Source organism: Rhea pennata, chromosome 1 (genome assembly GCF_028389875.1).
Source record: "Rhea pennata isolate bPtePen1 chromosome 1, bPtePen1.pri, whole genome shotgun sequence".
Taxonomy (NCBI): Eukaryota; Metazoa; Chordata; class Aves; order Rheiformes; family Rheidae; genus Rhea; species Rhea pennata.
Window position 1 is genome coordinate 136,627,266 of NC_084663.1, and position 144,179 is coordinate 136,771,444.

At 40.4% G+C, this 144,179-nt stretch overlaps 1 long non-coding RNA gene across 3 annotated transcripts; it reads left to right on the forward strand.

Moving 5' to 3' along the window:
• Window positions 1-36,767: 36,767 nt before the first annotated feature.
• LOC134154402 (uncharacterized) lies at window positions 36,768-71,215 on the forward strand. Of its 3 annotated transcripts, none has more exons than XR_009961362.1 (3): window positions 36,768-37,124; window positions 47,419-47,664; window positions 70,465-71,215. It is a non-coding gene; the product is annotated as an uncharacterized LOC134154402 (long non-coding RNA). The 3 variants fall into 3 exon arrangements; XR_009961361.1 differs by lacking the exon at window positions 70,465-71,215 and adding an exon at window positions 58,044-59,013; XR_009961360.1 differs by lacking the exon at window positions 70,465-71,215 and adding an exon at window positions 58,044-59,013 and having other exon boundaries at window positions 36,769-37,124; window positions 47,419-47,652.
• Window positions 71,216-144,179: the final 72,964 nt, after the last annotated feature.

Here is a 144,179-nt window from a genome sequence, read left to right on the forward strand (position 1 = left end):
GAATAGATAACCCTAATGCCTGTCTCCTTTTCCATTGCTATGAAAGCTCTGGTTTATTATTTCTCATGGCTCATTCTTTTACAAGAGACATAGTAAAAAAAATCACTATTCTATCCTCCCACAACACTCTCTTGATGAACTGTAAGTGTGAATCATAAATCATTCCTTCAATTACAATAACCTTTCTGAAGGGAAAGAAGGAAAAATCAGATTAAAATGGGAGCCTAGGGAATATCTGAGTATCACTCTTCCATACTTTTAGAGAAAATTTGTATTACTAGTACTAATAGTATTCCCCAGGTCTCATCTGATATCTGTCATCAGATCTTGACTATACCTTTTGTGTGTGTGTGTGTGCATGTTTGTGTGTGTGTGTGTATGTATTAACATAAAGATACCTAGATAGTTGGAGATATAAAATCATAAAACAATTGTGGTTATGAGGGATCTCTGGAGGTCGTCTAGTTGTCTATTTCTTATATCCATTGGAATTTCCCATGTTCCCATGTTTCCCATGTTCCAAGTTTTGTCCACTGCCTCTTTTCTTGTCATTGTGCTCCTCTGAGAAGTCTGCCTCCATCTTTTGTCTCCTCCAGACAGGTCTCCAGTTAGGACACTTCATCAATAGAGTCTCCACTTAACCTTCTCCTGTAAAGGCTGAATAAACTCAGTTCTCTCAGCCTTTCCTCATATGTCGTGTGCTCCAGCCCCTTGACTAGGTTGGTGGCCTTCCACTGGACTTGGACCACTATGTCATAGAATCATAGAATCAGTAAGGTTGGAAGGGACCTCTGGAGATCATCTAGTCCAACTCCCCTGCTCAAGCAGGGTCACCTAGAGCATGTTAGATAGGGCTGCATCCAGGCGGGCCTTGAAGATCTCCAGAGAAGGAGACTCCACAACCTCTCTAGACAACCTGTGCCAGTGCTCTGTCACTCTCACAGGGAAGAAATTCCCCCTCATGGTCAGGCGGAACTTCCTGTGCTTCAATTTTTGCCCATTGCCTCTTGTCCTGTCACACGGGACAACTGAAAAGAGTTTGTCCTTGTCCCCTTGACACCCTCCCTTCAGGTACTTGTACACATTGATCAGATGCCTCCTCAGTCTTCCCTTCCACAGGCTAAACAGGCTCAGCTCTCGCAGCCATTCCTTATAGGGCAGATTCTCCAGCCCTCTGATCATCTTTGTAGCCCTACGCTGGACTCTCCCCAGTAGCTCCATGTCTGCTTGTCCTGGGGAGCCCAGAACTGGACACAATACTCGAGATGAGGCCTTCCCAGGGCTGAGTAGAGGGGCAGGATCACCTCCCTCGACCTGCTGGCAACACTCTTCCTAATGCACCCCAGGAGACCATTGGCTTTCTTGGCCACAAGGGCACATTGCTGGCTCATGGTCAGCCTGTCACCCACCAGCACTCCCAGGTCTTTCTCTGCAGAGCTGCTCTCCAGAAGGTCAGCCCCCATCCTGTACTGGTGCCTAGGGTTATTTTTCCCTAGGTGCAGGACTCTGCACTTGCCCTTGTTGAACCTCAGGAGGTTCCTCTCCTCCCAGCTCTCCAGCCTGTCCAGGTCTGTCTGAATGGCAGCACAGCCCTCAGGTGTATCAGCCACTCCTCCCAGCTTGGTATCATCAGCAAACTTGCTGAGAAGGCACTCTGTCCCCTCATCCAGGTCGTTGATGAATAAGTTGAACAGGATGGGACCCAGGACTGAGCCCTAGGGGACGCCACTAGCCACAAGCCTCCAGCTGGACTCCACGCCACTGACGACAACCCTCTGAGCTCCACCATTCAGCCAGTTCTCAGTCCACCACACTGTCCACTCATCTAACCCACACTTCCTGAGCTCATGTAGGAGGATGTTATGGGAGACAGTGTCAAAAGCCTTGCTGAACTCAAGGTACACAACGTCCACTGCTCTTCCCTCATCTACCTTGCCAGTCATTCCATCATAGAAGGCTATCAGATTGGTTAAGCAGGATTTCCCCTTGGTGAATTGATACTGGCAATTCCTGATCACCTTCTTTTCCTCCATATGTCTGGAGATGACATCCAGAATGAGCTGTTCCATCACCTTTCCAGGGATGGAGGTGAGGTGAGGTGTTCCATCCCTTTCCAGGGATGTCAGAGTCTTTCTTATACTGGGGAGAACAGAACTGCATGTACCACTCCAAATGTGGTCTCACAAGTGTTGGATAGATAGGAATGATCACCTCCTTCAACCTGTCTGCTTCACTCTTTCTAATACATGCTAGGATGCAAGTGACCTTTGCTGCAAAGGCGCACTGCTGGTTTATATTCAGTTTGCTGACAACCAGGACACACAGGTCCTTTTCTGCAGAGCTGCTTTCCAGAGAGTCAGCCCCTACACTGTGTTATTGCTTGGGATTATTCCATCCCAGATGCAAGAATTTGTATTTGTGTTTCTTGAACTTTCTGAGATTCCTGTTTGCCCATTCCTCTGACCTGTTCAGGTCTCTCTAAATAGCAGCCCTGTCTTCAAGGACATTGATCACTCCTCCCAATTTAGTGTAATCTCTAAACTTGCTGTGAATGTGCTGCATCCCACCAGTAAGGTCATTAATGAATACATTAAACAGTATGGGTCCCAAGATTAACTGCTAAGGGACATCACTAATTACTGACTCTCAGCTGAATTTTGCTTCAGTGATCTTCTGCTCTCTTTGAACTCTTTGAGCCCTGCAGTCCAGTGAATTTTCCACCAACCTATTGTCCACTTATCCAGCCCATATCTCACCAATTTGGTGATAAGGAGACTGCATCAACACCTTGCCAAAGTTGTCAGGGAACAGCGAAGGCTAGTTGCTCCCTAAGAGATGGGGAGCTGGGTGTGATAACATTGCCATCTGGGCAGAAATTTCACTAGCCAGGGCCTATCCCATTACCCCCAGCAAGGGAGCAGAGCAAGCCTGGGGATGTTAACCAGGTTCAACCAAGAGTCTAGATGATCAGGCAAATTTGTGGTGATGAAGTAGGTCTGATGCCAAGATGGAAAATCAGTCCATGAGTCAGGGTTGTGATCAGACCTGGTGAGGGTAACCATGGTCAAACACAGCCCTGTGATCATGGACAGATCTATAGTGACAAGATAAGGCTAAGACCAGGCCTGCAGGTTAGGATCTGCTTCAGTGGGGCCCATGGCCAGGTAGGATCTGGAGACTATGCCATGGCATAGCTCAGGCAGGGACTGAAGGCCCTGGGCTGAGCTGAAATGGGGTCCTGAGTCCATAGGAAGGAGGTGTGGGTGTGGGTCCCAGAAAAGGCTGGTGAGGCCCATTAATTAGTGCATTAAGGGCTGTGACAAAAGTCAAAGTATATAATATCTTCTGACCTTTCCTTTTCTACAGCACCAGTCACGACTTCATAGAAAGCAATCAGATTGGTTCAGCATGATTTACCCTTGGTAAAGCCACACTGGTTGTTCCTAATCATCTTCTCGTCCTTCATGTATTTAGAAATGGCTTCAAAAAAGCTTTGAAAAAGACCATTATCATACCAGGGACTGAAGGTGCAGCTGACCAGCCAGTATTACCTGGATTTTCCTGCTTGCTCTTGTTGAAGATAGGTATGACATTTGACTTTTTCCAGTCACCAGGAACCTCCCCTGACTGCCATGATACTTAAAGATGACAGAGAGCAGCCTCACAGTGACATCAGCCAGCTGCTTTAGCACTCATGGATGCACTGTGTCTGGTCACATTACTTGAGTATGTCTGATTGGCTTAGGCAATCCCTAATTTTGTCATCTTCTACTTTGGGTACTGCTTCGCTCCCACAGAGTGTGTTATTTGGCTCACAGACCTGAGAGGCCTGAAGACAAGCCTTACTAAGGAGAACTGAGACAAAAAAAGGCATTGAGTACCTCGGCCTTTTCCACGTCCTTTATCACTAGGTTACCTGTCCAACTGAGTAATGAGTCTATGCTCTCCTTAGTCTTCCTTTTGTTACTGATATGCTTGTAGAAATCCTTTTGTTTAAACCTTTAGTTTTTAAAGTCTTTAGTTCATTAAATCAGGAAACCCCTGAAGGCAGATCATATGCTCTTTCTGATTGCTGGCATCTGTGCTATAGGACCTCCTAACACTCCAAACCCTAGACATAACCATTTCAGAAGTGGATGTAGAAGAATACTTATGGAAGTATTCTAATTTTGGAGCACTTTTAGGGAGTAATTTGATGTGCATTTTTCTATCAGCAGTTCCAGTTTTCATCTCGATCTGCTCATTCTCATCTTTGTTAGAGCTGCTCTGCTGTTATAGTGGCATTATAATTGTTTGTGCAAATATCTGGCTGTTAGTTCCCATCCCCACATGTTGATATGGACAGAGAGAGTCCAGTCTGAATTAGAGAGAGATTAATAAGTTGCTTGTTTGAAGATATTTACATGCAAGGTTTTATTTCATTTATTTTGAATTGGGACTCCTTCTCCTTCTTTATTAAATGGTTCAAGGAAAACTGCCAGAAGTGTAAGGAAAACTATGTAGATTTTCACTTGCATTGTTTCAGTAAAACCAACATAGGCGACAATTCTCACAGTACGGAAAAATAAAAAGCTCAGATAAGCTGCCACTACAGCTTCATTTTATGTGGCCTGCTTAGTTAACAAAATGGATGTATATTTGTTTCTGTAAATACACTAGCTTTACTTTTATATTTTTAATAGACTTTAAATAGATACATCTTTCTCATCATTAACTTCAATTTATTGCTAAGGGGATATTACTATTTTCTCATTCCTTCCACATCACTCTCAAAATGTGTTTTTATGTTTTCTGAAAAGTGTCGTTTGTCATTAAATACACTTGAAACATGACATATGCTAAGCTAAATAGATACTTTGTTTCCTTCTTTTAATCTTCTGTTCAAGCTAACAGTAAAAGGAATAAACAATGTTGTTTGTTCTATTTTGAAAATTACTATTAAATCTGTCAAGAGGACCATTACAAATACAAAGATTGCTTTGATTTGCTCACTTGCAAAGTGAGTTTGTATGGCAAATACTTCCTTTGTGGAATTGGAGGCATTCTGTAACATCAAGGTTATAACATTAAAATTGTCAAATTGGGATAATCCTTCTATTAAATCAAGACATGATATAGTGAATATATGCTCCACATTTTGACAGTGTGTAGTTTAAACTTGCTTCTATGTTCCTGAAGTCTAAGGCTGAACCAAGCAAAGTGTGGAGACTACTGAATTTTACAGCTGAACAGACTTATCTCCCAGCTTTGTGGGGATCTTTAAATGGAAGCCTTTTGTTCATATCAGAGTTGCCTGTCACAACACAGCATGGCCTGTTATGTTATAAACAGAAATCAAAATCCACAATTCTGTCAAGGTAGATTATGAAAATTGACTTTGCATCTGGTCTGAATTCAAAGTGAAGGTATGTTCAGACCTGAATCAAGTTTAGAAAAAGAAAGTTGTGGTTTTAGAACCTGGCTCTGCCATTTGCTTCTGCTATGACACCAAGTAAACCACATGACCAAATAATTATACCTTATTCGGTCATGCAGGAAACAGAAATTTCCCTATGTTGGGAAAAAAAAATAAAAATAATGGTTGGAAGGTGCTCGGAGTTTATGATCAGGAATCATACACATAGTTAGTAGCAGTAGAAACGTGCTGAAATGAAAAATGGAACACTAAAGTCCAGACTTCTCTAGTACAATTGATAAGGGCATGGTTACATAAATGCTATTTCACTATGTCTGAGAGCTGCATAAATGTTTATGCAGTCTTATTCTTTTTACATTGTTAAAATAATGCCATCTCTGCCTTTTTTGAATTGAAACCAACTTGTCTTTTTTAACATCTGCTCTTATAATGTATAAAAGCCATAAAAGCCTTCAGATGATGGCTTCTAGTGAAAAATAAGCTTGGGGACTCTAAATAGTAATTACAATAGAAAAATCTTACACTAAAATTTCATGGCCAGCATCCTTGTCATTCTTAGCATCCAAATCACTTTATAGTAAAAATATGCTAAAGTTAGATAAGTTGTGGATCACACCTGAAAATTTTGAAAACTGAGATTATACCAAAGCTTTAGATATGTTTTGTTGTCTGAACAAGGAAGGCAGAGTAGGTTTACTGGCTCTTTTAAAAAGATTTGTCAATAACATGATGTGTTTGGGTATGATTGTTCTGAGGCCTACAAATTTAGTAGTCATCTTGTTCAAATCATCTTCCCTAGGGAAAACTATGTAAAGAAGCATTTCCAGGTCAAGCTTGTATCTTTAGTACCTTTCCTTCAGGATAAAGGGTGACTGTGTACTCAAAGCACAGTAAAAATTTCCTGCAGATGATGAGCAAAACAAGGACTCTGTATCCCATTCTCTGCTTGGTTGGATTGTGGATATTTGGCCAAAGGGGCTGTGAATTATCAATTGAGTAACACGTTTCAGGTTGAATCTGACCCAAGTCCCATTAGATTCCTGTTGTTAATTGTAGATAGAATTGTTTTACATACACTGAACTTTCTGAGGAAAATGCTACTATGATACCCTGTGAAACGTTATATATAAAATAGGATATATGGCCAAGTTAATTCTTTCTGCTTCCCACTCTACTGGACCACAGTGAGTCTGTCACAGTCGGAGTTTGCCATAGCTCTTAATGGGTCTCATGAACGTAGTTTTTAAATGGAGGGGGATGCTACTTTACTTAGCTACAAGAAAAACAGGTTTCATGGTAACTGTGAACACACGAGCACATGTTAAAAATTGCAAGTGTCTTTATTTCTGTGCCTCTGTGGTAAAATATAGGTCTCCGGGTACCACTTACCCTCTCTTAAGGGTAAGTTACCTGGAACAGGAAGACATATGGATGTAGTGTTATTGAGCCAGGGATACAGAAACTAAATAAAATTAGTTCAGATACCTTTATGGTTTTGTGCCATGCCCATTTTTTTGATTGTTAAAGGTATCTGTGTGCCTGTATGCTTGGGTGCTTGCTTCACCAAATTAAGGGTTAAACTGTAGTAATCTTTTAAAGTAAGAGAAATGAAAAAATATCTGTTGAAATGTATTAATTCCACACACATCTGACATGTGAGTAGGAAAATTTGACAGTTAGTAGAGGGTTCCAGTTCAAATCTGCACATTAATAGCCACCAGGAGACTAGAGAACAGAAGAGGATCAGATACAAGTCTTGGAAGTTATGTGGTTTGTCTTCTCTGTGGGAACTGACTATGTGCATCTAAGGGAAAAGCTTGGCCTCACAGCAAGATTTTTTAGACCTGTCTGTATTAGTAGTATCCTGAGGCTGAAAACCTGAGCAGTATTGTTTCTGTTGTGGAACTATATTTCTTGAAAAAGAAACATATTTCTCCTGTTTTCATCTGTGTGGTCATCTGTTCTCCAACTTAGTAAAAAGGAATTGAGTCACCTCTTTGTCTCTTGTCTCTGTTGCTTTTCCATCTCCTACTAGTTAGATTTCTTCTAACACTACACTGCAATATATAAAACCATTTCTTGTTTTTTTTTCTTTTGTCTTTTGAAAGAGGGACTTCTGAGAATTTGCTTTCTATATGTTGCCAGTGTTTGTGCTGGTATCCCAGAAATGTTAATGAATCTTAAATCCTTAAAAAGCTGTTAAAAGGAACCTAATGGGCAGTTTTATCTTCCTTAAAAGTATTGATTTTAGATACATGATGCACACCAATTACACTGATTGAAAGAACCTGTACAGAGGCAGCACAGCACTTCGGTGAAGACATTGTATGAAGATAGTATGCTATAATATTTACAAGTTGTTCTGGAGAGAGTTGATTGAAAGTTGCTGCCTGATGCTTGGCTTTACTTGGAGGTGGCTCCACATGCTGTGGGATGCAGGTCTGACCCTGTTAGATTTTTATTAACTTAACAGAATTTGGCTATGGCTTACTAGTTAGAAAGGAATGTGAAATAAATCAATGTCTCATTTGTTCTGAGGCTCAATCAATGTGATTGCTACTGGGCACCCTCTGCTAGAACCATAGCTCTAAATTCATTAAGTATTCTCTTGAGGATAATGGGAGGTGAATATCTGCAACATTTAAGTAGTTTGCATGCCTTAATTCCTGCAATATTTTCTCACATTTTCAGAAAAAAATCACATATGTGAAATGGAGAGGCACTATAGAAATTACTATCTTTGGTTGGAATGTAAAATAAGGAATAGATAATGTGCTTTTCATTTGTGTTGCTTTGGCTTTGGGGTTAAATTAAAATAACTTATACATAGTCATGCATTTAACAAACTTAACAAGATCGCTAAATTAAAAATTGGATAGCTGAAGGAAACCAGTGCACATGTCCACTATGCAGTAAAGATTATAAGTAAAGATGCACAGTCTTAAGGTCTTTGAATCTGCATGTACTGTGACAAAAAGGAGTCTGCCAGAAAGGGATTTCCTGAACACCTGTTATCCAAGAATAGAGAAACTTTCTGACTGTGGTAACTGCTGAGTGATCAGATAATCACCTGGATAATTGTCTGGCATTAGCTGTTGAGCTCTCGCACATATTTTGCTAAATAAATCTCTACAGTTGACTGATGGTTGGTGGTTTGGTTCTCATGAAGTTGTGTTGAAACATCTAATTGAGAGTAAAAGCAGGATTCATCTCACCTAACTTTATCTGATCAGTCTTAGAATAGGATGTGTAGCTTTCTGAAGATGACTATATCTTTTCTATAAAGTCAATCAAGGATGACTGGCTTGCGGATAGACTTTTAGACATCTAAACCAAGGTAGATGACTGTCAGCTACCACTCTTCTTCATTGTACTTCAGGATCTCATTCAAATCACCCTCTTACCACAGAAAGCTACCTGTGACTTTCTGATAGACCCAAATTATCATAATCCCAATAATCAGATCATACACATAATTAAATGAAAGACAGTCTTATCTGACCTATTAAGCAATGTCTGCCTGAAGTCCACTGAAGTAAATGGAGGTTTCCACCATATTTCTAGATACATCTGCTCTGGTAAAATCCAGCAGACTTAGGGTAAATCTGTACTTTCATTAGGGAACCACTAAACAGTTCAAACTCTGCTGTGTTTAAGTTAGGCTGTGGAAAAGTAAAAACAGTTATTTAGGTTGTAATGTTGTGTGATCACATAACCAGAGAAATGCAGGTCTTGTAATTGCAGTGCAGTCTGATGGCTTCAGGAACAATTTTTCGTTTTAATATTCACTCACTTTTCACCTCTTAGGTGTTTCACCTCTAAGGAATGTTAATGTTTCTATCAAAGCTTTTATATGTTATTCATATGTTGCTGAAAAGTGCTTTGACATTGTAACTTTATGTGCAAAAATAGATAAGAAGAAGGCTTCAGACCATTTTGTAACTTGATATCTGAGAATATTTGTGAAGTGTTCTCTGGAAAAGAAATTCTCTTGTCTGTACAGAGTCCATTATTCTTTAGTGTTGGCTGCTAGGCATGAAATTTCATGAAACTACAATGACAAATAGATTTTTAGGAACCTGCAGTTGCAAGTCTTCTGTTTATTACTTCTATAGTAATAACATTTTGTTAAATGATGTATGCAACCACAGCTTTTCTCTTAGGGTAAGTGCAGGAAAAGGTTAAGCTCCTTTGAGCTTAACCTGAAGCTGAAATAGTATCATTCTCCAGAATAAACACATACGTGTCATTATGGCACAATAAGAGACAACTGAGTGCAGGCTAGCTTGCAAGTAAAAGCTTGTGAAAGGGGATCAGAAAAATCAAACAAGATGTAAAAGAAAGACCAACAAGGCCTAAAGCACAATCTGGAAAGTGGTACTGTTTATGATCTTAATAAAAGCTAGAAAGAGCTTTTGGGCAAAGTACTGTGTGCTTGGAACCATAGAAAAGCTTGATTTCTGATGAGTTTGATTAAAGACTTTGAAATTATTTGCAAATACTCCTACAATATTGTATGGAAGGAACATCTGTCTCTCGTCAGAATCAGTTTCTACCTGGGAAAGCCTTTAAGGCCTTGAATATTTGGCTAGCAGTTCTTGCCTAAAAGATGCTCTTGGGCATGGGGGAAATTGTCAGGTGAATTTTCTAGTGACAAATAATTCTAGCTACAACATACACAAGACATTTTTCCTGAAAATGCAAAATTTTATCCAAAACATATGTCCTCACATTTCAAATCAAATGCTTAGAGAAGATATCAGTCAAGCTCAACATTGTTAGCAATTAAAATATGATATTTAGCATTTGTAGGAAGAGTATAGTCTGACTACAGTAGCCCTCTATTACCAGGAAAAGTAAAGCACAGATAATGTATTTCCAGTACTGTACTTGATAGCATGCTTCATCTGTTACTTGTATCAGGGAGATATGGATCATATTCTTCATTTTCTTGTCTTGTGCCTATTACTTAAGTTATAGATTTCTCTATACAGAGTTAGGCCGAGAGAGTAGGCTACCAAAATCATCACGTTGGAGTGTGAAGGCAGTGCAATGAAGGGCCTGGATGAGAGACTGCAAGGCTAGCTGAAGACAGGAGCCAAGAGCTGTTGTTCCCCCAAACTGGGATCATCGTTTTCTCTACTATGTGTATAAAAACATGAACAGTTTCAAAACATAGTGACAGTTTCCAAGAACTCCATCCTATATTGGAAAATTGTAGATAATTTCATTTTTAAAATATAACCATACTAAAATGTTTGTGATTGGAAAATACCTTACTAAAATTGGATAAGAGAGGCTGCCTATTAGCAGCTTTTAGCCTGAGGCAAAACTAGAGGACAATCTCGTAAGGAGTTATTATTGAAATACACGATATTTCAGCTCTCTGAAGAGACTGAAATTAAGAGTGGGGAGACCCTCTCCTAAATCCTTCATTCCTAGTCTATTTTTTGGAAGACTCTACATTATGCAAAACCAACATGAATCAGTGAAATGTCTTTGATACTACATAGCATTTTTAGCAAAGGAAGTTTCAATCAAATCTTTTGATCAGTTTATAAAACAACTGGTAATATTTTTGAATTATTGGTCTGGAGAGTAAGTCCTAACTTTGAGGCTCCCTCACTGGTGTGGAGTATTAGTAAACATCTGTATACCTCTGAAGCTGAAATGCTTTCATCCTTCTCATCTCCTCTCATTCCTTCCTTTCTCCTTCCCCCTTCCCTCTTCCTTTCCCTTCCCCCTTCCCTCCCCCCAGCAGCTTGCAGAGGTAGCACGAGTGTGAGCATTCTCAGGAAATACATATTTCTGGGACAGTTTCCAGTTTAAGAGCAACAGTCTGATTTCAGATAGTAAACTTTAGTGATCTGGCAAGACTGAATCATTTTTCTCTTTAATAGCTATAGTTACTTGACCAGCTGTTAGAATGAACTGCATTTTACAACAAATATCCTCTTACTATGAAACTATAAGGAAACAGAATTATTACAGTAGTTCTAGTCATAAGACTAGTTTAATGGTTTATTAATGTTTCTATCATAAATCTCCATTTTTAGAGTTTTCTTTTAAAGTCTAAAATAGGAAAGTCAATGTATTTATGGAAAGAAATTCCACTAAATATTTTAATAATAAATCACCTTTAAGTAATAGCACAAAGTAATTGTAATGAGTGGATTTTTATTATTATTGTTAATCTTATTTATTGTGGTGGTGCCTGCAGACTGCCAAGATTAGAACTTAGTTCTGTACAAATACACAAAATCAGCTATTTTGCATTTCTTGTACCCTGGATCAGCTGATTGTCATCAGGCCTAGCTGAAGAACTGGATTATATCCTTTTAAAAGGATTGGCCTTAGGTCAAAGCTCATTAAAGTTAGCAGAATGACTCCTATATAAATTCAGTTGATTTTGGATTAAGCTTATGATGAGAATAAAGCTCTGCTATTCATGCTCCGAGTTGGAAGCTGCCAAAACACATCTTAATTGCACTGGATGTTTTCTCCCAGCCAGTTCCACTGCTGTCCCCTGGTTTTCAGCGCTGCAGAAAGTAGAAGTTGTGTTTTGGGAATGACCAAATACTGACTTCTGTGCCACACACACCACCTGCTTCCCTAGGTATTTGGGAGTGCTGGTGGATGACAAGTTGACCATGAGCCAGCAATGTGCCCTTGTGGCCAAGAAGGCCAATGGTCTCCTGGGGTGCGTTAGGAATAGTGTTGCCAGCAGGTCGAGGGAGGTGATCCTGCCCCTCTACTCAGTCCTGGTGAGGCCTCATCTCGAGTATTGTGTCCAGTTCTGGGCTCCCCAGTACAAGAGAGACATGGAGCTACTGGAGAGAGTCCAATATAAGGCTACAAAGGTGATCAGAGGGCTGGAGCACCTGCCCTATGAGGAACGGCTGCGAGAGCTGGGCCTCTTCAGCCTGGGGAAGAGAAGCCTGAGGGGGGATCTGATCAATGTGTAAAAGTACCTGAAGGGAGGGTGTCAAGGGGATGGGGCTGAACTCTTTTCAGTTGTCCCATGTGACAGGACAAGAGGCAATGGGCAAAAACTGAAGCACAGGAAGTTCCGCCTGACCGTGAGGGGGAATTTCTTCCCTGTGAGAGTGACAGAGCACTGGCACAGGTTGTCCAGAGAGGTTGTAGAGTCTCCTTCTCTGGAGATCTTCAAGGCCCGCCTGGATGCAGCCCTGTCTAACATGCTCTAGGTGACCCTGCTTGAGCAGGGGAGTTGGACTAGATGATCTCCAGAGGTCCCTTCCAACCTTACTGATTCTGTGATTCTGTGATTCTGCAAGTTACCTTGGAGGCCCGTCCATTCAGAGTTATGCTCTGGGGTACGGATACCAATGCTCTGTGAGCAGTGATACTTTATTGTTAGCATCCAGAGAAGAACTTGCTGGCATTAAGTGGAGAAGTTAAATCCAAAAATTGACTTGACGATTCTGCCCATAACTACAAAGACCATTGCTAGTTAAAATGGAAAAAAGGTCAAGTAATTTAATTTTCCCACAGCAATCTTTGAACATCCTCCTCTTTCTTTTATACTGTTGCCTAGCCAAGGCTGAGTCCTCACAGGGTTGAGAATGAACTGCTAAATATTTCACATCGGAAATATATGGCATAATTTCAACGTTGTATCTGTATGTGTATGTACATTTCTTGCAGCCGTAAGTTTAGTAGTTGTCACTTACAGACATGTTCATATCTTTTATCACTATTCACATCTTCCTGAAATTTAAAGCCTGGAAAGAATGTATTTTGTAATGGCAAAGCTCCCCCCGGCTCCAGGTGCAGAGGAGTGCGTCCAGGAATGCTGAAGGCTAAGTACTTTTGACACTGCAGTTTTATTGCCTTGGAAACAAAGAACTGACCAGTGTTTAAAGTAGTCGATGGCAAGGAGTTGTCTTTGGTCCCTAGTCTGCTAAAAGACATCGTCTAAGTCTGTGCAAGGCATCAGGAGCCTGACTCCAGTCTGAGAGAGTATGAGAGAGACGGAGGAAGTCAGTGACTCATATAGCTTTACTCAGTATTGGACCTGACTGAAGCTTTAAATCTTTCAATTTAAAAATGTGATCAGCCCTACTCAAGGCTGTTTCCTCAGCCTATATGTAGCCAAAATGGTGCAGGTGTGCCGGAGAATCAGCCAGAGAGAAACCACACATGCACAACGCTCAGCTGAGGTCAAGTGGGCTGCACTGATAAACGCTTGCTGAGTGTCTGGCTGTTCCTTTGGAAGTAATTTACACGTTGTCTTATCCCAGAAGTAGTGCTGTGGAGTATTTACAAGGAAATGGGAAATGTCACATGAAGTACGATTGAGTTAGGTTTTTCTTGTTTTTTTTCCCCACCTTTTATAGAGACCAGTAGCAATGCTTTTTTCTTTTTATTCAGGTGAACAAACTCATGCATTTGGCCTGCTCTGCCTGTTGTAACATCATCTGCAATATCATACCTTCATCAGAAATGCTTCCGCGACCTTGGCAAAAAAATTAATAAATAGAAATGACTAAGGAGAGTGCCTAACAGGGAACGCTGACGTTCTGAAGGCCTGAATGCTACAGCAGTCACAGCAGGTCAGAGCAACCCCAGTAACTATATTTTCTGAGCATTAGTGCTTATTATTCAGACTGGTAGTAGCACTTAGTACATAGATTATCAGCAGAACAGCAATTTCTTTTCTATTTTTGTTATGATTCTTCAGTACTAACTTCAGATTCTGTTTTGTAGTCCATCATTTACTACTCTTGGTATGTCCCCAGGAACTCTTAAGTTGAGGGGCCCATAGTTTATATGAAACATTTGATTTCTAGCCAAATATCTGACAGCAAAATCAGTGTGAGTCTATCGCATTTCTAGAAATCTAGTTAATTAAACTCCCTTAGAGCCCCAAAGAAAAGCCTCTTATGTTTTGTCAGTTTAATTTCTCCTATATCCATTTGTGTTAGTGCTTTTTGAGAGAATACTTGTATTTTATTGCTTGTCATTTTATTTTTTTCAGTTTTAGTTGTTCTTCAATGTTAGAAAGAATTTATCTTAAAAATTTATTGCAGACCTCTAGTCTAAAAATTAGAATACAGGATTTCAAAATCTTATTTCTCTCTTCAGATTTCCCTCTTTCTCAAATTCAGGGCACTTGCTATTTAGGGGGCATGTGTGGGGCAATTGTGGCCTGTTACAATGTTAATAATATGCTATCTGTTTCATATTAATTTCACTTTCATAAAGCTTGTTTCCCCTTCCCTCTTCAACTTTCCTTCAATCTGTTTTAAGAGTAGAACAAGTTGCCAGGAAAATCTGGAAGAAGAAAGGGAAATATATGAAAGGAGAGGGTTGTCAAGAAAGGGAAGATTAAAGCATTCCCATAGTATAGCAAATAGCTCATTTATAAACAGCTGTCTTATGCATACAGGCTGCCATTATGTTACCTACAAAGTACCTAAGTGCTAGAGTGATGACAAATTTCCATATATTCAAGCGCATACGTAAAGTTTAATTTTGAACTCCAGTATTCAACTCTGAATTCTGGGCCTGCTACCACTGAAATCAATGATAGTTTTACTCTTTAATTAACAAGAGGTAGTTTGGGATCTCTCTAATTAGGCAGTGTGAAAGAGCAAAACACTTCATCATATTTCCTGGGCTCCACCTACTAATACCATTCTTATCATTAATCTCTATAACATTAACAAACATGTGCCTAAAAGTTGCAAGAAGGGCAAGACTGTAAAAAAAAAAAAAAAAAAAAAAAAAAAAAAAACAGCAAAAAGGAGAATAGACTGATAGATCTCAAACTGCCTAGAAATGTTGATTAAACAGGAAAATGGAGTAAGGAGTTCTCAGCTTTGCTTTTCCTCTCCCCAGGCTCCCAAACAGAACAAATTTGCTATGTTAGATTTCTCTGTAACAAAAATTGCACTCTTCACACTGCAGCATACTGAAACAATTCCAAGCCTTCACTCTGCTTCACTATTAACAGAGTTTCATTATATCTCAGCTCTCTGTGGCCCCATTATATATGACGGAACAAAACCATTAACCCCTTCATATCTCTCTTAAACAATAACTTTCCTCCAGTGAAGAACTCTGTACATGACTTTACAACAGACAGCACTCTCAGGAGCTCTCTGAGTCCATTCAATTCAATAGCCCATGATTGCTTTGAGTAGGCACAGTAATTGGATAAATAAATTGTCATGTGGCAGCTAAAAAATGAGATTAAAAAGCACAAGTTCTCCAACACCAACTCATAGAAAAGAGGGCTGAAAAGGACTTCAGGAGGTCATCTAGACTGAACACTTTTGAAATATAAGGTTAATAGCTGTATTGCTATTTATAAATATATGCATATATATTTATACATATATGTAGATGCTATATATATGTCTGTATACATCTCTGAAAATGGTGTTCTGTTGACCTGCATCTTGGAATGAAGAACAACCAATGTCATATAGAACGGGTCCTCTGCTCTAGTTTTTTCCTGTGTTTCCATGGCAACATTAAGTTCAACTACAGCTTTCCTGTACCTCTGACATGATGGTATTCATACAAAGAAAATCAGGCATTTCTTTGCTCACTAAGAGCCAGCTTTGTGCATACCTCTACGACAACACTGCACCAGTTCCTCGGCACCAACATCTCATATTTGTGGGATGGACCTCTCTGTACCCCTTCCTCCTTCATTCCAATGTCTCTGATCTTCCCCACCATCCCCTTTTTCTTCTTCTCTTACAAGCAAAAAGTCATGCGAGAGGCTCCGCTCTCTTCCTTCATTTCAGAGTTCATCATATTGCCCCTGCCAGGGGTTGTGTGCTCTGCATCTCCACTCCCCACATTCCCTGCTTGGTGGCAGGAGCAGCAGAGGCTAGTCATTTGCTCTTTGACTATACTGCAGGTATGTGTCATTCAGTGGGTTAGCAGGGGTCTTATGTGACAAGGTGTTAGTGGGAGCAGCTGTCTGAGTTGTAGGTAACTGCAGAATGAGTGTCATGCTGTGGCTGTGGGCAATCTCATTTTTCTCCCAGATTAATACAGTTTTGGCTAGGAGATTACTAATGCCTTAAGATTCTCCTGGAAAAGTTATCCCAAGGGGGAGAGGTGAAGAAAAAATACCAAAATCTCCTTGAATTCAGCCTAGCTTCTTACAAAATTTCTCAATTCACAGCCAGTCAAGTTTGGCAGTGGACTACACCCAGAGCTGTAGAATGAAATAAATTCAGCTTCAGTGCAGATTTTTGGGGTATCATGTGAATGCACGATGATCTCTCATGTGACTTGACTGTAGCCTACAGCGCTTGTCCTGTGAGGTGGTCACACAGAGGAGTCCCTGAGCAGTGTGGGTCATCTATCAAGATACTCATGACTTTTACATTCTTTCCCTGGCCTTTTCTAAAGAAGTAGATTTCACTTAAATGACATAAACACCAAAAACTGGAAAAAGGTTTGCATGAGCGATTAAGTGGTTTCTATTTATTTTCTGTGCTTGGTTTCAGTAAAAGCTGCATGACTCAATTCAAGTACCCATGAGACATTTTAAACTCATCATTAACATAGCAAGATTCTTCCCCTCACTCCACACTCTTTAACACTACTTAGTACCTAAGTACACTTTAGACTATTTTTATAGATGATATTTTTTATAGATTTTCTTAAGGCAGATGTCCTTAACTAGATGTTTTCCATAAAATAATATTCTAAAATGTTATTTTAGATGCATTATATATATTTATATTCACATAAACTTAGATCTCTGCTTTGTTTAATCTTTCCAACAAACTTACCTACTGAAAATAACGTAAGAAAAAGCAAAAAGCATTCCTGTTTCACATCTCTGTTTTCCTTGTTTATTCAAGAAACTCCCTCACCATAAATGACCATTGCGTTTTCAAGTATCCTGAGGGAGCTGGTACTCCTCTACTTGAGAAGGATCATCAGCAGTATTTATGTTTCCTTGGAAAGGTCCAGCATCCCATTTTCTGAATGTGCTGGTGAGAATTTGTTGCTGCAAATACTGCAGAATAACAATGTGGGGATACAGCGGGGCTTTGGATCAGCTTGCCTGGATACTGGAATCTGGAGTGCTGGTATGATTCATCTGTTTTAAAGTGGGCTGTTACAGGTTTTCTACAAATCCCAATTAGTCCCTTATTAGAAAGTGCTTTGTTACATGCTGCTCCATTTAGCCTGTTCTACTCTGCTTTTGATGGCTTCTGCTATGGCTATTTGATAACATTTTAAAATGTGTTAAATATACTATCATTCATATCATGCTCCTTGAATTCTTAAACTGTTTTGGGGGTCATTTAAGTGAGGATTAAACTTTTAGGACTCTAAAACATGGCAAATGTGGAAGAGTAATTCATATTTAGTGTGATCAGAAAGCTTTTCTCTAGTCTTCAGAGGCAAAATGATTTAGGGGCAGAGTTTTCTTTAAAAAAGTGAGATAATTAGAATTGTCAGATTGGAACAAATTTTTTTTTTTACTACAACTGAAAATGTTAATCATAGATTAATAGAATTTTGAGTCGAGTTTCTAATATAATGTGTGGAAACAGTGTTTTTCCCTTTCTTACACTGAAACTATTTTTCTGTGAAATGAACATGGCATCAGCTTAGTTGAAATGCCTCTTAATTGCACTAAGTTCATGTTGAAAAAAAGAATTACTATATTTGTATTTGCTTTTGTTTTCCTATGCTTAAATATATAGAATTTTTCCTCCTATACTTAATGGCAGTTCACTTCATATCCCATACGATTGTGAAGATAATGTTCATATATTTCAGTTTTTTTCAGAGGTTTCTTTCAGACACTTTACAGAAATCAAAGATATGATCTTTGAACTGAAGATCTGGAGGGAATGTCAGGGTTTGTGTTAATGCAGAAGCACTACTTTTAATTTAAATCATCCTTGAGAACATCAAACACCCAGGTGCAAAATAATCTGATATGGCAAACTGAAATTGATATATAAATATGGTTATCATATATCTAGCCTTTCCTAGCTTTTTTCCTTATGCAGAAGCTTTTTTAAGCAGAATTTTATGTCTGCATGTGTATTATGAGTCTATTAATCAGCCCAATCTGTTACATCAGTATAGGCCAGCAGTTACAAAATTGTAACTTTTGTTGTCATAGTACAACTGTGTAGGTAGGTGAAGCTATAGGGTGCAGAGGTAAATATAGGGCAAGTTAGGGTATGAAATGATGAGGCTAATTCTCCATAAAACATAAGCTTCTGTCTGTGTGTTTGCTAATGCCACAAGGTACAAAGAAAGTTGCTTGTCTTTGTAAGGCTTGCCATATTTGTATTCTGCATTTAGTTAATAGTGTCCAAACTCTGATTTAGATTTCTGCAACCTACATTCAAGAATTTTTTCATTAGTAGCAGGAGTAAACTACGATCCTTTGTGATTAGTCATAGAGATGTTATATTCTGCCTTTATACAGTCATGAAACATACTCCCATGTACTTTTTCCACTGTGTGTTTATACTGCAATAAATCACTTATTTGTGATTAATAAATCACAATAAATACCTTCTCTTCCTGCTTCATTGTGGACGAAAGCCTTATTGAAGAATCTGTGAGATCTTCCTATCATATAACATTTTTTCATAACAATAGGCTGTGATGACATAAATTTGGAAGAACAATCTGCCCTCAGTTAGTAAAAACAATCTTATCTGGATATAGTTATCTTCCATAACAACTGGGGAAAATAAAGCAGCACTGCTAATTGGGAGAATCATTGGAAATAATGTAGAGAAGCAGTATAGCAAAGTGGGCTGAACAGCTGCACTCACTGATTTGCTTACTAATATTCCTTCTACAAGGCCTGTTAACGTAAAGAAAAACTTAAATATTAAGTCTTACAGTATTTACAAATATTAAGTTTAGCCCAGGGAGGATGGCACCTCTAGGTTCTACCTACAGTTGAGGGAGAGAGTCAGGTTCCTCTTGAGCAGCAGCTTAACTCTAAGTGTCCAGGTGCCGTGTAGCAGCCGCTGCCCAAGAACGGGCACAGCTTGGCAGTCTTGCGTCAACGTGCTGAGCCTGTTTGTTTCCCCAGTGGAAGCACAAACGCTGCATAAGCCTCAGCCTCCCGACATTAGACTCACTCTTCTCAGCTACCTTTGCAGACCCATTGGAAGTGATTCACAGAGCATCAGTGCTCACAGACCACATGTTGAAAACCTCTGCCATAACTGGAAATCAGGAATACTAGCCTGGCTGTGGTGAGCCCTGCTGAATATTCCCAGAGCTCCTCCCTCTTCCCCATGCGCACTGGAGGTGTCATGGAGCACAACTGTGTGCGCATTTCTCTGCCTCCTGCCAGCATTGCTTAGTGCTGGACTTAAGACAACTTTCTGTATGACACTTAAGCTGTAACTTTCTCTTTTGCTCCTTTCCCTTCTCTTCCATTTTCTTGATAAGGAAGGAGCCTTTAATTTTCTTGTCAGTGATCACTTGTATTCTAGAGAGCTTCAGGAAATTAGATCAGGGAATCTTCTTGCATTTGCTTATGGCACTGAACTCTGAAAGACTGGGCAGCAGCCAGCAAGTTGTCACACTAAAAATAGATTAAGAAAAAACGCAACAGGATGCACTCTTTTTTCCTTCAAACTGAGGAAAAGCTATGAGGTAGAGTGGTGATTTAGTAGGTGTGCTGAAAAAGACTGTAATGTCTTTTTTGTTTCTGCACAAAAAAGTTGCTGCAACAGCTAATACATTCAGCATGTACATGAGCCTTCATGGCTCATCACATGATTCACTGACCTATTTGATTATAATGGTTGACAGATGCCAGATTAAATAGACAGTAGTGGTACTTTGCTTAGCATGATGTTGTGGGGAAATATGTAGGATAATGCTGGTAGGTAGAGATTTTTTTTTTTTTTTTGACTATTCAATATAATTGGAAAGGTTTGAAGAGCTTTTTGTCACAAAAGCCCTTGTAAACACCTGAATGTAATAGATAGCTGTTGTTCAGGGGTTAGCTCTTTGCTTAGCTGTAGGAACAGGAATTTATGGCCACAGTCTTTGTCCTTCTCTTTAAAGCTTTGCAGAGGGCTGACAAGTTCAAGAAATACTTTGGCAGCTAGTAATTTGCCTATTTCCAGAGAAGTTTTCTTAAGTATTAGCAATGGAATAGCAGAAACCGAAGCGCTGAACTTATGCTGATCTTACGAAGCAAACACATTTGCTTTCTAAGAACGTTAGAAGATGAGATCTGTACAATAATGACTGATGGCTCCAGTATGGCTGTCACGCTTAGGTGCTCACCATCAGGAAACATCTAAAAAATACATGCCAAAATGAATAACTCCTCTGACTCCATCTCCATAGTATTTGATAAAGTGCTAGGATAAAGTTAAAAATAACTGTAGCTGGAAATGCAGTAGTCGTAATTCACAGTTTTTGATTTTGTGTCTTGCTTGTTTTTAGACTACAGTAATAACACCAGAGTTGCTGAGGTGTACCTCTGAGGTATAACTAATTACCTCAAATGGGAAGGATGATTTCTGAAGGTCATCTGTTTGCATGTATTTCTATAGATTTTTGAAACAGCTAACAGCAAAGATCTTCAGATGCTAAATAAGAACAACCTTGTTCAGGGTTCAACCTTGTTCACACTTTCTACAAGCAACCTAGCAACTTAAACAGCACTATAAAATACATACTGTCCTCTGTTCCCGATTCAAAATTTGATAATTAAGGAAGTGAAGAATATGAATCTCACATGCTGTTCCTTTTATTAGATGTAACACTCTCTACACACCTAAGACTCCTGAACACAGGCTGAAGATATGTATTTAGTGTGATGCACATATTCTCCATAAGGAGTTTACTGCATGATTGTCTGGAGAACCAACTATTCAGACTCAGATAACAGCATCTGAATAGAGTGCAGTTATATACAAGAAATGTTAATTTTTAAAATGCTTAACTTTATACACAATGGTAGCAGAGGCTGTGTTGGTACATGGTCTCCCCTCTGCTTTGGCTTTACATAAACACTGTAAACAGGTCTTTCAGTTTGGGGCATGTACTTTTGAAAGTATAGATGAAGGTCCAGAGCTCTGTTCAGTGCTCTGGGCCCTCCATAACATACACTTATGAGTTCTTTTGTTTCTATAAAGAAGCCATTTGAATGGATTTTCCCATGAGGGTTCAGCCCCTGACCCTTCACTGCTGCAGTTTAAAAAAGAAACATGTTTTGTCTGCTACCTTTGAGTTCTTGGAGTAAAGGCTATAGAGAAAAGCTCGATTTTCAATTAGATAAACTCCTCTGTTTTTCTTGCTCAAATTGTGAGGCTTGCCAAACAGAGAAGTCAGTGCAAACTAAATTAAGCTGTGCACTTAATAACTGTCCAGAGACTCTACTTTATTTCTCAGCCTGAACACTTGCAGAGCACTATATTAGACAGCATACCTTAGAAAATACACAGAGCTATGTACCCCCAGTGTATAGTAGATAACATGCTGTAATTTCACTCACTTGTTTAACATTATTTTAACTTTCCTCTGTAGAAAAGGTAAAAAAAAAAATGCTTATTAGACAAATTGTGCACTGTATAAGTGACTGGGGAATACAGCCTTCCTGCTGATACTATCTAACTGTAGGGTGCTACAAAAAAAAAAAAAAAAAAAAAACAGTTCACTGATAGGATCAGCTACATTCACACTGTAAGAATATTTCTTAAAGATGAGTTCTTCTGAAAATCTGAATTCAGCATCAGCAGTCTGCAGCACCCAACAGCTCACAGAAAAGCTTTCTGCTTCTCTCTGGACTTTTATACTTGAACTATCAGTTGGAAGTTCCCTTCAAGGAAATTTTGAGGCTGAGTATAGTCTCTGAATTTAAAGCAAATTAAAACAGACACTTTTAATTAATCCTTACAGAAGGCTGGAGGAAATTCCATGTAATTAAAAAAGTACAGAATAACTACTACCGAATAACTGTTTTGCTGCTGTGATTCATGTTTGCCTGACCTCCTCCTCTTGTGTACAGACCTCAGGTTGTCTGTGACACACTTGAGGACAGTTGGCTTTATTAAACTCATCAAAACTGGATTTTTGGGCTGGAAACTGTAGGCCTATTACCATAGTGGTGTGACAAAATTTTGAATTTTTTAAAAAATATTATCTTCCTTTATTTCACTCCCATCTTTAATATTACAGCTCAGTTTCTCTACCTAATAAAATACATATGATTGTAACTGTTCTAAAGTAGCTACCCTGAAATTTAATCTGATGCCTGAGAAATAACTTAATGAATATAAAATAGAAAATAATATACAAATTAGAACATAAAAAATATAAAGGATCTGAATATAAATTTAATTACTTTTTTAAAAGTGCCTTCATTGTTCATACCACTGTATGCACATTGAATCACTACTTATTAATTTCCCCCTGAATGTTCATGTGTTTAACATGCATCTGAAATCTTTAATAAAATTTTCTTGAAAGGCTCTCCCTATTGCATGGTGGATAAGCAATAGACTTCTTAACCTGCAAGTTTTAGTAGCATGACTGAGCTTAGTTGTGAGAGAAGTACTTAATCTGTTAGGGATTTGGATAAAGAACAACTGATGGGATGTGCTTGTTTTGTGACTATGGAAGTCTTTCTCTACAATGGCGGTTAAACTACACTTGGGTGAATCAAGACTGCCATCCCATGGTTGCTCACAGGTTTGTTTTCACCGAGATTCAGGTATACAGTGGTTGTCCCCCTCACTGTCTACCCAACGTAAGATAATGCCTTGTCCACATCATATTTTAGATACTATGTTTTGCTATGCTGTTCATTGTGTTAATCTTTTTTCCAGCCACCAGAAGCCTTCAGTTTTACTCATCTATGGCTTGTAACTTCCGTAGATCTCAGCAAAGTTACCTAAGAGGAGGAGGGCACAGAAATAGACTAAAGCAGAAATATGGCGTAGACAGATTGAAATGAACCTGTAGTATAGTCCCCTAGGCTAAAAAATAATTGTTATTTTGACATCATGAAAGAACTGTTTTGAATGCTGTTGCATCTTTGCTTGCCAAGCTAAATGCAATTGCAGAGCTATGGCCTAAGTTGCTCCTGAACCTAAACTGAAGTCAGTGAAAAGACAAAGTGCAAGGCTACAGTAGTTTTATATTGCCACAATACTTCAGTATGCTATGGTTTCTCACATGGGATGGTCTAATACCTAGCATTGTTTATGGGCTCATAAGAGCTAATACTTTATAGAGTATTTTACAGATGCTTTCTAAAATAAACTGGTATCAACTGTAGAGTGCGTTCCCCAAGCATTCTTTGCAGAATGCCTTTGGATTTCTCCTAATGTAAGACTGCAATTTTTATTTTCAATGGAAATTCTCAAAGACAGTCCCAGTAATTAGGGAAAGAATAGTGCAGTCTTCATGTTATGAAATTGAATACATAGCTATATGTATATACTGATCTACACAGGGACAATCAAGAAATGTAAAGAAATTGGCCAAACATATAAACTCAATGCACCTAATTTACCATATTTTAAAATCTTCTGTTGATAATTTCATTCTGAAGTTAGACCAAATGGTAAAATTCCTTCACATCGGAATGAGAGCGTCCACAAGACTACGAATAGGCTCTAATTTAGGATGTGTGCAGACATCTTGTAAGTCTCGCTGACTGAACTAAGAATAGCATCCATTAGATAATATGGCAACAAATGAGATAAAGTTTTGAGCTGCTCTAGCTACTTTCAAAGTATCTGTGCTCTTGGGGGACTCTGAATTCCTTTTACTTAAATATTTGAGGATCCCCATGCACCCATGAGATTAAAGAGGAACTATAGCTGTTGCTTTTATTAATGCTGTGAATGAAGGTGAATTCTCTAAATGTACAAAACTGTTTTCCTGAGGTATCTTGTAAAAAGAGAAAGCACTGTTAAGTATCATTTCCTTGCTGAATCAGATAGAAGCTATGAATTGTTCTATCATTAGTGTACATGAGTTTCGTATTAAAAAGGCATAAGTGGTTAATCTTGTAGCTTGAAATCACTAAAATAATATAATGTGTTGCAATATAGCCACTAGGTGGCAATAGCTATTTAATTTAGTAAACTATGGCAAATATCTGCTTTATGACCTGATATTCATGTCAGCTTTGAGCCCTACAAAGAAACTCTGTTTCCAAGAGCCTATCTGTTGCCAAGTTTATTCCCAGTTGAATAGTGGAAAAACTTGCTGTGCGTGCAAGTAAATCTTGCATTTGTCAGAGCAGTGTAAGAGATAAGACTACATTTTAAGTTCGAGGCTTCTATTTTATATATTCCATTAGATGATATTATCTCATTGGGAATTTCTGAACATTTTTCTTGCAATACATATGTATTTGCGATGTGTTCCAAACCAATTATGAACTAATACTTTCCCTTGGTCTCTCTTTCTACACTATGTTTTTATACATTTGTATTTGTACTGAGTCAGGCACCTGAAAGCTGTCGAAAGCACACTGCGATGTCAAATACTTGTACATGCATATTGAGAGTATAGAAGTATAGATATAATATCAAATAAGGTATAAAATTAGCGCTATTATTCTGTGGATGTTACCTAATGTTATTACCTATAGGATATAAGGAAGGAGAGTTTGTATTTAGGTCCTTAAAACTAATTGGAGTATAGTAGCTTTGATGCTCGAGAATGTGCTTAGGACAAAGACATGAGGTGCTTGCTCACGTCTCATTTGTGAGACATTACTCATATAAAGCATTATGCCTGAAGTTCGTGGCATGCTTGTCTAAATAGTGGCTCAGAAGTGCATCGAAGAAGCAAAAAGTCTGGTCCCTGACTTGTTGATATATTGGTTTTGTTTCTTGCTAATGAACATCAGGATGATTCTCCTGTTTGGAACAACTGTTCTTCATCATCTTTAGCTAAAAATTTAATAGGAGGTGAGAATATGAGATAATGTCCTTGAGAGAAGAGCATAAACGAAGCAGGTGGTGCATGGGTGAAACTTACACTGCCAAACAGTAGATCAAGATGCTTTCTTAAACTGAAACTTCACAACCTTAAAACAACAGAAAAAGATAACATTTTCACTAGCCAAAGAAAGCGGAAAATTCTTCTGGCCATCATCATGAGATCTTCCATTTGCTGAACTACTGTAGGAGCTGCTTGTCTAAAAAACTAACGTACCAACTGCAATTGGTTACTGCAGTATAAGTAGTAGGGAAGCATAAGAATGCCATCTCTCTGCATGGTTCTATCAAACCAGTTACCAGACTGATCAGAAATTGGGTCAGAGATAGGAAGTCGTGAGACTCAAAAAAAAGTTCATTCAACCAGTTGAATGAATGAGTACTGTTGCCAGGTGGCAACAATACATCAAAGCTTCACACAAGATGGTGCAGGGATGGTGCCCAGGACTACAGTGCTGTGATGTTTGGGCTCTACACAAAGGAGCAGCTCAACGCATGGAGCTTTGCTACGGAAAAGTGATAGGCCTGTCAAGAGTTTATGGGATCAGAAGGGAAGCCACAAAGGGAGACATAGTGGTAAGAGTCTACTACAGACAGCCCAGTAAAGAAAAGAAGGTGAACAAAGCCCTCCTTGAAAAAAATGGAAGAAATCCCCTGCTCACAGGCTCTGCCTCTCACAGGGCCTTTTGAACCACCCTCACATCTACTACATGGACAACATAGCAAGGCACAAGCAAGAAGTGTGCTCTCTGGAGCACATAGAGAACAAATTTTTTTATCCAGGTGCTGGACAGACTGACTAGATGAGGTGCTCTGCAAGTCCTGCTCCTCATGAATAAGTAAGAACTCAAAGAATGGGAAAGCTGATAGCAGTCTTCACTGCACTGACCATAAGAAATTCCTGAAGGAATAAAGGAAGGGGAATAGCAGACTAAAGACCCTGGACTTCAAGAAGCTATTCAGGAAACTAGTAAGCAAGATCTCACGAACAGCTGAAGGGCAAATGAGCCCACAGGAACTAGCTGGCCATCAAGGGGATTCTCCTTAAATCCTGCTTAACAAGGTGGGCTATCTTGTGCTAAAGGACACAAAAAAGGTTCAGTGCCTTCTTTGCTTTGGTCTACTAGTAAGGTCTGCTCTCAGGTTTATCACATTCTTTTGCCTAGCAGCAAAGCTTTGGAGAGAGAAGCACTACCCATGGTTCAGGGTGATCAGGTTAAGAACTACTAACCAAGCAGGGCATACACAAGTTCATAGGTCTGGGTGGGATCTGAGGGTGCTGGGGAAGCTGGCCATTGTCATTGTGAGATTCCTGTCTTTTATCTTCAGGTGTGGTGATTGCAGGTTTCTGATGACTGGAAATGTCATGCCTATCTTTAAAATTTATAGGAAAGATGATCTGGGAAAATGCAGGCTAGTTCGCCTTACTTCATTTTGTTGGAAGGAATGTAACTGGGAACAGCAAGTGTGGATTTACCAAAGGCAAATTGGGCCTGATCAACTTGATTGCCTTCTACGATGAGATGATTGGCTCTGTGGGTAAAAGGAGAGCAGTGGCTGTAGGTTACCTTCATTTTAGCTAGGTTCTTGGTATAGCTGGTCATACTATCCTTATAGCTAGATGGAGGAGATATGAGCTGGATGGCTAGACTGTGAGATGGGTGAAATTGGATGGATTTGGCTCAAAGTAAAGAGGTGTGCATTTAGGAGCTTAATTGACAACTAGTTACAAGAGGCTTCAAGAGTTGATACAGGAGGTGATATTTTAACATCTTCATCAGCAACCTAGATGATGGGATGAGATGCACACGCATCCCATTCATGGATGACAGCAAACTTGGGTGAGCAGTTACTACAATGCAGGACTGGGCTTTCCTTCAGAGAGACCCTAACAGCTAGAGAAATGGCTTGGCAGAAATCTCATGAAGTTGAACAAAGTCAAAAAGCCTGTGACAAAGTGACCTCATGTATTGGTACAGGCAGCGGCTCCACACAAAATGTGGAGACAATAAGCTGCACATGAGGCAGCATTGTGCCACATATTGAACTCCATTAGAAAGACTGTAGCCAGCAATTTGAGGGAAGTGATTACTCACCTCTTGTGAGACCACAATATGAAATAACTTGCCCCTTTTCAGGTTCCTCAGTACCAGAGAGATACTGACAAACTGAAGCGTATGATGTACAAGGAGAGGCTGAGAGAACTGTGACTGTTTTGACTGTTTTGCCTGGATAAGGCTAAAGGTTAGTGGATCTAATTGCCGTCTTCAACCACCTAATGCATACTTACAGAGAAGATGGAGCCAGACTTTTCTGGGAGATGTGCAGCGGAAGAACAAGAGACGATAGACACAAGTTGCAGCAAGGGAAATTCTGACTCGATGTAAGGAGGAATTTTTCATCCTGGAGGGCTTAGGCACAAGAATATATGCCCAAAGACGCTGTGGAAACTCCATCTTTGTAGATAAATGAAATTTGACCGGACAAGGTCAAGAGCATCCTTACCTAATTTGAAGATGGCTGTGCTCTGAGTATGAGATTGGACTGGCTGACCTCCAGTGGTCCCTTTCAATATAATTGTTTCTGTGAGTGTATGGCTATCTTAATATGAATCCTTAATATGATCCCTGGCAAGCTGGATATGTTTCATAAAAATGATTAAGGTTTTAAAATATACGTAATTCTCTATGAAAGTCTCCAGGAAATGAAGGCAGTGAGGGGTGTGAGGTCATTAACCATGCTTGTGTATGCACCACACAGAAAAGCAGATTTTAAATATTTCTGTCTGGGCCTCTGGGGTCCCAGCAACCGTTGCTGTCCCTGCCCAGCCCCAGTCCCACCTTGGCCCTGTCCAGGGCTGTCTGTTGCTGCTGTGCAACGATGCAGCAGGGCCGGCTCCAGCCTCGCTGCAACCTGGCCCCTGCCTGGCCATGGCCCCCTTCGATGGCCACCCTGACCCCACACCTGGCCTGTGGGGGTGCCCGATGCACCCCAGGGCTTGGGTTGCTACAGCTGCCTCTGGGGTCCTGCGCCCTTGGGGTGGAGGGATGGGCCCTAGCAGCCAGCCCTGGCCTGGCCCCACTGGCAGTCCCCAGCACCAATACTGGCCCCAGCCAATGTGGAGCCCTGAAAATTTCCTGCACTGTTCTGAAGATAGCATGCAGAGCTTTTACTTAACCATGGTATTATTTGTATTGAAATGTTACCTAAGACAGCACAGAGAGTCTGCTATGAATTTCAGACAATTTTTCTTCAGTCTTTCTGGGACTCAGGAGTCCAAAATTGCCTCTTCCAAAACAGAGGATGAACCTTTGACTTTTGCATCCATACTGATGACAACTTGTGGCTGCTGTTATATGTCTGCCAGGATAGGAAGGAATAGCTGAAGAATGTTAAGTGTTTTCAGAACTAAGCTATTTTCATGAAAGGTGGAAGAATAATTGAGAATTTAGCTTCATCTAGGGTACGAAGAAAAGCAAAGTGGGAATAAAAAAATAGATAGAACCTATTTGAATTCTTGACATATACAGTTTCCCTTTAGCTTTGCTACATGCTGCTCTGTAGTTACTGAGGATACAACAAGCATGCAAAGAGGTAGTGATAAAGCTGACCCAGGAATTTTTATGAGAATTGAAAATGGCTCATACATCAAATGAAGTATTTCATGAGAATGGGCCATATTCTTCGCAAGTTTAATCAGGAAGGGTTGCTGAGTTCATGCGGTAATATCTCTGTTGGAGCAAGTATCTCGCAGCCATATTTCAGAGAAGTCATTAATATGGTGATTAAGATGTTTACTTGATGTATGCATGTCCCAAGTTCAACACTGTCTCTGATACAGATTGAAAAGGGCCATGAAAGTTGACTTCCCATAACATAGGTGATTGCCTTGACCTTCAAGACTAGTATTTTTTTTTTTGTGATAGACCTCCTTTACTCTTCCTGCAGGAGCTGTTTAATTAATTTTATTTAAATAATTTAAATATACATTGGAGCAAAGAGTGGAACATGACTTTCCTCTCTTGTATGTGAAGGATCTAAACACTGGGCTAGGAAAATATTTGGAGGAGAGGAGAAGATAGTATCTGAAATCTCTTTTTAAAGAGTAGATATTGATTCTTTATATCACTGCTAGATACCATAAACACAAAGCCTGTGTCTATTCCAGAACTGTGGTACAAATTTATCTTTGATTGCCTTAAATTTTTTTCATTGAAAAATGATAATTTCCCAGAGAGAAAAAGGAGAGAGAAGTTGACATTCCAAACTCTCAAATATATTCACAAGATGGAGATTTTATTTTCCAGACAGTTTGCCTTGCTGGAGAGATGAGCTCACTCACTGAGCCATGCTGCCAGAATTCTTCCTTTTCATGAAAGAAAAGTATGCTCCTTTGAAAGTGTCACAAATTACATGGATGGTTGGTGACACAGAATCATTACTGCTTGTTGAGTAAACATTTTAAGCAGAGAATAAATAAGAAACATCATAAATGAGGACTTGGAGAGGTGACAGAACTCTATTAGAATATTGCTACCATTTTAAAATACATCTGTTTCCAAGCTGTAGAAAAGTTAACTTGTGTGAATATTATTATGCTGTCTGCAATATAGGTCTTGTGCTTCCTTCCCTGGGCTACTTTGCCCTCTACTTTTTCCCATAGGGCTGGGCAGTACTTCCCACCCAGACTTTGTACCTTACCAGTGGCAAACAGAAGTAGCTTTCTCTGCTGATTGTGCTCCCTATGGCCTCTTCCAAACTAGTTAGGAATTTCTTCTCCACACAAAGGGTGGATAAAGGTTGGCATATGTGGGGTGTCCATATCTTGGTGTGTGGGGGGGGAAATGTGGTTTTATTTCAGGAAGATGAAGGAGGCAAGGGGTTTTCTTCTGCTTTAGACCCCAGAACAAACTCAGCTGGTGAAGAGGGAAAAAAGATCCCTACATATCTCAGTTCCAAAAGATTTTATCATGTTTAAGTACTTGATCATACTGGAATGTATGTAAATATTATGAAAAAGTCCCATGCTATTGCCTGCCACTGAAGTGAGCTTTCTTTTATATTTTTCTTACGTTTTATTTTCTATCTCAATGAACACGCTATTTGGGATTTTGCAGGTGACTGATGTCTCTGGCAGTATAATAGCAAACTCATTGCCTAAACTTATAACAGCAGCTGTGTTGCATTGATACAAGTTCTTGCTATACTGTTGGGAGTTTGCATGCTTTAATTCGCACTATGCAAGGCTCTGGAGAAGTGACAGTTTACATGAGATTGCAGGGGATCAAAGATGACCTTTAAAAGTCTCACTGAAACTGCACAGCCTACTGTCTAGCTAGAATGAAATATAGAATGATGCAGGCTGATGACCTGGAGTCAACAGTCAAGATTTAGTCTTGGGAACCTGGTAACAGTATACTCTCAATTCATGAAGTTTTTGTTTGGGAATTCACTTTTCCAGGTGTCCTTAGAAATATAAAACTCTTCACTTTAAAAAAGATTGAAACTGTATTTGTTCCTTTGGGTTTTTGTCTATCAAAATGCAAGTTATTTATTAGAGAAACCTCTTGGTAGGATTTTTACAGATGTGAGTTGTCTAATGGTGTGCTTTTGCTCCCATGTCCCATTAATGCTCAGAGACTTAAATTCTGAGTTGTTTTATGCTATAAAGAAGAACAAAAATAGAGCACCCAAGGTTGTGTCTATCCCACTAAACAAAAAGGGCTAGGTCTGAAGGGTCTGAACCTTAGCTTAGTGACTGAGACTGGCTTAGGTCCACTCTGCTTATAGCTAGCCCCCTCCACAGCAGATTTGTCTTGGATCCAGTGAGTTGGAGTAATGTAAGCCAGAGCAGAGGAGGAGGCTGCCAGTTAAGCAGTGTGAAGTCCAGTGCTTGAGCTTGCTCTGCTTGCTTTCTTTCCCCCCCTCCTTTTTTTTTTAAATTTAGCAGTGTTAATATACTCTAAGAGAGCAGACAAGATGTTTCACTTTTCTACAAGGCTGCAGATGCATACAAAACTCCACTTTTGAATGGGTTTCTACTCAAGGAAGCGTATGTAGAAAATAGGTGTCAATACAAGCTTAACAAGGCTACACCTAGCTAGTGACTGTTGTCTGATTGTAGTATCTTACGCTCAAGGACCATGGTAGTGGCTGTGTTTATTTTTTGATATAAGAAAGTCTTCTGCATTAAATGAGATGGTTAATTCACTATGGGATATTTAATGTGGTGGACTTCATACCCAATAGCAGCATCTGGATGTTGCATACAATGAAAAAACTGCATTATGAGCCTAGACCTCCAAAGACATTCAGGCGCCTGAGTGTCTCCGCTCCAGCAAGCAAACTGTGGTCAGTTTGACTGGTAGTGGCTGGTGCTTAAAAACAAGCAGCTCAGAAGTAAGTCTCTAGGCATCCATCAGATGCCTGCCAGTAAGCAGCATATTCCATTTTCTCCTCTAATGAATGATTTCTTCATCATTCTTCTAGAATAAGGTATTTAGCTTCTTGCACTACTTCCAGGTTTAGAGGGCTTCATAAAGAACTGCATTAGAACTGCTCTAGACTGCAATACATCAGCAGTGTGCAAAGCTATTTCTTCTGTTATCATAGTGTGTAGACTGGAAGTTAAACAGCTAGTAACAGTACATTTCAAAGGAAAAATACCCATATATGTTAGTTAAGCCAATTAATACGAAGGCATTATCACTCTCCAAATGAAATCTCAATTGACCAATAAGCAACTAATAGTGAAGAAAACAGAGTTCCTCTATGCATGCAAGAAGAAATCAATTGCATAGAGATTATGGAGCTTGTCTCCCTGTGGGAGGAAAAAATCCTATATCAGCTTCATATATGCTACTAAAGATCAACATTCTTTATTTCCTTAACACATTTATTTTCTGTTCTTATAAAAGGTAATTTAATTCTTGGAGTTGCTATAAGAAAATAATGCACGGGACAGATTTGGGCAGAGAGACTCTTACCTACACTTCAGTCTTCTTTTACAGGAATTCTAGTGCCTACTGCTTTGCTGGAGCATAAATTGAGTTGGAAAAGCAGCTCTGAGCGTATGTATGAGACAATAGTCATCATTTGTCACTGTTCGGGCCAGCCTTCTCTCAGCCCTTTATTTTAACTCACAGGTTCTCAGGATCATCCTTTTATCTTTTTTTTTTTTTTTTTTTTAATAAATATTCCTCCCAGAATACTTCATTCCTCCTTGTCAAGCTTGTTAGAAGATGCCCTTATACTGATACTTTTCCATATAGAATTTTTTTCTCAATTATTTGTTTTAGCACTGCTACAGGTTTCCATTTCTACAATATTTGAGTGTCTCAGTCTTAAATGAAGATATTATTTCAACTCTCGTATGAAATAGGAAAGGCTTTGTGACTTTTGGTTTTGGTTTTAAATCTTAGTTGTGTGAGTAAAGAGTGGAAGCACATACAATCTAAGATTCTGAAATACAGTGAGGTGGCTTACTCCTACATAGCAGAAATTCCTCAGTGTGTTGGAGGATAGGAGTGTGACATGGTTGGAGCCACACAGAGAGCATGTGGCAAATTGGGGAATCTGGACAATGAATTGGCCTCTTGTGTCTCTATTGAAAATGGGCTTGGTGTGCAGCATTTAATAGCCATTCAGAAACAAGAAGCAAATATAGCAAGCAGGATGGTTTGGAAAGAATGCTACATCTCATCCTAGGGTCTTTAATGGGTCAAACCTGCACCTTTCCTTCAGCATGGGCATACCTTATGGCATGAATTATTGTTGCACTCAAAGCCAGCAGCTGGTTGGAAGATATTCAAATTAAAAATAGAGTGTGCTTTTTCAGGAACTGCGAGGCAAAGAGAAAGGAAAGAGTATTCATACCAAACATTTTTAAGATGTACATGTTGGTGTCATTATTCCCAGCTTCTGACTCAGTGACAACAGTATATGAATACAGTGTGGAGAATTTTTCCTAGAGGTTTACTGTTGTGACTGCACCTGCTGCATGAATTTTGTTAATCTTCACTTTAAGCGTAAAAGCACATTTGATAGTCTTCATATATCTTGCTTTGTCTTTGACCCACAACCGATTCTCTTTATTGACCCTTCTTTTAGTTATAATTCTGAATGATAGAATGAAAAATAATATTGGGATATACCAGGTTTTTAAAAGATGTTTTTGGAGGCTTGAACATTGGAATGAAACCTTAGAGACAATCTGAGGTTTTGCCAGAACAAAAAATTCATAAAAAACATGTATTATAACAAGCAAAAATAATATAGTTAGAATACATTTATAAAACCTCTGTTGTACTTCCTTTCTTTCATTTAAAATTAAGCCATCATTTTGGAATATATTTTCATAACAGGGTGTGGCTCAGGATATATTCCATTCACATACTATAGGCTAACATTATTAGGTAGCCTCTGTTCAAATTAACAGAAGATTCATTGAACAACAGTGTGTGGCCTTTTGTATATTTTTAAGTGTTTCTACCTCTCAGACAAAAAACATGAATGCATCTCTGGTGTAAATGTGTTTGGTGTGTACAGTCTTTTTACTTCAAAAAGATCCAGCTGTCTTTCCTTCTGCTTCATGTATCTTCACCACTGAGAGACTCTTCAAAGAAAATCAAGCTCCAGTTTCCAAAAAACAGCGCTGTCTAACAATGAGTATGTGGCTTGTGTTGTGAAATAGACAAAAAGGGAGCTGAATATTTTGTGGTTTAATTTCGGGATTCCCATCAGTGTTACAAAGAGCACAGCGGGATTTTAATTACTGTCTTAGTACTATCAAGATGATCTAATAAAGCTGATTATCTTGATGTTTGCCTTTCCTTGTTCCTTTAAAATAAAGGTAAAAGTAGAGGCGACTTTCAAAATTATATTAACACATTATTTTAGTTGCAAACTACTTCCATTTCTTTATAAGTTCCACTATAACTACTTCCAATTAATTCCTAATTACTGCATACAGCATCTGGATTTGCAGTTGTGCACATGCTCTATAAACACCTACATTTATCTCAATTGTATCCTGACGTTTCACAAAGACGAATATTCCACCAACAAAAACAGCTAGATGTCCATGATAATTCCCACTGTAGTTAAAGTATGTTTACTTTGGTGATAACAATACTTTAAAAAGAGGAAAGAGGATCACGGCCACCACAGGGAAATCCTGCCGACAGCTTTGATCCTTGAAATATACTTAAAGGAAAAAAATCATCACACAACAGAAAGTAAACAGTAACATCATTATTAGGAGCGGAAGAGAGTGTGCTGTGTCCTTGTGGGTATGTAAGTCACCCTTTAGGGCAGTGGTTGCGGGGACAAGATTTGCATGAAAGGGAAAGTGGGAAAATGGAGTAGCCCCAGGGGGTGGCTGGTTTAACAGCCTTGGATTGGTCATATTTCAAATATCAGTGTCTCTATTTATAATCTGATGTGTGTTTTTTCTCTTAAACATCGTTCTCTTCAAAGATGTTACACTGAGGTGATTTTGGTTTCCCCCTTACATTCAAAATTTACACTTGGCTTAGAATAAAATAAGATGGGTTCTTCTATTTTTCTGTCAGGATGAGAAACCAGTGACAAAAAATTCTTCTGTGACAATGGCCTGTACCAAGGGACTAGTGGAAACTTCACGAAGAAGCCCATAAGCTTTTCAGCTTTGGGTAAGCCTGCCATTGTGTGTATTTTATTCATGTCAGCCTTCTTCATACCCACCTTAGCTTGTCATTGGCCCCACAACTCAACACTTGCTTGAAAAAACCCTTGGAAAATAGCCCCTTCTGCACCAAATGACTAGGCCGCCCTGCCGATTTTCCCATTCTCCTTGGGCAAGAGGAGATTCCCAGGTACGCCCAGCCAGGAAGGCCGGCCCAGCTTGCCCAGCTCTCCCGCACAGGGATGCGGTGCCCAGCCCCAGTGCTCCTTCTGGGCGGGGATGGCAGCCCTGGGCGCTGCTCCTGCCCAGCACCACTGCTGCCGCGCAGCCAGGGCCCCAGCCGCTGCAAAGGCCTGCCCAGTAATGGCCGGGTGCTTGTTTTGAAACGACAAGTTCAGGAATTGCTGGGGGCGGGGAAGAAAGAATTGAATTGAAAAGAAAAAAAAAAAAAGGGCAGACTGTGGAATTGTGTGGGGGAAAAAAATTCCTCTTAGAAAAAACAAAACAAAGCAGGGGAGTGCCTCCGGTTTTCCCCGGCGCCGGTTGACGGCTGCGCCGCCGCCCGGCAGGGGGCGCACAAGGGCGCGCCACGGCTCTCGCCCGCGGCGCCCGCCCCGCCCAACCGCCGAGGCAGGGGGCGGAGCCGCCCCGGAGCCGGCTGGGAGGGGCGTGGCTTGGAGGAGGAGGAGGAGGAGGAGGAGGAAGAGGAGGAAGGGGGCGGGACCGCCGCGGAGCGGGCCGGGCGGGGTTAGTGCCGGGGCCTGGGGCGGAGCGGGCTGCGAGGGGCGTGGCTTGTAGGGGGCGTGGCTTGTAGGGGCGGGAGCAGGGCCGGGGTGTGGCGGTGCTGTGGGGGCGTTGGCGGCTGCGCCGCGCAGACAAAGACCCGCGAGGGGGTTGTGTCGGGCGGGGGGTGGTTTTAAACAATGGGAGGTGATTTTTGTGAGGATATATATATATATATATATATATATATATATATATGCATATATATATATTGTTTGCTGTAACTGTTGTCGTTGAGGCGGTCAGGGATTTTTAGGGAGAGCAGGGTGGCGGCAGTGGCGTGTGTGTCTCTGTGTGTTGCGGGGGGAAGATGCAGGCAAGGGGCAGTGGGCAGGCTCGTCCCCTGGCAGCGGCTGTCCCCGGTCGAGGGCGTTTTGGGAGAAAGGCGATCCGGTGAAATTGGCAGGCATCAGCACTGCGCAGGGAAATGCGTAAAGGGCCGCGTGCTTACAGCTGCAGGGAAATTAAATCTGTGGAGTAAAAGGGATTTTTAGGATGTTCTAGAAGAGAACGGGCTGCTCTTTATTTGTTGTTAAATTAATAAAAATCCCCTCCCACGGCGGTGCCCGCCAAGCCCCGGCTGTCGTCGCTGTGTTGCGTTTGACCCGGGGAAGGGAGCGCGCCCGCGCTTCGCTTCGTTCCGCGGGCACCGCAAGGAGCGCGAGGTAGCTGCTGCTGCCTCCCATCGTACGCAGTCACGGCGTGGCTGCTGTCAGCAAGCCAAAAACAGAAAGCCACAAAACTTCGCAAGCAGATGCCTTTGCCCAAGTATGTCTTAGTAACGAGCATGCCGAGAGAAAGGCACAGTTCCTTGTGAGTGCCTTCTTTGGTTTACGACCTTGGCTGAAGCCCCTAAAACAAAAACTTCACGTGTTTTATGTGGTGCCAGATTTTTTTTTTTAACTACTATTTTAACCAATATGTACATTCTGTCCTTTAATTATATTTCCAAAGACCAGTAGACACTAATATTTTTCCTGTTACCTAAGCTACTGTATTAACCTCCAAACTTCTTAAATACTTGAAAATGAGGCATTTTTGAGCAAGAACTGAACTATGCATATTGGGCTTCTTTCCACTTCAATTGCTTAACGCAGCAGAAAGTTTGCAGCGTTTAGGAACAACCAGAGATTGAGTTGCCCTTCTGTCCTAAGGCTCACTTGCTTTCAGCCTTTTGATTTTAGTTATTACAGAAGAAAAAGCTACACAGCTGCTGAAGAGGTCTTCAATTCTTGCTTAAACCATAAGATACAACCCAAGAATATGGAGAGAATTTCAAAGAACTTTTTCAACAACTGTATGTATTAGAATTTAATTAAAATCTGTAAATTACACTGTGATTTTAGTTTCTTGTAAGGTTGCAAAATAGTACTTTCTGAAACATGAACTGAGTGTGGCAGGCTGGCAGACATTTCTTTCTCTGGTATGCTGAAGGAGCCTTATATGCTTTGTCTTACTCTGTATCCTTTTTCTTTGCATTTATAATGCTCTCATCTCAGTTGCATCTCAGTAACTGTCTGGTAAAGATTGCCCTATTATTTGTTGTTAAAGTGTATAGCCATAAGGAACTAAGGGCTCAGATCCCATACGGGGCTGAAGGCCCTTGGTTTTGGAGCTGGAATTTGTCAATCTGAATTAGGCATCCAAATTCCATGTACAGGTAATACAGGAGATGCTTGGAGATGGGAATCCGAACAATAGCGTGTGTCATTAAGTGGGAAGATACTGAAAGGTTAGCTAATAGAGATGTGAAACACCATAAAGTGTAGGCACCTATTCTCTGGACCCCTGCAGGATGCTCAGACCAAAGCAGGATGCAGCATAGACTTAAGTCATCCCATAGAACACAGGTGATGAGATCATGTATTTATTTTCAAATGTGTTTATTTTCAAGGTGCAGGCAGTATTAGTTTTGATACAGCATCTCCCTACTTGCCTGGGAGATCTTGCCTGGAGAACAGGAAACCTGGGGCTAGAAGGGGAATGGGGACATTTTGCTGGGACTGCAACTGTGGAAAAAGCCATCCAAGGTTCAGAGAGAGGGAGAGAAGGGATGCATGGGAGCAGACTTTGTAGTTCTCATTCTATAATCCACTGGTGAAAGCACTTAGCAAGGGATGGATGTGGGGATTGCTGTTTCAGTCCCAAATGTCTACGTGTCTGTTGTTTGATGCCATATTCAATATATAGATCTAGGAACAGAAACAGAATCCAGAACTCCGGCTCCAGCTCCTCCTTACTTTTCTTCCCCTCCTCCCCCCTTTTTTTTTACTTTTTTACTTTTGAATGAAATAGAACTGTATCTATGGTGCTTTCTACTGAACAAAATGCTGTCAGTGTGTGCTAGTGTTCTGTGAGCATGCCTGTCAGCTTGGGTCCCTCAGGGAACTTAACCAGCAGGAGCCTCATTTGTGAATCCGTAGCAGGCACCAAGATGCACAGCTTAGTCGAGATGGCTGCTTATCTGGGCACACACAATGCTTGAATAGTAGGCAGGTAAGCATAAAAATAAAATGGCTTCTACAATGGTTGTGATTTACTCTTTTGGGTGTTGCTGTATAAATTGCCTCTACATTTTACTGTAGTCTGTTCAATTCAAAGGTTCAGAGCTGTTCAGAGCTACTCTTTACACAAGACATTTGCACTTTCATTGTCTTAATAGTATTTGGATTTCCTTTCCCCCCCCATACCATTTCTCATGCGCATGTGAGAATTTTGCTATAGACATCACCTGCCGTATGAAACAAAAGTCCTGGATTTGTCTCCTGTATTAAACATCAGTAGAAAAGCCCAATTTGCTGCTTTGTCTGACTTCCTCATTTCTCTTAGACTGTGCTGGTTCTGTAATCAGTTTTCTAACAACATCAGCTTTATAATTTTGGGATACAATCTGCTTCAGAGATAATAGGCAAAAAAAATATATATTTGATCCTAGGAATTTCATTCATGTGACTGTTTGTACCAGGATGTGATAGGAAGGGCACTGAGTAATGCTGGTGTGGAGGCTGCACCCGGTCCTTTGGCCTGCCCTGCCTTGCAATGAGTGTTGCATCGGGAAAAAGCAGCAGGATGCTCTGCTCTGACACCAAGTGAGTGCTGACTCTAGGGCAGACAACCATGTGAAAAAGCAGTGAAGCAGTGACCTTATAGCTGTCTTATTTGGGGTCCAGTTCCAAAACATCTGTTCGTTTGACACTGGTTGTGCGAACTGTCAAAGCAAATGTCCTAGAAGGGTGCCACAGTGAGAAAAATCTGACGTACAGAGATGCTGCTGGTTCAGAAAATCTTAAAACCTTTATCCCCCTGCCCCCATCCTTTCACAGCTACAACATGCTCCGTCATTGTGAGTGTCTCCCATGCATGGCTGATGAATCGCCATTTTAGGCAGGCAGTTTATGGCTCATAAATACTTGGGTGTGTCAGACTGTAATGGATCCCTTAGGAATGGCTGTAGTGTTTGGAGAGTGGCTGAACACATCCCTGTAAATTCCTGTCTCTTCAGCATAGAAAATGGATTTTAATGGTCACAAACAGATGGTGTTCATGAAAGGGAGAAAAAAATCTGATTATACCTCATGTCAGACAGGGTGGAGAAAATAATCTGCTAAATTTAAAGCTTTATTTTATTAGAAACAGAAATATAGCTTCAAGCAGTTCTGGTACAATGTAAAAATCTTGACTACTATTGCAAGAACTAATTGGGTCTCAAAAGACAAAGCAGTTCCAGTCAAACTAGGTAAGAGGAATAATCTGAAGTAGTAGTAAGAACTACGTGGATTTTTTGTTTTTTTTGTTTACTTCATTTTTCCAGTAGGATTTGATAACCATAGTTAAGCTGTCAGGCAGCTGAAAGAGTTAAAACCATGACTGTCATTTCCACTACCTCAACTTTTTGAACATCATCTACATCCCTTAAAAATCTAGTTGCTTGCATTTATTAGAAAGGTCAGGAAAAAATACTCAGTTTTGGGTCACACCAAAATGATTGTATGATATGAAAAATCAGTGATTCTAACAACTTTGGCTCAGATGCTTGTTCAGGCCTCCAGAGAGCACATAAACATCCATTAATGCATGTTTAAGGTGTAACATAGTGATAAACACAAGGCCAATTATTGACTGAGGCTGAGACATACAGGACTTAAATTTCACTGTAGACACTTAACTCTGTGACATCTATATATATAAAAAAATCCATATAATGCCTTGTATGTTTGTTTCCATTATTTTTCCACCCTGGGAGCGGTGGCTGGAACCCTGAACACTCAGTTCTGCAGCAGCAGGTTGCTGATCTTGTGAATCTTGCATTCCTGGCTTTGTGGGAGCACAGTTTCAACAGCGTTAAATGTTGACTCTTTACCTAGTGAAGTGCATAACCACTTACTTCCAGGTGGCTGAGGTACGTGTTCTGAAGTGAGAAGTCTTCTTCTGAATGCCCTCTGGCTTATCAAGCATGGGGAAGCTAAAGGTGAATGGCAGCAGATCTTCCTCTAGCCAAATTGTGAAAAGTAAAGGTATCCATACATAAAGGGATTAACATGCATCCAGGTATATTATGTGAAGAATCCTTCTTCACATGGGCATCTCTCACAGGACAGCAGTAAAGTTCTGGATTCACATCCTTCTTCTCACTCTTTACTTTTGACTGCTAAGTGTTGCTTATTATGAAACTAAATTTCAAAATGTTTAGCACTGTGTAGAGATTTTAGACTGTGATGCCCATTCCTAGACTCCAATGCCTAAAACCTTTTATAAGTCTAGCCCTGTGTGTGTGTCTCAGGAATCAAAACGGAGATAAAATCTTTGCCTGTTTGAGATGGTCCAAATAAGACTGCAAGTATGCAGGTTGAATGCTTGAAGTCAGGAAAGAGCTGTGTGTTGGTAAGGACAGGGAGGTGGGACTGTAGGTTAAGAGATTAAGATGAGTGTTTTTTCTGCCCCGGTATGGTGCTGCAGCCTATGATGCCTGGGTAGTTCTTGGAAGGGTCTAGCACTGTTTGTTGTGTTACAGCTGGACTGGGTAGTGATCAGGTTTTCATTCCCGAATATGTCATCTATGAGAACTGCAGGCCATTTCCTCAATATAAGGGGAAAAAACAGAGGAAGGGTGTGATTATGCTGCTGAAATGATTGCTTTTGCTTGTTGCTGTGGTTCTGGCTATTGGTCAGCAACCTTGGGAAGCTGCAGTGTTCTTTCTGGTCAGCAGACTGGAAGTATAGGAAGCACAAAGATATGGAGGAAGCAGATAATGGACAAATAAATGGGATGACATGTGAAAATATAAGAAGAAAATCATGTTCTGAAGACGGTGTTCTTGGCCATAATCTTTTATATTAATCCTATTGTAGGGTGGATGATGGAACAGAGGCGAAAATTAACTTTCAGAGTCAACCCAAAAAGTGTGAATTATTTTTTTTTGTGAAGGCATCAAGGGAACATTTCCTCTAAGAGAGCATAAAAATTTAGGCTCAAACTGCCTCTGGAGGGAGGAATGACAAGCAACTGAGACTGCAGCTTTACTGAGTTTGTATCAGAGTGTCTGAAGTTTTTTACAGAGCTCTTTGTGAGACTTGCAATAGGCAAAAGCCCAATATTAGTCTTTCTGGCCCTAACCAAGCACATTATAGTTGATTCTCCATCTTACCAACCTCCTCTAAGCTCCATTGGGGATCAATTACTAACATTTGCACTGTATATGGAATCCAAGTATCATTGTGTTAAATCAGCACTAGGATATAGTATTGCCAGCTCCTGTTTTTATGAAGAGTTCTTAAAGGCTGTGCTTCTGAACTGTTGTGAGTATGAGTGTCTCAAAATTCCTTAAAGAAGGAAAAAAAAAAGGAAAGGAAGAAGTTGAAAATATGAATGGAGTCCCAAATACAAAAATCAGAAGACAACTGAACAACAATATAAAACAAAATGTGCTGCTTAAAACTCAAGATTTTTTTGGTATAGCCAACGACTTTTCAGTGCTTAGACTTGGCAAAACTGGGAAGATTATGGAAAAGTATGGACATTTCTTGCTGATCTTTCTAAGAGAAGAAAGAACTGAGGAAAAGGGGGACATGGGAAAGTCTTTGTCTCTTTCTCAGTGGGTGAACATGCCTGTCATTGTGGGGAACAGAAGGCAGTAGTGTATGCCTGGTGGCCCTTAGAGCTTCAGGCCATTTGGATGATTATTGAATGGATGTGGCTGGAGCCAGGGAGAACAGTATGTGTTCGGTAATAATTGCAGGGCTTGTTTGTGTGATCTGGGCAGCTGTCCCTTACAGGCAGCACTGAGACAACCAACTCATTTCACTGAACACCCTTCTGATAGTAATAACTTCTACTCCCAACTAGCTGGAAATGGATGGAAACCGGTGACCTGGAGGTGAAAGGTGCCATACTCCATTCCAGTGCTCTGAGTCACTTGGTCTCTTGTTACAATGAGCTTTCTGTGCTACTTTGAGGGATGCTTTTGCCTTGCTGCTTTCCAGCACTTAGGGGCTGTGGTTAAAAACAAATTAACTACTTTCTACAAACTCTTCTTCTCCAGCCCTTTCTTTAGTTTAGAGGACATTTGTATCCGTATTAGGTGGTACTTGATGGGAATGGTCTGTGTTGTAACTTTTTTGTATCTGTAGTACCTGATACTTGGTGAGAATGGTCTAGTGTAACTTTTTAGTGCCTAGAACAATACCGCTGTATTAAGCGGAATACAAATACATAACTAGTAAAGTCTTGGAAATCTGTGAGAAAGAGCAGCGGTTGGTTACATATAGATTCTGTGGCTGGAAGCTCATGCTCTCACCACGAGAAGCAGTCAGCATGAAGGTCAGAAGTTGAAGAGTAATGAAATAGTGACCTCCAAAGTCAAATGTGGCCCCCACAATAAGTCTGCACGTGTGCGCAGTATCACAGCCCGGTTACGCAGCCGGGGCGGAGTTGGGCTAGACTCCCTGCACTTGCTGGCCCCATGTGCCAGGACTCCTGCCTACTGCAAGTAATCATAAATACTGGAGTTTTTCCTAAGGAGGGGGAGGTTGCTACACAACAGAGGACCACGTTGCCTCCTTGGGGACGCCCCAAAAGATTGTGTCTGCCGACTCTCCCTCTCATCACGCAGAGAATATGGATAAGCATTGGAGTGGTCCTTCTCGAGATTACCATCAGGTCGGTCTGTTTGTAAGTATCTACTAATAAACTGCTTGCTACTGAACAGTGTCTGTGTATGTGTGTGTGTTTGTGCTGGCTTGCCAAACCAGGTGTCTGGCCCCCGGGAATATAACTAGAACATAAGTTGGCGATGAGGATGAGATTCCTGGGGTTTGCAGCATAGTGAGATTGGTGAGGCGCACAGCTGTACTGAGGCCATGCCACCTGCATTGGTGGGACTTGGTCAGTGGGGTGCGCAGCTCTACTGAGGCTGCGCCACCTGGATTGGTGAGACTCGGTCAGTGGTGGGGTATACAGCTGTACTAAGGCTGTGCCACCTGGATTGGTAGGACTTGGTCAGTGAGGGGCACAGCTGTACCGAGGCCGCGCCACCTGCATTGGTGGGACTCGGTCAGTGGGGTACACAGCTGTACTGAGGCCGCGCCACCTGGATTGGTGGGACTCAGTCAGTGTGTTTGCTTGTATCTTGCCCGGGCTTGACATTTTGGTGTGTGTGTTGTGGATCTAATATTGCTTTGGAGCAAGGTGCCTACTGCTTATCTTTGTTACCGTAGTCATTGCAAAGTATATCATACCAAGCATAGGATTAGACGTGAGCCTGCTGGTTCAGGCTGTAGGGGGAAAAGAGGCAACCCCATCCCTTGAGCATCCTGGGTGGACGCAAGAGCCATGGACTGCGCTATGTGATAAGTGGGAAACATGTACGGGTGCTTCTCCGGAGCCATGGACTGGGACAAGCCCCATGGAAGTGTTAAAGTATTGGGAAAAATTTGTAGAACCCCTCCCACATCAAGGACAAGGAGTGATTAAAGCATGCAGGGTGAATGGGGGGAGCCTTCCTGTTTGTCTATAAGGTACTGGAAGGACAAGCTCATGAATTAGCTGAAAAGGTAGGACAGCTAGAACAACAGGTTTAAGAGCAGAAAACTGCAAATCTCATGCAGCAACAAGCTTTGTTAACCATAACAAATCTGAAAATGAATAGGGATTAGACCAAGCCTCTTGTCCAGACTGCCGTGTACTACGAGATGACCCACGTCCCTTTGTCTGGTGCACTATTTGGTGGCCAAAAACAAATTCACAACAGATTCGGGCATTGGTGGACACTGGGGCGGAGGTCACTATTATACACAGCAATCCTGACAAAAACAAAGGGACACAGACCCCTGTATGGGGTCTGGACGACCAGCCAATTATGAGAAAATTTGGCTTACTAAGAATGAAAATTGGTGATTGGCTACCTTGCGGATACCACATCATGATTGCTGCGGTAGACGAATATATAATAGGGATGGACATCTTGCGAGGCCAAACGTTAGAAATAGATGGGTCCCTCTGGGCATTTGGTACCGCGCGGTGGCTGCACATCCGTGCTGTCCAAGTAGGAAAGGTTACGGAAGAAGCACAAATTCCAATTGCTACCACTGTTAATCAGCAACAGTATCGAATTCCAGGGGGTGATGAAGCCATTCAAGTCACAGTTAATGACTTACTACAGGCAGGATTAGTGTGAAACACACATTCCCCGTTCAATAGTCCTATTTGGCCAGTAAAGAAACCAGATGGCAGTTGGAGAATGACAGTGGACTATTGAGGTGTGAATGTGGTCCGCTGCTGTTCCCGAAGTGGCTACCTTAATACAGCAGATCCAACAGCGTGCTGGCACGTGGTATGCAGTCATAGATGTATCCAATGCTTTCTTTACCATCCCCATTCCAAGGGAAACTCAGGAGCAGTTTGCCTTTACCTGGAATGGTAATCAGTGTACTTCCACCAGATTGCCTCAAGACTATAAACGTAGTCCTACCTATTGTCACCAAGCCATTCACCGCACACTTGTAAAAATAGATGTACCTGCCCAGGTACAACTGTTGCAATACATTGATGATATACTAATACAGGGGCTAACACATGAAGAAGTGCAAACAGTCCTGGACATGACTGTTTCGTGCTTATGGGAAGCTGGATGGGAAGTCAATCCAAAGAAAATACAAGGCCCAGCACAGAGTGTCAAATATTTAGGCATTGTTTAGAATCAAGGGAAGCAGCAAATACCAGAGCATGTTGTTGATACCATTTGGAATTGGTCTGTACCGACTACCAAACAACAAGTACAACAGTTCGTAGGTGCAGTGGCCTTTTGGCAGGCTCATTTACCCGGCCTTGCCATCATCCTGAAGTCCCTGTATCAAGTTTCACGGGCTTCCAGTGGGGTGACACTCAACAACAGGCCTTTGACAAAGTAAAACATCTGATTCAGGAATATCTTGAATTACATCCCTTAAGGGATGGTCCTGTGGAACTTCATGTAACAGTTGAACAAGATGTGGTTCTATGGAGTCTTTGGCAGTTACAGGAAAATAGGCGACGGCCTCTTGGCCTTTGGTGCCGACGGTTGGTTGGAGCAGAGCAGCGCTATACCATATTTGGGAAACAGTTGTTGACTGTTTATTGGGCTCTGCTCCACACAGAAGCCAAGACCCTGAATCATGAGGTAATAGTCCGTATGGACACCCCTGTGATTGCCTGGGCACTTATACCCATCACTACACATAAAATAGGACACGCTCAGGAAGCTACCATTATTAAAATGAAATGGTATTTGCAGAAGTGAGCTAAACCAGGGAGCAAAGGAGTACATCTATTACATGAAGCAATCAGCCAAGGGGTACAAGGAGAACCAGGAAAACCCATGAATTTAGTCAATTATCAAACTGGCAAATGGGGCAAACCTTATGACGAATTGTCTAAAACACAGCGACAACAGGCGCGGTTTACTGAATGGTAGTTGTACCATAAAGGGACGCTGGTGTGCTGTAGCATTTAACCCTGCAAGTGATACTCAGCTGGTCACAGAAGGGCAGGAAGGTAGTAGTCAGTTAGCTGAACTGGTGGCCGCCTGGCAAGCTATTGATGCTACGCCCATAAATCACATTTGTTACTTATACACCGACTCATGGGCAGTGGCACAAGGTCTGGCCAATTGGCTAGGTAAGTGACAGCAAGACCAATGGCTTATTGGCACCAAAGAAGTGTGGGGAAAGCAGTATTGGGAGCATATATGCCAGTTATTACAAGAACGAGATGTTCAGGTGTTTCACGTGGATGCCCACATTAAAGAGTCCACAGAAACAGCAAAGTGGGGTGCACACGTAGACCAATTGGCTCGCATCCACTGCCTCGCCATCACAGCCCCGGAGGAGGAGGTGTTAGCAAGGTGGGCTTGTGATAAAGCTGGCCACACTGGGCAAGATGCTACCATTTCATGAGGGAAAGCGTGGGGTCTGCTGTTGAGCCAAGCGTTAGTGCACCAAGTCATTGATCAGTGCTCTGTTTGTCAGTTGCTGAAAGAATGGAAAGTGTTATCTCAACCATTGGGACAGATCAAGTGAGGGACCTCAGACGGGGATGTTTGGCAACTTGATTATATCGGTCCATTGAAGGAACATCGATGACAGCGATATGCCTGTTTAGCAGTAGACACCTATTCTGGGCTGGCTGTCGTCATTCCTAGCCACTATAGTAATGCTTTTACAACTATTTGGTGTTTGAATACTATTGAGTTGTACTATGGCACCCCTATTGAAATACAATCAGATAATGGTTCACATTTCAAAAATAAAGCAGTGCAGCAGTGGGCAGAAGAGCGGGGAATTACGTGGACATGGCACCTCATTTATTCCCAGGGAACTGGCTTGGTAGAACGGATAAATGGATTGCTAAAGGAGCAGCTCTGGAGATCAGGAGGAGGCTCCTTTCAGGGTTGGGTAGACCACCTTCCAGAGGCTGTTTGTATCTTAAACAACAGAATTGTTGCAGGCAGCACCACGCCACTGTTATTGATGAAACAAGGCCAGATACGGGCTGTACACACACCAATGAATGTAATATCCATAAAGCAGGGCACACTAGTGGACAAGGTGGATATATTGTCCACAGCACACAGGACTGGAGTATTGGTAGTGGGGAAGTAACATGGTTACGCACCGACGTTCATCTGTATGTCAGCAATGCTCAACCAACATGCCTGCGGGTGCTGCAACTAAGTTCAACATTACTTAGTAAGGGTATCATACTGTTGAATCCCATGCAAACAAACCTGAAATCGCTTCTGTTGTTAGGTCTCAAAAATACTACATTGCGCCCAGTCTCAGTACCACCTGCTCCATGAGTTAATGTATATTATGTCCACAGCGTAACACCAAGTCAGCCACCATCAACTTGGTTTGCAGGAGCTCGTGTCTGGTACCAACCCCCTTTACAACAGGTGCCGCTTCCGGCTGAAATATTTACAGCCGATGATTCGTAAGCAGTAACCGTTGTCGTTCAGGGTGAGCAACAGTGGAAGCGCGTACCAAGCGAGCACCTTAGGCGAAGAGAGTAGTCAGGGACAGAAGTATGTTGACTTCCCCTCCCCCTCTTATTTTCCCAGGTAAGCCTGGACTGTACCTCAGCCACAACAGGATGTCTGGGTGACTCTAGCCAATGTCACGGGACAAGATCACCTGTACTTAAGTAAGTACTGCTACTCCGCAGAACCCGTTCTCTACCTGCTTGTTTGGCACACCGTTGACAGCAGAAGAATTAACAGCCTTATGCAACACCACACTCGGCAGCAGACAATCGGGACAAACATTGGAGTGGTCCTTCTCGAGATTACCATCAGGTCGGTCTGTTTGTAAGTATCTACTAATAAACTGCTTGCTACTGAAGACTGTGTGTGTGTGTGTATGTGTGTGTGTGTGTGTGTGTGTGTTTGTGCTGGCTTGCCAAACCAGGTGTTTGGCCCCCAGGAATCTAACTAGAACAGCATTGTAGCAGAGAATGTGTATCCTGGGACTTTATTTACTGATTACAAAGATCATCTCCCTTTGGCTTCCCTTTCCTTGAAAATTCAGACCTTTGTTACAACTGGAAACTGTACTGCTCATATTGAAACCTGTGTTGTGGGGGACCAGATGTGGGTCAGCACAGGCTGCACATTCAATTCAAGATAGTTCTGTTTCACATTTTGTCTCATTTTTATAGCAACATAGGTTTGTAATTACTGATGGTAGTATTTAAGCCAAGGAAGTTGTTTGTATACATGCGAAAGAGGTGCTGTTGGTAACATGTTCATCTAGGTGTGTAAGTTTGTGCATTGTTATCAAGTCATGTCCTGGAGACTATACAGTTTACTACTGCCTCCATATAAAGAGGAGCGGGAGAAGCTTGTACTTCTAACTGACCATGGTCCAACTGAAGTCAATGGCAGTAGTGTAGTGATGACTGAGGTGTTTACAAGCATATGGAAATGTAACTCATTATTTTTGCAAGTACCATTCCACTCTTCTATTGTATGGATCCCCACCTTATCTAGGATACCACACATTAGACAGACAGCATATACTATGTCAAAGCAGGATAGACTTATTGGGAAAAATGTGCAGCACACAAGCCCCATTAAGAAAACAAAATTAACTAAAACGCCTTTCCACACCACTCCAAAAACATTGAAAAACCTATTAATTAAGGAGAGAAGACTTGGGAAGTACCAAATGAAACTCTCTTGTATCATCTCTACTCCATCATGCTTCACCTTATTCTATTTTGAGGCCTTGCCGCTGCATTTCCCTGTGTTGTACTGAATCACTAATCCTAACATACGTGTTTGCTCTGATTGATTAAAACAAAACCTTGTTACTATTTATTGTTTTAAAATAAATATAGGCCTCTGTAGGGCTCTTGTGCCTCAGTGTTTTGTAGCAGAGGTCAGGAATGTATTCAAAAGACTTATAAAATGTGATTGTTAAAGAATCTCTTTGCTATGTCACTGTTTTCCCTTTCCTGTCCTCATACAAAATAATTCATTGTCATTAGTTGCTATATAACCCTCTCCCTTTAGGCACAGCATGTATGGCTTTCCTTGATTTTTTCCCCAAGCTTCCTTCCTGTTTAAACAAGGAATTGTGTTAGTCAATTCTGACCCAAATACTCCTAGCCTTGCTATCATGAAAAAGAAACATCACTCGGTTTTATGCAGTGATTCATAAACACTGCAGTTTTATTCCTCTTGTGAACTACAGCATTATGGACTATTATTATAGAAACATATGTTCTAATACTGATATTCTTAAAATTCTCTCTCTCTGACTTGTATGTCTTTCTTCTGTGAGTCTTTCAATAGATGATGTGGCCAAAAGTTTAGGCTTCTAATATATTAGTCAATTTACAAGTCCCTGTAGGTAAAACTACAACAAGAAAGGAGAAAGGCAGGGAAGATGTGCTATTCTAGTTCAGTAATGCTGTATATTATTAGTTCCTGTATTCATATCTGAAGGTTATCACTTGCATCACATATCTTGATTTCAGAGGTCTTTAAGTTGGCATTTAATATTTTACCAAATGACTTTTAAAGTTCAAAAGATCGATCAGATATCCAAAATGACTTTTTCAGTTATTTGGAATCTCACTTATTACTTAATCAGTCTTTACACTGAGCCCAGTGTATTATCACTAACTAAATCGTGTCCTACAGTAAAGTCACCAGTCCCCTAATCTGAAAATACTGAGGAATGCAGAACCAAAACTTGCCTACTGCATTCCAAAAATTAACCATCTTCATTCTTAAAGAATGTACTTCAGTTTTTTTTTAGATTTATTTGACTTTACAGCTTGAAACTATTGGTTGTTTTTGCAACTTACTCCATTACATCAAAAAAATCTGTGTTTTCCCTTTGTGAGGGCATTTTTTCACTGTAACCATGTTACCTGTCAGTCTGCATTTTGGTAAATTGAGCTGAGCAAGTTCTATAGGTGTCTTACTTGGCAAGGCAAATCCTACAACCAAAGAATAATTTTTACACCTCTTTTTGCACTTCCATGAAATTACTAGTCTGGTTTCTAAAGAAAATGTGACTTACTAGATCACAGTGTTTGGCTGTCTAACTCTCTGCTATTCTTTTCCTAGTATCTTTTAAAACTTTGGTCAAGTTAAATCAAAACTGTCAGATGGGTAAAAGGCTCAGAGTCATTTACGGTCTCTAAATTTCAAGTTTTGTGAAAATGGATGCTGGGAGGAGATGAGGGAAGTAAGTCTACTACTGAAGAGAAGACAGATAAAACTCAACCATTAGATGTGCTCCTATATGACTGCTCAGCATATACCTCCTGGCAGACCGACCAGCACATGCATAATCTCTTTCCTCAGGGCAAAAGTAAGGAGACAGCAAAGAACACATTATGGGCAGTGCTGGGCTATTTAAGCGGTGGGTGGAATAAGGGAACAAAGAGTACATTTTCTTAGGAAACTAACTTTCCTAAATTATTTCATGAGCAGCAGAACTAAATTGTAAAGTGCAGACCTAACACTCCATGCTATATGTTCCTCACTTTAAAGAAAATTTCTTGTAAAACAGATATAGGTGTTATAAAATTAAAGATGCCAGTTATTTAAATTATTAGTGGCTGTGGGGAAAATATTTGCTATTTTTGGATTTTTATATCTTTATGCCTGTGAATTTGAGCTTTGTTGATACTAGTAAATACTTTATGATTATTTAGCCAGAAATATGGTCTGCATTATACAACACTCCACAGTGTTATGAATAGAAGTCATGCAGGCTGAGGCACTGAAGAGATTTCTCTATGCTGATATGTATCTGCCATAACACAAATGGAGTAAAATACTCCAAGCAGCTCTGACAGTTACCTCCTGTGTCTAATGTATTTTGTGATGACATTTACTACCACTAGCATATTATGAATTATTATCCTGCCTATTACCTTAAACAATTAGTAACACAAATTCCAACATCCTGGCCCATCATACTGACTGCCCTCCAATTATATGTCCAAATATATAGATTCACAGGATAGGCTATCATCTTCTGGAGGAAGCAATTAAAGGACAATGTGTGTCAGACAGAAGATTAAGGGCCCCATGTTAACATGAAGAGTTGGGTTTCAGTTCTTATGATCTGTCATGTCAGCAACTTCTGGTTTAATGGCCATCTGAGGTCATGATAATTTGCGTAGAAACATTAATGACAGTACAGTACAGTGCAAAGGGGCAGACATGTTTGACTGGTGATCACTATTCATGGAGCTCTTGGGAGGATCATCAGGCATCCAGGCATGGGAAAAACAAAAGCACCTAAAAATCATTTATTTACTACCAGTCTTAAACAATATACAGGCCTCCAGATGTATTTCCCTTATAGTTCTATTTTTCAAAGAAAAAACCTTTCAAGAAGCCATGTGATGATATGAAATTACTGTTTTACCTGCAGAGACTTTGGCTATTAATAATCAAAGTTTATTAATAACTTTTTAGTTATTAAAGGAAATGCACTCTTGACATCATGCAAAAACAAGATGAGCGTATTTCCTGATTGTAACCAAGAAAGGGTTCTTTGCAGATTTTATTTAATATATGTTACATGCAGTATCAAGCAGCCAGGCACAACCTTATACTCTGTGGTTATATCACTCATTCAGAATACATCTAATGTATTGTGGTCATTCTAGGATATGCAAACCATTAATTGCTATAAATTCTTATTACATATGGCTAAAATACTGCAAGTGTACAGAGGCAGTTTTAGAGCTCTAAAAGGTGTTCAGTTTATTTGAAGTGCAGTTATGCTGATTTAAGTGACCCTGTAAAATTAAAGTTTTGAATTCATTTCTTTGTCTCAAAGAAATCCATATTGAATCTTCTTAAATGAAAGGCCAAAAAGAAAGAAGGTTCTTCCAACTACCTGTTCTGCAAACTCAGACCGAGACTGGAGAGCCAAACCATTTTTGCTGGGCTTTCCCTCCTGCAAGTGGTTGCTGTTGAGCACTCACCATTCACTATTGGCTACCTAGACACCCATCACAAATCCTTTCTACTCTGAGTTATAATTGTACCTGAGAGCAGAAACTTCTGGGCCTTGTTCAGATAGCGTGTAGAAGTGATACATCCATTTTAAAACTAATATTGTGTATGCAGAAATAGTATTTTGATGACAATGGACTTTTTGCAAAAACTTTTCATTTTGTTAAGACTTTTAATTTAGTGACTTTGAAAATGTTTACATACAAAATTGTAATTTTATCACCTCTACTTTTTTAACCCCTATATGCTGAAACTAGATAGAATACTATATATTTTCTTTTTCTCTCTTTTATTACCCCCCCTCCCCATTTTCTTCAACTAATAAAAAAGCAAAAGAAAAGGATAAAGGGAGAAGAATCAATTTAATGCAGACAGAAAAATAAACATCTTCCCTTTCTTTCTGAGTAACGTATTACAAAGTTTGTTTTTCCCTCACCAAAACTAGATAAAAATTTTTAAAACTATTTAATGAACCCAAAATCTTTCCCACTCCATTTGTTTATGATGTAGTCTAACCTTTGTTACACATTCTGAATCTGTACAGAATGTTTCGATTGTGGACTTTTACACTGTTGAAGAACAATGCTGAAATTCTTAGGATAGAGTATTGAAAAATTAAAAGAAAACTAGAGAATAGAATAGCTTCAGTATGTGCTGTATAAATATTTGTAAAACAAGGAACATACAATATATAATCAGTCAATACTTCTTTTGTAACATCAGCTTCCTTGCTAGATAGCTTTTTTTATTTAGCAGTTGAAGCAGTCTTGAATTCCTTGTGTGTGAATGGTTGATGGATTGAAGGAGGTAGCCAGAATTAGAATATTAGGTGCTGAAGGATAAAACTGTGAAAGGTGCAGTAGAATAACATAGTGGGAAGAATATTAGTATAAGCATAGACAAGGGAAGCTAGGCTGTTTGAGAGCAGAACTGATGGATTTATTCATTCCAGATAATAGAACATTTCCTCAGTTGAGGTAAATTTGCATTATTCCATTATCATTAGAGAAACTGTATCAATTTCTACACTGAATATATTGGAGGATACTGAGCTGATGCAGCTCCTGGGCACGTGCTTATGCATTTGTGAACTGGTGAACTGGCCATGGTGAGTGTATACTGCAGTGGGGAGAGCTACACGGAGTGGTCCAAAGCAGAGCCAAGGAATGAGCTAACCATTACGTGGTATGTGTAATTAGGAGTATTTGACTGGGGCTTGCTCTCTTTCATTTCAGCAATACAAATGTTCCATAGATGGTTAAGCTGAGTAAACTGAATCCTACATTCACTTTTGTCTTCAAAACTTCAAGCAATGGAAAATCTGTTACAAGTCTAATAACTAATGATTAGTTACCTTCATTGAACTTTAGTTCTAGACTGAATTTCTCAAATTTCAACATCTAGCTAGTGTATCTCAATAGGCATTACTTTTATTAGATGTACAGTCATGTGGATTGTAATCAAGGAATTTCTTAATCTCTTGAACAAACTTAAGTAGTTTAAATATACCTCCTAAATAAACATAAACATTATTATGTTTATTATGTTTCAAACTAATGGTCATGTTTTCCTGCTCTAACATTCTTCTCTAAGCCCTTTGCAAATTTCCAACCTCCTTTTTTGGAATGTGGATTCCCAAAAAGGACTCTATATTCTAGGAATGAGCTCACTGATGCGTTATACAGAGAAAATATAATTTCTCTGCTGCTCAATCATATTTCTTTGTTTCTTCATCGAAAAATCTTTTATGCTCTTAAATATGAATGGTTCTTCTCAATTAGCTGTTCTCTGGAGCCCCAAGGCATTCCCCAGTGTCTAGGCCAGATCCACATTCTTTCTTCTGAGCTGTCCAAGCTTTTGTTTTGGAAAAATACTGTGCTTAAATGGGCCTAGTGTACCAAGATAGGCAAACTGCTCTGTTTGACTGCTCACCTAACCTTTGTGATACCTGCATGTTTTATCAACAATTTTGTACTTATTTGGCTCATTAGATTAGATAATTAATGAAAATGATGATTCTCCATTTGCAGCTTCCCCATTAGTTTTTAAAGATCTTTCAGTCCTTAATCAACTTAACATGTGCTTCACTGATGGCTTACAGTTTGTCTTTCTCCTATAATAAGTACAGAATGATACAAGTATAGTATGGCCTGTAACATGCTGTACAATTACTTACGTATGTGACATCTACTTGCTCTTCAAATGAAACTTGTAGAACAAAACTGAATTTGTTTGATGTGGCAGATTTATTTTAAATCGTGTTAGCTGCTCTTGAGTTGTAACCGTTCTGTAGTACAACTGGACCTTCCATTGGTGATCAGCCGGTATAGTTTAACCTTCCTTTTCCTGTGGCTCTTGAATTTACTCTGAGACTGCACAAAAACGGATCAACAATGACTTGTTGTTGAATAAAGATTATTCTTTCTTTATTTTTCTTGTTGCTCTCTGAGTGAAAAAAAGAAAAGGGAAAAAACCTAAAACATAGATTTCATGTGTTCTAGTGCAAATGAAGGTACTTTTTGGTGAAAGAAGGAAAAAAAGTGGAGGGTGCAAACAGAACATTTCTGGATTTGATAGATGTATGCAGAACATTGACAAAATCAGGAGCTCTGCAGACACAAAGCATGGTTTTGTGGAAAGATAATTTTCACTTCAAAAAACACTCTGAATAAAACATTGCAGGGAGTACTTGTAAACGCTAGACTCCAAAATATCACATACATTATTATGTATTTGTAAAAGTTTGAGTGTTCTTTGTGCAGTATTTGGAAAAATGACTGTTTTGAATTCCTAAGCAATTCTTTCCATTTCTCTTAGTCCTTCTGAAGTGCGTACAATTGGCAATTGTTATGAACAGGGAAAAAAGATACTGATGAAGAAATTTTCTTTCGTACTGCGTCCTCTGGCTAGAATGTCCTTTGCTATCCTTGCTGCACACAGCCTTACTACATACAGTGCAAATCTATATGTTGAGAGCTAGCTGCATCTTTTAAGATGATGGCCAGTTATAAAGAACTTGATGCATGATGAAGCTTACCTTTCATAGGTTTAGAAGTAAGTTCTTTGGCTTGTTTTCAATGTTGATACAAAGAAGCCTATACAAAGGCCTTAATTTAAACCTTTCTTTTAAAGGACATTCCCCAAAACATGAAGCATGATTCTTCTTCAGGTTCTCAGGAAAGGACATCATTGTTACTAAGCTACCTTCACAAGTTATTCTCTGATTAGGAGCTTCTTCGTGTTTGGATATATATCATAAGTAAGAACAGATTTGTCCACATACTTTCTAACTTACACAGATCACAGAGCCATGAGGCATGAAAGCAGCATAAAATCTAAAACAACTCTTTATTACCTGTCGATGGAATACCTACAATAATGTTATGCTCTTACTCAGTTTAGAAGCTTAGTCCTCCATATATTATTGTTTCCTTTAGATATATGCCTTTAAAAGTGTATCATTAGCATTATGGTATAGCCTTTTTCTTCTTCCATGGCTCAGCAGAACTGCTGCTGTTCATGCTGCCCTGCTCTATCAGGGCTTTTATAAACATGGTGCATTTTTGCTTACTGTTTTGGCTTTCCCTTCTATCTCCAAGAGAGAAGAAGATCAATGAGGTAAACTCTTTCTTTCCCTAATTTTTATTCAGCTAAATATTATAGTAACAAAACAGGAGGGGAACATACTGTGCGAGAGTAATGTGCCCGAAAGAGATGGCACAAACACAGCTCCCGGGGTTTCTCTGCTAATGTAATAACTGATTGACATGATCAGAACAAAATTTACATGGCTGGCTCCTCGTAGCATTATCTTTAAATCATAATGCTGCTTCTAGTGCTTGAGAGTAATTGTTTCCCGGTTTGCCTTTAATAGCATCAGCAAAGAAGTCTGTATTGTCTCCCGGGTTACTAGGTACCTAACAAGTCTGGGATTCAGAATTAAGTCAAAGGGAAAAGAAGATGCATTTGAAGCCCCTTCACACTACCAGTTATCTGCCTGCAAGCTGAAGTGTCTTGCCTCATCTTAGAGGCATGCGGGCTAAGAAGAGAGACTCTCTAAGCTGCTTCCTGCTGTAAAACCCCCTAAAGGTTTCAGCGAAATCAGCTGTAGTGTACAGAGCACCTACTTCTCCTTCCTCATAGAAAAGACTCTGAACATATGCACAGACGGTGGAATGGTGTTGTCATGGGCTGCTTGTTCTAAGCATCCTAATGGCCTAGGTGGGAAGGCTATCCCAGAGAAGGCTATCACAGGAATGCGTTGGCTAACATCCACAAGGTTCAAGTCTGGAGTTCAGGACACCAAAGGCATCTTTGTGAGGAGATGTGGTTGCACTTCAATTAATTATGATGGGAAGATGTCTGATGAAGAGCTACTGCTTTATGTGTAGAGAGCTGCTGTCTCCAAAGTCTGTAGGATCAAACAAGAGAATACCTGTCTGACGGCTGGCTGGTAGGAAAAGTGTGGCTGTTTAGATGTGGGGTGAAATAATAGCTTGGATTGGCTTTGTTCATTTGACTGATGGAGAGAGATAGAGGGTGTCACTGGGAGTTTATCTATAAGAAGGGTTGTTATAGTAATTGACTTCTTTCATTTCACAGTTTCTGCTCTTTGTCTTTGCTAAATGAAGGATGCTCAGGATCAGGAGTGCCTCCTGAAATGGAGGGGCATAACCATGACATCTGTGCTTGCAAGCACAAGCTGAAATCACTAGTGCTTCACATCACTGCATTTCTACCACCTGTGAAATTGCCTTACCTCAGTGTTCTGCTGGGTCATGTTCCAGAGAGAACGACGTGCATAATCTACCTCTGAACTTAGGCAGGCAGAGCAAATTCACTCTCCTTTACTGTTTCGCTTGCCGACCTTCTTGTGCTTTGCATGACAAGATGAAATGTGTACTACTGGACTGGAATAAAACAGAAAGGCAGTTGCAGCTTGTTTAATGTGGTGAGGACAATGTGGTGAAGGGGAGCAACTTTCTGTGTTGATCAGACATCTGGGACTCTTAAAGAACATTGCTGAAAAAGATCCAAAAGCCTAAAAACCTCAATAGCTCACAAATTCATCCATCACCACTCCAAATCCTTCTCTAATTAAACTGCTTGGAATTCTACTTGATGATGAAGAATGCCATTTGAGAAAGGTCACAAGAAACATTTTCAGATTCACTCATCTGGAATAGATATGTATTTAAATTGCTCTTTTTTACTGTACTGATCATCACAGTGATTTCAGAGTTCTACCTTTACACTAAGAAGAAAGATCATAGGTCATGGATAGACCCAAGCCTATCTGCCCCTTGCTGTACACTTAGGTTAGGGCCGCAAAAGGAAGTTCCCTCATGGTAAGATAGGCTGTGGAGGTACACCATATGGGCTATGCCGGTGGTAACTCCTTGGGCAGTACACCCAGTAAAGCCTCAGAAGAACCAGTACACTGGGTCCCCATCCCACCTTGCCTCACAGTGACTATCCATGCCTGTACAGCCTGTTATGACCTTGGAAGAAGTGACTGAGATTGGTAGCCAATGTCCACAATCTTACAAATCATATATGAAAATCTTCATCTGACAAACAGCCACAAGATATGTGCCTCATGGTCTGGGAAGCCATGGAGGGAGAGCTGAGAGAGAAATTCACATGCAGGATGAGCAAATAGTTCTTCTGGGATCCCATGGCTCCATGGGGGTTGAGACTAGGCTAGGAGGACAGCTGAAGCCAGAGCAACTTAGTGATATCGGCCGTGACTGGCCCCCACTTGCTCTGTAGTGGTTGGATTAACCAGCAGCCGCTGTGCCAGTACAGCTGCAGTAGTCGTGCAATGGCATGCTGATGAGCGAGCTCCATTAGAGCACTGCTTTACCCAGGAACCACTGGCAGCACTTCTAGACTGATTGATGCTCCTTCTTGCTTTTAAAAACAAAACAAATGAGTAAACTCAATCTCTTTGTTCTCCAGCTACCACAAACTCCTTTTGACAGTCCAACTTCGTCCAACTTGTTGATACTCCACCTTTGATGTGCAAAGAATAATTCTCAGGTTCTCAATGGAGACTTGAGGACTAGGGTTTCTGTATATGAGAAACTATTCTGCAGACAATGTGAGCATCTGAGTTACTGAGGCTACTGTCTGGCTATCCTACTAACTAGTTACAAACAAATCTGTGCAAACTGTTTTATATTTTCTCATTTCAGTGTTACCTCTGGAGCACAGAAGGTCAAGAATGAAGAATGAAACATTTGAGCAAGCGGACTACAGTCCTGATAGTTTACACAATGTTTTAAGTCCCTTCACTCATCAGTAATAGAAATCTTGCCAAGCCCAATTACTCCTCCTACCCAAAGCTGAATTAACTTCCCACTGTAACAGTAACAGTAACTTGCTTGCTTTGTCTTAATACAAACTGAGGAAAAATGATTATACAGAGTAACACATCCTTACCTGCCTCTAGAATTTCACTGTGGGCCATTTACAGCTAGGAACGTAAATATGTATTTCAATAGCCCAAGATTTTCAAACGCAAATATCTCAATTTTTAAGTTACACATATATTGTCATTGGCCCTCTAGATATTCAAAGACATTGAGCACAACTGTGGTCTTTAAAAGTTTTAACATCTCTGGAAATAAAGGAACAAAGAATGGCCTATACTATCTATAACTTTTGCATCCTAGTTTGCTAATCTGCCCCTGAGTAGAAAAGGACCTGAGAGAGGAGAACGGATTTATATGAAGAACATTCTGTAGAAACTGGAACCCAAATTTAAACATTGACTTTAATCAGTGTGGCAGAGGCAGTGTGTCAGAGCAATGCTGTGAAGAAAAGAAACCCTGTAAAATGGAAAAGTGGACAGCAAAGAAGTAAAAACTTGTTAGCCAAGTCTCCATGCTTGCAATATAGGAGGGTGCTAGATTTGCCAAAAGTCTTGTGACTTCGAACAAATGGCTATTCTGCATGTGCAGCTCACCTTGCACATGGTCAGCTGTCCTGACAGCAGATTCCCAGCTTTATGCTCATTGATAGGTGAGCTCAGTGTATGTAGAAGAATAGCACAGAGAAACAGCCTTATTCCCTGTCTCATACTCAAACTGTCAAATTCCAATGCACATGATTGTCCCTCCCTGCACAGAGCTAAAAGAATAAATGGAAATTATGTCTTACTAAGTGGAATGTCTTCTTTATATCTTTGTTATAATTTTTGAAAAGGGTTTGAACTTGCCCTTAAAAATGATAATTTTTCTTTTATTTTACTCCTATCAGCAGAATTCATAGTTTGGGACTTACTTACACTTTGCTTGAAGATACAGACTACTTAACAGGATATTTCTTAGAGCTAGAAGAGGAACACTGAGTTGTGGATAGCATGGAGGCTACAAGGAAGCATCTTTAAGTTGCAACGCTTGAAAATCTTGTACTGCTACTTTTTCATTTCATGACCTAAATGCTGCAATATAAGAGGAGAAATTAAGTGGAAAATGATTCTCTTCTCCTCATAATATCTTTCTTATTAAGACATCTTCTGTTTGGTATAGGTAAGAGTCACCCCTGAGATATTTTCTCTTCCTGAAGGAGAGACATGAGAGTCCTGGGCTAGAGAAGAGCAAATTCTGCCAATTCTCTGAGCTGTGCTATTGTATTTTGCTGTAAGGCAAGCAGGGATGTATAACAACATCTAAATCTTCAATCTCGTATCTCAACTTTATTATTCCAGATAATTTTTTTGAAGAGCTTCATAGCTTGGGAGGTCAGAAGAGATCACAGTCTTTGTCATCTCACCTCTCACAGAGCATGTGCTGTTAGAAGTTTCCTTATTGTCCCAGTGCCAAGTTCAAATCATTGTGGTTGAACAAGAGAAATTTTGTTTAGAATTTCTGAGGTCAAAGCAGAATTTGAAGACTAATTTTCTGGCACAAATCATTCTTTTTCTTTAGGCTCCATTTCAAACCTGATTCTTGGTTATCCTCTTTTTCACTGAAAAAGGTTGTACATCAAGGCTTAAAATGTTTAATTGTCTTGAAACTCCTTTAGATTCACATGTATGGATGGCAAATATACTAATTACATAATAATAACAATAGCACTAGAATAAGGTAAAATGGGATATCCAGGCTCAATACACTGTTAGTTTAAATATGTGATATCAGAAAATTAATTTTATGTAAGTTTGTTGCTGCACTATAGGAATCCAGGGAATGGTGACAAATGGAATATAGTCGGTCCAACAAGAAATACTGAGCAGAGCCAGGAAATTGTTGTCAGGCAGCAGTGACATCAGTCTGCATTTCTTGCCAGCCACCTTCCACCACGTCCACAGGTCCAAATCACCACTCTGTAAAGGGTCACTCCCTTCCTGTTAAATCACTGCAAACAGGGCAAAACCTAAGAAACCTAAGAGACTTTTTTTTGTTTTTTTTTACTTTACATGAGTGTACCCTGATTACTCACTATCTAATGTTGAATCCACAATTAATTCATTTAAATGGACACAATATTCAGCAGTTCAGATTAATTGCCTTCCTGGCTGCTGCTGTCCCTTCAGTTTGGCTTGTTCAGAATTTTAGCATGTTCCAGATCTTGTTAAATAGATGAAAGCTCCAGTTTTAATAAATAGGTCAGCCCTTCAACAAAGCTGTTACCTCACACTTTTAAGCTGTACCCATCCCTACAGCTGTGTCTTCCAGCTGCCTTTGAGAGCGTGTATCTGAAATCCTTAATAAATAATCCATCATTGTATTGTTTAATATATGCTTCAGTTTGGGGGCAAAACTGATGAGGAAACTGATTGCTAACTAATGTTTTTTGCTTACTTGGCTTGTTCATTTCATAATCAGTAGAAAATGTTCTTCAGTGGTTGACTGATTATTTTTCAAAGATTAAAAATGTTATAAAGTATTGTGTGGGAAATGGAATTTAATCTCTACAAAGGAGAAACGAACCTTCAGTTTTCAGATGCTACTTTAGAATATGCCTAAAAATCACAGCTTCACCAATCCTTAAACAGTGCGGCTTCCAAGAATGTTTTGATGACTTACAAAGATCAAACTAAAGGTTAGCTTAACTATTTTAAGTTGCATAACTTTCAAAAGACAGTGATGACTAAAAAAAAATAAGTAATTTTTCGTAGCAACCAGTATAATGTCTGGTAAAGCACGGAAAAGGGTGTATAACTTGAGAACTCATGGTAGTCTAAAAAACAGAAGTAATGTTTTTACTGAAAAAGATACCTCTTTAGGGTAGATAATCTGCTTTTCCATACCTTTGGAAAAAACTCAGTAAAGTACTTCAATTTTACCATGAGGTAAACTGAGCAAAATCAATTCTGTTGTTCTCATTGACAATTATTGAATTATCTTGGAGTACAAGAGACTTTCAATCTGTTTCTGCATTGAAATAGCTCGTACATTATTATTACAAGGTTAGCATTATTCCAGATAACCAGTTGGAAAAGTTAATTCTTTCACTTATATTTAACTTCAATAGAAAGTTAAAATCACAGATTCTCTTCTGGAAGTTATTTTTCATCCTTGTATCCACCAGCAGCATCTTATCACATAAGCACTCTCATAATTTTGAGATGAACATGTTTTGACCTGAATCTTGACGAAAGTGGGTATTTTAAGTGTATATTTAAAAAATAAAAAAAAAGCACTGAGTCAAATATATGCCTGACTGAAGTGTGATTGTATAGCTTTGGCAATGTTTTTGGATTCGGGAACCTTGTGGTTCCTTCTGTTTTTTTCTATAGTTGTCCTGAGAGATCTTTCAATTGTTTGATTCTGCCCTCATTTAATTTGTGCTATTGCCTTAGTCTGAAAATAGTTGAATTCTAAGTCTCAGTCTCTTTCTCAGAGCTCTGCCATTTAAAGTCCCTGCCTATTAAGAGTATCATATTTATTTGTCTGTAATAACATGTCATAAAAATAGACATAATTTTTTGAGAAAATTGCTTTGGAATAGTTGAATGCAGTCTTCATCTCATTTGCAGTTTCAATCAACATCCTATGACAATAATAACAGAAAAAATATTTAAAAATGTGGTACCAAAGAAATTAAAAATAATAATAAAAATAAGTGCTAGTAACTTGTGAGTATATGGACACATAATAGAATCTGACATGGCTCATGTGTCAGTCATTCCATATCTTCCAAAAATAATTTGGGACACAAGTTCAAAATTTGCTCTAAGCTGTTTTAGAATATTTAAAAGAAAGGTGTACAACAGTTGATCTTTTTTTAATGTGAACTATCCTCATCTTTTTGATTTGTTTGCTCATCTTTTCCATTCCAAAATGAAAACCTGAATAAACTTAATTTCAGGTCAAATATATACTTTTAAACCTGAAGTATGAAATTTGATTAACTTTTCAGGAAAGGTCAGGCAGCTTTACCCTTTATTTTAAACCACTTAGCCTCTTTGTAACTCCAAAGTATTTTTTGCTTTTTATTTGCTGAATCAGCATTCATTTGTTATTAACTTTGGTTGATCTGAATCTGCATTTTTGGGAATGTAGGAATTATCTTTCAAGTTTTATCCAGCTCTAGTTTGGATACACCAGACTTCATTTTCTCACATATCAGCCTAAATGATTGATTTTTCCTGGAAGTTTTCAATTGTTAAAAATTAATTTAGTATTCATTCATCCATATTTTTTTTCCAAATATATATTTAAATTATACATTACTTTCTTTAGCCATTGACTGGAACAGTTAAAGACATGTATGAAGTTTGTTCTTCATGAACATTAAAAATTTCTCCCTTCAAATGGAAATAGAGCTTCATAGAGCTTGTTGTTTTGCCATGACACAATTACTGCTGTTTTCCTGTTCCATATCCTGGGGGCTGTATATCCATTAGAGAGTCGTTAGAAAAAAAATGCACAATATCAACTCCACGACAGAAACAAGAACCCAAGACCTCTCACCAAACCATGGCAGCACTGTAGGCAGCAGGCTGAATGCAGGCGCTCTTTTACTTGCTCTCTGTCTCTGGCTTTATCAAGATACCATTCCTTCCTGCACAGTGACCCAGCTTGAGTACGCTGGCATCAGTACTGTTTGCGCATTAGGGATGCCCAGAAATATATTGGATTTGGCTCTCTTCAGCTACATTTATATTAATAAATGAAGTAGATCAGGGATGATCCTGAGCACTGAAGTTGACCGGCACAGAACGGCTCACATCTATGTAAGTAATTTTTTGTTACCCTCACAGTTGGGTGACTGCATGCATGCTGTCTGCTGTGAAAGGTCCCTGGGACCCTCCAGCTCTCAAATCATGCTCAGGAATTGCTTGGGAGAAGGCTGGTTGACATGGGCCAAACTCTTGGGCCATTCTCTTGGTTTATTAGTACAGATGAAACTATTCCAGCTGTCAGAAATGTTCCCAGGCACTGTTTCATTTACTAATGCAGACGCAGCTTCACTGTACTAGCAGTGAGAATGACAGCTTGTGAATACCAAGGCACTGAAGTGCCCTGCAGAGCCAAGATGGCTTTGGGGTATGCATGTGTGCAAAAATGGCTGTGATTACAGACAATCAAGTAGTGATGAGTTTAGATGGATTTAGTTTGGCACAAAAGCCTTTCTTGGATTCGGGTTTTAAAATACCCGCAAACTGGACTTCAGTTATTGTCTAAAATATCTGTCCTGGCTATTAATGCATGAAGTAGGTTGCATCACTGAAGAAACCACTGATAGAAATGCTACCCTGGTTTCTTTGCTTCACTGCTTTTCTAAGACGGTTTCGTGGTGATAGTAGTGCAAAGCACTTCAGAATACCTGAAGAGGAAAGGCTAAGCTTAAAGCTTAAAGGCAGGGCAATATCTCATTCCTTATTCTGCTTTAGCCACTACTATCAAGTCTATTTAAGTAGAAGCAGTCGGCCAAACATTATGTAGGTAGTGAGTGTCACAAAGGAAATCACCCTTTTATCAACACTAGGAAATGCCTACTTACTGCCTCAGAAATTTCTGGCTTTGAAAATCTTTTCTCTGTTTCTTGAGAGGCAGAAGCATCCCTCATCTGAATGGGAGGGTAGTGCAAGTCTAAATGCATCCCACTACCTGCAATCACTCTAATATGGGAAATCTGCTGATGAGTCTATGAGGTATGACGAATCCAGCTGCAGAGATTTTGAATCATGGAGTGCTGTTAATAAAAAACTGTTTACTTCTGTTTTTCTAATATTCTGGTGGTGGTGGGGCAGTCTTCAGACACTTCATTTTTTTCGTGAACTGATATAATTTAGAAATGAATCTTGGAAAGTGGAACTTGCAGAAACAACAGAACTTCTGATTTAAAAGCTGTATCTAGTAGGTGACATATTTCCTCTCAACTGAGAGCTTGTTTTAATACACAGACAGCTTTTTAGATGGCTGACCTAGGAATCTAGCTACAGACCTAAGTAGGTCTTTAGGTTACCATCTTAAGTTTCCTCTGTGTTCCCACTTTTTCTCTCGTGGCTGTGTTAGTAACTCAGGCTGCTCACACATCCAAAGGCTGGTAATGCAGAAGTGTACAAGAATTAGAGCTGTATTTCTCTGCAGAGAGAACTCAGGTTTTTAGCTGAGTTATCCCTTAGTACTTATTACAATTAGATCTTTTGAGCTTTGTTGCCTAAACTGAAATTTCAAGATAGCAAAAATGCCATGTTTCACCTTCAGAAAAAAATCAAAAACAAGAAGAAAATTTCACAGATCATGAAGTTAAATGGAGTTAAATGTGCTGGGCACACTTGTGCATATGAAGAATAATGAGGAAAAAGACAGAAGAGAAAACAACTTATGGGAGAAATCTCTCTGATTAATTTCTCCATATATTTCTAAATATTTGTCCCCACTTCTCATCACTTTGCCTTCCCAAAAATGGAATGACTTTTTGTAATCATTTTGGAAGCCAAAGGATAGAGGCTTTTAGCTCTGATTTGGCATGAGTTTAAAATGCAAGGAATCTAGCTACAGCTGTTCTCTTTGTTCTGATAATAGAGAAAACAAAAACTTAATAGAAAATGGTACTGCAAATGCTATAAAGCCTTTTAGTTTTGTACATCATCTTTCTATAAACCAAGTTTTTCCTACAGACCTATGTCCTGTGGGCTCTCTCAACAGGAGTAGCTTTGCCCAATGTTTTTACAGGATTTACACCCAACAAGTGAGTACGGGTGATTTACAGTGGCAGTGAGGGTTCATAATCTGAAAGTCTCAGTTGCAATACTTAGTTCTGGCTCCTATCTTCAGTTTTAAGATGAACTGAGGCCTAGAAATGAACTACCCTGACCTTTGTGTTAAAAATCCAAGGCATTTCTCCCTTCACAACGTAGTCTTCAAAGTAAACTTGACCCTGGCTGTGAAATTCGCTAATGCATTGAGATACCAGCTTTTTGTATGCTGTGGACATGGCAGGTTTCTGACTGATGTTTAGTTTAGACATATACACAAAGTGCCTGAGGCACCCATTGAGCCTAGACAAAGAAGCCTAGGGAAGGTCTTACCATATCTATTGTCTTACGCTGACATCGGCCTTTCCCATAACAAAGCCCTTCAAGACCTAAAGTAATCAATAATGATGAATGTGGTTTCTTCCCTGTGCACGTCTGAGACAGATGGAGAGTCACTGTGGACAACAATAGCCCGCAGGCAAAGGCCTTGACATGGTTACTTAAAAAAGCATCCCTCTCCAAACACCCACATAAAAATTAGGTGCAGTGTTTGGTGAGATTTGTGTGCTTTTTTTTTTTTTTTTTTTTTTTTACATATTTACTTGCTTGATAACAAATTCCTTCAGAAAGCAGTAACTGCATTGTCTGCTTGCATGAGGATTAGTGCTGTTACTGAGCAGAATTCATGCTCTCAGACAAATGATGATCTATCTTTCCACATGCTTATTTTTCTCTACCTCCTTTCCTTTCCAAGCTCTCATTTCCCAAGTTCTCTTTACCCTTTCTCCATGTCTCTCCTGTCTCACTTATACCATCTATTCCCAGCATGATTCTTCTACAGGGACTTCATATAGCCAGAAATAAATGCCTTATTGATCTTGGAAAGAAACTCTTTATGTATCTTTGTACATTTAAAACCTCCTAATATATATCTCAGTGTTCAGTGTTGGTCAAGTGGAGGAAGTAGACCCACAATGGCACATCCCCAAGGAGACTTCATTTACCACTGTGAAAAGTATGCATGTAAAAGAATAGGATCTCACCTAGCGGGCTAGGAGGTTGACATCATTTTGTGAACAGATGCTGTATATACCTTATCCCATCCTAACCTGCTCTTATTTATTCCAGCCACAGCACATCTCTCCTTCTGCAGAGGTATAGCCAGTCCTATGATAAATGCAGAAAGAAATGAAATCCAAGTAGAATGGAAATGATAAATTGATTATTTTTCAAATGTTGGTTTTATTTTTCAGTTGCCCTAGAGCTCTTCTGTGATGCCAGTAGAGGTACAGCTGAATAGTTGGGAAGAATGATGCAAAGTCTTGTAAAAGCATTTACAGGAGCTCTCATCACATAAGAAAATTATTTTACTTAAACAGTGTGGTTCAATAGTAAAACTAGGAGCAATGACGAAACAAAAGAGGAATGCAAACAGGAAACTGTAAAGTTGGATTTGGCCAACTTTGTTCCAGTGGGATGAGAGAGAAGCTTTCCTGTTTATTATTAATAGAAAGCCTAGTGTAGCATATTAACAGGTTTTTATTATAACATAGTAATTCAGTCTTAGTAGCATTTTACACAGAGTTCAAATGATTGTGTAGTAGTTGATATAAATAGGGAAATGCTGGCTTTTATATTAGAAGTTAGATGAAGGATGTAAGATACATTAGATTTTTAATTAGTATATAATGGAATTGCTTGATCTAAAGGTGTGGATAACTTTTGTTTCTGAAGATGTGACTCCCTCCCCATCAGCCAACAATTCTAATTTTGTGAACTGCTCTGTTGATTACCTAAAAAGATATGTGGTGATACTGCCACATTTGCTTTTCCAGCAAAGGCACATGCTGTCAGTCATCAGCAAAATATTGGCTAAGTTATTGACCAGTGTTGCTGTCTTTGTGCATCAAGGGGAAAAAAAATAGAGACAAATCTTATGCCATCCAGAAATTGGTTCTTAATTCCCAGATTCTTATTTATATAGACTCCTGCAATGAGTGAGTCTGTTTTCTCAGTCTCAAAGCTCCGAAAGAGCAGGCGTGCTCTGTCCACTTCAAACCCTATTTCTCCCACACCAGTGGAAAAGAAAGAGAAAAAGAGGGCTGGCCTTTTTGAATAATTTATTCCAGTGCTTCTGTGTGGGTGGGGAAATCAGAGATTCTGGAGTCAGTGGATTTGCACTATTGCAAATGAGGGCACTGTTCAGCTCTGGATCAGCCTAACTCATCCCTGTGGGCAGCCCTTGGAAAAAAACAAAAAGCACACCCAAAGACAGATTGTTTCCTTTACATACTAACAAAAGTGTTTATTCTAGAAAAAAGCTGGAGAGGAGCAATTAGAGACTTCAGGGAATATGCTAAGTAAAAACATGTTTTTGGTTATACCACAGTACAAATAATTTACTGAATTGTCATCTTTTACTTCGTGCGGTAACCAGTGACACAGTGACCCCGCTGTGGTAAGCCTACACTCTGCAGTGTTCTGAAAATATGATAACCGTTGCAGCCACCCCGAGATGCTGCTCTTCGCTGCACGTGAGAGCTAGAAATTTTCCTGCTCTACTCTGCCACAGTGGCTTGTAGTGGGAGCTTCCATGAAAAGTCTCCTGCATTTGCTGTCACTGGACTGTGTATGCAGCCATGGCTACAGGAAGAGCAAACATGTAATGTGTTGCTATGTGAATGGGAGGGGACAGGGATAGCAAGAGGAAAATGACCCTAAAAGCCCTTTTTGTGGTTTATTTGCAGCAATGCTATATTTACAACATGCCTAAAAAAGCCTTCGTCTGAATCTATTTGGCAAACTAAAGTTATCAGTTCCAGCCCAAAAATCTTTCTTTATGATCTGTCCCTACTGATTGGAAAAGATGAAGTAAGTGCAAGAGAGCAGGAGGGATGGATGAAAACGAGTTAATGTAAGCTCTACTTTTAAAGTAGCTCTTTCTCCGTTATTTTATGTTTTATACCACAGCTGACATTGGTGTTTGGAGCCCTCTCCCTCTTTTCCAACCCCGCATTAAGTATTTGCCAAGAGTCCTCACGACTGAAAGGGAAGTCTAGGCACTGGGTTGGGTGTTCAACAACCACAGAGGGCTTTCAGTAACCTCACTGCCTGGCTGTTCATCCTTTCTTCTCCAACAGCTGGTTCATGGGGGCACCAGACATTGGGAGCGTACTGTAGCTTTGCCAGTTGTGTATGTGGGGTATGTGTGCGCTGTATTGGGTGGCAAAGGCAAGACTGGGGAGCATCATGGCACTGATACAACAGCTAACCTCTCCTAGAGAGATCCTGATTACATCTGTCCTCTGGCTCAACTCCTCTGCTGCTCTGCAATCACTGATGTCTTTCCTTCAAAGTTATTCAACAGTCTTTCTTTACAGATGTAAATGAAACTCTGTGAGACCATTACACTGTGCACTCTTTCACTGATGTATGTCCCTGTAGCCTGGCTGCAGCTATCCTTGCCTGTTATATTTACCTCTACCCCCAACAACATCAACCAGTATTTATTGTTTCCTCTCATTCCTTAAAAACTTGCACGCAATTCTAGAATACAAGACAACAGCTCACCAAGATGAACTCTTTAAAAAATCCCAAATGATAATTAAATAATAATATCTCATTCTCCCTTAGATCCAGCCCCTCTTTTTCCTGACCTTTGTGCAAGGCTCGGCTTGGAGACTATATGTTTTGAAGGTCAGCAGATTGATATATACCCTATTAGACTATTTTGGATGAAGCAGTGGGCTAAATTCCAACTTTGTAGCTTGCTGTTAGGTTTCCCTTTCTGCCTGTAATTTGAGAACTACAGTTCAACCTTCTGTGGACTGCAACACTACTGGAGAGAGAGGCAATAATTTATATGGAAAGGTAATTAGTTCCTCTTGCAGATCACTGGTTTCATGCTTCTGTGAAGACATCTGTTACCATACAGTTGTCAGTTTCCATCTTCAGATATTTTTAATGTAATGTACATCCGTGGTAAAAAATATTTCAGTGACCTACTCTTGAGATAGCTGTGGCCTGGGATATCAGTAACAAGATCCACATTTTCCTTTTGAAAGGAAAGTCTTTAGGCTCTGGACCATGCAGAGAAGGAGAAACACTGATTTGGCTAAAGCTGCTACTAAAAGCATCTGTTGCTATAAAAAGCTATAAGAAGCTGTAAACCATGAACAGGCAGCTTATACACAATCTTGATTGGCTGGTCAGTGCAAATCCCGTCACAGTTTCAAGCCGTCTACACAGTCTAGCAGCAGTGATGCTATCTTGTGTAGTTTGAGCCTGGGATTTCTCATGCTCTGTCAAACTACTCTGGCTGAATCACATAAACTAAAACCATATAAACGGGAAACCTGTGCTGAATGCATGAAACACACTGAACTCGGGGACTGGCCATACGAAGTCTTTTCCTGTACAAAACTGGCATTGTATTCAATGAACAATTTATCCTACCAGTTGTGGAAATATATAATATTTCATCCTGTTTACATGTGAGAGACTAGGCAGATGTAGGTTGGATATGAATAAAATATAAAAAGGTATGGTCTTACCATCTTCTGTGTACTTCTGCTGCAGCTGACTACCAGCTGTTAAACCCAAACCATTCCAGAGGTATTGTCTAGTCAAGTATATTTACTTAATTTTAAGTTACAAATGATCAGTGTATTGACTTCCAGTGGCTACATCCAGCAGTCCAAGTTGAAGAGATGGAATGCGTTGTTCCTTAGTACTTTGGCTTCCTGAGAAATCAGAGATGGCAAGAAAGAAGAAATCAAAGTGAAACTTCTTCATCTAGGTCCACATCTTCCTAGCCAGCTGACTACTTATGGGATCCAAGGGCTGCATCTGTATAATAGCCTAAACATGGCCAGGACTGTTTTCAGCACAGAGCAGCTGGCATAGGACGGTGCACATTCATGCTATCACATTCCCTCCCTCTCCCCAGACCAGATTGGCTGCCTGCAGACTGCCACCTGGGAATGGTCTGTGGCCTCTGCTAACTCCCAAGCTGTACCTACAAATTATGATATTGGGATGTGCAAAAGGCTTGCCAGAACTGTTCTAATAAATTCATAATATTCAAATTTCAGGGACTAGGAATATTCCCCAGCTCTATAAAATATATACTATAATAGATAACAGCCAAGCAGTCCATGTTCTGGGGAAAAAAACTCCATATTTCCAGCCTATAGCAACCTTTTTCTGATATCTCAGTCACCATGACTTTAGATTTTAAGGCAGAGTAGAAGCTGCCACATCAATGCACCACTTCACTAATTAGATACCTTGTCTACGTTGGAAATTCCTGGTTAGTCACCTGCTCTCCATTTTATCCTCCTCCCTTTCATCTCCTAGTTTTAACCACAGCTAAAAGCAGTGCCTGCAGTCCACGAGGAGTTTAAATTGTACTACAGATACTGAAATTACAGTATTTCTGCTTTAAATTATACTTTCAGCTTGGACATTACCACTTCCTACTACATCAAGATCAAACCCATGGGGCTTTTCCTTTCTGCATTTGGTCATCAAATGAAAATACTTTCCTTCTGCATGACCAGTTCCTGCTGTGATTGCTAGAATGATCGCATGTCAGTGTGAAGAACCCCAATGATGTCTTTTTGTATTGTTTTTACTGTACTGTAGCTGTCACCACTTCTATACTCTCAGCATCATGTGACAGGAATTATGTTGTACTTGATAAATTCTGCCTGTTATAAATTATCTTGTATACCTTAATGATACATTAGTAATGACTAATAATAGCAAGAGCAAAATCTACTCCAAAATATCTATGCATCATTCATAAGAGAATCAGAGCTCACTGCTCAGTTCTGCTCTTGATCTTGAAGATACTTCCATATCAAGTATCTTTACTAATCTGACTAACAGCGCACACAGAGATGTACAAGCTCATTAAGAACTCGTTGTGCTTGATATACTCAATTTCATGTTCATTAACGAACTTCTCTAAGAATCTATTCCTTGCTGTGTTGACAATTACTCATAGATCACTCCCATCAAAATTCGTGGGTTGCAGTGTAAACTGAGAGCTGACAATTTGACTAAATGTACAGATTTCAAGGGTGGGAGAAATCCCTGCAAATGCCATTTTAGTTTCTATTATACCTGTAGAATAATTTTATACTTCATCTGTATATAGATATATTATTTACTAATTGTTTATTAACCAATAACTACCTTGCATTTTCATATGAAAGCTAAAAAGATATTTTAATATGGATACAAAATGCTTAAATGTAGCATTACCTAAATAAATGTCATTACAAATAACAGCTTTAAAACAAAATTTGTGGTTTTTTGTCTTGTTTTTTTATATACTTGAATTTCATTTTGAAGTCATTTCAAATGGAAATCTTCAAAGTTTCCATGAATTCAGTCATTTGACTTGATAAGATTAGAGCAGAATTGCCCCATTGCTCTGTGATGAAGTGCCGTCAAAACTTAGTTTCTGTTTTCTAGCCAAGCAGCAGAAAAGGGATTAGTTGCAGCATTTCCTTCCATCATCCAAAGACCATACCCTCTCTGTTGTAATCTGGAAATTCAAGATAATTCAAGATTCTTGACTTGATCATGCAACCTAGGAGCCATTTTAAACTTCTGAATATTTCTTTATGAATGTCACAGGCAGAGCTGCTCTTTAGTGCTACTAAATAGCTTTATAATCACCTGGCAGATAGCAGTTGTGCAATGTTTTCTTCATTTGTTTCCCACTTCCTCACATCTAGCTGACAAACCTGGGGAGCCAAAACAATCTTTCAATTCAACAGTGCATTATGCACCATTAAACTAGTCTTGCTACCACATCCTTATGAGGGAAAAGGTCTACTGGAGATGATGGAGCTGGTATATATTTCTCTACCTTTGTGTTACAGTGCTGAGGGTGTATAGTCTTCATGACCTACGCTCACCTCTTTATGTCAGAGAAACCATTCATTGCACGGGTTTTATTTAGTTATTTAGCAATAATTTGTTGCTGAAGCTTTAAGTACTTCTCATCAGCTGTCCTGTGGTGCAACAGAGCTGATATTTTTAGGTAGTGTGACTGAGCAAGTTCTTCAGCACCTGAGTACCATCAAAATTAGCCCAAATATCACTTTTATTCATGGTCTTGGCATGAAGGTTAAGGACTGAGAGGGTCTGGCACCAGGAGCTGAAGCCCAGCTCCCAGAGAAATGATGAGTATGCGTGGTCAGTTGCAGAGATAGGGGTCCTGACAGTGGGGAAGGGGCCTGGTTTCTGTCTGACACTTTTGTGTCAGCTGCCATTTTCACTCATTTTTCCAGTGTTCTGGAGAAGTCACTCTTCTACCATACAATGTGCTAAATGTTAGATGAGGACCAACCTGGGTCAGGTGAATGACTGTCAGGGTCTTAACCCTCTCAATTCATGCTACTTGGTGTGTTGCCCTTCTTGTGGTATATGATGCAGTTGTTCTAAGCTGAATGATCCCATCTCGCTTACAGCATCCATCCCAAATGCTTCCAGTTTGACGTAGAAAATCCATTTTTTTTCTCTCCTGACCAAGGCAGAACATACCAGCTATGGTGCATAGGTTTTTTTGCAAATCACCTGTGGTGAAAAAGTAAGGCCAGTCATTTCCAGGAAAGTGAAGCTGTCAAACAAAAATAGAAAATCTATCCTTCAGGTGAACTTTCTTTGCAAGGCAATGTGCTATCTATTTGAGCCTTGTAGAGAAGAATGGTATGAATTGCATGGTTAGGGACTTAGTAATTCTTAGAAATGAATCATTGCTGTCTGAGTTTCTATGGGAATGGAGAAATAAATGAATAATTAGGCTATTTTCAAATTAATGCTATCAAAAGATCCAAATGTTGTGCAATGACTAGAAGTGAACAAAGAAATAAATCATTATATTATTTAGATTTCGCTAGTTACTGTTACTGTTTTTTTAAAGTATGTTTTATACAACTTAGTCACAAAACATTCAAACTCAACAGAAGACAAACAGGACATTTGGCTGTAAGTTCAGAACAATGAACTCATGAGGTTTATTTTTATACGCAAGTTCAACTTGGACGCATGCCATTTAACATGAGAATAAGTTACCATTTACTGCCTTTCTTTTTCTCTTGAAGTGATGAGGGCATCTGGATCCTATTTTAAATTGCCAACGAGGCTTTTTAGCTCTTTAAAACAATTTGCATAGCTTGAATTAATTAATGCTTTGGTTGATGTATAGGCAGTAAAACACAACATGACCCCAAGCATGAGAGAGATGAATAAGAATGGCATGAATTTTGGCATTTCCTAACTTTTGAGAGCTTGAAGCTGGTACCCTAACATTTCTATGTAAGTAGGGCAGCTGATGTCACAAAATTATAGAAGAGGAGAAGGAGACCCCCTAGAATAAGTTATTCATGCATGTCTCCCAGCATCCCAAATGAATGGTCATAGTGCCTAAATGCACAAACTAATGTTCTCTTACCTTTAGCAAAGCCAACAGCATCAGCCATATGTGTCAGTCCCCTGCAAGTTAGGAAAACATTTGCTGCAGTCCCTGAAGCACTTGGAGCTGCAAGTTGGCTGATGCCAGATGACTAATTTCCATGATCTTAACTGTCTATTTCTACTGATGTTGGACTGATCTCCCCCAGTCCAGCTGACTGGCCTAGCATCAAGTGATGCCCAGCCAATTTCATCTCAGGTTTTGCAGTGACAGTTTTCTCTCTTCAGTGAAAATCAGGTGTCTGCAAACAACTCCTTGATTTTGTTCAAGAATGCCACTTCTCTAGTCCAAAGAAAATCCATCCTCTTACAGCTGAACTGTGATCCAAGTGGGTGTTATGGGAAACCAGAACACCTCAGTTATATGGAATAACAGGAACCAAATAGAAAAGAATTTCTCTTCACAACAAATCTAACTCGCATGGAAGCTAGGAAAACTGAACGATGTCTCACGAAGCCCTAGTTCCAGGCACATATTCTGGATTTAGGTTTTCTCAGGTTGCAGCACGTTATAGCATTATGGTGTGTATGCTTGGAGGAGAGCTTGCCTAGCTAGAGCTCAGTGCTAACAGACTAACGAGACACTTCCCTGAAGCTTTGCAGGAACCCAACTCCCCCTGAAACATTTTGGTTTCATGATACAGTTTGTTCTGCCAAAAACATTCTGGCATTTCAAGCATGAAATGCCCTCAACCTCCTGCAGCCATCAGACAACTTGGCCACATTTAGGGGGTATTTTTGGAGGACGACAAAATCTCAGGGACTCAGTCTCAGGGACTCGGGAATGACTGTTGCTTCAATAAAATGTTCCTGGATTTTTTTAACTTGGACAAAGACATCTTTCGCCTTTGTTTCTTGTTCACGGAAATAGTTAAAATGAGTTTTCTGAAATCTTCTGTAGCAGTTTTCTTTGAGGTAGATACTTGCCTGGCACCTAGGAAGAAAGAGTCCCTGCAATGATACAAGCCCAGATGGAGGGGCTGGGGAACAACCCTCTGGTAAAGGCCCTGAGAGTCATGGTGGACAGTGAGCAGAACATGAGTCAGTGCCCTGGCAGGAAAGGGGCCAACAGCACCAGGGCTGTAGAGACAGAAGCATGGCCTGTAGATTGCAGGAAGGGATCATTCTCCGCCAGGCAGCATTTATCAGACCATGTCTGAAGTACTGCACCCAATTGTGGGCCACCAGTGCAGGAAAGACATGGACAAACTGGAGTGAGCTCAGCAGAGGGTCCCCAATGCAGTGAGGGCTGGAGCACTTGCCCCATGAGGAGAGGCTGGGGGCAGTGGGCTTGCTCAGCCTGTGGAAGGGATTGCCTTGGGGTCACCAAACAGCCCCCTCAGTGCCTACAAGGGGTCATCAAGCAGCCAGAGCCATGCTCCTCACAGCAGGGCATGGTGGGAGGAAGAGAGACAGCAGGTAAAAGCTGAAAAGGGAGAGGTTCAGACTGGAAAAAGTGAAAGACTTTTCCCCCATAAGGACAGTCATGTAGCGGAGCAGGTTGCCCTCCAAGGCTCTGCTGTCATTCTCCTTAGAGTTTTTCAAGACCGACCTAGACACATAGCAGCCTGGTCTGACCTCAGAGCTGGTTCTTGCTGCCTGAATTTTCCTATCATAATCAGCTGAAAATGAGGTCCCAGTCTGAACATGCTCAATAAATGGTAATGCTACCAACCCTACCTAAAATGGTTCCAGTGAACCTGAAGTTAGAACAGTTCTGATTTCAGAAATGATGGAAGGCATCCTAGCAAATGACGGGGCACTTTATTCTTCCTTTGACTTTTTTTATAGGTCTTTGAAAAGCTTATGAGGTCTGCATGAGTCTTCCCGATAAAAATTTAACCCCAAGGATTGGTCTGAATAAAGCCCATATACAGTATTAAAGAAATCTACTCAGGTCAAAAGCATTACATTTTACTATATGCTATTTAGTACAGATTAGATTTGTAAGCCAGTAAATACTGTAGTGGTCTTTACCAGGGCTGAGCAATCCAAGAACTATTAAGTTTAAAGTTGATTCAGATCTGAGACTTGAGCTGCATCTACAGTTTTGCACACCATCCAACTTTTCTTAGTATCTATCACTGTTAGTATTTGTTATGACAGCTACATTATTTGTGAGGTGATGGAGCATTATAAAATAAAGCAGAACTGTTTAAAATATCAAAATTCCCTTATTATAAATACTTCAGTCTTAGGTTTCATTATTTTTTGGGTCATCCAGAATGTACATTTGTGTACTATAGCCATGATAAATCTGTGTATTAATCTTTGTGACCTGCATTTGCCCTGGCTCATGTGATCTCAGTATTTCCATAGTAAAAAATAACAGAAGACTCAATCAACTGTGTGTAGAAAATTGAAGACATTTACTGTGTTTATGAGACTCTCTATGGGTCTGATCTTGTAATCCCTTTACTTGATTAAATTTTCATTATTCATCTAAGGACTGTCACTGAAGTAAAACTTCATGTGTAAGGAAAGGTTTGTAACATTGGGCCCCTGTGAGATGTTAACATTAGCAGTGATCATTCCTGTCTTCCATCAAATCGAGGAAATCATGAAAATGAAACAAAAGTTCTTGTGGAAATGATTACACCAGTGTTGTCTGCTGTGGGAAAGGAGGAGACACTTTGTCAAGCTGCAAGTGTGTTGAGGTGGTAACAGGGCTGAGGACAGCTATGTGCTGTCTGAAAAGGTGAGGACAAGGGCAGTGATCACTGAGCAGCTCCTTGAGGAGCAGGAACTCATGGGTAGAACAAGTCCTGTTGCCACAAAGAAACATAAGATACATGGGGAAACTCTAAAGGCAAAAGAGCCATCTGTGGTATCGATAGGAAAACAATAGTGTTTTTAAGAACTGTTTTTCAAACCAGCCCATGATATCTAGGCATAGATATCTGGCTTATTATTATTATTCTGTTGTTATTATTATTATTCCTTTTCTTTATTATTATTACTATTCCATTTAGCCTGATACTAAAGAAGAAGAAGCAGTAACCAAAAAGCACACTTTCAAGATATGGCTGTCTCTTTGGTAGGTGATTAACCTCCCTCCTCCGAAGAAGGAGTTAATGAAGGCTTTCATTCTCCCTCATTATGGATAATGGGAAATTAGAAACAGCCTCTCTGTTAGAGCAACAAGTCCCTGCTGAGTCCCTGCTCTCACCCAGAAAGGCCGTGATAGCAGTGCTCTAGGGTGGCCTTGAGAGCTCCTAGGTTGCCTTGCAGGGAGGGACGAGTTCTTTCTCCAGCCAATAGAAGAAGGGCTTTGGTGGACCTAGGAGCACGCAGAGTTGTGCTTGGGTTGCTCTAACTAGAGATCCCAACCTAACTGTTCCTACTAAACTTGGGGAAAACTCCTTATTTTCATTTGCTCTCACAGGGAAAAAGAACAAGTCCTGCCTAATCAATTTTCCTAGTTCAAATTGTAAGGAAACAAATAGGCCTTATTAAGGACAGTTGGCTGCACCTTAACTGCTGCTTATTTGTGAAAGGATGCAGTAAATCAGATTAATCTGAGGAAAGAGGACGAGAGACTATGCTCCCTGCTGGTATTTATTTAGCCTAGACAGTACTTGATATTACTACATGCCTTTGAGCTTCAATTTTTTAACCATTTACCAAAGGAGTGGGAAGGAGCGTGTGAGAACCGGCATGACTGATGTGGACGCTCTTGGCTATTTCATTTGACTTGTCCGTCTTGTCACCACTTCTGAGGCCTTTTTATCTCTAATAAAAACACTTATGCATACTGCTGGTAGTTCTATATATGAGGGAAAAAATGTCATTTTTGGCACATGATGATGATCATGTGAAATTAGAGAAGACAGAACTCGCCTGATTATTGCATTTATATGATTAATAATTATGTGAACTGCCTCTGGAGATTAAATTTTAATAAGTTAGGTTTCTATTCTCTTTTAACCTCCTGTGCCATAAGGGCAAATTCTCATGAGTTTTCTCAACTCTCCTTAATAAAATTAATTACTTTAAAAACTGTTTTCTGGGAGATCTAATTCTTTTTCTATATGTTGCTGACATATTTCTAACCTGTTGTTGAGTCAAATGATTTTAGAGTCTTTATTTTCCTTTCCTCAAAAACCTGCTGCCTTTCTAGAGAGATTTGTAGAGGCAGATGATCAGATGCCTTTATTTCTACCTTTCCAAATTGCCCTCAAATTTAAGAGCAAACTCTTAACACCAAACAGCAATATTCTTATTAGCTAGGAAGGTGGCACTGTAGGAGTGAATCCGGCTATGGGATGCAAATATTTGTATGTCAAACATGAATGAAAGTGATCTTGAACCCTCTTGAAAACCCTCGTCTTCACTTTCCCAGACCTAAAGTACCTACTGAGTGCCACATGAACTTGGGGAAGGATATGCCTGGCCAGGGGACCCACAGGAAGCTGGTCACCCTCAGCAAGGGTGCAGCAGAATGATTTTTCCACTCTCTAGAAAAGGAAGCAGAGGGAAAGAGAAGAGTCTCACAACGATTCCACTAGAAGCTGCTCTGCCCACCTTAGCCTTTGCTCTTGTTATTTGTGGGACAGATGGGAGATGCAGTGTTTCTGTGCACAGCATCGTTACTACCACCACACTACACATTGCATAGAGAGAGGGGCTCCGTAGCAGCAGCCCTGGACAGCAATATGGTAAGAAAATAAGTGGTATGCTTATCTTCAGGCTGTACACATCCAGAAAACCACCATGCTCACCCATCCAGAGATCTGCATGGGATCTCTGCAGTAGGGGCTGCTCTGTAGTACTCCTCTTGAAGTGTGGTTGTTATCTCTGGTCTTGAAGAGTATGGTTTCCACCTTGATTATTTTGTTGTGACATTGACTGCTGGTCCTTTAGCAGTCTGCAGGGAGGTTAATAGCCTTCTAGTACTGGCACTGTCTTGTGCAACTGTTTGAGAAACTTTTGTTGCTCTCATAGTGCAGACTTATGAACAAAGTTGTTCCCTTGGATTCAGGCTGTACTTGGATTTTCAGGGATGCTGAAGGGGTATACATTGCCATTGTAGAAGATAGCACTAGAAAGGGGAAACAATACAAAGGATATTAGGAGAAACAAAGAGGTTTACAAAGGGGATTACAACAGAAGGTACAGTAGATAAAGACAGAAAAGAATATTGAGCCACAGGGATACTGGACCTTGGGAAAGAAGGAACAGCAAAAACACCTTGAGGACTGGCAGTCATCAGCAAATAGGAAGGCGTGTGTAATGGTTGGTCCCTTACATTTTGAAAGCCACTTCAGGAGGGTCACAGAAGTTCCTGTTTGATGACATCCTGATGTTAATGTATGCCTACCTTCTGCAGGTGCATGTACATTTGGTAAATGCTGGAAGACCTTGCAGTGATGTGTCTGACTTGCTAGTTGAAGCCAGGAGTCTTGCAAAGCAGGATTGCTCACCCAAACAAGGGATAAAAAGGGACAGCTTTCTAAATTGCACTGAGGGCTTCAGCCCATGCCCTGGGATTAATTTAAGTGAAATGCTGGAGGCAGGAACTTCTAACTGTGCCCTCTCACAGGTTAGTGGTAGCACTAATTATGCCTCAGTGTCCTCATCGGGAGTTGGATGCTGTATTGATACATATTTAGAGAGGAACTTCTGGTTCAGTTTCCTCTGAAAAGAATCGAGTTTGCACATACAAAGACCATTCTGCAAACTGAATCAATGCATGCTAAGTAGAAACAGCTAGAGGATTTACTGCAAATATCCTACTGCTCTGGACTACAGGCACAGCCTAGAAACACTTTTGCTGAGGAGTTATTAAACAGTGTGAGTTAGGAGGTCAGATTTTGAAGCAGTGAATTATTGCTGTTGTTAAAACGGACTTCATTATCGTCTGTTTGCAAATACATTTTTTCTCTCAAAAAACCTAAAAAACAGTTAAAAATGAGTTACTGATAATTCCATTCATTTAAATTGCCCTTACATGACAAGCAGACCTACACATGACTTACACCTCTTTCATGCTTCCAGGGCTGAATAATCCTTTTCTCTGTATGATTATCTGTATTTTTTTGTTGCCAGTAGCTTCAGGCAGTGTGATATGGATTGATGTTTTTATCTTCTGCAGCTGGCCTAAGTGCACTCTGCTGTATAAAAAGTGGTGCACACAGTTTGACATGTTTTAACCCTTGCCTGCACAGATTCTGACCTTCTTTCAGGCAACATCCATCTGTAAATCTGCACTGAACAAGGGTCTTAAATTGAGATTCCTTTTCCTGACCCATATGGCCTGTGCTATAACATGCAAAGTTTATATTGGTGACTTAATGGAATTCAAACCTTGTGGGGCATTACTGTGACGCCAATTGATCCGCCCCCCTTTTCATTTTTCTTTCAGTGTTCTATGAAAAAAAGATGTTATCTAATGCTTGTGTTGACTGGGTACTGCCATGGTAGCTAAAAGGTCTGAGGTCTAGATCTGTAGATGCTGATATCTAAATTCTCTCCCAGCTTTGCTGTATAATCTTCAACTGCCTCCTGCCTCCACCAATATCCTGGAAGTGCTTAGATGCCCACCTGTCTTACTTTTAAGAGTTCTGCTACACTATGTGCTCTGAGTGGTCTCCACCTTGACGAGTCTGGACAGACTGACATCCATCTTGCAGCTGAATCTGTTTGGAGTCTGCAGAGTGGCCTTCCTTGTGCCCAAGTCTACTGGGGACACGGTCTATTAGTTGTGCTGTAGTATGAATTAAGCATCAAATGGTAGCAACCTATTCAGAAAGTGTGGCAGTGCTATTGCTCCCCCTCTTACATTACACCCTAGAGTTAGCACATTCTTAAGAGCACTGCTAAGCCACAGGGACTGGGCTAGGGCAGAGAAATTCTCTCTCCTCTTCCTTCCTGCCTGTGAACAGCAAAGAATATTTGCATTAGGAAGAGTGTTGCCAGCAGGTCGAGGGAGGTGATCCTGCCCCCCTACTCAGCCCTGGGGAGGCCTCATCTTGAGTACTGTGTCCAGTTATGGGCTCCCCAGGACAAGACAGACACGGAGCTACTGGAGTACAGTGTAGGGCTACAAAGATGATCAGAGGGCTGGAGCACCTGCCCTACGAGGAATGGCTGTGAGAACTTGGTCTCTTCAGCCTGGGGAAGAGAAGACTGAGGGGGGATCTGATCAATGTGTATAAGTACCTGAAGGGAGGGTGTCAGAGGGGCAGTGACAAACTCCTTTCAGTTGTCCCGTGTGACAGGACAAGAGGCAATGGGCAAAAACTGAAGCACAGGAAGTTCCGCCTGAACATGAGGGGGAATTTCTTCCCTGTGAGAGTGACAGAGCACTGGACTAGGTTGTCCAGAAAGGTTGTGGAGTCTCCTTCTCTGGAGATCTCCAAGGCCCACCTGGATGCAACCCTGTCTAACATACTCTAGGTGACCCTGCTTGAGCAGGGAGATTGGACTAGATGATCTCCAGAGGTCCCTTCCAACCTTACCGATTTTGTGATTCTATGATAAGGGTACCCTTATGGAGAGGGCTTGTTGTGGTCTAGACATTGTAGAACTCTTCAGTCAGTCATGACTGAAGTAGCATAGTAAAGCAAGTGAACAACAGCTGCTGTTCAGGACTGAGTCCACAGGTCTCCTTGAATGTAGATATAAAGCACAGTTGTAGTCAGAAGTCTTGGGAAGCAGTTCTGCTTACCCAACGAAGGGTGAAAAGGAACAGCTTTCTAAATTGCACTGAGAGCTCCAGCTCATGCACTGGCATGAATTTAAGTGAAATGTTGGTGGCAGGAACTCCTAGCTGTGCCCTTCAGCAGGTTACCAGCAGCAGTAACACCTGAAGAGGAAAGGCATATACCTATTAATTCAAATCAAAGTTAGTAGCTTCAGGAGTCTTGCTCAGCTGTTTGGCTGGAGAAGAGGTCTTCTATGTCAGAACAGGAGATGGAGGGCCACGCACCCAAGGGATAACAGTTTTAGGTCCTTCAGCTAAACCTGAGCTGGAGCCCCACAGGTGTGAGGCTCTGGTGTGGGTTCAACTCCTCACTTTGCCCTGCGGTGGAGGGACTGTCAGCCGTTCCATGTGCACGGTGATGAAGAGCTATACAAAGCTGTTCTTCACTGAATTTCAGCTGCTATTTATTGGCTTCTAGCTCTGACAAACAGTAAGTTACCATAAACATGGCAATGGTTGATACCTCTAACTATGGAGGTGTTTGTGGTGTTAGCAGGCATGTCACAAATGACTTGGGTTTGAGAGCTCTTCCTGTAGCCCTGGAGACATGCCCTGCATGGGCCAGACTGGAAAAAAGAACAAGAATTGCACTGTAGTCTTGTGATGAGGGCTTCACACTTAATTAGTACCGAAATCTAGCTCATTTATGATATTCAGAAATACCGAGTTTTGTGCATTTCCAGATGAGATATGCTTCTGCTCGTTAGAAAGAAGACAACTTTATCTTTTCCCTGTACCAGCATGCAAATAAATTGTTTTGAAAAGGAAATCTAATTAAAAGCATTTAATACTATCTTTATAGCTGAGTCATACTCCTAGGTACCTCATGTTCCTCATGTTGTGTCAGACAGTAAACATTTGACTCAAGCCTGAGGTTTCCATTCCTGGGGCCAGGCACCTGAACCCTAGGTGTTGTGCTCTTCATTATCAAAGTGCTTGAGAGTCTCTATAAATCTAGTCCCCAGCCTTTCTTTCTCTGCTGATTATTTTGCTTTTCTGTTTTTTAAATTATTTCATCTGTCTTCTTGCTGATGAGATTCCTGGAACTGTGAAGATCCAGGAGAATTCACAGGTATAGTTTGTTATGACTTGAATTGTAGGTGCTAGCAACAAAATTGGAGAGTGGGGAGAGTTTGCTAGTGGTACTGTACTGAGGGTAGTGGAAGACTCTTGAATCTTTTTCTAGAATCTTGTCTGCAGATGGAAAAATGGAAAGAAAAAGAAAAGGATTTTATTTAGAAGAATAGCAGAACGAGCAGACCTCAATACTAGTGCTATCACAAAGGCTACCTAAAGCACTGTGATCAGCTGTGTAGCTCCTTTGTATTAGAATGGTTTAAAAAGTTACCACCATCTCATATGAAGATGATTTAAACTAACCTGGTTACACTGAAACCAATTGGCTACGCCATCACAGGACTGATGTGCTGTATCAACTGTTAGTTATTTTTGTATACTTTTTTCACAATATCTGTTTAAAATAATGCAATCACCAAAAATAACAGTGTAGTTATTTCACTTCTGGTCAATTGGATTGAAGTCTCATCTAAGCCAAATAAATCAGAAGGAATCATTACGTTTACTCAGATAGATTTTGGATTATGTATTATGGCTTATTTTGTTGGTATTAACATGACTTCCTAATGCATCCCTCAAGCCATCACAACTTTTTGTGGGGATAGATCACAATCTGACAGTACTTCTGGGCAAATATCTATAGTCCAGTACCTAACAAAATACTCACTTATATTTAGTTTAAATTTGGGATGAACTATATTTGAGTTCTGCACCCTAAAAGCCCTTTTAGAATATAATCTATGTCTTTGTTTCTCTGGCTTTCTTTTTTGTCTAAGGAATAAAGATTGGAATTATTCAGTTCTTTAGAAAAAAGGGTTTTCCTGCTAATCTAGTTTCCATGGGAGATCATATTTAAGTGCAAAACAAAAGAGAGGAAATCCAAAATGGATTAGCAAACATAAATACTCCCAGAGACTGTAAGATTCCCATTTGTCGTGAGGGTGAATAAGGGAGCATGGAGCAAAATGAACACTAATACTCATCTCAGGCACAAGAGACCTGCTCCACTGGAAAGCTAATGGGATTCATGCAAAAGGCTAATGTAGAAAGAATTGGTCTAGTTCTTGCAACTATAGTATGCATTTGATGTGCAGTGACATTATAGTTGTGGGAATAAATTATTTATGTTGACCTGAGTAGGTCAGCAGAGAAATTCCTATAGCTAGGTATAAATTGTGTTCAGACACTTGAAGTATCTTTCCTGTTTTTTAAGTGGTTGGTTTTTTCCATTTCTGTTCTGGTTTATCTGCAAAAGTGGTACTAGATCAGAATATGCAGTTGTCATATCTTGCTCCTAGATCTGGCTTAAAGATGACAGTTTTGAAAAAGGGGAGAGATCTGTTCATGCTGCATCTACAGGTTTTTTGTTCATGTTCAGAAGCAGAAAACAGCTGTCTGTTTTTGGTGAATAATGGAATGGTTACGACTGGATTGTTCTTCAGGTGCTGTCACAGCATGAATGGATCCTTTAAAAGTATGGGTTTAACTTTCTCTATATTTGATTTAACCTCTTTAGCCTCAAAACTGAGAGGCTAGTCTAGAGAACAAGAGCTCAGCAATCAATATCCATATGAATATGCTGATGTAAATGTGTTATTGGATTGCAGTCATTGTATGCATGCAGTATCTATATCTGAAAATATGTTGTTTTCTTTCCCTGGTTTTGTGTGTTGGCTTTGCAAACAGTGCTTAGCATTTTTCTAAGGCATAAATGAGAGGTTAACAATTACTGTGAAAAAGACAGAACCTTTTTTCTAATAATTATAGATGATGTACAATATACACAAGCACTAACATCAAATCCTAGCTTTTAGCAAGAACTGTCTGAAAAATAACGGTCTTCCAGCAGGTAGGAACCCTGCCTTCAGCCGAGAATATTCTTTTCTCTTATTTCTATCCATCTCGGAAGAGCTATATCTGTGATTACTAAGACTGTCTTCTGCACAGCTCCCTCCTTTAGTACTTGCATATTCCCCAGGTGTCCTTGAATCTCCACAGAAGTAGTTCTCAAATAATGTTAATTCTTACTAGTCTATCCAGGGAGCAGACCATGTTGCAGATAGGTAGACTGTGGATTAGAAATTCATTAGCTCAGTTCCAGTATTTGCTACTCTTGTTCCTGCCAATTTTTTCCTTTTTTTTTTTTTTTTTTTTTTTTTTTGTGCAAGATATATAGGTTTAGATTGATCGATAAGATTTGATTTAGTGCAGGACATGAGAGTAAGAAGGTGAAATAGCTGTAAACTTCTCTGAGACTTAAGCCAGCCAAGACTCTGTGGCTCTACTGGAAAGCAGAGACAAGATTTCTTGGATTTTCAGCCTGCTGTGATGTGTTTCCCAAGCACATATTTAGGAAATACCACAAAATTAATCAATTTTTGTATTTAAGTCCTTGCAAAGTTGGTTTACTTTGTACCTGATACAATTCTACTATGGGCTCCACTAGTTCTGGTTACCTTGCAGTTAGTTAGAGGTAGAAGGAATTAATAATATTGATAAAGTTGAGTCTTTCATTTAAGTCAATTGCTCCAGGGTAGTGAACGTTCTCTCATATTGAAGGAAACTACCCTAATTTAAAGACATTAAATGTTTAAACATTTGTCACTTGTCACTTGCAAATACTGCCAATGGTTATGTTGTTCATCTATACTTGAGAAATGAGAAGTTGCAGAAAATTTTCTGAAAATTTTTCTAAAGAGAAAGAAGAATTGCAGATTATTTTGTAAGATTTTTTCCACCTGAGCTGAACTGTCAAACCTAATGTTTGAAAGTGAAATTAATAAAAGACAGTGGCTAGTTTCTATCTAGTGGTAATTTGAATTTCTGTACAGTGGATGAAATTCTGCTTTCCCTTACAAAAACATACATATGGAAAGTTTAAAGTTGTTTCAGTGTCTTTGCCATAAAACTGGGGTGAGAGCAGATTGGATGATTTTCACAGGATTTTTTGGCCTGTGATAAAAGTGTAAACATAATATAGTCTCATCTCATGTAAGAGCATCTGGGAGAAGGGAAGATGGGAACCACAGGACCTCTACATAACCAACAGTCCAGACTCCTTCGTACTGAGTCCCGCCAGTTGGGTTAGAAGTCAATGTATAGAGATTACATAATAGCACCGTTCCCTATTGTATTACATATTGACGGACTTGACTTTTGGGTCTAACATGTAAGCCAGCTATAACAGTTGGCCTTTTTTTTAAAAAAAAAAATTCTCTTTGTTTGCTCGTGTTAGAGATGAGGAATAATGTCATAAGTTAGCCATCCCATTTTAAGTATTGGTATGCAGCTCTTTGTTTTTAATTCACTGTGGAAATAACAGTTCTGAAAAATCACTAATATTCCAGGAGTGAGAAGGAGTTGTTTTTAACCACAGCAGCAGGTACTCATCTTGTCTCACTGACAAGAACAATGAATAAACTATAAGTACTAAGGGCCAGGAAAGCATATCCTTTCTGTGGGAAGGCCTGTCTTAAAGTCTGTTGAAATAGAAGCCCCCCTTAATTTTTCCCTCTTTAGATTTTGATAACATAGGCATGGGTTGCTAGTGACAGCAGGTGAGCTCTTGCATTGAGGAAGGCTGAAATAAGGATATCAGAATCTGGTTACTTGCAATTGTGGCCTGTGCCAAAGTGCTGCAACTCTCTCCCTGATGGCAGAGCTTCCCTTTCCTTTTCTGGGCTAGCCACACCTCTGCTGTAGGCATTTCAACTAGGGTCCAGCTGCAATTGAGCCTTTGCACATAAATGAGGGCAACTGTGTGTTTTTTCCACCCCTGCTCTAAGCCAGCTTCAGTGTAAGCATTGAACCTGCACAGACCTCTCCTGCCTTGGAACTTAGGCGGAGCAGACACTCGGCTCTTTGTGCCCATCCATGTAGACACACCTTCATTTTATTCTGTTTCCACCATTATGTTGAAGCTTGACCATCCTTGATAGAGAATTTAGTAATTTATTGTCTTCCTACTTACTCCTTTCTAAGTAATTAAGTTCTTAGAATAAATTGGGAGTCCTAGAACTGCATATTCAGGTCTAAGTGACTTAATCCTTCCATTTTCCCAAGGAAATGAACTGTTAAAGGAATATATTTCAGTGTTTTATTACTTTCATCATTCACATTAAGAACATGTTTCCTCTGCATGAACTTGATGGTTCCCATGCCACTTTTTTCTGGAGTCCTTTGCCAAAATTTCCTCTCACTGCTGCTGCCCAGGTTGTGGTCACATTGAGCTGTTGCCTTCCTCTCCAGGGATTAGCTGTATCTGAATTTTGCCCATGTCATTTATTAATATAATATAAACTTCCAGGAAGAAAGAGACTATGTAAATGCAAGATTTATTTCCCTTTTATAATGAAAGTTTTCAAGCTGTAGTGCAATGGTGCATGTTGCAGCAGGATTAATTTTGTGACTTGACTAGAGTAAAAAGAAAACGTTAAATGCATGTACTGTTCTGATCCCAGCAAACAGGTCACAGCCATAAGTGCTCTGACCAAAAATAGCTAAGTTAATCTCAGTGTTACTTTGCATAATCACTTAGTGTGCAACGTTCTCTAACCCTCAGATTGAAAGGGAGCAATTTCCCTCCCAACTCTGCTGTATTTTGTTAGATATTCCATGTTTCCTGGGAACATAACAATCAATTTGCAGTTGTGTGCTTCTTTCTGTAGTAGGAGCCATTGCAGATTTTGCTGCATGATTTTATTCTTGCAGATGTCAGATAGTTATTCACATGCACGCAGTGCAGTCTGCCTGCCTTTGGACACTGCACCCATATGCACACACCAATTGATTTGCTAGGACTCCATTCCAGCCTTGATGTATTCTTTCTCAAAATTTCCTGTGTGGCAGAAGAAAGCACAAAAATAAGTATTTCTGTCCAGCATCAAGGAATGTTACTTAACCCTGGAGAGTCTGTTATTCTGACATTAGTCTTGCCTGATAGATATGGATTTAGAAAAATAATTATAATCATCTAACATGCTCTAGGTGACCCTGCTGAGCGGGGAGGTTGGACTAGATGATCTCCGGAGGTCTCTTCCAACCTTACTGATTCTATGATTCTATAAAGCACCTTTTTGCAACATAATTTTACCAGTGATATAAGTGAGCATCGAACAACATGTAGTCACACACATAGCCAAAGAAGGCATGGAAAATTATTCACATCTTAAAAAAGAAAAACATGCTTTGAATTGCTTAAGTTTTTTGGGAAAAAATTTCACTTCTGTCCAGATTTATAAAATCCAGTCCATTGTGTTTAATCATATAGTTCTTCATTTTAAGTAATACATTTTTAAAACCTAAGGCAGTAATTGCTGAGAAAGCAGTTGTATGAATGTCTCTAGCCTTGGGAGACTTTCTTAATGGTGGCTGTTAGCTACATAATTAAGCATTTGGCACTTACCTGGCTTCATTTACAAAGCACCTTCTTTGTACTTTCTCTAATCATATTAGTAGGAGAGCTTGCAGTTTTGAGATTCATCCTGCTCTGTCAAGCAAGGTAAAGCCACAGGCATGCCCTTGCCTATTTAATCATTTCTACATTTGAAGTGGTCCTCTTTTACCTATCTGAATACAAATGTGTGTTGAATAGACTGAGGAATAGGAAATTCTTATTAGTTTTCAGCAATCCTATAAATGCTGACATATTCTGAACAAGACGTCTCTTCCTATGTCTGGAAGACAAAGATAAAGAAAGAACATTTTATTGCTCAAGTATTTTCCCTTTTTTGGCTTTTATTTTCCTGATTGAAATCAATATTTCAGGGCTAATGGATGAGGATATCAGCTGTTTCTGCCTAAAATGCTGACCTTGGCAATCAATACATTTAGCTTGGAGCATTTGTGATGTCAGTTAATGATAATACTTCAGCATTTACTGCCAGCAAAATGTCTGGGTTATTGGGTTAGAGATCCCCTTCAACCTCATCCTTCCCACTGTCTCTCTTTTTTTACACTCTGTAACTGCTGAGGACTTAGACCCTTTGGGCACAACTTTGTTAAAGAATTATTTTATTAGAAATGAATGAATAATGTTCTTTGCTTTGTTCTCTAATTTTTTTTATCATTTTGAAAACCCAGAGGGAAAAATCAATCTGTTTTGAATAATATGTTTCATTTTAACACAAAGTGGTCTGTTTTGATGTTTTAAAATCTTCTCAAATATATTTTTAAATTTGCTAATAAAGACGAGATGACATTTGCCACAAAGTTGCTTTATATAAAAAGGGACTTTATTTTATAGAAAACACTGAAGTGTTTGACTTATTTTTTTCACTGTGGTCTGTAACTTAAGTGAACAATTTTGTGGTATCTAAATAAGTTTAATGTCACCAAATGTACTTTTTTTTCCTCCAAAAATGATTTCATGTAACAAGTATCACATAACTCTGAATTTTATGCTAGTCATCCCTATACGCTTTCAGAGGGGAACATTTCTCCCTTCTCCTCTCTGTTTTATTCGATGTGAACTGCCTACTTTCTGGTTCTTCCTGCTCTTGCATGAATGGTGTAACATCAAGCATCATCATCCCAGCCAGCACTAGTACTTTCTGTCTGCTGCCTGTCATTCCCTTGCTGAGCTTCTGCACCAAATTACCCAGATGTAGCAAAGACCTTGACCTTAACCTTGATATCAGTTGGGTCCTTATGACCATAAAGGCTCTCAACAGACGTAAGAGATTACCAACCTTAATCCAGAGCTACAGTGAATTTGATCAGTTGCTATGTAGAGATAACAGTAGACAGAGCCTTATAAATGATGACTTTTTATTCATAGGGCAAAGTCTTGAACTGCAGCATCAAATCTTATTAGAGAAAGCTCAGTCAGTCTTCGAGCTTTAAAACTGTTTGTGGGGCTTTAGCCCACAGATTGTCAATCAACTGAAACTTGTCATGAAGGTTTACGAAGACTGACCATGAGCTGATAAAGTATGCCTGCTATTGTACTTTACTTCTTTGTCTTCAGATCTAGCCAGATCTGCATTTTTTTGAAGATTAAAAGGAGGCTGTAGGCCACAGAATAAATGCGTTGTCTGCCATAGTATTGAAGACAATTGTTAGTATTGCCATTATTTGTTTTATTTGACATTTTTCAGAATGAGCAAAGATGCTAAAACTGAGTGGCTCTGAAAATAAATTATTCATGTGTACTTGTACCAGTTGAAAATTTTGTTCCTCAGTTCTGTAATAACACATATACGGCACTATTTAAAGGGTTTTCAAATGCTTCTTATAACACTGAGTGAATAAGCAATGTCTGTCCTGAAGCCCTTCAAGGTAATTGAAAGCTTTTCCATTCACTTCAATGGGCTTTCGCTTAGGACATTGGCCAATTTAGTCCCTCAAAACCACTTGGACTATTGTTATCCATATATACTAGTAGGGGACTGACACCCAAAAGTGCAGTGACATGCTGTCACTCACACAAGAAGTTGGCAAAGACATTATAGGAGCACAGTGCTTTTGCTGGCAGTCCTATTATTGGACCATCTCTGCTCTCTGCTTCTCAGAATTTTACTTCTAAGATCTATAAGAGGAGGTGTCAGCATTTCAGTCACCTACACATCTGCCCAAATCCAATGACCTTAGCATATATAATTATTTTAAAAACAGAAAAATAATTGGAGGTTTTTATATTGGTGAAACAGCACTGTGAATTGTTTGAGTTTAAAGAGCTGAGCTTTGATTACAAATAGGCTATCCTCGTTAATGATATCTCAGGTACGTCCTGAGCTCTCTGGGGTTTATGATATTACTGGGGATATCAGCTCACATGAGATGAAGCAATGTGATCCTCCCTTCCCTGGCCTGTGCTGTAGGTTCCTGGTACTGACGGAGGTCACATCAGCAGGTCTGAGTCATGCTCAGCACCTGCATTTTTGTTTTCTGAAGGTGCCTGGACAAAGTAGCCAGACCCCAGGAAAATATTTCTTAGATAATGTATTCAGAGAAAACAAATACTAACAAAATAGCCTACACTCATGTTTCTTTTTGCTATGGCTCACCTTTGCCTAGGACTGGCAAAAGCCCTGTAATCTCCCCTCTTCGGCTTCACAGTCTGTTCTTACGAGGAGAAATTTTGCAGAGTAAAGCTTCTGCTTTTTCAGGGTGCAGGCAGCCTCTCAGGCAGGAGCCTAGAGAGCTAGCAGCATCCCTTGCCGCCGTGCTACCTTCCCCCTTGTGCTCTCCTGCTGCAGGGGATAGAAGACAGCCCCTTCTCCCTGAGCTACCCTCAGCCAGATGACCGTGTCAGAGCTCCTTGTGGTTCGTTCTGCTGTACTGGTAATAGCTCTAGCAGCCTTTGCTTTAATCTGGCTGATTATTCACAATCTATACTTCTTAATTTTTCTTGTTTTCTTTTTTTCTTTCATGGCTTTATGTTTTAGTTTTGTTGTTAGCCTGGGGGAGGAGCCTGTTGCTCACTGTGTCGCATCCTGTAGTAGCTTGGCTAGCTTTGGGCCCTGCAATACATGAGGACGTTTTCCCCCTTAGAGATGGATATATTCATCGCCTCTCTCTCTCTCTCTCTCTCTTTTTTTTTTTTTTTTTTTTTTTGCATGGTTGAAGAGCACAATTTATCCAGCTGCACATTTTTTTTTTTTTTTTACATTATTGGCCCTACACTGAGAAATAAGCACCAGGAGAAAAGCTTTCTCCATGTTAGATCCCCTCCAAGCCCAAGCAGCCAGACACACAATGAATCCTTTGCTGTCTGGAAAGAAGAAAAATGCTTCCTATAACTCTACTTCCCCAGATTGTTCCAGGAGTAGTTCTTAGGTGTTTGAGGAGGTCAAGAGAGATTCACGCTACTTCCACACTGACAGCGATGGCCCTGCCAGTGCTGGCAGTAGGAAGTAGGCAGGCATGTGAAAGGAGAAGAGAAAGCATGTACATCCAAAGGCTGCAAAACCCTTGAGCTTATTCACCTTCCTTTTTTGACCTCCATACTGATTTAACTTAAAGCTATCTCATCACTATTTTGAACGTGATTTACAAGGTTCATTAATTAATAAGCTGGGATTATATTAAGAAGCCATGACTGCGCTGTTAACTAATGGCTCTGTCATGTTCTTTCTAAAGTCTTTAGGAAAAAATCCCAAGAGACATAACTTAGGTTAATTCCATTCATATCAACATTCACTGCCTTAAAGATGTGGCCCAGCTGATGGGTTATAATTGCCTATAAGGTAGTATGAACAGCTCCTAAATTTGGGAGAAAAAAAAAAAAAAAAAAAAAAAAAAGGGGGGGGGGGCGTTGCTGAGGTTTTAACCCAATTTACTAGGGTTTACCCTGAATAACAATTACCTTGAATAACAGTCTCAGTTCTGCAAACAGGGAATAATAATTGGAAACTGTTCTTCTAGAAATCCCTCTAACTCCTAGTAAGTAAATGCATATATTTTTCTCCTTTCCTTTCAGAAGTACTGTGCCTGATTTAGGGAAGGAATAAAGCAGAAATAAAGCAATACATTTCCCCCCTCTTTATGAATAGTTGTCATGTGAAAGGATGATGACTACAGACTATAGTTTTAGAGTAGGTTTGTGTAGGTCATTGCAGACCAAGCTTTAGAGCAGGTTCAGTGGGCTTAATTCTTTTGAACATATGTGTTAAAGTTATCACTTAAAGAAAATAATAACAGGTAAATTCTAGTCAGTGCCTCTGCATTTACATATCTTGAAAAAGTTGTAGCCAAATTTGTTTATCACTTTCTTTATTCTGCATAGATCTTTGTAGCCACTGTCATGACAAGATCCAGTCATGTTATTCTTTGACGTACTGTTTTAAATCTAGTTATCTGAGGCAGCTGAATCTAAGGACAGTCTCTTGCTACAGCTGCTTTCACAGATGTGAAGTTAGGCCCCAAAAATTGGAACAGGCTGTGAATTTTCCCAATTTCCATTGTTTCAAATGCTACTTTTTCCTGATAGTAGAAAATTAAAACAAACAATCCAAGTTATTTTGTTAAGTAATTGTCTAGGACGAAAGTACTGCATTGCTCAATGATTTGAAAGATCTCAGTGATTTCAAGATTTTTAATTTGATTTATCCACTGCTTTCTAAATACAAGATCTGAGTTCCAGATCTAGGTCAGCTCTTTAAAGCATTTTTTTTTTTAGATGAAAACATGATGTTATTAAGGTCAATCAGGTTGTTATACTTGTTAATCCCATAATGGAGCAAGAAGTCTCTGTGTCAGTACAGTGTGACTGAGCCTTCGTCCTTATAGGCTGCACTGGGATTAATGGCATTTCAGTAGCAAAATAAAACTGGAAAAGCGGCAGAAAACAACATGAATGACTTCTAGCAATTGTACTAAAAGACTTAATTTGTCCTGAGTCACTAGGATTAGCCAAGTTGAAACACTGATTTCCTCTTACTTTGAATGATCACTCTTCACATTATGGAGTGAATTGCATTTGTTCTGTAAGCAGCATTTTGTTCGGTGGGGCAAATATGTATTAACACTGCTGCAGTAATTGCTCAAAAGGCATTATTTGTTGTTTCATTAGAGTGTCTACAGACACCATTTAATATCTCACTGTGCTGGATGTTGTAAATACAAAACAAATGTCAATCCTCAATGACCTAGCGATTTCAACATATAGTGAGAGATGAGAAGTAGGAGAAATAGAAGAGAGGGAGAAGACAGATGAAACAATATTTAATAGGCAACTATTATAATTGCATTGGTTCATACTTACTAGCAGGGATGTGGAAGAAGTGACAGTGCTAAAACCCTTCCTCCATCTGCTCTGCCTAGTGCTACATGTACTTTAGTGTTGTGAGAGAGGAGAGACTGCATTATAGTTTAGCTGCCCATCAGGATGCCAGCCTAACACTGAACTGGTGAGTGTTTGATATTCTTTTGCAGTACGAAAAGTTGTATCTGTTGTCTCTGACCAAAATCTAGATGCACTGTGTGCATGAGTGAGAGAATATGTAAAATCAGGAGTTTTTTTCTGTAGCTAATTCATCCATTAGCAGAAGCACAGTAGAGCTTGCAATGAGATCCTCAGTCCAAATGCATATTTGATGCATGGTGAGTGGTCCTCCTGAAGCAAGTGTCTGACTTCCATGCTGAGTTGGCAGAGGCATGTAGGTTTCTCTTCGGAGGAAGACCCTACCTGCCTTAGGTTGTGAGTTCTCTGATACCAAAGGTATGAAAAAATCCCTTGGCTTTGCAACTCTTGTCTAACACTTGCTTGGAGGAAGTGGTATTCTTATATCTAATTTCTGAGGTGGAAAGAGCCTGGGCATACTTGGCATGTTCAGGGCCATCTGAGTTAGTTCTAAATGTGGTTAGCTCCAGCACAAGGAATCCTAGAGCTATGTAGTTCTCTCCCCTTAATCACGCTAATTATTCTGGTCATATCAGTAGGATAGCATAGCCACACTGCTGTCCAAATTCAAACTGATGCTTCTGTGCAGGCCTGTGCTATGTGAATGTTCCAAGTCCTTTGATGCTAATTTGGATTTATCTACATGGTGCTGGCTTTTGTGGTGTAGCTTTGCCCTTATTGCTATGTCAAATGTCACAGAGGAGGCTTGTAGCCAGCACCAGAACTCACTGCACCAGCATATTTTATCTATGGTATTTTCCCATACAACTTGATTCCATTTTCAAGACATTAGCAGCACTTTTAAACAAGTTATTACTGCTAACATGCCTTTTCATGGTCTCTTAAATTCTACAGATTTAAAAAGTTCTAAGGACAAGTGTTTTATAACGGTCATCTTTTCTGGTTGAATAGCTAGAGAACACAAAAGTTTAATAAGTTGTCCTTGTGGGCTCTGCAACTTACTGAACAAGACCCTGCTTGTCAACTCGAAAGAGTGCTGTGGCTGACAGCTGTGGTTTTGACACTTAAGGCTTGAAAAGGCATTTTAGAATGACTCATACCCATCTTTCACAGTGCAGGTAGGTTATTCTATGAATATGTGAATGGTTTATTTACTTGATCAGTGAATATATTCATCTCTCTAAATTGCTAGTGTTAATTACCAGAGCAAAGACAGTGGAACGATGTATTTCTGGTACACAGTTATGCCTGATTCATCTTGGTGCTACCGGATGAATCAGATCCAGTGTTGTTAATGGATGCTCTCCATGACCCAACCAACAGAGAAGAATGATGCATTACTGTGCATTTTCACTGGTAGATACTTTTTGTAGTAATTTCACAGCTACCAAGAGAGATGATTGTTGGTTTCCCACTATTATTATGGTGGTCAGGGCCGCTTGCTCCCACTCTCTGTTTTTATTTAATTCTCCCGTGATCCTTCCATTTCATTTATTTAAAATTACGACAGTATTTTCTACATTTAACTACAAGAAAGAAAGATGAAAGCTATTTTAAAAACTGATTTATTCTGAACATTATGAAAGGGTAGTGAGGGTAGCTACCTGGGAACAAAGTGTGCTTAGTGATTGTGTAGAAAATAAGAGAAACCACAACTGAGACTACCATACTTTCTACATGCTTCATGATTAATAAGTAGAGAAAAAATAAAAGCACATTTCATCAGACTAAAGCAGACTAAGTATGACCAAAACAGACAGATTTTCAGCCTCTGTGTCAATGGTATGTCTCTGGAAAAAGAAAATCGAGAGGCATACTGCAAAATGATGCAGAGGAAGTACTTCCAGTTCATTGTACTTCATCACATGCCTAAATGCTCTCTGAGTGTGAGCATTTGCAAGAACAGACCATATGTTAATGACTTACAAAACTCAAAGACAGGTACACATGCCATAAACAACTGATGTTACCTTTCTTTTTTGTGTGCTGCATTATTGCCTGAACAGAAAATACCATTTCAGAAAATGTCAGATATAAATATTTTATCAAGATATGGTCCTTGGAAAGTCAGCTCATGGACTTATCGGAAAGTCATTATGAGAAAATATATACATAGTGAAATGAGGATAAAAATAATATATAAGCATATACACAACCTAAAAATATGTTCTATTATGATGAACAATGCTTGAAAAACATTCAGAATAACAAAACACATTCTTTCCTACCGTAAAAAGCTTTACTCAACACAGGGGGATTTAATGACTGCTGGAAAATATGAGAAAGGTAAACACAGTACAGTAATGTCACACAGCCTTATTCTGAATTAAGGTTTTTGCTCTTCAGACTGCAGTTGGGCTGCATACTAGATTCACCTGAGCACTATAAAACTACTATATCTGTATGGTAGATGAATAAGTTGGTACTTTGTATCTTTCAATGACTTTCGTATGTTTTTAATTTTCTTCAGTCATTTCCTCATGGCTTTTTTGTTGCAATATCTTTGATATTCCCCATATATGCTGCTTCTTTACCCTGCTGTTAGCTGTGAAAGGAATTGACAGGCCCCCTATCTGGCTTGTTAAGGTCTTGACGCTTGCTGCATCCTGCATACAGTATGTTTCTGATTATGCTGGCAGCGCAGACGTTTGAGCTTACAGCTACTGCAGTGCTGGCAGATCAATACACCCACAAAGCACAGCAGACCTTTTGGGTAGGTTCAGAAGTCAGATTTCTCTTGTCTAGGAGGGCAATCTGTAAAATAAAATCTCCTAGCATGAAACAGTTCTCCCAAAGCATCACTGAGATAGCATTTATCAATATATTTAATAACACAGAAGCTCTCAAGTCTGAGTGACAAGTAGGGGTTTTTTTGCTTCAGATCAGTGCTGCCTTCCCCTCCATCTCTCCCCTGCACCACCCTAGAATCCACATGTGATAAGGCACAACATATGTTTCTCTTTAGACTTGCTATACTGACTTGTCTGCAAAATTATCAGCCCTTAAAAGGTGCATCAGTTGTGGACATAAACTGCTGGAAAACAATTATCTGCTGTATCTCTTTGGGATCTTACTAAGTCACTTGCGTCATGATGACCTTGCAGATACCCTCTGTGGTGGAAATAATTGAGGCAGAGATAACCCTGAAGCCCACTCAGTTTTATTTTGGTGGGTTGTTTTTTTTTTTTTTTATATGATTGATATGATCCAATTTGTATTCCTTCCTTCCCTGTTATATGGACAAGCTCATTTTTCTCTCCCCAAGTTTGCTGAACACAGCTTCAGAGCTAGCCTGCAGGAACTGTCAGCTCAGCAGCCAAAAGAGAGAGAGTGGGATACAGGGAAGGATCAGCCATAGTGCGGTGTTGAAAGCAGACTAAAACCACCATCCCCCAGACATTTGTCCTACCACTTCACTGGGAATGGCAGTGTGAGGGGTGAGCCTTGCAAGAATGCTAATAAGTTGCATTGGCAGCAGGATTGACTCTACAAGGGCACAAGAATATAAATCAGTATAAATATCAGAGCTACAAAGGAAAGGGAATTGCATGTATGGGGTGAAGTGGCTTTTTGAGCAATTTGAGCTCATCTCTATCTGTGCTTTTTCATCCATCTATGAATACTTTGCTTGGGGATTGGATTTGGAGAAGCTACAAAATTTGACTCAGTAATAGCCTAGGGATGGATTTTTCCACAGGGGAGACTGTTGCACCAGAGGAAAGAACATAGACGCTTGAGGAAATTGCAGGACTTCACTTCTGAGGAAATGGCTAGTCTCCATAAAAATGTGAAAATACAGCTTAATTTAACTTGTGAGCATTCTTTTTTGCTTTGTGTTTGAAAATCATCTGAAAAAGATATTTTGGGGAGAGATTTCAAAAAACTCCCAAAGGGAAAAATGAAAGTCTGCTCCCTGGATTTTGCATTAAAAGGGGGCAATACTAAGCAATTTTTTTCCTTAATTTCATGTTAGGAATTATGGCTGGGAAAGTGTTCTTAACTGAAAGACTGGGGCTGAGGATGCTTTGGATGCTTCACTTTCCCCAGCTTGGGGGTTAAATTAGAAGCTAACAACTGACTGATGAAAATAGAATGAGTAAAATATTTTCCTTTCTCTAGTGCAGGATGGTTGGCAGGGTGTAAATGCGAAGAAAGGAGGAATCCCCATGGCTGCCTGCCTGGCAGCTCCCAGTCTGCCTCCTTTTATCTTTGCATCTTTGGCCCTTAGGTCTCATACTACTGCGCTGACTGTCACTTACTTTGCCATACTCTGACTTCCAGTTTCCTCTAGTTGTCTTTTCTGTGATTTCCTCCCTATATTGCTACTAGTCAAAGTATTTTGTCTCCTGTGTGGTGAAGTATCAAACTTCTAATGGTAAATAGCCTTTAAAAAGCTCAGATATTTTTTTATTTTCAAAAACAGAGTTCTCCTACCCTATCCCTGTGTTTGGAGAGGTCATCTCTATATTTTATATTATAGTAGATGGGGGACAAGATCCCTCTCTCTTAATGTTTAACCATTTAGGATCTCTCTGGGGTGACTGATACTTGCCTCTATCAGACATCTAATTCAGAATCTGGTGAACTATCTCTTAGAAGTGCCCATCTCCTTCCACTGACCAGGCCAAGAACCTGCATTTTTATAAGCAGGTAAATTTAGTTGAAGCAGTGCCACCAAAATTCAGCTGACCAATGATATCTTATGTCTTACTGCCATGACACATTTGTACCAACAGATCTTATGAGTCAGTACAAAGGCGGAGGTGTGTTGTAGTGAAAATAAGCTCCTCGTGGTGTTCTTTGTTACAATATAATCCTGATTTTCTTAGTCCTGCTTTTACCTGAAATGGTTTATCCTGAGGCTATAGACCACAGGTATTTTTTGTCTACCAATACGTTGTCATGATATTGTCATTAAGAATATGACTATACTCTTGGTGTCAGTGCAACCCGAAGAGAGAAGATGAGATGTTTTTTATTCAGCTTGCCCATCTCATTGTATTTCTCTAACTCAGTTGGATATATTTTTCATTTTCTGTTCCAAATGTTTTGTTTCCAATATTGAAGATCATATTTACAGAGGGGCTCAACCTTAGTGATGATGAAATCCATCACTAGCCCTCTACTTTTACAACTTAATTTTAACAACTTTTTACAACTTTCTAGCAGGCAAAAACATAGGCAGGTATCCAGTCAGTACAAATCTGAGTACTCAAACAGGAGTTTTCCAACAGGAGAAAAAATAAGAACAAGTTATTGAGTGCAATCAGATAGATGTAGTCTAAAATGGGAGCAAGGCCAGAGGGTACCACAAGCTTCAAAACTGATCCAAGCAGGCAACATTGTGATATGACTAGTATAAAAAACTGTAGTCCAGGGGAAAAGCAGCCAATTACAGTCCTTTGTGTTAGTCATGTCCAACCTTTTGTGCAAGTTGGATCCCATAACTTCTCAAGAGTCACGTGTCTTGTCCCCATCCCATTATCAGCTGCATCTCTCTCCTATATCTAAAATGTAGGCCTCTTTTTAAATACAGCTGGATACAAAGGTAGATATTACACCAAGAGAGGGGAATTGCAGACCATAGTAACTCTCCATTCCAGCTGTTCTGTGAATAAACAGGTCCTTAGCCTAAGTGGTCTGGTTTGGCCACTTGACCTTTTTATATAACCAAGAAGTGATTGCCTGCTAACACTTTACCTAGTAAATCACAGTACACATACAGAATCTCAGTAAATCACAGTGCATACACACAACTTCAAACATTCTGGAGTATTTTCAATTTTGTGATGATTTTATTCTAAAGTATGTCTCGAAACAGACAATAGTTGGAGGTACTGTTAAGAGGTGGTTTCTAGAATGTAAGTAAGTCTCATAATCAGTTCCTCAAAAATCATTATGCTTTGAGTAATCCTTAATAATTTGTTCAAATGGAAGCAATATCACTTTCATCTATTTTCTACATTTAAATGAGGATTCTGAGGTACAGACATTAACATATAGTAGTGCATCCTTCATCAGCACCTGTGGAAATTCAGAGGCGACCTATAGAAATCACGCAGAAATTATTTGTTATCCCCATAAGGAGAATGATGCCATCTAGAAACAGATGGCTCTATCCCAAAGTCAAGAATTCTTTCAAAATGCAAAGAAAAAAGAGCTCTGTTCCCCAAACAAATAATCTCAGATTAATCAAACTATGCGGTTACTAGAACAGCTCAACTGACCAGCATTTTCTACCATCTATAGTGGCAGAGAAAAACTCTGTTCATCTTGAACATAATGTAAACTTAAAAGTATAGTAGAAGATTTTTTTCCACTGGTGACCAGATGACACTGACGAAAACATGTAGAATTGATCAATGGTACAGATTCTGCTGTTATTGCATCCTAAAGCCGTGACTACAAGGAGATGCTATTCTGTTTTGAGTGGATGGATGAAGTAGTCACAGGCATAAGAAGAAAATCAATCAGCTTACTCTTTATACTTAGTCAGTTTTCCTGTATAGACAAGATGTAACAGATTAATTAGATTCACTCACATACCTCAATGTCACCCGTACTAGTAACAGAGGACTCACTACAAAGATTTGCTTTGTCAAAGCTGATGGGTCATCGACACATCCTACTTGAAGAGTTTAGTCTAATAGAAATAAATAAGAAATCAATTACAAGATTATATGTAGTATTTCATACTTAACCTTTGCAGAACTTTGCTTTGAAGGGTTACCAGCTCAGTTACTAATTCTGTGACTGGCTGAGTCTAGGCCTCTCCTTACTCATGTGGTGTGCACTGGAACATGAGTCAAATGAAAACTGGGAGTTATGGTCCTTTGTATCGGTCACATAAAAGGAGGTTATTTCTGTCTTGAAGAGTTTACAGTCCAAATTTTAATATGTCTGCTGTTGCCCATAGTGGAAGCCAGCAGAAGCCATTGGAAAACCTTCCACTGCCTAAAAAAAACCCCCAAATATGGATCTTTACATTTCATTCAAGATGTTAATTTAATTAATTCAATGAAAGTAGTTTATTTTTATAGGGTGATTTTGAACACCAAAGTTAACACAACCTGACAACTATGAGAAAGTGGAGTAAAGCCGTTCAATTACTCATGGCCAAAAAATTAGGACCATTCTTCCCTCTTTTCTCATAAAGATTGGCTCTGATGTGGAAACCTAATCTCCTTCATGATAGCTAATTCAGTTTCTATCATAATTGAATGAGTCTTGCATATTTCTGTTTGCTGCTGATAAAGAGTACTAGGAGATGTGGACATGACAAGGTAACATCTTATCAATACAAGCCAAAAGCAGAAGTGAGTGAAAACTGGGAGAGAAAAGCAAGGGATCTGAAGAGGCAGAATGTGACTAAAAAACAAAGAGAAGAAGAATAGCTAATTCGTTTCATTTCTCAAGTCATGGAGGATTCAACCATCTGAAAGATGTAGGTAAGGAATATGTCAGTGCTGGATGAGGGTTGCAGTGGATTTTGAAGTCTCAGCATAAAGAAAATTGCAACAGGAGCAAAATCTTTGGACTTCTCATGCATTAGCAGTAAAGAGATAATAATAAAACAGTAAAGATGAAGATAGCACACTGGGTGTGTCCTCTCTCCAGACACAAGCCATTACTGAAAGGAATATATGTTCTGAAGACTGGATGATTTTGATACTACTTATACATAGCTAAAATGGCAAGGAGACAGACTTGGAGTCAGTTGGGAGCTGCCTGACATCTTGACTCTTCTACAATAAAGAAATAACTCTCTTTTTTTTGTCTTTTAAATTTCAACATCTGATGATTTTGCAAGCAAGCAGAACCATAGATGCTGTTCAGCTTCTGCACATTTTCAGAGAGAAAAGTTTCTCCCTCTTTGTCAAGCCCCTTTGTTTGCTTTTTGCTATGCACTTATGGTGACACATCCCATCTGGTTCTGTTGTATTGCATGATCCAAGATAACACACAGTGCCGTTAGCATTCAAGATGGGACACATCATAGCTTGTTCCCGGTGCATGTTGCCAAATGCCTTAATCTTCTATTTCTGGGTTACAAATAATTTTTTTTCTTTTTAAGTTATAGAGGGAGCTTTACATTTCCACATTATGACTGATTCCGGAACCCAGACTAGCTAGTTTAAAGCTAGCTGAGGGATCTTTGTGCTAGATATACACCGATCGGGATGAAGGTCAGGTGAGCAGCTCTGTGTTTCTGCCCGAACCTCCCTGTCTCATCACGACCACCTTGATTATGTCTCAGCCCTGTCCCACAGGGAATCCTCCTCTTATCCAGGAAGTCTCAGTGTCCATTTAGAGCAGTTTTGTGTTGCTGAGTTGTGGAAAAAATCAGCTAGAGCAGAGGCAAAGGACAGCGCCTATAATAATAAAGCATTCTTTCTGCACCCTCCGTTTTTCATGTCCTGTATTTGGGTTTCAAAGCATAGTATTTTGAACTATGAGTCAGCAATTTGGCTTAATTGGTGATGGTCTGTGACTGGCAAATTCTGAGTTTAATCAGTCAAGCTGCCATGTGCAAAGTAAAGTTTGGCAGGTAGTTTTTAATTTCTGCACAGAATAGGAATAGATAATGTAATGAGACTTTATTTCATGTCCAAGAGCATATAAATTAACCTGACATCACAAGCATAGCCAGAGCACAGAAATAAAAAGCAGGACTTCCTGCTTTTGTTTATATCGAGTTCCCAGTGTAGTTTTTGTATTGCTGTGGTTTGTGTGTTACTAACGTGGAGACTGTGCTGGGGCCTTGGAACAGAAATCAAATGTCTTGTGGGAGCTACAGAAATGCTTGAGCTCGGTAAAGGGAGGGAGCCTGAAGGGATTCGCTATCATCACATTGTGCCTGTGAGAAAAATCTGCCCTGCAGGGGCTTGCTGAGGATGCCACCTTCCCGTGGATACCCTGGTAATCTCATAATCCCTAACCTATGACTTGCCTCTGATCCCATCTCACCCCAAATTATTGGGACTTCAAATTAGGGGAAGATTAGAGAAGAACAGTTGTGAAAAAACATTTCCATCAAACTCTTAAAACATATCTAGCAAGCTAAACAGAACAGTTAATGAGAGCATTAGTGGGGACCCTGGGAGGGTAGTGTAGATGCCTTTCATCTTTCTGCTCTATTTTTCTTATCTCCACCACATCTGCTGAAGTGAATAACCAAACAAGATATGTTTCCAGTATGCACTTAACACTTTACATGCTATAGCTAAAAGGAGGAGTTGAGAAATACTTTGTGTTTCACTGATCTAGTAGTTTTAATTGATTGTAGATATGTCATGAAATGTTCCACGCACGTACACCCAGCCAGATTTGGAAGTGGCAGATCTGGTTACTACTCAAAAGTAGATCCACTTCACTATCTTTTTGTATAAAAGATGGATTCTTGTCCCCCAGCAGCCCTGTTATACTACAGTGAAGAGACTGTTAGTATAACCTTTCTGTTTATGTTTTTTTCTGGATTTCAAAGACAGTTTCAAGTTAACATAGCCTAAAGTTTGAGAGAGACTGGCACCACTTATTTATTCCTTATAAATAGATGCAATTGTTTTGCTCATTTTGTTATTAATAGAAGTTCTAAAATATGGACTGTTCTGCCTTCTATCAGCTATTTTTATCCAGCTCCCAGGTAAAAGGAACTGACTGAATTTATTGTCTTTGAAATGTAATATTTTAAACACTTTTTGTTTGCAAAATAGTCCCCTTCTTCCTCTTTCACTCCAATTATTGCACTTTCTTGTGCTTTTTGGAGATTTCTTTGTCTATGAAAGAAAGAAGAAACTACTAGTATGGAAGGAAAAAAATAATAGTAATTATTATTATTACTATTTATTTTTCATGCATACTGGAAGGCTGCAACAGAGCAAGACCTGGAGAAACAAAACTTGTAAGAAAAGTCAAAGGAAAAGAAGAAATATCACAAATAAGATTTTTTTAATTTAGCAGAAATGGAGGGAATGTAACTTGTAAGAAGAAAAGTGCTGCAGTTGGAATTCATTACCATACATCACTGACTTGCTCTCTTTTTCCTTCTGTGCTGTTTTTGTCTTTTCTACTTGAACTGCATATTTGGGGTGTGATAGTTGTTTCTTACTGTCATTTCAGCTCAGTGATTCGCTCAATACAGCTCAGATCTCAACTGGGGTCTCAAGGTGTTGCTCTAAGATAATTTGTAATGGGTAGAATGACAAACACCCTTCACTCTCCAGCAGTCTTTTTTACAAGGCCATCAGCAGAGCTTTTTTACAAGAGCATCAACATGAACATGTGATGAGCAACGGACAATTAGAGAAGCTGGTCTACGCAGAGCTTATGAATTCTGTATAAATAAGGAACTGTCTATGTGAAAATTCAAGCTGCAGTTTGTGGTAGAGGAAATGGGTGCCTTCTCTACTGTCCTTCCACAGCCATATTCAGCTGAAATTCAATAGGACGATGATGCAGCACTAGTAATGGAGAGTCATTAACCTAAGGAGATCTCATTCAAATTAAACTTCATGGGGCAATTCAGTAGCTACAGCCTACCAGGATAATTTTTCTCTGACTTCTTTGTAGGGAGTTAGAAATCAGAACAGTGGATTTTCTCCCTAAGGCAAAGCAAAGAAACTAGATGTAGTTTTGCAGCCCTTTAACTGAAAGTGATTTCAAGTCTGAGGACTTTGTGCAGGAGAGGAGGTAATGCTTTGGAAAAGAAGGTCCAATTTAAAAGTAGGATTAGCCAAGGAAGAAAAGGGTATCTTTACAGGAGAGAGAAAGAGAGAAAGGGAAATATTCAATAAATGATCCAAAGAAAACTATCACCCCAAACCACACACAATTCAAATAGAAAAGACAAAAAGATTCTGACATACCCCCAGAAAGAAAGAGGAGAAGGAAACAGAGGCATGTGTGTTTATTATTTTGTCTAGCTCTGTATCCTTCCTGTGCTTACTAGAGGATAATTGTACTTAGAAACCCATATACATCTTGGGAGTCTGTTACCTTTCATCTGTCCCATATACCTGAGGAGCAACATGTAAATGCAGCATGCTGCAGGCTAGAATTAAATTCCATGTGTTTAAATCTCTAATGTCTGGAAGCCTGGGACAGCTGGGCCATATAGTCCCATTTCTGTGAAGAGGTAACAGATATCTGTGTTTTATCTAAGAGTGTCAGAAGTGCCAAGGATGGGACAAAGATCAGGTAGATCAAGAGAAGATGAAGCTCATATATGTCTGTCTTGGAGTCTCAACACAGCAACCTGGCTAGTTTTCAGCTAGAGTTAGCATCATCAGAGCTGAAACAGTAACCAAGAATAATGGAAGAAATATATGTTCTTACTAGTAAGTGAACTTGTAAATTCCATTCTTCATAAGCCTTTGGCCTCCTCCCAGAATTTTCTCATCTAAATGGTGCATTGAAATATCACTATTTTTTTTCCTCTGGTTAATTAATAAAAGCCTCTCACTGGAGTGCAAAGAGTGAACAGCAGAAAAATGGACACATTCCGAATTTTTTGTAAGCAACTGAGAAGATTCAGTTTCTCCAGAAATAAGAATTTCCCTTAGTCAGAATTAGCTCTAAGATTCTGAGGAATTTTATGCAAAGGCCCCATTTGCTTGTTGCTTTCCCATATCCCGCAGATACATTTCCTGCTTGTCTGTGACCCCATTTCTTGACACACCAATGACTCCTCCTCAGCCATTCGAGCTGCTTTAAAATCTGGTAATACAGATATCTAATCCAAAGAGAACTCAGACATAGAGGAAGGGAATGTGGAAAATACAAGAGCTGCTGTTCAAAAAAGCAAATGTTAGTGATTTTTAGTCACATTAGTAATTTTTTTTCCTGAAGTAGAAGTTTCTAATGTTGGTTTTAGCCTGTGGCCATTCAACAGATCAAAGATAAGGGCTGGGGGACAACGTTCATTTGAGAAGCACATGTGCTGGAACCGCTTTAAGGCTACATTTGGCGGCATGGTCCTAATGTTCTCATTAGAGTCAAACATATCTTTCTACCAGTGCTGTTTTATACAAAGCTGAGCACAGAGATGATGATCAGTTGATAACAAGGCTTGTCACTCAGATTAATGGGCTAAATATAGATGACAGTCTTCACGTCAACCTTGCATATTCTCACCATCTCTTGCTGTAACAGAGGATACTACTGCTATAGCCTTGTGCAACTAGAAGTTGAAGTACTTCAAAAAAGAAGTGCTTCATGCACCTTCACAGCTTTTCATGTGTCGTTCCCTCTTGTTTCTGTCATCTGTGTCGACAGAACTGTCTTTCACTGTGATTATGTTCTTATGTGCAATATGTACCACGGGGCTCCACTGAGGCTAACAGGGCTTTTGGCTTCTGTGGCCAGAGCTAGCTTATGCATCTCTGCACAGCACTGAGCAGGTAGACTTCTGGGCACTGCTTAGCAGAGTGAGACATTAATTTTGCCTGTGGCCTCTGACTGCGAGTATAATATCGAGTGTAGCATGAAGGGCTCGGAATTCCCCTTCTGGGATGCAGATGCCCCCTCCCCTTCTCAACTCACACAAGTAGGAGTTTTTTTCAGATATTTTCAATATTTGTGTAAAAGTAGGTGCTACAGCATGACCTTAGAAATCTTTTCAATGCAGTTACAAACTCAGTTTGTAATTTTTCAGATTATTCTAATGCAAATCTATGGCTTAGTGACCTGGATATTTGTTAGGCCTGGATTTTGCTTTGTCTAAAACACTGCAACTGATAAATAGTTCACTCAGTGCAGAAGAGATGAGGCTTCCCTTTCCCCATCCTTTGGCCCACCTTTGATTTCTATTTCCAACTGTATCTCATGCTTTGTGGCAGTTTGTGATTTATTTATGTCACTTATTCTGTGATCTCTTCATCTTTCTAACATTTACTGTCAGGGTGAAGTCTTTCCAGGCATAGAGAAGCTGCAGCCCTGCTCCTGATGTGAATCAAAGGGAGGGGAATGTGTGCTGGGGGCAGTGGGATCCACCTTTTTCATTCCTGCACTTGTTGTGAGCTAGGAATTGCCTACCATGGCATTGCATCCTGTGGCAGGATAGGGAAAAGCCAGTGGCTTAAGTTCCTCATTAGGCCCCAGTGCCTATACTGCTGCTGCAGTATTAGTATCATTGCCTTCCCATTGCAGTGTCACAGCTTCTTTTCAGCTCCTAAAATGCGTTGTGGAGCCAGAGAGGAGAAGAACAGCTTCAGCTCTGAAAAGACGAATAGCTCAAGAATATAAGAAAGAAAATATATTGAGTCCAGGGGAAGGTGCCCAAGGTGGTCAGGGGCTGGAGCACTAGTTCTGTGAGGAAAGGCCAGCGGAGCTCAATTTTTTCAGCCTGGGGAAGGGGCAGCTTTGAGGGGCTAATAGCATCCCCCTAAGCACCTACAGGAATGTCAAAAGAAGACAGAGCCAGGCTCTTCAGAGAGCTGTATGGTGGGAGGATGAAAAAACGTAACTTGGAACAGGATAGGTTCTGATGGGATATAAGGACCTTTCACTGTTTTGATAGCTGGGTGGTAGAGCAGGTTGCCCCATGAGGGTGTGCCATCTCTGTCCTTGGATGTCCTTGGAGGTCCTTCAAGTCCTGACTGCACACAGCCCTGAGAAGCATGGTCTGATCCCAGAGCCAGTCCCGCTTTGGGCAGGAGGATGAGCTAAACACTTCCTGCAGTTCCTTCTCACCTGAATAGTAACTGCAACACTGTGATAGGAAGAGCACTAGGAATCATCCCTACATTGCAGAATGTGTGTGATTGCAGCATTACAGTAGAGGACCAAGAGAGAAGGGGTGTGTATGTAAGGCCTGAGGGAGCCTGTTCTCTTCCTAGGACTGTGTGAATCTAAGACTTGACTAACTCTGCTGTCTCTTTGGGAGCCTAGGTTTGGCCAGGTGCAGATCCTGTGACTTCCCTTTCTGGGATAGGAATGGGCCTAGAGAGTGTTTCCCCTCTGCTTCCAGAAGACCCAGTGAAGCCCTGGTGAGATACTCCTACCCCTGCCAGGAGTGAGGGATTGCAGACACTGTCCTCATGAGAAACTCCAGGATGATGGCCTGGCTGTAGTGTGCAGGAGGTGTTTCCCTCAGTGTGAGAGCCAGCTAGAACCAGCAGTAGTCCAGACCCCCTGGCCTGTGGACATCCCTGTGTGGAGCAGCCCCTTGCCTAGGCCCTTTCCACCCAGTATTCTGATGGATATCAGCACTCCAACCCTGAATGGGGCTGATCGGGGCCACAGCACTCCTGGTTGGTGCTGAGGAATGAAGGTCTGCCATGGCCCTGCCCTGTGCCGGCATCCCTGACAGTGGTGAGAAACTGGAGCTGGAGACAGGAAAGTGGCTGAGCTGCTCATGCAATCCATGTCTGTAGTCCCTTTGAGGGATAAAGGAGAACAGGCATAGTTCTGTCAACCTTTTCCAGTGAGATTCCTCTGCAAGAAGAAATGCAACCAGGTGGCAGTGGCAATAGCACAGAGGCGCTGTCACCCAGAGGCAGTGGTCTGCCCTCTGAGGGCTGTTCCAGCTACAAGATTCACAGTCCCCTTGGGAAGCTCATCTTACAGAAGGCAAACATCCCCCTTTGACAGGGGTGTTTTGGGTCTGAGATATTTCTTGTGACTTCAACAAAAGTCCTGTCCACTTTCCCAGCAGTTCTGTTCAAAGTTGGTTTTGCAGGGGCTGTTTGCTTCCTCTTTTTTTCCTTAGAAAAGGAGGAAAAGGAGTGGGCAAAGATTAACTCTGCTGCCCAATCCAGTAAAGGGGCAAAACTCAACCTGAAGGATTGCTATGAAGTGCACAGCTTTCTTGCCATCAGACAAGAGCAGATCCCCAAACAGCACATTTCTGGATGCAAGAAATGTCTTGGGAAAGAAAACAAAACAAAAGGAAGCGAGCCCACAACCACACAAGTAGCCACACCACTGTACCCTAAGCCCCATCACCATGATGAGAGATGCTGGGGAGCACTGCTGAATCAGGGGAGAAGAGAGGGTGGCTTTGTGGCTTTGCGGTGTCTCTCCATTGACATGCATCTGTCTGCAAGCTCCTGACTTGCACTGCTCTGGCTACTGGGCTGGAAAAGTGGCACCTGTCAAGGGATGCCTCTAGTCACCAGACTTGCATGAAAGTGTCTTTTCCCACCCATGTCACATCAGGAAGGTTCTTTGTAATGGGAAACATATTTATTAAAGTAAAGGCCTCATCTGAAGAAGAGTTGCATGCCAGACACCTCCCATCTTTACTTGAGGGTTTCAGAGAAGAGAGGGGGCGTAGTGCTTTGCAGTGAGCTGCAGCTTCACTCCTTCTGCTTGACCTGTCTAGGAGTCCCAGGAGGCAGATATATCCCGTGGGAGGTATCCTCTCTGCACCTCCTGCTTCCCAGGCTTGGTTCAGGGCTATGTCTTCTCCAGAAGCTGCCTGTTCCTCCTTTCCTTCTGCCATGGCCCTTGCTATACACTGGGACCTGCTGACATCTCTCGTCAGAGTGCTCTCACAACTACAGAAGTCTCACGGGCTACTTTGGGACTTGCCAGTGTCCCACACCATAACATGCTTCGGTCATTTGGGCTCCTCAGGCTCTCCTGGCTCTGCTTACTGACCATGCCTTTGGAAGTCTGGCTTTGCTTGTGTGTTCACTGCTAGCACTGCAGGCTGCTTCTTTGGGGGCTGGGAATTGGCCTGGGGACTACTTGCTCTTCTCTTTCAGGAGATCCAGCAACTCCCAGGTACATATCCCCTCTCCCTGCCAGGAGTGGAGGGGCAGTGCATACCATCCTCATCAGAAACACTGACCATAGCTACTGTGTCCTCGTCCTAGGCCTATGCCCTTGCGGTGAGGACAGCTGCCTGCAGTGGCCTCTGCACTCCTCTACCCTCGTGGGAGCTTCCTCACCACAGCCTCCCTGTGACTACCAAGAAGACCCTGGGGCTGCCACAGCCTTTTGGCAAGGGCATCTGTGCTGGCAGGGAGCTCCTTGTGGCCAGAGACTGGAGGTCTCCTGATCTGGGATGGATCTTGTGTGGAGGGTGGTGATCTGTCTTCAGCTGGTGATGTGTTGGGGCTGGAAGAGGCTGAGGGGCATCCCTGCATACCTATGGGAGTGCAAGGAGCCTGGGGAGTGATGACATCCCTGATGTTGGTGTGTCAGCCTTAGTTACGACTTGCTGACAAGCTGCTCAGTGCAGCCAAGCAAGAACAGCATCAGGTCATCTGCAAAGGTCGGGCTGCCCACATTGCACCTGCATACATTGGCGAAAGCGATGAACTCCATGGCTGTGGCCAGCATCCAGTGGACCCCAAAGAGGAGGCACAGCTCTGGCTTCAGTCAGAGCAGCAGGATGTGGAGGGAGGCCAGTTTGCACTGGAAAAAGGCCGCTGACAGGTCTGGCTGGTGGTTGCCATCAGGGAATCCTGGCATATGCCCCATAGTGTGGTAATCAGCTGTGGAAGGGAGGGGGATTTGGCAGCAGGAGGGCTGTGGGGGACAGTATCCAGCTCAAGGTGGGGTACAAAGCAGCTCCCCATGGCTGGAGGCCCATGACAGAACCGCCTGCGAGGTGCTGGACATTGAGTTCCTGGAAGCTGTCATCCGCTACCACCGAGTGCAGGATAGACCAGATGGGACATCTGCAGAGGGGGCACTGGGCTTTGGTGTTGGACTAGGGCTATGCACAGCTGAAGCAGTAACTGGTGCTTGCAGGAGTTCACATACACTGTGTTGTCCAGCCTGTCCAGGCAGATGGGACATGTGGCATGTGAAGAGGAATCTTTCGCTGTGGTGGCTGCAGAGGGCTGGGGAGAGCTGCTTGCCCTTGAAGGCATCCCAGCTGCTGCTGCTGCTGCTGTCATGCTCTGGTAAGGTGAGAGACAGTGAGATCAGTATTGACCCTGGGGAAATGGGAGGCTGGTGGTGGTGGCTGGGGAATTACCAGGGGACAGAAGAGCTGTGGAAGGGAATGGATAAAGAAACCTTGAAGAAGGCTAAAAAGCAGCTGAAGAACCATCTTGGCCTCTTACCCAGAGAGTCCTGGCTACACAAGTGCTGTTCTTGCTTTCTCCCAAACTGATGCTATGTGCAGCTCTGCCTTGAGAGAGGCGGTGTGGAGGGTCATTCTCCTCCCAGCACAAGGAGAAGAAGGAGGGATGTGGAAAATGTCCAACCTGTCCTGCCGTCCTGCTTTCCCCACCACAGAGCATGAATCTGTGTTGTCTTGGAAGGGCAGAAATCGCCTCTCCCTCTCCTTTCAAAGGGCAAGTTTGCAGCACCAGCACCTCCACCAGTATCTCCACCAGCAGCTGCTGTCAGCTGGGTGCAGGAGCTAGAAGGAGCAGGTGTTTGGTCCATACCTAACACAGTAGCTCCATTATGTCTTCACTCACACCCCTAACCTCACGAAACAACACACGAACCCCAGCCAACATGGACACTCTTGCCCGTCTCCTACTTGCCACTCTGACATGGACATTTCTTCCACCCCAGTCAGCCAGGACCACTCACAGGCTTTTGAATAGGCTTTTCCCTGCATGCTGACTCTCCCCAGTGCAGTCATCCACTGCCTACAGGATTTCTCCTAGCACAGCTTACCTCAACTGCAAGTGATCCCATGCAGCAGGTAGAACATCTCCTCTGTGCTCCCAGAGGCTCCTCTGCCCCTCCACACACATGGCACCATGGCCTCGGACACGCAGAATGTCCCGCAGCTCTGGCAGCCCAGTAGCAAGGGGGCAGAGACCTAAGGCAGCTGCTGAGTTTAGCTCTGAGAGAGCTGCTGCAGTCCCAGAGCAAAGATGCAGACAGCTGCACCTCCACGTGATCTGACCCTCCATGCTTTGCCCTCATGCTCTCACTTTAGCTCACGCTTACTTGTCAGAAGCCTGGGTCAAACTGAGCTGAGTGAGACCCTGCATATGATGAAAAGCAGGGAGGGCTGCATGGTCACAGTGCCTGGAGCCCACCTCACACAAAGGAGCTTGCACACCTCCTTCCTGTTTGCCCCTGGGAGTTGCTATGACTGGAGACAAGGAACAGCCCTGTGCAGAGAAATGACACTGTGGTCCCTGAAACAACTCTCCTCTCCCATGCCTTTAGCAAGGAGAAACAGCTGGAGCAGGCTGCCCAGGACCCTGTCCAGATGGCTTCTGAGGATCTCCAAGGAAGGTGACTCTACAACCATTCTGCACAACCTGTTCAGTGTTCTGTTACCCTCACAGTAAAGAAGTTTTTCCTTACGTTCAAATGGAACTTCCTGTGTTTTAGTTTGTGCACATTGCCACCTCATCCTATCACTGGGCACCACTGAGAAAAGCCTCTTTACACCCTCCCTTTAGATACTTAGACACATTGATAAATTCCCCTTCATTCTTCTCTTCTCCTGGCTGAACAGCCCTAGCTCTATCAGCCTTTCCTCATACGAAAGATACTCAGAGGATGGTTTATTGGCCCAGTTGCTTCACTTGAAATCATGCTCATCTCTTCCTCACCTTTGAGGGCGGTGAACTTGTTTTTCAGCTGTAAGCATTCAGGAAGAGCAGGAGCTTTCCTCCTCGTATGGGAAGACACCAGCTTCCAGCCTGCACCTTCTTCAGAGTTTCCACTTTCAGTTCTGTAAGGCACAAACTCCACATGCATCTTCACTGCCGTTGGGGGTTAAGACTCTTGAAGCTGTAGACTCTCTGAGAAGATGCTGTCTCTCTCTCACTCATCCTGCCTGATGCTATGCAGCTGCTGACTTCTTCCCGTGATTCCTGAACTTGGCAACACAACTCATCAACAGCAGCACATCTTCTTAATGAAGGATGACTGTCAGCCTTAGCCTCACAAAGAGGCCCCATGTGCTTCCTACAGCCTGAGACCTCCAGTGCTGCATCTGCCATTGGAAGGTCTGTCTAGATGGACGCCTCCAACAAACAACTACAGGCGAATGCACACTGTGGCATGTCATGACCATATCTGAGAAAGCGTATGCTACTCTAAATGGAGACAAGGATCCCTTCTTTGCACTCCTGTATGCAAACTGCTGCGCAAACTGTTGCATCTGTTGGTTGCCTCTGTTAGCTGTGCTAACAATAATCAATTCTTCATAGCTTGATCCATCCCATCACAGAGAGAGAGAACAGTTTGGAAAGCTGATTAATTTCCTCATATGTTCTATTTTGTTGTGCTGCCTGCTCCTTTTGACCCGACAGTTGTTCAGATACCATTCCCACTTTTGTGTTTCCCATCTTTATTCTCCTTTACACATATTTTTGCTTAGTTTTCAAGTAACCTGTGTTGTGTGAAGAACTGTCTTTTTGTTTATCTGGTAAACCAAGACATTATACTTCTTCTGGGCTGACTTAAAGCTGACTTTCTGGGAAGTTTAAGCAAATTGGGAAAAAAAATCACTGAAGACAAACACAGCAGGTCTGGTTTAATAAAATCGGGTTTAATAAAATCAGAGCTGGATTCCCCAAAACAGAAGAGATGCTAATCCTCATAAACCTGCTAGCCCAGTGGTTAAGTCATTCACTTTAGGATCTGAACAGAGGAAAGGAGTTGATAGATAGCTGGGTCATAATCTTTGCCTCAAAGAATAAGTAAAGAGAACTATGAAGTCCCACAGGAGATACACACACACCTTAGCATTTGTTAGGCTAAGCTGTATTTGCTAGGCCAAGCTGTTTGGAGAGGGCATATAGTAATCTGTAATATCTGATCAAAACACAAGACCAGATAAACAAGGCAACAATTCTAACCACTACAATATTCTATTCTCTTTTGCCCATTTCTCTTTGGAAATATATCCAAGCAATCAACATGTTTTGTTTTAGAACTTATATTTTTTCCCCCTTTTTTTTGACTACAGAGAGTTGAATGGACTCGATTTTCTGACAGTCATTGCACAGGTATCCTACTCTAAGTAATAGGTGGAAATGGTCTGTTTTATCGCTCATCTGTTTTGCAATTCACCAAGCCTTAGAAAAGGGATAAGTGTACTGAAGTCACAGCACAGCAAGGCCAGGGGCTGTGGTGGGGCTGGCACCGGCACTGGCACCTGCACTGCTGCGGCATCGTGGGACAATGAGTGATGGGGCTGGAGCTGGGACTGGGGGAGCCCTATGGGGGTCAGGGACAGTGAGGGATGGTGAAGCGCCAGGGGCCAGACAGGTGACATGGGATAACATAGGCTGGAGTGTCAATAAGTGACTGGTAATGAACTATAGATGCAGAAGTAGCTGGCTTTCCTCATTGCAGGTTAAAAAGAGATATGAATCAGAGGCTCACATGTGCTGTATTACATTATGTCCTGAGAAAACTTAGTCCTGGCTTCAGGCCAGGAAGTAATTTTCCAGTCATTTTTCCAGCTGCAGACTGGAGTGCATTGAATGTAGCCTTTATACTCCTAACGTCGGGCTCTGAAACAAAGAATGTGTGTGCTCTACAAAGATGTTTTGTTATAACTAGGTGGATTGTATTTACAATTGGGATTACAGCACATGGGAATCAAGATACAGAAACATAAATGAGAAAACCTCTTTCTGATGATACTAAATAAAATAACCCCCATAGGAATTGTTCTGTGCTTACATAGTCATCATCATGTGGCTTTTTGGGAAAGCTGAACGTATTAGTCTTGTAAGGGTCCCAGCACATCTGCAATTATATCACTGAGTCTATTTCAATATGGTACAAAAAGTACTATGCACAATTGGAGCCTCGTTAATTTTAGAATTGTTATCACACAGAAAGTGCTGACATTTTGATATTTATTTTCATTTCACAGTAGGACACAACCCAGAAATTTCAAAAGCTTCCTTAGAAGGGAAATTCTGAAATTCTGGGTAAAAAATCTTATTTAAAAAATAATAAAAAAGGCCAAGGTTCATTGAAACATTTTATTTTGACTCATTCAAAGTATCACAATTGTTTGTGTTGATTCATTTCAACACTAAGCTGCAGATCACAACTGTGCATTGTCTTGAGAGAGCTGTAGTAACAAATTTAATTCATTCCCACATTGTGAGCAGGATCCTTGGCTTCATTCCATATCCCATAGTGCACTCAGAATCATAGGACTTCCAAGCTAAATTCTGCAGTTTTGTCAGAAAGGAGTTATGTGCACTACTTTATAGGAAATGGGTAATTTCAGCAAAAGCATAAGAGAAAGGAAGTCCAAAGCTATGGCCCACAGAGGACAGAAACATTAGGTCACTGTACATTTACCTATTCATGCCATCTCAGGAGAAAAAAAAAAAGAAAAAAGAAAAAAAAAAGAGCCTTTTGGGTCATTCAGACCACAAACACTTTCTGATTTACATCTACCAACCTGAAAATGGAGTCTTTCACTTCCATTTTTGTCAACATTTTAAATCAAATCTATACTCTGAGATAAATTCCCACCCAGTTTTAAAAAACATCCAATACTGGAAGTCCAGTGATGGAGGGTCTTAAAGCCACTTCCTCTGTACAGGACTTCTGACAAGAAAATTCATGAATATTTTTAACAAGAAGAGCTGGAACTTGGTCTCTGTCCATACATCTTCCTCTGCTCCTACTTTTTCCTGTACTGCTTTTGGTGCCTTTTTGTTTTTTTTAGTGCTTCTCAGCTGGAGGCTGCTACTTGTGAAGTGGTGGACCTTCTGCTGGAGGGGCTGCCTGGCCCTTGCCAGTCAAAATGACACAGATAAGGCCCATGATTTAAGCTGTTACTTGTTTTGAGTAAAGCGAGTGAGGGGGAGCATTTAATAGCAGTGGAGCTGGCAGACAGGACAGATGGGAGGGTTACATGGGGGGGCAATGATAGGCACCTAGGAGTAGAGCTCACAGCTTCTTCCAGTGGCACGGCTACAGCTGGTAGAAAACATCTGCTGACATATTTCACTGAAATGTATATGGGGGGTGTTTGTGCTGATTTGGGCCACAGTTTCAAAAGTCTTGTTTTTCTAATTTAACTTACTCAGCAGCTTCTCCAAAATAAAAAGGCTGGTTTGAACAAAAGATGCATTTGCACTGAAAAAAGACCCAATGAGTTAATGTTAACATATAGTGCCATACTGTGGGTATGTTGTAACTTTTTCTGATGTGAGCACATCCATCCACTGAGCATACCAAAGTGGCTGTCTTCACTAGAGAAAACATGTAACATGACTTTTAAAAGCTACAAAGTATACATAGGGTGGTGGACTTTGGTGAATATCAAAAGCCCCTGAAAACTGGTTTATTACTTTTGATTGACATATGTGAAGTTAGGAAAGCAACATCAGGAATCTTAGGCTACATCACTTGAATGGATAGCTCATATATCCAGGTGAAAACCTCTTCTGATCAGACCCCCAGAAGAGATTTCCCTCATCCAGATTTGAATCCAAAGCAGTCTGTATATGCTGCCTACATTTTCTTAGTATGATTTTTCAGACTTTTTTCCCCCCTTCTTTTTTAGTTTCTGAGGAAACTACACATTAAACCTTGGGAAATTTTGTAGATAGCCATAATATCTGCTACTTGTGTTGAATTGAGCATAATAAAGCAGCTTGCCATTTATGTCAATAAATGTGGTTGTTATTTTCTTTCAGAGAGCAAAGTTCTGGTAAGTACAGCTGTTCAGGTGATTTTCTACATTTTGGAAGATTGAAAAATCCTAATATTTACTACAGTGCCTGACAGATAAAAATATTCCTTATACGGACAAGAAATCTACAAAGAATGTATATATTTAATACGTACAGCACTCACTTTGAGAAATACCAGTGGCATTTGAGTATAAGTTTGCAGATCCACCAAGCTGTCCTTACAACATATTTACTGTAATGGTATTTGAGGTGGAGAAGAACAAGCAGAAGAATTTCTTCATGTCTTAATCTGACTTCAAAAAATAAAAACTGAACATCAGTTTGATTTAGGTCAGTGTGTGCATTTTATCAGCTAGTGATAAGGTACTCTGCACAGTCTAGTTCTGTAGGCATTTTAGTAAGCTGTATGAACCAGAAACATGATCCCTATTTGAAGATATAATACATAATGCCCTGAGGTGATAGAAATAAGAGTGTAAATACTGTAACTTAAGAGAACTTGAAGTAACTTACTTTTCATAACATTGCATGTTCCTAAATATTTCTGTATCTTATCACTGTCTCCTTCAGTGTAGCCTGCACTGTTAGGTATGCAGAGGCATTTCCTACAAGTATGGTATATCTTGTGAAAGACTTTTACTCATTCTGATAACTCATTATACCTGTAACAGAAAACTACTAGTAGAATCAATATAGCCTGCTACTCCAGGGACCAATGATTCCAGAAATACACTGCTTACTATTTTTGCATGTGGGCCTTTTCCCTTTGTCTCTGGTGATCTGGATTGTCATTTTATTCCAGCGCAATGAAAGACAGCTTTTTCTTCCTTGCATCTCATGTAGCCGTTGGCCATATTATTCATCTGTGGTATTTCCAATCTTTTTCTTTAAACATGAACTGTTAGTGAGAGCAGAAAACTATTTCTGGAACCATTGTTAGCACTGTAGATAGACAAATGTTTAAAGCAATGACTTGGGATACAGGCAGTGCTACAAACTTCATGATTACTCGGGCAAATCTGTCTCATTTGCTCTCTCTTCCTTGCATGATGTAACGTCTTCTCTTCCACTTGTCTATGTTGGGTATAAGCACACTGAGGTAGGGCCTGCCTTGAACTATAAATTTGAACGAGATGATATAATGTGATGCAATTTAGATATTTTTTGAATCTCGAGGAACATAGTCGTGTAAATAAGACTGTTTCAAATGAGTAAGGATTTTATCATTTGAAAATTTACTGGCAAGCCCCTCTGGGGACTGAAATGAAATTTTTCTTATGCCATATGCATTCTGCAGAGCCACTGTGACAATTTGTTCGGGAACTGGAGTTTTTCGTCTCCACAGAAGAAATATTGAGCTAAAATGAAGGCCAGTAAATCCTTAATTACTGGTACTAAACCATTATTCATATATATACTGTGAACATGAAACATATTGGACAGAGCTTCTGTCTGGCACATTTTCATAGTACGTGAAACTGGTAAATCAGAAACAGATGGAAGTGCTGAAGTGGGAGGTTTGCCCTATTCCCTAATTAACTTGATAACAATGCTGAAAAACAGCAATATTTGGGTGTTGTGCAAGACCACTGGGTCAGTATTCACCTAGATAGAAGAGAGACAGCTAGGATATCGAAATTATTAACCAGGATATATACACATTACCATATTACCCATTGTTATTTGTCAAGGTGGAGGTATTAAGCCAGCTGTCCTTATGGTTCTTATTCTTCTTCATTCCTATTTCTTGAACTGTCAGATATTCTGCTGTAATGTGCTTTTGCTTACTAGCATGATGTCAGACATAGAATTGAAGGAAATTATTCTTGAAAAATACTGATTTGCTGAAAAAAGTTTTCTGAAACAAATTATGAATTGAGACTAAACTGGATCAGTACCTCTAGCCACAGAAGAGGTCTAGGATGACAAAACAGGCAAACGTGCCTTTGAATGAACTAACTCTTAACTGAGGAGAGCTGTGTTTAAAACCTTTTCGTGTCTGAGAAGATTTAAAACCACACCTCTGGACTGTTCAGCTGTGTAAACATATGTGTACAAACTTATGTTCTCCTATGGTTATAGTTCTGCTTTATGGGCAAGGTTAGGAACTATGGATGTGGCTGATCAGGAACTGATCAGGAGTCTGCTGTCTCACGCCTTGCAGAAATGGCACACTACTTTGGCCAGGACACAGCTGGGGACCCAAGCAGCCTGGGGACAGGACTAAAAGACTGAGTATGACCAAATCTAAACAGATTGCAATAGAAGGAACTGAAGCAGCCCAGCATATATCCTATGGTTTGGTGGTTAAGGCCCTTTTCTGGGAGTTGAGACATGAATTCAAACTGCCAAAGGCAGGGAAGAATGTGGACCTGAGTCCCTGAAATCCTAGACAAAGACTCTAAAAACCCTTGAGTTATTGAGCAAGAATATGGCTACTCTCCAACAGTTTCTCAGCCTACATCTTCTGCACTTTTGCCTTTCTTACAAATGCCTTTCAAAATCAGAAGTTTTTTTTTTTTTAGGTTGAGTAAAAAACCTTCACGTGTTCCTTCCACCTTTCATTTTTGCTTTATTTGTCAAGAAAAAAGAAGTTATTAATTTACTTTTATCAAAGCCAAAATGCTTTATTTGCATATTTTCTTTAAGCTGTAGATCTAAAAATCCAAATTTGTTAATATGTTAATTGTTAATATGTTAATATGTTAGTTGTTGTTTCAAATGTGTTAATACTGTCCCAGTATTAACAAATGAGAGAGGTGGGGTTTAGAATCATTCTTCTTTCTAAGGATTTTCCTCTAGGCAAGTTGCTGAATAAGAACATAATAAAGTAATATTCTGCTTTTAATGTGAGATTGTGCAATCTATAAATCAAGCTTTCCAAAAATGGGGAGAGAAGTGTGACGAGCCCAGGCATTTCATTTTGGCTCTCCAAAGCAGAATGCAGCAGGCAGTGTTCAGTTATGGCTAGAAACCTGATATCCTGTGCTAGCTGCAGGAAATACAGTCCAAGCATGTTTTTCCTGAGTCATGATAATGTTAAATGCATTTACTAGGTGAAAATGGGAAGAAAAGGAGAAAGAAAGGAAAAAAAAAAGACTATATAATTACTTTTCTTCTTTTTTTCTTTTTTGAAAGAACTTCTTAGGATCAGGACAGATGAAGAGGGTGTTTTCTTGCTATGCTTCCTCTTTTCTCTCTCTATCCCTCGCCCCTGAAGATGAGATTATGAAGTCTCTTCCAAGTGAAGGCTAACTCTTTTTTTTGGAATTGGCATTAGAACAATTATAATATTTCAAGTATTTGCAGTATGTAGTCTATGGAGTAACTGCTGATAATCTCTGCTTGGCATTGTATGTTTCTGAGTTCTCCCTATTTCTCGCTGTTAAATCAAAGTTGCAAAAAGTGAAAAGCTCATCTGCTGTTCTGCTAATACTACTTTTCAAGGAAGCTGCTGAGGTTGTCAGAAAAATGCTTGCAATGAGAAAGAGAAGTGTCCACCAGGTAACCTCTGTGTGAAGATGTGATGAATTCTAGGAAAAGATTTAAAACTTTGATTATTCCGGTTACTGCATTACCCTGTCTGAGACTGCACTACTGTTGCATCTTTGAGAAGAAGCAGAATCTTCCCCAGTATTGACCTTGCTTCCTCCTAGGGCTATGCTCAGTGCACCAGAGCAAGAACTGGATAGGCTAGGAGCTCTTCTTCTCACAGTTGCTGTTGAGATGTCAAGCCACGTGAGAACTACCACAACTTTTGATCTTTTTTTGTGAGATATTTGAGGCTATGCTAATGAATGTATATGAGTAGTTTCTTTTCATCAGTAACTTCCTGAATCAATCATTTCTCTGTCTTCATTTATGTTATATGATAAAACTTTTGGGGAAGAATATTAAAAGCTTAAGGGTCAAGTGTTAAAAAGTTAGGAAAAGTCATGTTTATGATTCTTTGCATCATTAACTGCATGTTGATGTACCAATTTTCCCTGTTTCTGTAGTGCATTGGTGGGAAAGTAAATGACATTCCACATTTTTATAATTATTTATTAATTATTAATTGTTGACATGCTTTAGTGGTAGTCACTTTCTTAATCATTGTATTTCACTTGTTGAATGTATTTGAAATACATTTTCAGATATATGGTTGGGATCTCTTTTTCTCTTATCCTTTTGAGCAAAAAACATCTGCCAAGTTCTGAGCTAAGAATTTCTGAGTTCTTATCATGGCTTTATTACTTTTTTACTGGAAGATATGCTTGTTTTCTACTCATTCTTAAAAGAGAACAGTAGTTTTTCCATAATCTCCTTCACAGTTTGAGAGGATTAATTAACATTTGAAAATATAAACTGTGTAGGAGAGTAAAGTATTATTATTTCAAAGTATTTTAAACATTATTGCTCACAAGAGGTAATTAGCAACTGATGCATCCAGATCTGCACTAAACTGTTTCTGAGCAAATCTCTAAAAGATATAGAGTTCTTATTGTCTTCTGAGATTTTATGATTTACAGACAGATCTGTGCAATATAAGAATAATACTTTAAAGTTAGAATGACTTAACCTCTTTATAAACACTTTTTTGTTTGACATACTCTAGACAGTATGAATAGTCCTGAATAGTCTAGGACTTTTTTCCCAATGAATTAACTGAAATATCCTAGGCTGAAGCAGGGAATTGTGGTGGAATCCTTACTGGAAAACAGTGATTTATTATTGTGTTTCAGTTACCATCTCCTTCAGGACCATATTTTAAGTAACTGAGAATCTTGCTAGTATATACTTTGATATACTCAGGAGTGAAATTCTAGTGTGTAAAAAATGATTAAAACGCCCTACCTTCTGATTTCTCAACTGTTGCTTCTTTTTGACAACTCCAGACCATTTTTAGTGTACGATTAACTTAGTTATACAGTATTGCCCTGTTATTCAGTGCAGATTTATATTCCTTTAATGATCTTCCAAAGGCCAATGGCAACACTTGGCGATATTTACATCATATGCTGGTCACGTCTGTTCAAGGAGGCCTTTCAGCTACTATACTCAAATTTGTCAAGAGTAAGAATGACATTCAAACCATTGTGCAAAAACTCAGATATGGCATAATAGAAATATATTCAATAAGCAAATGGAACACACAGAGTTATATATACAGGGATTTGACATGCTAATTCTTTTTTGCCCCCCCCCCTTCATTTTCTGAAGCTGTTGGATCAGGATAAGTTTAAAATAATATGAAGTAAGTCTTTAAGATTTTGGAGGTTTGGCAATGTTAAATCCTGAAAATTTAGTTTGATGAGAAGCCAGCTGTGGTCAGCCCTCACCAAAATTGCTTTTCCCTGAAGTACTCATTTAAAATGCCAGCTGGCCAGCAGCCAACCTATATGCACTGCATTGTGTATTGACACTGTGTAGCTGATATGGAGCTCAACATGATTTCAAAGCAAACCTGGGAAACTTTCCAATTATATCCTGACCACCACTGAAAAGATCAGACTACAGAAATGGAAATAGCTCCACAGCATAACATAACTTCTATTCGATTGTGTAAATATTAAGAGATGTTTCAAATTATGCCCAGAAACAAATTTCCTTCATTTAAGCCCCATGTAGATCTCTGAGCTAAAAATCACACTTTTCAGTCACTTTACACCTAGCTTGAGAAGGAAATACTTGTACAGAAATATTTGTTTGAGTGTCTGACAAGGAAATCCACCCCTTCTGTGACAAAGGATGTCCAGGAGATTCCAGGCAGAAGTATGGTGACCCTCAACCCTCACTCCACAGCTAGCATCTGTTCACAATGCTGCATGACACAGAGTGGATGTACCTACTATACTAGCCTCTGAGGCCCTCTAGCAGTAATGGGTATGAAGAACCGAAAAGGACCCAGGACTGAATTTCTAGGTCTAAGCGTGTGCAACACTGTGCTGGTTTCCTAGGCAGAGCTCTAGCCTACAAGCTAGACGAGAGCTTCCATGCCTTTTGGCTGGGCTGAGTCAAGAAATGAGTTGTGCCATGGCACACATACATACACCCCATGGATAGATACCATCCCTCTTTGCCTCCATGGGTCACAGCGCACAACCAAATGGCCACAGTGGTTCAGCATCTGCTGCTCTCTCACCGATGTGACACAGTTCAGTGGAAACAGTCTTAGTTATTTTCAGAGTAGACAGATCACATTGAGAAAAACTTACCTGAAGAAGAATTAGGCTCAACAAGTTGTACTAGATATACTGTTTTTCCTAAGTATATTTTATGGAAAGTGTTAACAAATAGCAGTCTCTCTGCACATGATGGAGCATTAAAGATTTTCTCTGGATTCTGTGTTATTTGTATTCCCTAAAAGTTTAACAAGTTTGCATGAATCTTTCTTTGTCTGGAATGACAGTTGTTTTTTCCCAGAATAATAAAGCTGTTTCACAATCACTGGCAGACATGAGGCCAATAAGATAACATTTCCTGCATACTTCGCATTCCAGCATCTTGCATGGGAGCTTTTAGATATGGTTTCTTAAATGCAGTTGGAGATTTGAATTAAAATGTCCCTGAATGTGCCTCCACATCTCAGGCAGTCCGCTTCTTGGAACACAAAGTCATAGTGACTGATGTGTTGACAGAGTGTGGCTATACAAATCCATTAACAAAAGTCAACACCTGTTCAATAGAAAGTGAGAAACTCTTGTACACAGCTGCAGTAGTAAAACAAAACAAAACAAACCCAAAAAGATAAAAACTCTTTATTTTCCACTAAGAAAGTGAGTATTTCTTTTTTATTTGCTCCTGCTTGCTCTAACATGAGCCTTCCCAAGGAACAGAAGGAGAAGTTCATCTCTCTCCTCATGTCATTCACCCATTAATCTGGTAATTCATTTTTTTCAGACAAGAAATATTTTTATGGCTTCAAAGGAACAATTGCCTCATCATCCATGAAAGAACAAGGGGGGCTAGTGTTGTTTTCTTAATGCAGAAGGGTAGCACTCAGTGAGATATAAGATATTTCCTAGTAAGCATAAGGTTCTGCATCTCCAAGAGCCTGTACATGGGCAACACGATCCAGAGAAACAATTTTATTTCCTCTAGAGTGCACTACAGCAAAATTCTCTTTGTTCCATTTGTGCACAGATAATAATTATTTGGACGCATTCCTTCAGCGGTGGTGGGCAGGGGGATGGGGATAGAGGTATTTTTTTAGTGTGGGGATTTAGTTTGGTAAGATAGTTAGCCTTTTGCTGTATTTCTTCTTTTCCGATTTTTTTAATGGTAATATGTGCTTATCTTAGAGAGAGCAAGGTCAGAAAAGCATGCTTTGCAGTGGTAAACCATAAGTTTTGAGGAAGTTCATTCCATGGTCTGTGCACAATTCCCGAGAGAGCTGTCCTCTGCACAGAGGGAGGTACAATCCTCTGATCCAAAATTCCTTTCTACTTAAGCAGTAATGCTAGCTACAGTTCTTACCCTAGAGTCTTAGCTGACCTTTTGGATATGCTGGACTTGAGCCACTAAGTGCCTTGAAGGTTTTACCATTACCTAGATTGTATGTGGGAAGCCGATGTCAAGAGCTGAGGCAAGCTTGAGGCAACCCTGCTAGCCTGTGCTGCTGAGGAAAAACTCTCCACTAACTGCAGTCCTTTGTGATGTATCATTCATGGATGTGGTTTTAATAAGTAGGGGAATTCCAGTAAAACACAATAAAACAAGTTTCATTAAGCTATTGAAAAATATTCATTCATTTTTTCTTGAGGCTCAAAAACCGATGAGTTCTGTAATGATTTTGAGTAACAAAGTAGGGCAGGGATATTGCAGGGCACTTCTTTGCAGTGAAGAAGCCCTAAGGCTAGAGTGTTCTGGAATGAATTGACGGTGTGCTAGGTTGGGCTAGAAACTGGAGCAACCTAGGGAAAACTGATGGCCTTGAATGGCTGGCTGCCTCCAAGCTGCAGGCGAGGTGATTCAGGACACTCGAGGTTTTTCTGAGGGTAGTATGGGGAAGAGAAAGGCTCTTTTTGCAACAGTGACACTTCCATGGAAATTGAGAGACCTGGGTTTCCTGGCCATCTTCTTCCACTAGAGGACAGTTTGACTCTGAGATTTCTAGAAGCACATAGCCACCTGGGCAAAGGTCAGATTGTTTGTCACTATGCAGCCAAGAATAAAAGAGTGGTGGAGTCAAAAAGTGCGCAAGCAAGAATGAACCTGCTTCTGTAACCTGATGAGGAGGCCCTTCTTGCTAAAAGCAGAAGTCCTGCTTCAAGCCTAAATGCTTCTGAGCATGGAGAGGAGCCCAAGCTCTGGCAGCTCCTTGGCTCAAAGTGGAGACAGTGATTGACTTTTAGATGTCTCTGGGACTTGTGTTACTTAACACAGATTATCTAAAACTTTCAAGAGGAATAGCAAACTGATTTTAATCTCCCACTTTAAAAAATGGAAAGTCCTGCTTCATGATCCTGCCACTTCCTTTGTCCTAACTCTGGCTCTGGCCAGACCTTCCTGTGAGTGAAGACAGCTCACCAACTTCCTCTCTCCATAGACCATAATCCACACTGAGTAATTTTATCCTAGGCTAATGAATTGGATTGGTTTATGGAAGTGAGCCTCAAAGCTGGTACAAAGGATAAGATGAGACCATTTAGCTGAAAGCATGGGAGAGGAAGAGAAGAAAGAGAGAGAATTTGGAGGGAAGGTAGATTTATCTATTTCAGAGCCATTAGATATGCTGTGCAGCTAAGGAAGCCACAACCTAAAGCAGTCTGTTAGTTTATGAACATTTTAAGCAGGCACGAATCAGCTCTGCAGACAAAAGAAGAAGCCATGTCTTTCCCCTGCCTTCCAGCCTGCCTCTCTAATTACCCTTCCCTGTGCTGGTAGTTTACACGTGCCTGCAAAACGAACTGCAGAAAACTGCTCAGCTGAAAACTGGCTAGACAGCAAAAGGTTATTTTCCCGCTGGTTATCAGAGATAGATAGTCACTAAGGAACAGTAATCATATACACAAAAGATATACTCCCACTAGGGCAAGAACTGGCCACAGATACAGTGCCTTAGCACACTGCCTGCAAAGTGAATGGTGAACACTGTACATTCAGAAACAAACAAGCTCTCACCAGTGTGAAGCCAATTCATCTTGATACAGCTTTGTCTATCCACAGAATACCAGAGCAAGGAAGGATTAAGGATGCTCTGTGCATACTGGGTAGCTGTGGTTTTCCCTCCAAATGGAAAACAAGGAGGGAAGACTGTTGCTTGCTTTTATGTACTTGCTGCATTTATTTCCTCTGGGCTGCTTCCAAATGGAGAGCAATATGGCAACTGTTTTTTTTGACTTTGTCCACATCTTCATTTCAGGAGGTTGTGCGTAATACTTTTTTTCCAGAGTCCATGAGTACTTATGTCTCTTAGAGACATAAAGTCTCTGTCCTCCCTTCTTTATTGCTGATAACAGAACACAAAGCACCTTTCAGCTCTTTCCTATTTCTTTTGCTTTGTCTTTTTTCCATTCACTCAACATAAATGAGAGGGCTCTGGGACCTCTGGGAACAGAGACTTGTTGTACTGGTACAACAGGTGTAGCACAGCAGACTCACTCCAACACAGACACATTTTCTCTAAGGTTATTGGCACCACTGGGGGCTCTGGCAACTCATCTCTATTACATGTTCCAGCTCTTACTGCCAATTTACGGCTGTCCTGTGCACAGAATCACTATTCTCCCTAGTCGCTGGGCAGTAGAGTGGACGCAATCTGGCCTTGAGCATGCTTTGGAGTGGGGAAGGAGTGGGGAATTCCTTGGCTACTGTGGTTGCTCTATTTACTGTCTACTACATACTGCACGAGGGTGACTGAAATTTAACCCCCTCCGAGGATCTTGAATCTGAACCCCTGCAAGTTTCAAGAACTTAGGTTTAGTGGGCAGATGTCATTTATTTATTAGGTTTTTACCTTTCAAGTTGGAAGGCCCTTTAAAACGGGGAATCTCTGTTTAATTTCTCATGCGAATGCTGCTGTGAATACTCATGTGAATGTAGTTTTACAAAGCACTCATGAGATATGCACAGCTGCTGATCTTGGTAGGATCTGACTGCCTGGGCACAGAATCATGCTGAGAAAGCTTGTAAATTTTCAGGGCTTCTAAATTTGAGCAGAGCCTCTAGCTCTGAACCATCTTGTAACCTAAACACTGATCCTTTGCCAAAACTATACTCCATATCTAAGCCTAAATCTGAATACGTTCTACATCACCTTCCTGTAAGTTGTTTTAAAGCAAAATGTCTTTCATTTCTGCTTGATATTAAACCTTAATAATTCATTAAAATGTGAACACAAATGTTTACAATTGTCTTATATTATTTACTTAACTACTCCTGAAATTTCACATCACCAAATGAATAACAACATTTGGATTATATCTCTTTGTTTCTGTTTGCAGATCATCTGCAAAGAGCCTGCAATTTTCTCTTATTTATTGTTCAAAAACTACATGCCAATTTCACCAAAAAGAGTTAATGTTTCCAAACACCAAGTTGCAACCATTCAGTCAAATTTGGAGCTGATTTGACTGGATATAGAGGTCATATTATGCTTTTCTTCCTTTCACTGGATAGGCACAACATCTGGAATCAGGTTTCTAATGTGCATACTATCAATTCCAAATGTACGATCTGCCTGCCATGAATATTAAGCTGTATTTGTTTGAAATTTGGTCTTCTGACAGGCATTTCTGCCAGTGACCTCATTTGCTAGAATTCTGGGATGCTGAACATACTGCTGCAGAAAAAGCCACCAACACTGGTGGGAGCTTTTATTTTGAGTTATTTATCCAGATACAGTTCTTAGGGATTAGAAAATCATTATCTGGAAAGTTGCTCCGTTACTTCATGTAGAAGAGCTGAGAATTCACTGAAGCTTGACTTCTGTATAATTGAAATTATCTTGCCATAAAGGAGCCTGCACAGTTCATTAAAAGGAGACTGACTTTAGGTTCTTTCTATGTTTTAGCTTTTTTGTCTTCAGGTGGTCTTTAATGAAAGAGCAAGAGAAATGGAAGAGAAGGCAATCATTTCCTCAAAAGTATATGCTGTAAATAAGTTAAAATTTCTCTTGCCTGCATAGGGAAAGGATATTTGTGTGCAGTTGCTGTCACAGAACTGGAGATTCTAGAACATTCAAAGAAGCCTTCTTCATTAAATATTAAATATTTGTAACTCATCAAATGTAGCTTTTGTTTTTGCCACTTTTTTTTTTCCTACAATGTCAGATGTGATAACCCATCAAGTAAAGCATGACTGGTAAGAAAGCAGTGCCTCATTTGTTCCTTTGCAATGCAGCACAGAATAGTAATTAGAAGAGAGGCAAAAAGTAATCCAATATATCCAACCTACTGGTATAAGCAGCATAACGAGAAGGCCAACATGCCAGAGTTCCTCTGCCTTTTGCTCTTCCAATTACTACAACATGATCTTACACTTTGCAGCTTGTTATCAGGATAAACACTAGTTACACCTCACATAGAGGTTTCCATAGCATAGGAAGACAGAGCAGAGACTACTGTTCCACTTGCCTGTTCAAGGAAGCCAAAACTCATGAGATAGATAGGTCTCTGGCAAATAGTGGCTGCATGTTTCAAACCTCGTGAAAATTGCAAGTCAAAAGATATAACACTCATCGTTTAAGATGGTGTCAAGGAACAACTTACAAAATTGTCATAGAACAAGATAGCGGAAAGCACTGTGCTCTCCACCCAAAGGCAGAAACATACAGTCCAAAGCAAAGACATCTCCAAGGATGGTGACTGTTTAATGATGATTCATATGTCTGTGAAAAGGAAGGAGAGAAAGCCAAGCGGTAGACCTGCCAGACAGGAAAGACAGCAACATTGTGCATGTAAAATATGGTCTGGGAACATCACCTAGAGAAAGACGCAGAGAGCTTTTGGAAAAAGTACTGACTGCAAAAGACCTTGGCAGAGTGAGGAAACAGAGAGTTTCTTGCTGTTTGTCTTCTACTGTCTTCAGGGAAGATGAGCTTTATGCATTTCTTGTAAATAAATGTAATTCTATCACAGATATGAGATCCTTAAATTCTCCTCCTAATCCAATCAAACCTTCAGGGCCCATATTTTTAACCAATCTTGCAGGTCTAGGGGTTAACAACATTATTACCCTCTAGGTTAATAAACTTGTAACCATAAGCCAGCTATTCTTTCCCACATGAAAAGATAATTTAAAACAAGAAAAGTGCAGGTTCATTTCTGAGTAGTATTAGAAAAAAATATTTTGGCATCTGCCTATGAGCAGTCACTGCTGACAGTACATTATAAAGACAGAGCGCAGTTATTTCTGCCTCACTTGTATGTGGTTGCTCTATCTGCCATTCACGTATTCCCCTCTGGCTCTTCTATCTACGGTCCAGACTTTCTGAACTTTGCTGATTCTCTCCAACACTCTAGGCATGGGGTATAAAAGGCCCTTTTAGTATGAGGGAGAATCAGGCCAAAGATAGAGAGAAACAGTTTTCCCATGTCTGTCATCTCTCCTTGCTTCATTTGGCCCCTATTGGTGCTGGCTTCCCTGGCCTGTTACCCTGCACCTACAGTGCCCCTTTCTGGGCAGCAGCTGTGGGAGCAGATTTAGGGGCTCTGGCATATTTATGCTCAGCTGGCTTCTCCCACAGAGTGACACAGAGAGCAGGAGGACGTGCCTTGATGTGCCCAACCACTTCACGCCTCCGTTCAAGCCTTTGTACATTGACGTTTCCATCTTAAGTGCTTGAATTTATCACAATTAAAACAGCAGTATTTTAAAAAACTAGACCTTTAAAGCTGCATGAATTCAATAGAAATACTCAGGAAAGTGAAGTTGTGATGGGACAATATTGTTGGGCCTTTAAAGACTGTGGTGGCTCGCTTACAGTTGGGACACCATGCTCAATTCTGGGACAGAAAGGACATTACAGAAGAGTTAAAAGAAGGAAAGATTTAGAGGTACCATGTAAGAATGATTAGGTCTAGCAGAAATTCTCATGAAGAGACACTGGAAAAGCTGAAGCTGTTTTATCACAGAATAAAAATGAGCAAGAATAACATGATGAAATTATAGAAAGCAATGAAAAGGTTAGATATGTTATTCCCATTTTCATGGATGGGATGGTAAGATCCAAATGATTATTTGGCACTTGCAGCTTATTATTGTTATTGTCAATCCCAAACAGCTTGTGTAGCAGCTTTTCTGATATTGGATCTCAAAATGCTTTATAGGGAACGTACTTATTCAGGTTAATAAACATGGAATATGTGTTAGGCACATTACAAAGCATACAAATAAATGCCTCCAAAATACCTGAATAAAATAATAATTTTGTGCTTCTACTATAAATAGTCTCAATACAGAAAGGAGTAACTTTTGTAGAGCGATTAATAATATTCAGATTTCCTGCCTGAGCCAATCAATTACCAAAGTTTTAGAAAGCGCTAAGCACTTACTTTCTGAAAATAATGTACCTTCAATTTGACATGTGAAAACAGTGGTCACATTAAAAAAAAATAGACCAGAGCTTTTTATTTAAAGAAATTTATATAACTTTTAGAAGGTCTCTATTTTTAAGGAAGGGCAAACATATGGATAGCATAAGAACCAGTCTGAACTTGAAACTTGAAACCAAACTTTAAACTGATTGAAAATGTTTATTTAACTCAGGAAAAAAATCTTTGCCTGCATCTGCAATTTCTAGTCTCTATAGGCAACAGAAGTATTCAAAATAACACAGGAAAAAAATGACATCATAGAACTTCTGATACAACAAGAACCATGGACATTTCTCAAGAAATATGTGGTCTTCTGAACCATAATGTGTGATTCATCAGTCCGTGCAAGCTAATCTAAATGGTACCTCTGCACACTGTAGCTATAATCCTCATTAAAAGTTAAAAAAGCTGTCTGGTGGTCAGCAGAGTTTGCAACACAGTTCAACAACAGATTTATTCTATGAAGTTTTATGATGAAGCTTTAAGTTTTCAGGTCTTGCTATTGGAGCCATTTTTAAAAGCACATTTTTGATTTTTATTCGAATCACTTTAAATTACACGAGAAAGGAATCAGAAGAGTGGTTGATGTCTTCATTCTAGAAGAAAAACTAAAATGCAGAACTACTTTATTAATATATTCTCACCACCAGAATTTTAAAGGCATAGTTAGTGCTAGGTTAGTTCTTCCTCTGAGCTTTTGAGAACGGATGCTGGTCTCTATGCACTCAATTGAAATTAGCAAGTGAAGAAGTCTGTAATTGCTTAGCCGGTACCTTCCCCCTTGATATGTGAAGCTTTGCCCCAGGTCTGAGATGTAAAACAATTCACCCCTGTGCTTCATGGTGATCTGCCAGTTGGGCAGGCTTGTCTGCACAGCCGAGGTGAATCACCACGAGCACCACTTGCTCACCGTAGCTCCTTGCCTTTCCGTTAGCAGATCTGGCAAGCGCGCAACTTGTCAGGAGGGACTGCCAACACAGGCACAGTCTTTTTATAGGAGCACACGTGCATTAAGAAGTGGGCCGCATAAGCTACCACGATAACAAGAGCTTTACAGAGCTGTCAGCATAAGGCAGTATTTTATATGGCACATTTTTGCTGGTGTTGGAAGCAGATGAGTGTCCTCTTTGCCTCTTGCCATACTTCTAAAGTGAACATGTGGCTGTACCTGTGGTCATTAGTGCCCTGGTCTGAAACAAAGAAGCATCTTCCATGTCGGGCTTGTATTGATTGTTTACTGACTTTCAGATGTGTACTGATATTAATTCATTTTGCCTATTTGTCAATTGGTATTTACCCTTTTGACTACTTAGAATAAAAAGATTTCTAGTTACATTACTGAGTGGAAGATTTTAGTTGACTATCTTTACTGTTTTTTATTTTGTATGTCTTTACACAGAACAATGTATGTTATAGTCTGATACGATCTTATTTACAGTGGCATTAATCAAGGATGTGTCTATTGAAGTCAATGGCATTATAGGAGGATTAGGCTGGGAAAGGTGAGATAAGAACCAGGCAATGGCAGCCCTGTGTTATTCAGAGATGTTTTTCTGCCACGAATGAGTATTTAAAGAGCTACATGAACAGGAGTGATTCCAGGCTTTTAGAAATTCCTGTGAATGGAGTGCAATAAACACTCAAGAAATGTGTCTGTAGAAGTACAGAGACAAAAAGTTTATATTCCATTTTTGTGGCTATTACTAGGGTACCAAGTGGCATAAAAAAGACTCTCTTGGGCCTGATTCTGATCTCCCTGGTTATCAGAGAACCCGCTGTGAGATTAGAATGAGGATATTTGTGCACTAATTTCCTAAAACATACGATTAGTCATATTCGTGCTTCTAAACAGGACAGCTATTCTTCTGAGCACTTTTTTTTTCACTTGAAGGAGAGTCTCATCCTATTTAAAATTTAGGAAATTTTCAGCATTTACATTTGCAAATAATAGTCTATGGATCAGAGGGAAAATAATATCTTACTGCAATTCATTGCCTTGTAGAGAAAGAGGGACCAGAGGAGGTGACTCTAAAGTCTTAATACCTTGCCAATGAACCCTTTATCTTAATAAAGGCTAATAAAGTGCACATTCTTCTAAATTAATGTGAGAATGAAAGTGCCTTTCACTTGTGCACAACTTGTGCAATCTTTTTGACACATTATGACATTTCACACAATTCTTTCAGAGCCAACAATAAGCCCAACGGAAAACAGTTGAGAGTCCAGTTCTACCTAAATGCTGAAGACCTTCTACCTTGAGTTCATAGGGAGAGTCGAGGACAGGTCATGTCACACTGTCGTACACTGTTATGCACAAGCAAATGAACCAAAGCAGCATTTTTCAAAGTTTCATTTCATGATTTAACCTGAGACCACAATGTTTTCTGTATATATATGAATTATGCTAGGCAGCTTCATATTGGTGCTAAATGCCAAAACCTCCACTAACCAATACATAAGGCCAAATGTGCTGCCCAAGGAAATATGGTAACCCATAGCTATGTATACTATTCATTCTGTTGTACAAGCCTCATTTGTTAAACAGTGCCTTGACTGTAGTGTTTGCTGTAGTGCCATTACAGCACTGCCAACACATTAGTATGCTATTGGTACACTGATATTTATTATATCATTGGTAAGAAGGTCGGGACAGATGAAAAGGAATACAAGGGCAAAATACCTTCTGGGGACTAAACATCTATAGAGAAGCCCAGGCATCAACCTCTAATTGCAGTCATTAGTAACAGTTCTAAGTGTTCCTGCTAAGTTCCTGCTAACATCAACAGTGGTTTTTTTTCTGGGCAGAAATATGCACATTTCAGCACTTATGGTGACGTCTACCCAGAGGGAAGCTTTTCTGACAGACTAATCTGACCATCTTCTCAGGTCCGACCCGAAAGGATTGCAGTTCCTAATGCTGTTCTAGGCCATTCCCTTTCTGCATCTGTGCAGATTGAGCTTGCTCTGCTTCAGCACCTTTTTATTCCAATCTGTGTGACAAGGTTGTCATTCTTGGATAAAATCATATGACTGTCCAGTACCCGAGGAATTCAGGCTACCACAGGAGACAGTGCAAAAGTGAAAGGGACTGGGGGTTCATGCTTTGCATCTGGCCAGCTGAACACATCGATGTTTCAAAAATGTCTCAGGAATGAAAGGGATGCTTCAGCAGGCTTCCACAAACAAAAATGTGGATGTCGTTTTCTCGGTGCCATGAAATATTCTCATTTCCCACAGTTTGTAGGAGGGGAACCAGATTGCCTCTAAGTTTAATTGATACACTTTATATTTGCTGTTGGTTATTTTTCTGCCAATATTCTTTAGCTTTCATCAATTTCTAATTGAATTCTGGTATGGAAAGCCATGTGTATGCAGTTGTGAATTTAACGGACTTTAAATTCAAATGCTATCATTCAGTGAGCACAGTCGTGTATAAATAATACATGCAGTGTTAGTATGCCTTTTTCCAAGTGACTCCATTCTTCATTAATGTTCCTGAGAAGGAGAGGAGGTACACATTTTAAAGCATGAGGAAATATCAGACAGTTGGAGGGAAAGCACGTTGATCAGACTGCAGTTCTGTGACATGGTTCCTAATGAGCAGAAATCAACATCCATTACTTCAGCTTGCCAGATCAATCGCCACCCTCTTGCTTGCTCTCTAATCACTCCTTCAAAAGTATTTTTAAACTCTGGGCTGCTGGAGACTCACAGCCTCCACATGACCACAAAAACATATACGCAAGCACATACACATAAAGAGCAGTGAAATGATAACTGTTCCACTCTATCATTTAATGCTTGTAATTTAGAAGAGGTCATTCATGTTGGTTTTGCTTTGACAGAAGAGCAGAGGAATTTAAAAAATATATTTTTCTAGTTCAGAAGGTTATGAACAATCCTGTGCCTGCAATGAAAAAAAAAAGAAAGAAAGAAAGAAAAATAAAGAAAAAACAAGAATGAAAGGAAAAGAAAAAAAAAGAAAAACTCCATCCATGTCTGGATTTCACAGGGAGGGTTCCAGCAGTCTTATTCCTCCCTCATTCCCTTCCTCCCTTCTTTCCTCTCCCCCACCTCTTTGTGTGCTAAAGTTACAATCCAAGGACTTGGAGAGATTTCAAAGGAGCATCGCTAATGAAGACCACATGTGCACTGTTCCTCTTATTTCGTTCAGAACAAAGCTGAACTGTAAGAGCTTTCTCTCCAAATGGGAAAAAACCAGGTCTCCCCCCTCCATTTCTGATTACCCACCCACAGTTTATGAATGAGGTTTACTCAGGTAACTACTACTTGGTATCAGAATAGTTTGAGGAGGAAATAAATCATCTTTCCAATACACTGCTGTAAAGCAGAATGCATGTGGTTTCTTTGCCAAAATGTCGGTGGCAACACCGAAACACCCACACATTTAACAATACTGCAGCTTTTGGCCTTCACTCATGCACAGCAGCAGCACATTCGCTGTAGGATTTTTTTTGTTTGTTTTTGGTACACCTCCTCTACGTTGCCTCTGAAGCTACATTAGGTCATATAAGGGGTATTAAGTCTTGTACAAGGAGCCGGGCCACAGCAGGGCCTAGTTACTGAGCAGTGCAGGACGTAGGAGGTCACTGCAGTCCAAAACTGAACCTCATAACTTCCAATCTCTGTTTGGAATTAACTGTACATAAGGAAAGACTTTCACCAGGTAATGGATAGTGGCTCTTCACAGAGGTATTTTTCTCAGGCAAAAAAAGAAAACGGAGATAGTCATCTGCATTTGCACTTCCATGTCTGTTTGGTGCTTGCTCTTCCACAGCAATCTGCTGTCCAGTCTGAGTGGCCATGGCTCAGACATTGCCTCCATGGAGGTGTCCTAGCCTTTACCATCCACCTGTCCTCTTCCATTTGGCAAGCTTTCTATGCTAGGTGTAGTAATGTTCTCCTTGGTTTGTTTTAGGGAGTGGAGTCCTGGCATAACTAGTCCTTGATGGGCTGTGGAGGACATGGTGGCTTTAGTGAGGGCATGTGAGAGGTAAGAGCCATTGAGGCAGAAGGCCCCCCCGGGCCAAGCCATACTGGTGGCCTCTGTGGAGTAAGCCTGCTCCTCTCTTAGGCATCTGAGCAGTGCCATGAAAGGCTCATTCACTCTGCAGCAAATAAATATGAAGAACATCAAAGCCAGTGCACAGTTGTGGATGCTGCTGCAGCTGTGCTTGTTTTGTGACAGGAAGTCCTTCCCACAGAACTGCCTTTCAGAGTCATTTTTTGTTTCCAGCAGTAGAGGATTTTGTTTCTATAAGAAATAGATGTGCATGAAACTGCTAGTATTAAAACAAAATGGGAAGAAGGAAGTGAAATCTATGGTATGGTAGCTCTGGAGACAAAGAAGTAACCAGTGTGAGTTAGCTCTTGAGAAAAAGAAATGATGGAAGCATTTGAAAGGTCATAGGACTCTTTATAAAATCAATTTTAAGTAACGGATTAAACCATGGTATATATATGGAAGAAGACAGTCTGAGGAAGGTTGTTTGTTCATAAGCGATCTGGGGTTAACAAAGCATTCCAAGGTTTTATGAAAGCAGTTTTAAACAAATAAACATTACCCTGCAGTATTTACAAGCTAAGCACTTCAACATCATCTCCATGCATGAGAACCTGAGAGGAAAATTGATTTAAATCCCATGATAAACTGTTTTGTTTAATTGTCTAACCTCATGGCAGTGGAGAAAAGCAAATATGATAAACAAGAAGAAAATATCAAATTCTAAATTTCCAGTGCATTTCATCACCCCAAGTACAGTTTGGTACTTAATTTGGAGCACCTAAAATATTTTGTCCTGAAAATTTCTCTAAAAAGTGGTGTTTGGACTTCTTTTCTCAATTATATCAAAACGTGTGAGGTTTGTTTTTTCAATGTAAGGTGACATTATCTGTGTAGAACCAGGAATTGCCGTAGCGGGCAGTGCTTTGAAGCATCTCCACATTGCTGTCTGCTCACCAAATAAGGCACTCTAAACATTTCTATTACTTCTGGGTTCTTGTTTTCCCCATCTTTTTTTTTTTTTTTTTTTTTTTTTTTCCTGAGTGTTTTGTCTGCCTTCCAAACACATCGTGAGCTCTTAAGATTTAAGCCAGCTGTGATTTCATTCAGCGCTGATAAAATTAAATTGAGTAAAATAGGGCCGTGCTCCTGTGAAAAGGAGAAGACAGCTTTGGGTTCTGCTCATGAACAGGAAAACAACGGGGAGTTTCTCTGGAGTCCTTTCTGCATGACCGAAAAGAGATCATCTAACCTTTACAGCCATGTCTTTGTGGGATGCTGAAGCACTATCTCACAGCCAGCCCTGGGGTATGGAGACCAAGGCATCCAGGCCTCCTTGCCTTGATTTTGCTTACTCACTCTTTGAATAAAGCTGTGGTGCTTATGCTGTTTCTCCAGTCTGCTCAGCATCCAGAAAAAAGAGCAAGTAATCAGGGTGTGGAAACTAGGCCCTGGGCAATCCCAGTTTGCATAGCATATCCCACGGTGACTGAGTGTAAAGTTTGTTACCCTGATTTCTTCTGACCCTGAAGAGATCTCTCTCTCACAGTATTCGTATTTTAGTTTGTATTTATAGAAGGCAAAGAGTAAATAAGAGATTTAAAGTGAGGAGAAAAACCATCAATTTACCCAGCTCCAAACCGCATCTTTGAACATTTTCATTGCGTGACAGATGTGGCCCTCCCTGCCAAATTCCTCCAAGTTTTTGAGGCTGCCGGAACTCACCTGGTTTCTACAGCCAGCTGTGGCTCTGCAAATGTCACTTCCGTGATGCCAACCCAGGCACTACTGTTTTAGCTGCCAAATGATGCAGATACCATTCCCAAAAGGATAATCCCAACATGGATTACTGCCTGTGCAATACCTCCTCCAGGCCATTTTATATAGTGGAACAAACAAGACACTGACTGACAGTTTGCTGGATCATTGTCAAAATTAACCTTCTCTCCAACGAATGATGCAGACGAATCAGCGACGATGCGTTGGAGGTTGGCATTCTCTCTCCTGTCACATATGTCACTGACATTTCTCTGCACTGGCCCAGATGCCACTGCAATGCATGTAATGTAAATGCATTTCCCACATCCATAATAGATTTAAACCAATACATATGTGGTAGCAGGCAGGTTTGTTTGAAAGCGTCTCTCTTTTTACAAAGGGGGAAAGCTAGTTGTATAAAACACAGAAGAAAAACAGTATTGTTTCGTCTTTCTCCTGCAAGTGTTGTGCAAGAGCTGTGAAGAGAGAAAGCATTTTATATCTTTAGAGGAAAAAATCCTCACAGCAATATCAGTTGTGGAAGCAGCCTGGTGAATTTATACAGCAGCAAGGTTTGCTTTAAGTGAAGATTAGCTCTGAAGCTACAGTATCTGTTTTACAGCATCACAACCCATTCTTCAGGAAATTCTTCTCCCTATCTCTTGCTTCATAAACTGTCAATAGTATTCCTCTATCTCTTTAAAAACCACAGTACTGACTCAGTCTGTTTGGAGACAGAAAGCTGTTTTGACTTATAGGTTCAATTCTTGTTGACTCAAAAGAGAGGAAGAAAATGTGGAGACCGAGAATGAAAACATTTCTTATTCCAGAAGTCACTAACAGGCAAATGTCGTTAAAGAATGGGTGGCATTTGTTCACAAACTTTCAAAAATATTTTTTCCTGACTGGGATTTAGTTCTGCTTTTATTTTCTAGCACACACTGCTATGAAGACAAATGACACTGGATGTATTCTTTGTTTCAGCAGATTTCATTTTGGCTTGGATCTCAGAAAGGAGCCAGGCAGAGCATGTATGTCTTCCTGTCTTCACCAAGGCACTTGCAGGATCATTGAACTCCAGACAAGTATAGCTCTTGTTTCCTCACTGATTTTGCAAAAAGAGGAATACTTTTTTGCTTGCTGGGATATTTTTTCCAGCAGATTGTTGTTTTCACAGTTTAATTTCATGGACTTTGGAATTTGCAGCATCACAGGTCAATGTAGATGTGATGGAAAGCTGGAAGAGAAAGTGCCGCTCAAACACCATAAGAAAACCATTACTGGTCACTGCTGTGGCTCAGATCAGGACTGAGGTCTACAAGACAGGAACCTCTTACAAAAGGGATGACAAGTGGATAGGATACAAAGCGAGACCGCAGTCATCTTTCTCCTCCCATCACCACATTGTTGCAGCAGCTTAGTTTTGGAGACCTCTTTGCTGAAGGCCATAGGAGCACAGGGCTGAGAAGGGCTATCTGGGTCTTTTCTGTGCAGCCATCATATCTGTCTTGTGTAGGTGGTCTCTCAGGTAGTGTGGCAGAAAGAAAATAGCTGGAAAAGAAAAGAAAGAAAATAGCCCATTTTCCCATTCTGGAGGTGGCTTCCTCACTGAGGACCTGGCTGCCCAGGCCTGTCCCTGGGACCTCACGGTGGAAATCCCCCATCCCTCTGTTGAAGGGATTGGCTTGCCTGAGTCTTCCCTGCGGAGATTTCAGTCTCATGTGCGCATGTACGAGGAATGCTTCAAAGTGTGGCTGCTCCTTCCTACCTCCCCAGCAGAAAAACTCATCTCCAGGAAGACGGCAATTTCATATTTGATAATTCAGCTGTCTTCCCCTGGCCTCTGGGCACAGATGATTGGGCATACCAGGTGCCCTCCCCCCTCTAGTGTGCTCATGCCCTTTCTACCCTCCAGCGTTGAGTTTTTTAAGGGATTTCATCTCTTCCTGCTGCCTCTCCAGAAACAAGCTAAATTAAGGGTTTTGATCAAAGAGTCCGTTTTCAAGCCACAGATTACATCCTGTGATGCAAGCCTATGGTTTTGTTCCAGAAAAAATGCATATCGAGGTGTTCACCTTAAAAAGAAACCACACTGTACGTTTTTCGTCCCAGTTGTCACCTATTACACTTGAAATACTTCATTATACCTGGGCAGGGAGGATGCAGTCGTCATGCCAGCTCCCCGGCAGAGGAGAGTGGCTGCTGGAGGAGTTGCGAGATGAAGACTGGTCCTATCACGAGTGTCGGGAAGAGACGCTGCCCAGGCCTTTCCCGGCGTGCTGGCGGCTGCGCAGTGCGAGGGGGAGGCAGAGGCTGCGGGAGGGCAGGTCTGCGTAGGAACGCAGCAGCAGCGGAGCAGCCTTGCGTGGTTTAGGTGAGCCCTGGAAAAGCAGTTGCATGTTGAAAGATCTTTCAAGGCTCGCTCTTAGCGAGCGTTAAGGGGTTTCCTAGAAGCATGGGAGCTGTTCTAGGGATTTCATTAGCAGCTGCTGATTTAAAAATCAGCCATTGTCCTCCCTTAATCTGAATTCAGATCAAGCCAACTATTAACGTTTCTGTTGCCCTCATTGTAATGTCTTGTTTCAAATTCTTTTGTGGCAGAGTGAGATGTAAAAATAAATACAGGGTCAAAACACAACCTTGATGCAGAGAGGTGAAGAGCATAGCATTTCTTTATCGAGCATTTCCAGCAAGGGGCACTTGCACTGCATTGCTACACGAATAAAGGGAGGGTGCATTAATTTCAGCAGCAGCAAGATCTTTTTGAAAAAAAAGATTTCCTTTTTTCTTTGCTCCTAAGTATGTGAAAAACGGATTTAAAAGTATTTGGCATCTATAGTTAGTCACTAAATATGAATTATTTTCTGTCCAGATTCTCATACTTGTTTACAGCTATTTATAGGAAAATAAATAGATGCTGCAGAGTCTGAGTCTATATAGGAGAGTTTGGTTTGCTGATGTATAAATTTGACTTATTAATGTGGACAGAAGGCAGCTGCAAATTTTACAGCTAAACTTAGATTTAGGTGTCAGACCACTATCATCACTGATTTAAATTATATGATATCACTTTAAAATTCATGATTATTAAAGTTTGTTTGCTCTATTTTTTAATTACTTTTATATGTATAGTGAGTTAGGACTAGGTAAATAAACTGCGTAAGTAAAAATACTCCTGTGCAGCACAGAAAATAATCTAGGCTGAAATCTAAAATGATGAGTTTAAACGGAAAATATGAGTTTTTTCTTCAACTGCCCCTACTGAGATGACACTGGAGAGGGGGGTTACATTTGCCATTTATGATGGACTCCATCACAGCTGAAAAGTAGTTTTGCTTTGGGTACCATGATTGTTGAATATCAGGTAAACTTTCAAGCTTCGCACTCTTTTATGAGCCTTGCTATCTCTCCATGGGTTTTAAGTGAGACTGGTGGTTCCATCCTACCGTTTTCTCTCACAACAAAAATTCTGAAAGGCTGAACTAGAACCTCTGTAATCGCTGTAAAGCCTCTATACCCTTAATGGTGACTCTGGCTGAGAATGTAATAACCCTAGCAAAGACCTTAGTTTACTTAGTGCTATAGGGCAGAGCAAGACATATTTTCACTATCTGTATAAGATAAGGAGTTGTAAGTCTGATCCCAACCAGATTTTGAATCAGATGAATAAGAAGGGGCCCTTTCAACTGTAGAGACTGTTTTCTGGTGAAGAAAGAACCGAGCAATTGAGGCGTTACGACACCCTGGGCTCTGTGAAGAAATGTTTGCATTGCAGAGCCCTACTAGCAGTGATAAACTCTCTGGCGTCCACAAGAACTAAGCATACAGTAGAGCAAACTTCTCCGAGAACCCTGTATATCTGAGGTTAATAAAAGCTGATTTCAAAGCTTTTGCTGTAGATGTGTGTGTATAAAAAGACACTGCAAGTGTAAGATCAAGGCTCCATGAAGAATGGTAACTCTGGTTGTGTTTTACCTTTGGGAAAAGGCAGAAGAATGATGACTCTTCATATTTGCTGTGCATTGGTCAGGCTAATTACTCGGAACTACACAAATTTGCAATAAATAATTTATCCAACATATTGAAGTCTCATTTCATATTCACTAAGTGCATTATATCTGTAAATAAATGAAGGACTTAACAAGCATCCACAAATCTTGAAAAATAAACATGGGCTTGGCCCCCAACCCTGAATCTCAAGACTCTCCCAAGACCTCAGTGCTTGCTGTACTAGAGCCAGCATTGTATGCTGATGCACCTGAATTTCCCTTGTGCCTGGAGAAATGCAGCAGCACACCCAGGGGCCAGATAGACCTTCTTGCCTCCAAAATGGCTCAGTCTGTGACATGAGTTAACAGAGCTTAGTATGATCTCACTGTGGTCACTTTGTGCAGGCTGGATGAATCATTTGACTTTGTACTCCAGAGTGGTGTAAAGGCTCTTTCTGCTCATTGGTAATTTCTCCAATGCTAAGGAGATATGCTCAGTAGGAGCGAGACTACATCACCTTTGCATCAGCCAGACCAAGAACTGGGCCCTTGATCTTGTAAGTAGCCAAACCTGACAACATTAAGTCCAAGCACAGCTGTGGACTCTAAATGCTGACTTGACTATCTCTGTTGTAGTCTGCATCTAGACAGCATTAAATAGGATCATTGCATTCATAAGCATTTTATAAAACCAGAAGCATTACGTATGGACTCCATGATAGCCTTTTAAAGCAGAACTGAAACCTCATGAAATCATGATTTGTCACTTGAAATAGCCAAAACCTGGGGGGGAAGCACAAGTTGTGGGATAAATGAGAGCAGAACTACAATGACAGCACAGGAAATAGCTCAATTTAAGCAAATATTGATATCCACACTGCTTTCTCCTTGGTGGAGATCACTTGAATACTGCATTCGATTTGGGGCCAAGCAAGGCACAGCCTTACCTCAGACCAGTCAGAGCTGATCAGCTCTAGGAATTCATGGAGATTTCGAAGGCAGTGTTCATGACTGAATTCAGTGTCCATGACTGAATTCAGTGTCCTAATGCTTTGTCCTAGTGCTGCCACAGTAGTGAGAGAAATTGCCTGGAGAAAAGGCTGCAGAACAGCAACCACGGAGATGGACAGCCTTTCTTAAACCGGAGAAAGTGGAGGACAAGATGTTCAGTGCAACTAAGCTTGATGCAGGGAAGTGTTATTGCTTGGATCTAAGGAAGGTTCAACACATGATGAACTGGCAATTCTTATCAGTAATAATTTCCTTTGCCTTTACGGAGTGATCTGTGAACTAGGGTGGCAAGTGGCATGAGGAAGATCTCTCCTTTTAACATCTTGGCTGGCTTTAATGCTGCCTTGAGAAATATTATGTCTCTTCCAATCCCACTGCTCCCTTCCCCCCTGACTTGTGTGCAGTCAGGAGGAAGCACCACCAGTGCTGCTCTGATGTCTGCCGCCAGGAAGAGGGAAGAAAAGCAGAGTTGAAAGGGACAGGATACGTTTATAGGCCCTGGCTTGACAGAATTCAGGGACTTCTTCAGCAAAGACTCGTGCAGTCTGTGGGAATGGGATATCTCCGTGAAGTCATTGGGCCCCCAAACTGCTTCTTTTTGGCAAGGAAACGAAGGAAAGGAATATTAGACCTTCCCCTCCTGGCCCCTTTCCGTAGATTTTCCATGGGGTAAAGGCAGTCTGGGATGCAGCATTTAACTAAGGTATATGGCCTATCCTTTCTAATCGGAATTGAAATCTTATTTGAGATCCAATTTAAAGTGTGCTGAGGAAAGAAAAAAACAAGTCAGAAGAAAACTCTTTCTCTCTGTTTTCTCTGTGCAGGCTATACCTGTGTGTACGTTAATGCAAACGCTGTCACTCGCAAGCGCTTGGCTGGAAAGCTGCCTGCCTGAACGGTGCAGAAGGCAGCATTCCTTCGGTGGTGGGGACGAGGGGTGGGGTTTGATCATGAGGAAAAAAAAAATGTCAACATCTGTCTGTCACTGCACAGCAAATGGCCAATTATCTTTTTTTTTTTTCTGCTTCTCTAAGCTCCAGCCAGACAATGCTGCCGAGCTCCAGGCTTTGTTGCCTGCACCATTTCCCACCACTGCTCCACCTCTGATATGCTAATAGGAAAACTGAACGTTTTTGTGTGACTGAAAAGGATCTTTGGGCACATTCACTCGGTCAACAATCCCAACTGCTGTGCAGGGGCTCAGCCTGCTGTGCAAGAAGCCCAGTTCGAAGGGGACTTGCCCCCCCCCCCCCCACTTCTTAAAAAAAAAAAAAAAAAAAAGAAAAGAAAAAGAAAAGAAAAAGAAAAAGAAAAAGAAAAAGAAAAAGAAAGAAAAAAAGAAAGAAAAAAGTGGAATTAACCATCTGTCTGTCTTGGTCTCCAAAAACCTAGTTGAACAAATTGTGACACGATACACTCCCATCGAATACTTTCTCAATTGACAAATGATAAGGTGGGCTGGCTCTCCTGTGCAAATCACTGCCCCATCTCCTCTCCTTTTCTGAGCACCAGGGATCTCTCAGACGCAGAGCAGCTAGGTGGTACAGAAATACCTCTGTGTTTATACAGTTTGCTTTGTGTTCATTAGAGCAAAAGTAACACTGACAAACAGTCTTTTGTTTAGAAAATAAACCCTGTAATACATGCAATGCTGGGCACAGAATGCAATCCTGATGACCTAATCCTATCTATTGTGTTAGTAATAGTAATGCACTTAAGCAATAATTCTAGATCTAGTTGAAGAATAATTGCAGAGAGTTTATTGGGTGACTAGTTTCCCATTCACTGATGTTGTGGAAGTGCCAGGGGAAATGAGCTGTTGGGCAGCGGAAGACAAGGTGCTCGTAAGTGTGTGACAAATAGATTTAAAACTGTTTGGCATCTATAGTTAGTCACCTGAACTAAATGTGAACTTTATGAATGATACTCCACTCCTTTTTTCTGATGCCTTGCTAATACTATGATTACTTTATAAAAAATAGCAAGCTGGCAGGTACTGTAAAATTTCAAGTAGTTTTGCAAGCAAGCTAATACATTTACAAGCATAATAATATGCCATCATTATTCAGAACGACTATGACACATACTAGTTCATCTACTGCAAGCACCCTGAAAAAACAGCTTGACATAAGGCCCAAGGACATCAGATAAAAGCTGGAGAAATTTAAAAGCTGAATAAACAAAGCAGTTAAGTAGCTCAATGGCTTCCAATTGACCCCAAGCGGAGTTCTGTGTAAAGCTGGATGACTCCAGCCAAGAAAAAGGAGATAGCTATGCATGTTGTTTATGAGACTACGATTCTAATATAGGCTGCATGGTAAATAGTACTGTAATAAAGGCTATTCTTTCTTAATAAAATAATGGCGTAACTTTATCCTTCTCTTCTCAGAACCTGCTCATGAGCAGTGAGAGAAAGGTGGATCAGCCATCTGGATCCAGCACCAACTCGGCATGAAGACTGATATTTAATTTATTTGTAGGCAGGAGAAGTAACAAGATAAATGTTTTATTTCTCCACATTTTTAAAGAAAATGTTCAATTATTTCAGCTTTTCCTGGTCCAGCTTTGCTAGGAGGCACATATATGTCACCTGTGTTATGGTCTTGCTGTTTTTTCTCACGTGTTCCCACTGACTCTCACCACGGTGTATCCTTTGTAGGGGTGTTCACACAGACCCCAGGAAATGCTATCTGCTGTGTGTTCTGCTGCTTTACAGAGAAGGACTTTTATAAAAAAAAAAGCATGCACAGCATGAAGGAGGAAGCAGATGTAGAATCGCTCTGCACACTCCGCTCCAGTTCCTGGCATATGGTGGATGGTTAAAAACATGGATCTGAATGGTGTGAAAATCTATTCATCCTGTATCACAGAGAATAAATTATTTCTTTTTGGTCATATGCTATGTGTTGTCCTGACTGCAGCCTCCTATGCTGTTATGAAGGAATGTTTTAGATTCACAGGCTCTATAGGTCAGAACAATCTTCTGTGCTGACTTTCCGCATAACACAGGCCAAGCGGAATGATAGATTTTCATTCAATCACTTTTTTATGTGGCCCTTAATTTCTGATTGTGCTGGTATCTTTAATGAAAGCTATCCCACCCTGATTTATGGAAATGAAACGATGGAAAATCTGATGTGACTGTAGGTGACTATGCTGTTCCAGTGGCTAGCTCCTGCCCTTGTCAGAAAACATACTTTAGCTATGATGTGACATTTTTTAACTGGATTTCGTTATAGAGCTTGCT